This window comes from Musa acuminata, chromosome BXJ2-8, assembly GCF_036884655.1.
Source record: "Musa acuminata AAA Group cultivar baxijiao chromosome BXJ2-8, Cavendish_Baxijiao_AAA, whole genome shotgun sequence".
NCBI classification, from domain to species: domain Eukaryota; kingdom Viridiplantae; phylum Streptophyta; class Magnoliopsida; order Zingiberales; family Musaceae; genus Musa; species Musa acuminata.
Window position 1 is genome coordinate 1,162,251 of NC_088345.1, and position 107,904 is coordinate 1,270,154.

The 107,904-nt window shown below is 37.6% G+C and overlaps 9 protein-coding genes, 2 long non-coding RNA genes and 6 other non-coding genes across 24 annotated transcripts; 4 read left to right on the top strand and 13 right to left on the bottom strand.

Moving 5' to 3' along the window:
- Positions 1 to 926: 926 nt before the first annotated feature.
- On the top strand, positions 927 to 3,563 carry LOC135618531 (fructose-bisphosphate aldolase 1, cytoplasmic-like). The gene is made up of 2 exons (XM_065119469.1): positions 927 to 1,164; positions 2,279 to 3,563. Exons 1-2 carry the CDS (start codon positions 1,137 to 1,139, stop codon positions 3,325 to 3,327), a joined length of 1,077 nt encoding a protein of 358 aa, XP_064975541.1. The 5' UTR covers positions 927 to 1,136; the 3' UTR covers positions 3,328 to 3,563.
- A 1,083-nt stretch (positions 3,564 to 4,646) lies between these two features.
- On the bottom strand, positions 4,647 to 21,438 carry LOC135618532 (uncharacterized). The gene is made up of 14 exons (XM_065119471.1): positions 21,216 to 21,438; positions 19,050 to 19,105; positions 18,768 to 18,942; positions 18,472 to 18,573; positions 17,733 to 17,804; positions 13,936 to 14,052; positions 13,739 to 13,816; positions 11,294 to 11,356; positions 11,109 to 11,205; positions 8,344 to 8,422; positions 8,055 to 8,263; positions 7,769 to 7,914; positions 7,549 to 7,671; positions 4,647 to 5,029 (listed from the first exon to the last, which is right to left on the bottom strand). Exons 1-14 carry the CDS (start codon positions 21,300 to 21,302, stop codon positions 4,877 to 4,879), a joined length of 1,557 nt encoding a protein of 518 aa, XP_064975543.1. The 5' UTR covers positions 21,303 to 21,438; the 3' UTR covers positions 4,647 to 4,876.
- A 2,091-nt stretch (positions 21,439 to 23,529) lies between these two features.
- On the bottom strand, positions 23,530 to 32,712 carry LOC103994123 (uncharacterized). Of its 3 annotated transcripts, none has more exons than XR_001979245.2 (8): positions 32,500 to 32,712; positions 31,229 to 31,294; positions 28,476 to 28,625; positions 26,154 to 26,239; positions 25,941 to 26,049; positions 24,874 to 25,093; positions 24,180 to 24,354; positions 23,530 to 24,106 (listed from the first exon to the last, which is right to left on the bottom strand). XR_001979245.2 is itself a non-coding variant. In XM_065119472.1 (6 exons), exons 1-6 carry the CDS (start codon positions 32,668 to 32,670, stop codon positions 24,926 to 24,928), a joined length of 750 nt encoding a protein of 249 aa, XP_064975544.1. In that variant the 5' UTR covers positions 32,671 to 32,712; the 3' UTR covers positions 24,686 to 24,925. The 3 variants fall into 3 exon arrangements, 1 of the variants encoding a protein (XP_064975544.1); XR_010489045.1 differs by having other exon boundaries at positions 23,530 to 24,134; XM_065119472.1 differs by lacking the exons at positions 23,530 to 24,106; positions 24,180 to 24,354 and having other exon boundaries at positions 24,686 to 25,093.
- Positions 32,713 to 34,047: 1,335 nt separating this feature from the next.
- On the bottom strand, positions 34,048 to 35,265 carry LOC135618534 (uncharacterized). The gene is made up of 3 exons (XR_010489046.1): positions 35,127 to 35,265; positions 34,509 to 34,583; positions 34,048 to 34,400 (listed from the first exon to the last, which is right to left on the bottom strand). It is a non-coding gene; the product is annotated as an uncharacterized LOC135618534 (long non-coding RNA).
- A 92-nt stretch (positions 35,266 to 35,357) lies between these two features.
- On the top strand, positions 35,358 to 43,278 carry LOC135618533 (uncharacterized). Of its 2 annotated transcripts, none has more exons than XM_065119473.1 (2): positions 35,358 to 36,127; positions 43,086 to 43,278. In XM_065119473.1, exon 1 carries the CDS (start codon positions 35,358 to 35,360, stop codon positions 36,123 to 36,125), a length of 768 nt encoding a protein of 255 aa, XP_064975545.1. In that variant the 3' UTR covers positions 36,126 to 36,127; positions 43,086 to 43,278. The 2 variants fall into 2 exon arrangements, with proteins under 2 accessions (XP_064975545.1, XP_064975546.1); XM_065119474.1 differs by having other exon boundaries at positions 42,929 to 43,173.
- A 590-nt stretch (positions 43,279 to 43,868) lies between these two features.
- Positions 43,869 to 43,941, bottom strand: TRNAA-AGC (transfer RNA alanine (anticodon AGC)). The gene has a single exon. It is a non-coding gene; the product is annotated as a tRNA-Ala (tRNA).
- A 281-nt stretch (positions 43,942 to 44,222) lies between these two features.
- TRNAA-AGC (transfer RNA alanine (anticodon AGC)) lies at positions 44,223 to 44,295 on the bottom strand. The gene has a single exon. It is a non-coding gene; the product is annotated as a tRNA-Ala (tRNA).
- Positions 44,296 to 44,440: 145 nt separating this feature from the next.
- TRNAA-AGC (transfer RNA alanine (anticodon AGC)) lies at positions 44,441 to 44,513 on the bottom strand. The gene has a single exon. It is a non-coding gene; the product is annotated as a tRNA-Ala (tRNA).
- A 546-nt stretch (positions 44,514 to 45,059) lies between these two features.
- On the bottom strand, positions 45,060 to 45,132 carry TRNAA-AGC (transfer RNA alanine (anticodon AGC)). The gene has a single exon. It is a non-coding gene; the product is annotated as a tRNA-Ala (tRNA).
- Positions 45,133 to 45,358: 226 nt separating this feature from the next.
- On the bottom strand, positions 45,359 to 45,431 carry TRNAA-AGC (transfer RNA alanine (anticodon AGC)). Its single transcript has one exon. It is a non-coding gene; the product is annotated as a tRNA-Ala (tRNA).
- A 137-nt stretch (positions 45,432 to 45,568) lies between these two features.
- On the bottom strand, positions 45,569 to 45,641 carry TRNAA-AGC (transfer RNA alanine (anticodon AGC)). The gene has a single exon. It is a non-coding gene; the product is annotated as a tRNA-Ala (tRNA).
- A 1,775-nt stretch (positions 45,642 to 47,416) lies between these two features.
- On the bottom strand, positions 47,417 to 64,697 carry LOC135618535 (actin-related protein 3-like). 2 transcript variants are annotated; one of them, XR_010489047.1, is made up of 10 exons: positions 64,512 to 64,697; positions 60,183 to 60,417; positions 59,681 to 59,905; positions 58,135 to 58,281; positions 56,154 to 56,246; positions 53,946 to 54,065; positions 50,406 to 50,516; positions 50,147 to 50,265; positions 49,981 to 50,079; positions 47,417 to 48,066 (listed from the first exon to the last, which is right to left on the bottom strand). XR_010489047.1 is itself a non-coding variant. In XM_065119475.1 (10 exons), exons 1-10 carry the CDS (start codon positions 64,556 to 64,558, stop codon positions 47,986 to 47,988), a joined length of 1,284 nt encoding a protein of 427 aa, XP_064975547.1. In that variant the 5' UTR covers positions 64,559 to 64,697; the 3' UTR covers positions 47,417 to 47,985. The 2 variants fall into 2 exon arrangements, 1 of the variants encoding a protein (XP_064975547.1); XM_065119475.1 differs by having other exon boundaries at positions 50,147 to 50,272.
- Positions 64,698 to 68,651: 3,954 nt separating this feature from the next.
- On the bottom strand, positions 68,652 to 71,489 carry LOC135618245 (protein terminal ear1-like). 2 transcript variants are annotated; one of them, XM_065119113.1, is made up of 6 exons: positions 70,882 to 71,489; positions 70,475 to 70,640; positions 69,987 to 70,394; positions 69,796 to 69,915; positions 69,308 to 69,449; positions 68,652 to 69,236 (listed from the first exon to the last, which is right to left on the bottom strand). In XM_065119113.1, exons 1-6 carry the CDS (start codon positions 71,471 to 71,473, stop codon positions 68,958 to 68,960), a joined length of 1,707 nt encoding a protein of 568 aa, XP_064975185.1. In that variant the 5' UTR covers positions 71,474 to 71,489; the 3' UTR covers positions 68,652 to 68,957. The 2 variants fall into 2 exon arrangements, with proteins under 2 accessions (XP_064975185.1, XP_064975184.1); XM_065119112.1 differs by having other exon boundaries at positions 69,987 to 70,412.
- A 2,925-nt stretch (positions 71,490 to 74,414) lies between these two features.
- Positions 74,415 to 81,232, top strand: LOC135618538 (prefoldin subunit 2-like). Of its 2 annotated transcripts, XM_065119477.1 has the most exons (3): positions 74,415 to 74,741; positions 75,884 to 75,948; positions 80,563 to 81,232. In XM_065119477.1, exon 3 carries the CDS (start codon positions 80,568 to 80,570, stop codon positions 81,003 to 81,005), a length of 438 nt encoding a protein of 145 aa, XP_064975549.1. In that variant the 5' UTR covers positions 74,415 to 74,741; positions 75,884 to 75,948; positions 80,563 to 80,567; the 3' UTR covers positions 81,006 to 81,232. The 2 variants fall into 2 exon arrangements, with proteins under 2 accessions (XP_064975549.1, XP_064975550.1); XM_065119478.1 differs by lacking the exon at positions 75,884 to 75,948 and having other exon boundaries at positions 74,417 to 74,741.
- A 464-nt stretch (positions 81,233 to 81,696) lies between these two features.
- Positions 81,697 to 86,517, bottom strand: LOC135618537 (E3 ubiquitin-protein ligase RGLG2-like). Its single transcript, XM_065119476.1, has 11 exons — positions 85,917 to 86,517; positions 85,047 to 85,131; positions 84,821 to 84,961; positions 84,618 to 84,731; positions 84,427 to 84,524; positions 83,244 to 83,323; positions 83,011 to 83,116; positions 82,794 to 82,921; positions 82,502 to 82,688; positions 82,261 to 82,317; positions 81,697 to 82,110 (listed from the first exon to the last, which is right to left on the bottom strand). Exons 1-11 carry the CDS (start codon positions 86,142 to 86,144, stop codon positions 82,030 to 82,032), a joined length of 1,305 nt encoding a protein of 434 aa, XP_064975548.1. The 5' UTR covers positions 86,145 to 86,517; the 3' UTR covers positions 81,697 to 82,029.
- A 4,489-nt stretch (positions 86,518 to 91,006) lies between these two features.
- Positions 91,007 to 93,132, bottom strand: LOC103994117 (uncharacterized). Its single transcript, XR_001979271.2, has 2 exons — positions 92,674 to 93,132; positions 91,007 to 91,813 (listed from the first exon to the last, which is right to left on the bottom strand). It is a non-coding gene; the product is annotated as an uncharacterized LOC103994117 (long non-coding RNA).
- A 4,529-nt stretch (positions 93,133 to 97,661) lies between these two features.
- Positions 97,662 to 107,129, top strand: LOC135618539 (DEAD-box ATP-dependent RNA helicase 20-like). Of its 2 annotated transcripts, XM_065119480.1 has the most exons (10): positions 97,664 to 97,833; positions 97,962 to 98,653; positions 102,953 to 103,132; positions 103,224 to 103,385; positions 103,496 to 103,650; positions 104,586 to 104,678; positions 104,768 to 104,853; positions 104,941 to 105,167; positions 106,529 to 106,750; positions 106,824 to 107,129. In XM_065119480.1, the coding sequence occupies exons 1-10, from the start codon at positions 97,778 to 97,780 to the stop codon at positions 106,919 to 106,921; spliced, it is 1,971 nt and encodes a 656-aa protein (XP_064975552.1). In that variant the 5' UTR covers positions 97,664 to 97,777; the 3' UTR covers positions 106,922 to 107,129. The 2 variants fall into 2 exon arrangements, 1 of the variants encoding a protein (XP_064975552.1); XR_010489048.1 differs by lacking the exon at positions 106,824 to 107,129 and having other exon boundaries at positions 97,662 to 97,833; positions 104,941 to 105,308; positions 106,529 to 106,667.
- The last annotated feature ends 775 nt before the right edge of the window (positions 107,130 to 107,904 follow it).

Here is a 107,904-nt window from a genome sequence, read left to right on the forward strand (position 1 = left end):
CTTCAGAAAGATTCTGAGGTCATGGCTTCTACTCTTCAGAGAAATGTTTAGGTCAGTTTGGTGCCATCAAAGATTACAATGTCAGAAGCTTATAATACATACAAGTTCAAGCAGGATAAGAAGTCATGTTTGTCATCTCCTCTATTTTCTGTCAGTTGATGAGCTCAACAAAGGCATCTTGGAGTCTGCAAACTACAAAATAATGCTAAGCTATCAGGATTGAGAAAAAGGAGAAGAATGAGAGTAAATTAAAGATCAACTTGCATAACCAAATTCAAGTCAACTTTTCAATAAAATTATTGGTTTTCTTCAACTAATCCCCTGGTGTGATAACCTATGCAGGCAATGAGCCTTTACAGCTCAAAGATGCTGGCTGAATTGGTGAAGTGTCAAAGAACCTAAAAAGTTACTGTGAGAGTACAATGGAAGTGTTTGGCATTAGCAACACTGTTACTTGTATAAGATGTGTTGATATCTTATTGATCTTTTACATGGAAGAAGTGAGAAAGTTTGTGGCCAAAGTGAATCCCACAGGCAAATATCACATTTTATTCTCATTATATGGTGATGAGGAGGCTTATAACGGTTCCGATATATGTGCGTTATATGGGTCGTAACGGGCTCGACCTAACCGAGGTCCAAACCAATGTGGGGGATAGATAGCCCACGGTAAGTTTAGACCGGTGGCGGGCGGCCTAGCCATGTGGTTCGTGGTCCGGCTCGGTGGCGCGAAGCTGTTCTACCTGACAGATCGATACCCAAAAAGAGACCGCTGCTGACTTGGTGGTCCCATAGAAAGTTCTGTGGGGGTGGGAGAGCGAGTGACGGGTTTGGGGGTGAGTATAGGGGTTATTTTAGGGTGAGAATACCAAAGCAGCTCGCGGCCACAGGTTTTGACGAAACCATCGAAGAACGGCCGAGCCGACATGTTGCGATCTCCTGTCCCCAAACCCTACCCTGACCCGTGCCCATCGCGGCGACGCTGACCGCATCCTTCTCCTCTTCCTCGATCTCCTTCTATTAATACCCGCCGCCCTGCTTTCCCTTCCTCCTCGATCCGTCTCTCTTTTCTCTCCTACGCTCTATCGCGCCATCGTTTCGTTCTTCTTCCGATCTCTCTCTTCCTGAACTCGAAGATGTCTGCCTACTGCGGCCAGTACCACGGTATGATCCTTTTAGATGCCGTCGTTCTACTTGTAAAGCCTCGTTTTTTTTCGTTGTTTTGGGGATCTTCATCGAATCCTTGATTCTGCGTGTCGTAGAAGAGCAACTTTTTTTGGTGGATTTGATTGTTTGGTTGGGATTTTTCGTAGATCTGAAGCGTCTTGCTTGTAAAGAATCGTGTTTTTCCTGGTTCTCGATCAGATGATCTTGGATCTATTCTTGTACTGTCATAGATCGAGTGAAATGTCGAGAATCCGGATCTTAAGGTTAGGCCACTTGGAATTTTTATGGTAGTCTTATGATCTTCTTGTTTTGGATCTGCTTTCTAGGGTTATTTTCCGCCTCGATTTATCCTTTTCCTGTTATAGAGTTGATTTGGAGCTAATAGTAAAGAAAAAGCAGGTTTTCCCCCCTTCTCTTTTACTATTATATCCCGTCTGTTCTGAGCACAGTAGCTATTATGCACATCCCTTTTCTGTAGATCTCGAACATTAGTTTGAAACATTAGATTTTGTTTTCTCGATCAAATAAATCTCGAGGCAGCCTTACATTTTCTTAACGTCAGTCATACACACTGTGGTTCTTTCCAAGCAAATGTCTTTTTTCATTGCCTTTCCCGTCCTTCGCTTATGTAGTATAATGCATCAAAAACTTGTCACTCTGTTCTTGTTGTCATCATGTAAGAAAACCTTAGTCGAACCTTTACATTTCACATGCTCTAACCATTTATGTTTTGATTTGAATAACAAGTATGAATGCTGTCCTCACTTATGGACATAACTAAGTAACACGTAATAGGAAATAGGCCGATGTCTAAAAGATTGATTAGATACTATTATCCTATAAATGTTTGGACGACTAGTGTGATAACATCATCCATCTCTAGCATATTGCATTATCTGCATGGTTGTCTGTGTGTTTTGCTGGAGCCGAGGTGGTTAGATAACCCTAGTCAGAACATAAATAGAAGTTTTACTTGCATTAGATGATGATGGCTTATCCAATCAATGATTTGCCTTAATGCATGTTTACTTTTCGGTATCGTTGTACATGGATATATGCATTATCTTCTTGTGTGCCATGAATCTAAGTTTGCATTTTCTTCATGCTGCAGATGAGCTTATCGCCAATGCTACCTACATTGGCACCCCAGGCAAGGGTATCCTTGCTGCTGATGAGTCCACTGGCACAATAGGCAAGCGCCTTGCTAGCATCAACGTGGAGAATGTTGAGGAGAACCGCCGCTCTCTCCGAGAGCTTCTTTTTTGCGCTCCTGGTGCCCTCCAGTACCTCAGTGGTGTAATCCTCTTCGAGGAGACCCTCTACCAGAAGACAGCCAGCGGGAAGCCTTTTGTCGAAGTGCTCAAGGAGGGTGGAGTCCTTCCTGGTATCAAGGTGGACAAGGGCACCATTGAACTCGCTGGTACCAATGGCGAGACCACTACCCAGGGTCATGATGACCTGGGCAAGCGCTGCAAGAAGTATTACGAGGCAGGGGCTCGCTTTGCCAAGTGGCGTGCCGTTCTGAAGATTGGTCCAAATGAGCCGTCGCAATTGGCGATCGATGCAAATGCTGATGGGCTGGCACGCTATGCTATCATCTGCCAGGAGAATGGCCTCGTCCCGATCGTAGAACCAGAGATCCTCGTCGATGGGCCACATGATATCGTGAAATGTGCTTATGTTACAGAGCGGGTGCTTGCCGCTTGCTACAAGGCGCTAAACAACCACCATGTTCTTCTGGAAGGATCTCTGTTGAAACCAAACATGGTGACACCAGGGTCAGAATCCGCAAAGGTGGCTCCCGAGGTGATCGCAGAGTACACCGTGCGAGCTCTCCAGAGGACTGTTCCTGCTGCTGTCCCTGCAATCGTCTTCCTCTCAGGAGGGCAGAGCGAAGAGGAGGCTACTCTGAACCTGAACGCAATGAACAAGCTGAAGGGGAAGAAACCATGGTCGCTGTCCTTTTCATTCGGCCGCGCTCTGCAGCAGAGCACGCTCAAGGCGTGGGCTGGCAAGGAGGAGAACGTCCAGAAGGCGAGGGCCGCTCTCCTCACAAGGTGCAAGGCGAACTCCGAGGCAACACTCGGGACGTACAAGGGTGATGCTGCCGGAGGAGAAGGTGTCTCCGAGAGCCTCCATGTCAAGGACTACAAGTACTGATCAGGCTTGTTTATTTATTCTACCCGATGAGTGTTTAAACAATCGCATTAAGTTCAAACTAATGCTGGTCCGGGGGATCTTTAATCTTTTGCTGCTTAAGATGTTGCTTAATAAGTTGGGGGGCGGTTTATGCCTTCAACTTTTACGGTTTAGGTCTGTTATCCCTCATGCATTTTGTTTTACTTGGATAATGACTGATCTTGCGGTTTGTTCCTCTAAAAATGATTGTTGCTTGATGGATGCTTTTTTTCTCTTGGACTCCTCTTTCGACTGGAAATGTTAATGTTCTCGTAACTCTGTGGAGGATTACCTACTTTGAGGAGCTTGCTACCCATCATCTTTCGATTGGATGGATAAAAAGTGGTTTTGTAGGTCGAACCACTCCATTGTGTTATGTGCTTTTCTAGTGGTGATCAACACAAAGGATGACGCTATTTTTATGGTTAGTAGATCTTGTGGCAGTAAGATTTATTTTTGGTTTTCTTTATCTTTCTTTCTTGTGCAATATTTCTAAGACTCCCAACTCTTTTTGTGTCGTTGACCGAGTGAAGAACATTATTAATATGTATCCAAGTAGTTTGATACTTTAAAATGAGCCGTGTTCCTGAACCCAGCATCCGTTTGATCAAACTTCAAAACTGATCATCTTGTTTAGAGAAGAAGACAGGTGATCTTATTATTCACCCTTCTATAATAACTGTGTTCAGCGAGCAATATATATAGCAGGAAGTCGATAAAATCCAACATTCCCTATTTAAAAAATCTGTATTCTTTTGAGTTCATTCCCTATTTCCACTCGTAGGATCATAAAAGAATTTGATTTCCACAATATGCCGAACGTAAACCACTCTATACCACTCCTTTTTGTAAAAGCTATTTTGGCTTCAAAATACCTTTTACAATACCAAAATCCAAAATCTAATTACAATTGAAAATATATTTTTGTATCTTCAACAATAGATCCTTTATTCATACTTATTTAATTGGAGGAATCGATCCGATTCAAAAAAGCAAAAAACAAAACGTTTCATGACTCCTTATGCATAATCCAATACATTACTACATCTCAAAAGAAAATCTCAAACTGGAACTAAAATCCAATACATTGATTATCAGAGATCCTTTTGATAATCAATGTTGTGTTGATCCATAGAAGTCAAATTGTATTGGTTTTGCCCGACGAATTATGCAATCTAGTCCTTGTTATGGTGAACAACAAACACTGGCAAAAAGTCCATGAAGTGAAATTGTTCACCAATCCAAATTTATGGACTAAACATGCGACTGACAAGTACAGATGAGATGATTAGTCAATAAGATGAAATAAAAGGGGGAAAAGATCATACAATTTTGTCTTAAATGAATGTTCCTATAAATAATACATGCAGCAAACATTACAAACTCTCCATGGTGAGCATGACCAGACACCATAAGAGTCAATAGGTTAAATCAGATCTTAAAAGCCTAAAGAGGATGAAGGAAAATAAATACAATGCAGTGCATGAAAAGGAAGGAGAACTGGAGTCTATTTTGCAGCATATTGATCTAACTAGATATCGTACTTCTTTGGTTGGCGCCAATGCACAATACTTCTTGACAAAGAGCTGAGAAATGAAGATTTAGGAGTGAACTGCTTTTTTCCATAGAGATGCTTCCAAGCAAGATCAGAGTAGGTTGGACCATTTCCCATGGATCTTTCAATCTGCAATATATAGTTGACAAAAGAACAATTATTTTCGTGTTTGCCAATTACTATCTATATCAGAGCAACGTTGACTGAGAAGGCAAGTGAAAACAACGGAATCTGAAAACAAAGAAAGAAAAGCATCTGCAAGTTCTTTTGATACCGAGGAAAATGTGTTTCCAGAGGTAAATGAAATGTTTTAATGTAATGATCAGTAACTTCCAATTTCAATTTGTTTTGCCATAGCAATTAGAAAACATAACGAGCTTATTAAGTATAAATGCAGTGGTAAGAGCCAGTGGTGGCTGCAGATTCATTTGATAATGGAAATCAAACTAATTCGTAACTGATAGTACCACATTTATTAACAGCATCTCAATGCATGATTTTTTCCTTTATGCTTTTCTGCTCCTACATGTGATCATTTGAAGATATGGAAGATACATGTGATCATTTGAAGATATGGACAGTGGCATAAGTAATGGAATCCTGTGATCATTTGAGTCACAGGATCCGATGTTGCTATAAATCTTAAAATCTCACAACCTCTTTCCCATTATCACATAATTTGTATTCGTTAGGTTTAAACCATTATAAAATCAAACACATTTAAGAAAAAAGAAACTTAAAAACCAAACTAAAAATGAAGTTTGAAATGGGAAGAAAAGAAATCCATATTTAGCCTAAGAAAAAAGAGGACTTCAACAAGTGATCCGCATTTTTACGTTTCATAAAGAAAAAAATCCGCATGGCAATGGTTGGTTGCTAATGCCAATAATCTTGAAGCAAATACATTAATAATAGTCTGTCCACTTGAGGGGTAAGGATATGTACATGTAACTTGCCAGATTCCACATGGTAAGAATTTCATGCATGGGAACTAAAAATGTTAATATTAGCAACTGTTAATGACTATGGTTATCTGCAGAATGATTTTTACATGTAAACTATATACAAACATACAAAAGAGCTATAGTAGAAGATTTGGTAGAAACTGCCAGAAGTTCAGCAATTTGCAGCAAGAGGCCAAGGATCCAAGTCCAAGATCAGCGTTCAGTTATCAAGAGCAAGTACTGTGATATTAGGCATTGTTTAGATGAAGAACTTCATCACTGACATTGTATCAGAACACATGGACAACATTTTGGGTTTTCTTTTGTAGATATATACTAAGAATAGATTGAAAATTAGGAATACCATATAAATCTTATACTCCGTGTGTTTTCTTTCAACAATCAAATTGTTCAATATAATTCTATCCAGGGTTCTCAATTTCAATATGTACTGTTTGGTACGGGCGATATGTACTAGTTCTGAGAGGATACCGGTACGTGGACCATCCTCTACCGGGCAGTACCAGTGTTTTGACTGGTACCGAGGCATACCGACCAGTATCGTCTCGGATTTCGACCGTTATCGAGGCATACCGATCGGTACGCCCGGGGGTGGTAGGTGAAGGTATTTTTAAGATTTTAGAGTGTACCATCAATACGCCCTAGCGTCCTGACGATATATACCGATACATACCGTACCGAGCAGAGCTCGGTACGCCGATACAGACCGGTATTCAAAACCCTGATTCTATCAACAACAAAGGCAGCATAATCTATGACATCCACCTAGCACCCCAGAAAACCATCCAGAAAACCATGCTTGAGGTGAAGACCTAATAGATAAGTATTTTTCTGGGCATCTTCTTTAACAAAACATTTGTACATTCTAGTTTTAGGTTCTTGATGACAAAGTAATGTCTATATTGGATGAGATCACCTATTCCTTAAATAAAGCTATGAACAGGTTTGACTTTTCACAATAGATTTTGAAGCCTAATGATTCCTCTGGTATAATTATTTTTTGAGCAACCAGTGGTGTCGAAAAAGTCTATTAACCAAGGTTCTAAATACCAATTCAATTCCAGTTTTTGCAACTAATTGGATCAATATAGTACTAAGATACCAAGTAGTTTAGCAACATATACCACATGGTATCACTTAAAAAATAATTATTATATTATACAAGTAGTAGAGAGTTTAACAGTTATCATGGTTGGACCACAGTATCAGTCGGATGTACCAGTCCAACTGGTAATTTAAACCATCCTATTAGCTGGTGTCGAAAATCAACAATTAGAAAAAAGTTGGATCATGATTGGTATGTTCATAAAAATATTTAACTTCTAAATTTCGACTTCCTTTCATGTAATTTGTGCCTTATGCAGGTACAAGAATTATTGTCCTGTATCTTAGCAATTGTAGATGAACATCTATTAGAAAAAAGATGACTCATGGAGGCATGTTTATCAAAAATTTAACTTCTACAATTTCGACTTATAAGCAAGCATATGCCTTATGCAGGTAAAAGTATTCATTTGCATGAGTTATAATGTTAATGCAAGTACTTGTCATTGTCCAAATAATATGTAAATTGTGTCCTCTTGGCTTTTGTTGGATAAGTTCTCAATAATGGATGAAAATAAATAGCAGTTGGAGTTAACTTTATCTAAATAAGAAAAAAAAATTAGAAAGACCATAATTCACCTTGCTTATTTTCCCATTCTTCAAGTGGTATCGGACACCAGACCAATTTATCGATTGTGAAAAATGCGAACGAATTGCAGAGATAGGGTACAAGAAGTTATCCACAAGCATAGCAAGAAATACCTGCACAACAATGTACAGCTTATATCTTACCTAAATATTCCACATAGATACAATAAAACCTAGAATCATGAAATTAAGTTGCAAGAGAAATGCTTACAAGTCTCCAATCATAAGAACCAAGTGAGACTGTTGGCCCTTCTGGAGATAACATATTGCATAATTGGATCTCCACCTTAGTCAAGTTCCACATTGAAAGGAGTTCTATAATAGTAGATACAAGCAAGCAGCTAACCAGCAACAAGCCTGAACATTTGCAAGTGGATACATCTTTGAGTATTAATTAACTCAAAATATAAAAGAAAAGCTACTGTCAGCATTCCTGTTTCATATTCACCATCAATCAATTTTCTAATATCTGAAGAACTAAGGAAAACCATGCTCACCACAAGATGAGGCAGATGCCTCAGATCTAGAACCACTATATGGTGCTCTTAAGGCTGCTGCAAGATGTATCAGTGCCATAAAATATGGCCAAACAAATCCCCAGGATAAATAGCAATGTGAAGAAAACAAGGCACGGTTCATCAGCCAGTTAACCCTCGATATGTAGGATTCAAGAACAAATGTTTGCTTTCTTAGGTAATTCCAGTATCTACATGAAAATGATACCAAAAAATGGTGAATAAAAGTGCATCAATTATGAGAAAAATTCCAATAATGAAGTTTACAAACCTCGAGAAGCTAAGGTCCCTTGCAAGAGGGTGGGGGAAGACAGCAACTGGTGGTGACCAAATAAGCCTCTTATGTTGCCCTGCAAAATAGAGGTTCCATGCTTATTTGAAACTAAAGGTGATGTAAAAAGACATCGGCTCGCAAGGTCAAAATTTTTTATCTTCGAATTTTTTTTCTTTTAACAATGAGATACAACTTAGGATATAGAAAGTCATTTCAAAGAAATAATTCTAGCAAAACTATACCACCAAATGGAAGAAATATTCAGTTGCAACAAGCTGAAATTAATTCCATTGTTTTCCCTCACTCCTTGAATGTAAGTGACGACCCCAATGAGCATGAGCTAATATAAGAAATATGGTTTTGCCAAAATAAGTTCATATAATTCTGCATAGTCAAGAAAGGTGAGTCGATTGACAGAACCATATATATTGGATTTTGCTTAGTTTAGGCACTTAGTTCCATTTAAATTAATATTTTGTGGAACCTCTACGATAACTATTATTTTGGAAGATTATTTCCGTATTTTTTAGTATCTTAAACTAGTGTGCAATGTTCGGGACATGCAAGTCAGACTCGGACCTGTATTCAAGGATTGAATTCAACAAGAAATCAAGGATACACAAGACATATAGGCCAACTTTCATTATTGCATACGAACCTTTCATTATAGATACAAGACCTAAAGCCCTTCCCCCTATCAAACTTACAAGGAGGACCTTGATATATCCTGTGCCCTAAAACATATATAAAGTGCAAGAAACTGGGCTAACAAGCCCCTACCAGTTCTCTCTCAGACCAGAATTGCTTGATATGTTTGATATATTACTAAAATTGTGAAAAATTAGCAGTGGTGCTAGTGTAATTTGGCATGGCACAGTATACTGTGTACAATTAAGATGTTGGACCAGTACGATATGTTTTAGAACACCATGATGCTTGAATCCAACTATATTTTTTTCTTCATATAGGTGTAATCTTATGTTTTGAATACGAAAGAATAATCCAGATCAGCATCTTTTGTAAGTTCTTCTGGCTTCAGCAGTACCTACAGACTAGAAATTAGATAATTCCAGCTCAAGTAGTTCACAACCTTAGGCAGCATTAAGCCCTAAAACAATTAATACACAAGCAAGATACTATAGTTTGGGTCTTATACATGATCTTGCTGTAGGGATCCAATGACAATGTCAAATTGACCTCCATCAAGCAATTAGCACAGTTTACTGACGCGTAACTTGATATAGCTCTCTCCTATGTGGTTAGATACTTTCATCTTGAACATTTTCTTGGATTTTAGGTAAGAGGAACCAAATTGATATGTGCAAAAGCTGTTTTAAGTTTTAACTACATCATGTCGATAGTCTTGAACTATCCTTGGAGAATTTAAATTTTATCTAAAACCAGCTTGTCTCCTTGAAAGAACAATAGCAAGGATTAAAAAACTGCGACTAGCACGTACTGACCAATATTTATGGGTCCAGCCAAGCTGGGACATGAGGACCAGGTGAAATTGCCTAATCTGGTTTGAACCGGAGCTTACACCTGGTATGATTACCATAATCTGCATACCATTTGGTTTTGATGGTTAAAACCAGAGATACCAGATGGTAAGTCTACCATCATTATCCCTGTCTTTTCTTTTCTTTTCGACAGCTTTAGCCTTCCTTTTCTTTCTTTTTCTCCCTTTCTCCTATCTCTTTCTCCGTTTTTTTCTCTCTTTCATATCTCTCCCCTCCTCTTCCTCCTTGCAACCGCCTTGTCACCCCCTGTTCCATCACCACACTCCTCTGCATCATCACTGCTGCCTCTTGTGCCCATAAAGATCGCCATTTCCTTCTCCACTTCCCTCCCTCTGCTTCTCTTCCTCCTCCTCCACCACCTCTGCCTCATCCTCCATTCTTCTATCCCCCTTTCTCCTGGTCCACATGGTACTGACTGAAATCAGAATTGGTGCTTCAAGGGCTGTATCGGTCAATCATAAGAGCCTGTATTGGTCAAACTTCCAATCAGAATCGGCAGACTGAAATTTTAAACCTTGAACAAAGATCCATTGATGCAGAAAATTGAAGTTTTACAGAAGAGCCTGTCACAATTGAGTATATAGATATATACATGAAGCCATTTTTCACTGAGCATAGATACATATTTATGTATGTACTAGTCGTACTGATTGCCCAAATATCCGGAAGCAACATTCATTGGATTTCAAATGCATCATTAATCAATCATAAGACAATACATAAACCATTAGCATGACAACTGTTTTGCCTCTGAACTCTCAAGTCTGGACATGACAAAAATTAAACGATTGTTTTATCTATCAGTTTCATATGACAAGAGAAGAAAATATGCTTCAGGCATCCTATTGGCAGACATCTTAGATATTTTATCATCAGAGAATTAAAATGTAGACCTTTGCTGAAATCAACACAATTAAATTGCCAATAGGCTTCACTTATGCAATACAAAATTATAATAACTATGCAGCACAAGTTCAGTAGGTAAATATAATATGCTTCAAGCATCCTATTGGCAGACATTTTAAATTTTTTATCAACAGAGAATTAAAATGTAGATCTTTGCTGAAACCAACACACTTAAATTGCCAATAGGCTTCACTTATGCAATACAAAATTATAATAACTATGCAGCACAAGTTCAGTAAGTAAATACTAAGTAAAATAGTCTCGCGATAACTTCATTTGCAGAGTCAGAGGAGTTTGACACTAAAATTTTAATTAGAAAACTCTATGAATGATTACCGGCAATGGCTGCCAGGGTCATGTCATCCGAGTATCCACCATCTTGAAGCCCACTCACAACTCCATATAAGTCTTTCCTAAAGTCTTCAGCATGCATCTAGAATAATGCCAATACATAAGAGTTGCATATCAAAGTTTAGTTAATCCCATGTAGCTATAACAAAGAGATAAGATGCCAATTTTACCATCATGCAGCCTCCCCACAGAAAGACAGTCCTTCCTCCGGTTGCAAATCCCATGGAGCAAGGCTAAAGAAATAGAGAAACAATATAATGTGAAGTGAGAAAACAAATTCTGCAAAATAGTAGAGTACTGATTTCTATTATTGAAGTTAAAAACAGGATAAACATAGTTAAAAGGATACTTCAATGTTGATATGTTTTGTGGATAATCATTGGTTGTAACCACAAAATACAAATCATTCATAAAAAATGTAGGAGGTGATTAGATATGTAGATTTAAGATCATATGAGAATCAACTTAAAGTTTCATCTCTTTTCCTGAACATAGCAGCAAAAAAGAGGGGCTGACATAATATAAAGGTCAATTGAGGAACAGATACTTTCATTTGAAAGTTATGCTCATCAAATCTGCCAGAAACCTTCCAAACTATTGTATAGAATATGAACATGATCTTCTTAAAAATCTAAACCTGTCCTTGCAACATATATATTGGGAAATAGCATTGCACTTTCAACTTCCTTCAGAAGAAACAAATGGGATACTGAAAGTTAAAAAGAGAAGGATTTCCACAAGTTTGTAGTCTAAGAAAGCCATAACCAACAAGCTTTTTCATTGGAATTTTTCAAATATAATGAATTCTAAAATTGATTTATGGTGATCTTTCAATGGATTGAAACTAGTATAATCTATGGTGGTGAATTAAGATAATATAATTCCAAGTGTGATTTTGGTTAACCAAAGTCTGATGATGGAATGTTTTGAAAGTAATAAACATTATCGTTACATATCCCAAGCATGGGCATTATGTTGTCACAAGACTCACAACACTAAGGGAGGCTTGCAGTAGTAGGTGAGGCAAACAAACAATAGCATGAATCAAGATGTCTTGATACGCAGCTAAAAATTTGGGTGACACTAATCATTCTGCTCAACCTCATGACACAAATTTCGTGAAATTCTAGAACAAGATGATAGTTTGTAAAGCATGTGAGACTGTGGAAAATGCATTTTTCAGACAAGTAATGGATAAACTGCTTGAAGAAGTTTTTCTTGAATTTTAATTCACGACGGACAAGCATCACCCGTGCTATGTGCCTATATGTCAATATCACAAATTCAATTAGATTCTGAGGGAAAATTTTCCTTTTCAGAAAGGACCATGAAGAGACACTTGACAGGTGTGTTCCTTGAGTGATATTATTTGTATTCTATGGTCTCTTCAGTTGAAAGGTTATAGATCAGTTGATTAAGTTACCATCATTAAAGTTTTGAATGTCCCAAAAAATTGTTAAACAAGAATCTTAATAGTCACAGGGGTTAACCGATGCCTCATCAACAGTAAGAGAAGGGGACAGAGAGAGAAATTGAGAGAGAGAGAGAGAGAGAGAGAGAGCAGAATAAGAATGTTTAATTTAATTTTTGTGTCAAATGACTTATCTAAGTCGGTAACTTTAACTTACCAGCTAATGTATAACTATAATTAGCTATTAAAAATAGGAGTCGGCAGCCACAATTAGGAATAAGGAAGTCTTAGATAAAGTTTTTCATTTTAATGCCGATCGTAAAGTTACGTAGGCAATATAGATGAATTTTGTCTATAAATATAGGTATGAGTATGTAGCTATTACCAAGTCAGTTTATAGAGTTGAGAAAAATTATCTGAGAGAGTTATGTCATGCCTCTTCCTCATTGATCTACCTTTCATGCTTCTAAAATTTTCAAAATTGCATTTCATTACCAAAGTCTTCATTCCTTATAGGACTATATGGATCATGTCCTGTATTATTAAGAATAACATCTACTTCTAGTCACATTACTTTGCACTATTTTTAAGATCATACCATGATTTGTCTGCCTCTCCCTCGGCCAAAACCTCTAAACAAAATTAACTCAAATTTTGTTATAAATAAATTATATGGCCTCCTTGGACATATTCCAGCTGTCTTGAATTATTCTCTCTAGTCATCAATTAGAACAACATAAAACTCATTGTAATGCAAAACTCAGTTATTCCTTAGCCAGTCAATATTAACAAGGTCTTTACTTACATAGGACAACCCCATGTCACTTGATGACTAGCATGGACTTGTGTATGATATGATGGAAATAGGTTGATCAAAAAAGGAGTTGAATAAATTAAACAATTTTTTTTTTTGTAACATTCATATTGTCTTGTGCTTGGAATGAAAAAATTAAAGAAAAAGGAGTTAGTATCATCTCTGCCAACACAGACTACAAAGAAGATTCTTCCAGCAGCCCTACAGCATCTTATGCATGGGGAAGCCTCTCATACCTAGTGAAAATAAGTTTTCATAGTGAAACATGCAGGCAATATGCACAGCATGGTATCTAGTAATCCATTTTAATCTCATGACCCTGTTAAAAGTATAGAACTTACAAAAAAAAAAGAAAAATAACAGAAAATGAAATTTCGGATATACTCATACCATGTGATATTCATATATGCAGTAGCTTCCTAAGTTTCCTGAGGGCAAATCAAGAGGATAACCCGTTTGAATGAAAATCTGCACAAAAGAAAAATATAATTCAATTTGTACATGGAAAAGAAATTAAAAAAAGCTATAAGCTGACAAAGAGTTATAGGTTTATAACAGTGATGTGTCGATTGCAACAAATTTAGTACCTCAGGATTTTTCTCCATTTCTGATGTAAGGGCTCCTATTGATCCAGGATGGAGCCTAACATCATCATCCAGGAACAACACGTACTTGCTCTCTTTATGCATTCTTTCCACACCAACCTGCAATAAGATTGCATGATGCTTAAAAGTCACTTTTCATTTGTCATTTTAGGAACAAAGAAACTCATTGATGGAGGACAGCAGAAAAATATCGAGTTCAAAGAGAACCAAAAGTGTCAAGCATCTGTGAAGTTTAAAAATCATGGCTTTACCACCTCAAAATGGATTTTTTTTATTGACTAGTCTTATTTTAGATAAAAATTAAGAGCAGCCCTTTGTTAAAAATATCTGAGACTATACTCCTTTTAGCCACGCGAAAGTTAAGTAGGCGATAACTGCATCAATAGCAATGGCGGTTTAGAACCGCTATTGAAGTAGCTGCTATTTTCCTAAAATCACTATTGTAAATTGTGATTTTTCCATAAACTGCAATTGATGATTACAGCTGAAGAGATGGTTTCCACATCATCCAAAATGAGGCCACTTCAAAAAAATTTTCATGAAACAAGGACGGTGTCAAACTTTATTTTGATAAAGAGGCTAGAGAGGGAAAAATTACTCATAATGCAATTTTTTCATAATAACTCTGGAGAAATATATTGCAGTCAAAAAATTATTTCCAAATCTACAAGAAGGTTCTCGATCCAAGGTCCAAAACACCAATTCAGAAGAGATCGAAACTTAGGACAATATTTTAAGTTGGAACTTGGAAGTTTATGCGATGCATACATAATGAATCATGGATGGAGGATCCTTATAATCCAATAGTTTCTTGAATCAAAAGGCACAGGAACCATAGTGCCGGAGTCTGTATATTCTTTCAATCCTAGCAGCATACAAGACCTCAAATGTAAGCTTTCCACATTTATGTGAAACATATATTTTAAAGGGTTACATATGGTAAATCCAAGGATCGGCATTTTAGGTACCGAATCCATTTCGGTGATCTTGTTGGATCAGTACATACTGGTTAGTACTGATGTTTTGTGTGTACTACCAGTACATACAAGGAGAAGAGGAAGGGGCAATGAAGGAAGAAGAAGGAAGAAGAGGAGATGGAAGAGGAAGAGGAAGAGGAAGAGAAGAGAAGTACCTGGTAGACATTTGTGTGCGGTGATGGTGTGAAACAAGGTCGCATGATGTATCCTGCTGTGTATGTCAGACACGATTAGAGCAATGGCGACAATGTGCAGCAAGGTGACCGTGTGTGAGACGCAACCGCTTGACGAGGTGGTCCATTTTGGTGGAGAAAGTTGCGGGCTATGATGTCGTGTGCAGAGGAAACTTCAGATGTGTCCATTGGTGGCGAAGGAAGTTACGGTCCTCTCCCTCGATGGTAGAAGGAGCTGCACACAGAAGCAAAACGACGAAGGGAATTGCACACGAAAGCTAGACCTTTGGATGTGTTCGTTGGCGATAAAGGAAGCGTTGAACCTGTGCGTTAACAGCAGAGGCAGCGACCGCACATATAGTAGGTTGGTTTATGGGTCGGGGTCGCGTGGGGGGAGGGTTGCATAGCTTTAGTAAAGCTATTTAGCTTAGTTGGTTCAATTGGACCAAATAAGATACTGTTCAACCGAACCAGACTATCAATTCTGGTTCGATTGATTTGCTTCAACCGAGCGCTCGACGCTTGGGTTCGTGAGTGCCCAAGCGACATGCATCAGCTATTTAGCTTAGTTAGTTCAATCGAAACAGACTATCAAGTCTGGTTCGGTTGCTTTGCTTCAACCGAGCGCTCGTCTAAGGCGCTTGGCGCTTGGGTTTACAAGCACCCATGCGGTGCTTAAGTGAAACGTGCCGCCTAAGCAAGCCTTGAGGTGCTCAAGCCTCGCCTCGCCTCACCCGAGCACCTAGGCAAGCACCCGGGCACCTCTTTAAACCATTGCTTGACACACAATGTTACTAAATATATATTTTTTTAATATGAGTGTAGATGATTAAGAAACAACATAAATAAAAAAGTTGTATCACTTAGATGAGAATATTGAGGTAATGTATGGAGGTAATAGGAAAGATAGGAAAAGAAATGAACAATTAGGCATAGCAAAGAAAAATCATTTAAAATGATATTTTCATATACCAAGGAGACCTACAGATGTTTTGGTTAGAAGAAATCAGCCAATTAATATTAACGATATAATAAGAGGTAGAGGGAGACCTAAATAAAGTTTTACTAGACACCATAGATAACGATTTAAATACTCTTAATTTAACTAAGAATATATTTTTTTATAAATCTCAGTGATAAGAAAATATTCATGTGGACCTTAAATAATCAAAACATTATCGCTTGTTGTTGTTGTCTTTGTTGTGGTTGTATTAGCAGCACATAAAACTGTGCTTAACCCATATGTCCAATATTTTAGGCTTTATGTGGCTAATCAATCATTCCAAGGAAAGACTCAAAACCAAGGAGATGGAAAACATAATTCAAGATCATGGAGGTTCTAATGGAAGCATGATAGATAATGTTTACCAACTCAACTTGGTACAGAGTTTCAAACCAACATGAATTATGCAGTGGACCTCACTAAAAAATGATAAGACGAGATTAAAATAAATATATGTAAGTAGCAATAATATGTAAATGTGAGTATCACTGTGGAACTTATCAGATGTTCAAAAACTTCCAGAAGGAAATATTACAGGTTTTCTAGTAGGGAAAAATGTTCATATTAAAGGCAAAAATATGTCATGAGACAATTGGACACAACAAAAGAAGCTTTATTTTTCTCTTTCTATTAATCTTAAAAAAAACCAGTATATCTCCTTTATTACCTCTAACCCCTGTCGTTATACATAACATGATTTTACTTGCCCAATTCAGTTTATCAAAGAAAGTGCTGCTGAGATGCATTAAGTCAAATATGTATCTTCAATTCAACCATCCCAGAATGACATACCTTACTCAGACACTAATAGATTATAATAGTTTATCTGGGTTTGAACTTCAGACAAATCAAATAGCTTGTCCTGAAGAAATTTTGATAAAGAACTTGATTCCAGAGCTTCACCTCTCTGACTTTCCATTAAATAATTATAACAGTTTTCTTTCAGCAAGTAGTTTCTAATAGACTTGAGATCAAATTATAACTACAGAAGTAGTTATCTAATAAACATGTTTTTAATTGTCCACCAAACTAACATTCCAAACTGCATGCTCTATGGTAAGTGCTCGTGTATTTGTAACAAAGATTCTCACACGGTGCAGCCCTACCCTTGTTAAATAATGAAGGATGAATCTAAAACAATAACTTGCTATGATCAAGAAATAAAATGGAATATCTTGGTTTCTACAGAAAGAACAGAAAAAAAAACTTTTAACATAGTATATACCAGAATATGCAAGACATTAATCAGTCAGAGATAACATAATACTTCCGAAATGCTATAAATTATATTAATAAAACTGTAACTTACAAAGCTGTGACAGTATAAATGTTTTGGTTTATGGAAGTAAAAATTGATGTAGGGAAAGAACTGGCATAATCTTAACAAAGGGAGAGGTTTTTTCAGATTCCTATTCTATCGCATTCGATAGTTCAGTATAATCATATGAAATGTACATGTCCAAAACTTAATCTAAGGCTAGTATATCAATCTTGCTAAGAAAATATTGAACCTTATATTTCTTTTAATACTTATAGCAAGGAAACGTATAAAAAGTCAAAAGCACAGACAAAAGGAAGCTTAAAAGCAGTAGTCTCTCGCCAAAATAATAGAATCACTTTACATACTAACTGATTATGAATCTTCTGACTGCATGTTGTTGACAAACCAGCTACAATAACCTTTGCATCAATGTTGTCCTGTAAATTATGCATGCATGACTTTTGGTCAGGAATTTCGAAAGGATGAATAGACATTTAGACAAACAGTCAAAAATAGATACAAGTCAAAAACCATATAAATGAAACTTTACTGAGCTTTTAACCAATCACTATGACATGCTTTTTCGGATATTAAGTCCTGCAGATGTCAATATCCACCAAAAAATGTAAATCTGATAATTGTAAAGAAAGATCATATGAACGGGCAGTATATCTCTATTTTATATAAGACACTCCTATGTCATCTAAGAATTGAAGAATTGCAAGTGAATGGATGATAAAAGAAGATTAAGTACGAGGTTGACCAGGACGGACTACATCCAAACATAATCATGTATATGCAGCAATGTAAATGTTCCCTACTCCAGTATTACCACCTATGAAGCATAACAAATTTGAACAAAACCACTTAAATTGCTTATTATCCCACCCAAAGAAACTTTAGTTATCCTAAATGCTAAGACCCTCAAATTTTCAAAAGTTAAAACAACTCTTAGTATCCCAAAGGAAATGCCCGCGAAAGGTAAATTGAAAATTAATCAACAAAGGAACTGTCCTTAGCCATAAGAAGCACAATATACAGGGACACATATCCAGGGAACTGTCTTAGCTGTAAGAAGCAATATATGCAGGGAAGCATATCTACCTGAAAATCTGAAATGAGCAAAGACACAGCACGGTAAGCTGGATCATCAGTACTTTCAACTATAAAAAGAAACTCGAGAGGTCCTCCATAGAGTGAAGTGATCTGCATTCATAGAATTTGTCAATAGTACTTTAGTTGAGTGAGATTTAACTGATGTGAAAGGAAACCATCTCCAGATACAAATGAGCTGCAAAATATGAATGCCACAGATAAGTTGAAGGACCTATATTTCCTTAAATTCATGTACATTTACATTTCTATCGACACTTCTTTTTTTGAAATACTATATAACTCACTTGACTTCTCCAATTTTGCAAGTTGTGTTCTCCAAAGCCTTTCAGAGGCATGATAACCGACACTCTTGGCAAGTTCACCTGAGCAGAGTGCTCGAGATCATTAACATCTTCACAGATGAATGCAAAACTATTGCCATTCACAATATTAAGCTTCATGCGCCGGATAACTTTATTCCTGAGAATAGAAAGAAACTGCATAACACGTGCTTCTATTTGTCACATAGCAAAAAATTGCATAGCAAGTATCTATAGTTATCTTGCTATTGTTGAAGAAAAAATTACCTGATATAGGCAGCACAGGCCCATCCAAGAGCAAGGGTTAAACAGATTACACAACCCTATAGACACAAAAAAAGAGTTCTTAGCTGCTGTTTCTTTAACAGATCATCAATAAGAAGCCCACATGAAATAAAGAGAACATGGAACTAATGTAAAAGTAAAACCATATGATAATAGAAAGAGCCAGGATAAAGGTAGCAACACAAGAAAATAGTGACAGGAAATTGAAAGATGCCCTTTCTAACAAGGATGACTACATATCAAGGGAGATAAGATCCTTAAAGCTGTTCTAATATTTATTTATAACCGAAGCAATAAATAAAGACAACTTAAAACTCATATGTTCCTAGGGCTTTTAGGAAGACTTGTGACAAAAAAAGGTTCTCTTTTGAATCCCAATACATCATACCTAAAGAGACCTTTAGTTCTCCAAACATAACTTCTAATAGCTTAATAACTTTCCCGACCCATATTATTCTTAAATATCGACCGGACCAAAATTTGACTCTGAATACAATGCAAAATATTTAGTGATAAAAATCCATCCAGAAATTACTGAAGAGCAGGGGTAAAAACCTCAACTACATCCCCAAAAGGCTGGGTGAAGAGCCTTTGTCAGCCCTCTCATAGCTCAACTAAGAGGTTGATGAAAGCCTCTTTCTCAACTCCTATTTCAACTAGAAATGAACCCAATTTATCCTGTTAGAGCTGGATACTTCTTTTTCTCCTACACCAAGTAGGAGTGAAGTATTAATGACTCATCCATGCTGGATCGTGCGAGCTGGACTCGGCTGGACAAGTCCATGTAAGGGCTGAACAAAAGGATTGGCATCCATTGATTGGCTGGAAGATGCTGGAATATACTGAAATAGGCTAATTATTGGCCAATTCAAATGAAGAAGATTGTCCCAATTATATCAAAAATGGATTAGCTTGGGATATATATCTTGGGATGGAGTACTTCAGACGATTTGTTTAACATCCATTATATCTTGTCTGATAGGTCTATCAAGCAAGATCACGTTAGAACTACAATATAAAATAATCCGGTTTTTGATAAAATAACTAACAAATTAGGTCTTAAAAGTTATAGAGAAAATTTTAGAAAATAGAACCCAGAGGCGCCGAAGCTATCCTAAAGCTTGTTCTGCCCCTCGTGCAGATTAAATTTGCAGCCCAAAGATTCAACCGAGGTTCATCTTCTACATACACTAACTTCAAGAGGTTGACTGGTTTCTTCCAACTTGAGCAACGAGAAGTAGAAAAGGTGGCAGAATTGAGAAAGACGCACAAATAATCACTTATTTTTTTCCTTACAATTCCTTTTAATTGTGTCCCTTGTCTCGCTAGCTCAATCTACTTGTCTTCCATGAACAAATGAATGCACCATGCAACGCCACTGCCTATTGGTCAAACACAGCTCCTCTCCTAGTTACCAATGCAACTGGGTGAGGAACACTCCTTTCCACCTTTACCAATTCATTTGAATGAGCTCTTCACAATGATACATCCATAACTTAGTTGTAAGTGTTTTCAACGCATCCTTTGAAGATTCCATGGTCACACCATCAAGACCAATTACGATTGTGAGGAACACTCCTTTTCCACCTTTGCCAATCCTTTTGAATGAGCTCTGCACAATTATACAGTGTTCTCAATAACTTAGCTGTAGGAGTGTTTTCAACGCATCCTTTGAGGATTCCGTGGTCACACCATAAGACCAAACACGATTTATGTTAGAGGAAACATCCCCGGGACGTATCTTTCTCAAAAAGAATCCGCACAAACTTCCTGTCAATTCAAAAGAAGAGTCTCATTCTGGACAATCAATCTGACTTCAGATACCCAGATCTGCCGACAAGTTAACCATTGACATCCAATAGAGCACAACAGTGAACAATGGACGCCGAATCAATTCAAGTCCCCAAGCAAAACCGGAATATGAACACAAGAAAAAAGAATAGAAAAGAGGATTAAGAAAATAAGAGACAGTTTCCTCGTCATAGCCGCAACTCCATTAATCGGCATTAAAGGATAAAGAAGTACCAAGTAAAAGGACAACGGGGGGGTGGAATATGATGCAGGGTACATATGTTCTCCAGATCCGGAGGCAGAGAAACGGAGGACAAAGAAAGGAAATCCCATCCAAAACCGACTAAATGCGCCTACCTGGATCTGGATGAAGATGGCGAGGGGGCTGCAGCAAGCTCTGCTCGCCGCGGCCAAGAGCGCATCCAGAGCTTCCAATGCGGCCATTTCCTCCGCCCGTCGAAGTTTGTATTGGGCCCGCAGCACGAGCCCTAATCGCCAACGCACTATAGGCTCTCACAACTCCATCGGCACCCTCTCGTCTTCCTTCTCTTCGGCCTCAACGAATTAACCGGAGGGCTAAAAGGAATAAGTAAGCATTAAAGTAATGTATAGATATAACGCACAGGTAATATATGACAAACGCACGACGTATCTTCACGCACGTATGATACGCAGTGCGATTCACTGTTAAGAGCCTTATCTTAACGTTCATTATAAGGCCACGTAATCAAGTAAAAGGCCCTTGTAGGGGATGTGCGAGGCCATGGCTTTTCCAACGGCATAAATGGGCGAGTGAGCCGGCGATTGCTGATGGTGTACAGGGATTGGTGCAGGGCGCCACCGACGGGGGAAGCGTGCAAGGCGAGATGGATGACGACGCGTGTCCAATACTAACAGAAGCACGGATCAGCTGTTTGACACGAACAGAATCCACCATTGATCCGCCGGTCCACCGCGAGAAAAAGTATATAAAAGCAGCGGCCGCATGAGAGGGAGAAACCCGAACCCTGTGATAGCGTGAGACAGAGGATCCTCGGGCCATTGTGAATGGGGGATTGGGGATTTGGGATCTTGGAAAGAGATGCTTCAAAAAGATCCGAATCTATGTAAATAAATGGCTGCTATTTTCTTATGTATTTTTCGATTATATTAAATGATGGTTAGGATTATGCTACTCTTTTATCATAATAGATGGTTAGGATAATCCAGTTGATGCCATCACGGAAAGTACTTTCACCAAAAAATTCAAATGTGAAAGGTTTCGATTTTTATGTAAATATCTCATATTTTTTATATTTTGAGAAAAAATATATAAAAAAAATATGAGATATTTTTATATGAGATTATGAGATATTTTGAGATATTCTCCATAAGGGATTAATTTTTGTAAGATTTATGTTTTAAAGTGTATAAGAGAATTTTTACATGTAAGAAGTTGTATTCTATATGTTTTACCATTAATATTAATTATTTTATATTTTATTTTATCTAACGATAACATCTCTATGCCTCTATAGAACATTTGTAAATATATATATATATATATATTTATATATATATATATATGAATATACATTTATGTTATATATATATATATTATGTTATATATATATATATATGTTATATATATATATATTTTATGTTTATATATATATATATATATATATATATATAGCAATCAAAATTTTTACTAGCTAAGCTGATTTACATACTAAAAAAATATATCGAATTAGATTTTAATTAATAAATAGGTCATATAAAAATAAATTTATAAAATGAGGATTTGACTCCTCAACTTATGTTAGGTAAGTATGATAGATGATAGGATGTAAGTGGGTCAGATACAGTAGTAGTTTCAAATGCTTGATTGGTAAGTGGGTTTCAAATCCAATAGTATATTGGTATCATATGATTTGATAGGTTGAAAGCTCTTCCTTATTAGCTTAATAAAATAAGACAATACAACAATTACTCGACATGATCATAGTGATTTGATTAAGAATAGTAATCAAACATGTGCAAAAAAAAAAAAACTCTAAACTTAATCTACAATAAATAGAAATTACATATAGATCATGTAATGAAATGAAGGTAGCATCTTCAAATCATAGGACTTGCCAAGACTCAAGCATGGGGAAATTATTATCTTTTTATATGCTGATTAATCCTAAATTGTTGCATTAACATTAGTTTACACCATAAAACAAATTACTTAATTTAACATTTGTGTATGATTTTATGAAGCTGAGATTAATCAACAATTTCAAAAGCCTAAAATACTATCATGTAAGTCTGAATTCCCTCCATATTTGTGCTAGTAATCAAAGTATTTTAACAAACATGCAAGCAGAAAATGTTGAAGAATGAAATTTACTCCCATCATCATATAATTTTTTAGAAGGTGTATAGCACACTTTCATGTTTAGATGGTGAAATCTTAATTTCTCACTTAATTTAGCTTAATCATGAAATAATTACACTGAATATTTTTAATATAAATTTCATGATATCATTTTTACTATTTAAGATTATTGTTTTACCTTCATCCTTTTGACATCAAAATCAAAAAATATTTTATCTTCTGCCTGAAATGATAATAGACAATCAAATCAATTTGATTACCAGCTTTGGCAAGAGGTCCGGGTTTTCTAGGTAGAGAAAACAAAGCAGAGAGACAAACAATCAATATTCATAATAAAAGGAGGTAAAACACAATGCAGCAAGGTTTTGTTCAGCATATAGTTTCTATGTACCAGTCAAACTTTTTGTACCAGTGACAGACACACTGGGGGGAAGATCCAAATTCCACAATGGAATTCCTAATGGTCCATCCTTTACAGATAGCATCATTTGCAGCATTGATTCCAGACAATGTCAGACAACTTGGATCTGCATGCTATTTGGTGCAGGAGCACACACAGTTGAGAACTAGTAGCAGAGATGACATCTACTAATCACATGCAGTTCCTTAGCAGAATATCTTCAAAGTAAAATGACCTCTCAGATCTAAACTTTGCATAGAGGCAGCAATCATCATCATGACTTGGCATGAATAAGCCAAGTTAGTCACATGGGTGACACCCAAGATTGAGGCATGGCCAGCTAAGCCATCAACTTTGAAAACCAAGTAAACCAGCAAGGCAGATCACCCACTCCATCCATCTCATATTGTCTTTTGACACAAGGTTTCATAGTGGTTGGTGTGTCAAACAGCCATTCATGGAGCTTCCTTCATCTCTATCAAGAATCTACATGCAAAAATCGAAAGAAACACATCTATGATCATGATGGTTAATTTCAAAAAGCGAAAGCAAATGTTACCTGGCAATTATACATATCCATGTGCGGAGCCATGACCGCGTTGATCACGTCCCAATCATGTTCTGCCAATTGCAAATAGATGTGCTGGCACACTGGAGACAGGACAGGCAGCATTCAGCACATGCAGTCACAATCAAGGACTCATCCTGGAGGGAGCTCATTACCAATTTCCTGGCTGTGTACAAAGGCATCACATGTAAGCTATATCCCAGAAGATAAGTTCTAGTGTGCCATAGAAGCTGCTGAAGGAGTGCATTAGGTCTGTGAGAGACCACAACACTCCAGAAAACATTTCAGAATGATTATGTCCATGTAAAAAGCAATTTTGCATATGCAAATTATACTAAAAATGTCAAGGACCAACTTTTATGAATGGCTTCCATGTACATGTATCATATGCCCTGTGAATCTTAGTCATGAATATGCTGAGGAAGGAAAGTAAAACAAGGAGGAATCAACATGTTTAATGACCACAACATAAGTCTTTTGGGGCTGCAAACCAACTATGAAGCCAATACCAGGTATTGTTATAGCTAAAATTTAGGAATCACAATAAACAGATTTCCTTCCAACTATGTCAAAGAGGACCCAAGAACGAACAGTTTCAAGGATAGACAGGAATCCAAAACATAAATGTCCAGAAGCATACAATACAAAATATCATATTGTTCAAAAAGATTCCAGTCAACCATACTTTGTGAGGAGAATTGTAAGAAGAGATCCTTTTTCTGGGGACTGCAGATAAATTAGCCTTCGATACCCAGCAGATTCATGAAAGTTGTGCTATCAGTAAGATCAGAGAGTATGATTGCACTGCCACAGCTAGACTTCTTCAGCTCCTCCTCAGTAAATATACCTGTACATACTCCAATTGCAAGCGCTCCTCCATATTCTGCAGCTTTGATGTCATTTGGCTACAAAAATATGGGAAAGGTAAAATGTTAAAACACTGAATCACAAGTAAACACATTTCTAAAAGCTTTAACTAAAGAATTTCTTTTATAATGTGTGCATCCATACATCCAACGAATAAAATCAAAATGTATGCAATACCTAGTATTTATATTCAAAATCAATAACAAAGTGCTTCAAAGAAAAATAATGGCACTGTCAAGATGATCTACTATATATACAAAAGCACCTAGAAAAGAATTGGCCTTTTCATCATCACCAAAAATGAGTAAATTCAACATAAGTTTAATGTATTAGCATTAGTGTCTAACACATGAATATGTTGAAAATTTTCTGCGTTTTGTGGCATTAGATCAAGATAATGTTCGGCATTCCAATTTTACACATATCAGATTGACTCTGACCGTGAAGTGTTAAGAATAGTATCTACAATAAATGGTTTTCATGGCATAGGGTACATGTAAACATTGACAAGTTACAAGCATTGGACTTTGATAACTTCAATAAATGCGACCTCCCCAATTTCCAAAAACAAAAAAAAAATACACGAAAAACAAGCAACATGATGTAATTGAGTTATCATACTGTCTCAGTTCTATATTATCTGAATGAATAGCAAACACTTAAGCTGCAAGCTCACTTTACTGAGTAAACAGTAAAATGGAAGAAGAATTAAAAGGTAAGCAAGAACAGTTGGTGATTCTCTAACTCTTCATAACATTGAAGCATAACATGTACATTAACTCACCAGTAAGCCAAACCCCCCAACACTAGTTTTACACAATATGATATGTGCCATTTTCTAAATGAAGATGTAATTCAATTTATGGGAATATAAATGTGACATACTGTATCTCCAACATGCACACGTAAGTCAAATCCTGCAGGACATAGTTCTTTGGCTCTGTCAGCTGCAATCTTCACTAAATGCCCTCGATCAATGTGATCACTTCCAAATCTAGCAGAATATGTCAATACTGAAATATTAGCCGAAAAAGATAACCCTGAAGATCCATATTAGAAAAAAGAATGATAATAGAGATCACTACTCTTTTGACTCACCCTCCAAAGTTTGGAACTGTAAAATATTTTCTGATGCCCAATCCATCCATCTTCATCCATGCAATCTCTTCTAGATTGCCTGTGACCTATGACATAGCAAGATTCCAGAAAACTGCTGATAAGCATCTTGCAATTCTTGTATCAAGAAAGAGCAAGATAGAATCTAGAGTTTCAGAATCCAAAGGCTTACTGAAAAGCACAGCAAACTAACAGTAACTTGAGCTATCTTACCAAGAAAATTGTTGACCGAAGATGTAATGAGTGCAGGCATCAAACAACATTGAGTAGAAAATAAATCCATGAGAAAAACATAAATCGTATAACCAGATAAAATACTTGATAGAAATTTCAGAGCATGAAAAACAGTTGAAAGCTCAATGTTCATAGTGAATGTAGATCAAACAATTTGAGAGCTCCGAAAATCAAGCTGAAGAATGTTAATGTTCCGATTGTTGGTTTACTAGTTAATTTTCCAACTGCATACCATTGCTGAAAAATCAAGAAATTGTTTTTTTGCAACATCTAAAATACAAAGTAAATTTGTCACATAAACATTAGCAAGTACATCTAAGGTAATGGAATAATAGATGTGGCTGATGCAAAATCCAAGAATCCATGAGACATACGAGGGATCAAGTTTGTACGTGCTGAGTCAGAAACGTAACGCTAGTTATACAAGCTTTGCTCTTGTCAACTGACGGAGGGACTTCGAACTTTCGACAATAAATATCAACTTGAAGAATAACACAGAAAATGGCTCCATGGCTAAAAGGAAATTACAAGACATTGAGGCATAACTGACCATGAAAACATAAACGGTATTTAGGTAAGATTCTTGTCTCACAAGCAAATACCTAAAAGAAAGGAATTAGCCACAAAAGGACTCTACAAGTGAGAAAATGATCCTTGGCTCTTGGTAGCGAGAACCTTGCTTAAGTCCTATATCTTGATGATTTGGAATCTTCATAGGGAGAACATTCCTAAAAACTGGAATCATGACTTTTAATATTTCGAATTATGATGCCATTCATCCTAAAAAGTGAACAAATCCTATAATACTAGAGTTAATGAGCTTATTTCTTTCTATATAAGCTGTTGGATACAGAAAAAAAAAAAAAAGAAGAAAAGTTAGATCCAATGATACATCACTAATTTTTAGATCTTCTCCTCCTAAGGCAATACAAGTGTTTAACATTTGGTCAAAGACACATATATACATATACACATAAATTATACGACTCATTAACCCACCAAAGATACATATATACACACATATCAAACTATTCATTGGCTAACACAGTGTTGACGTTTGCTTTTAAAATAATATGAAGAAAAAGTAACAAAAATTTTGCAGGTCTCATGTACAAAAATAACTCCCCTCCTTGACTTTTCTAATTAATATCTTGAATTTGACTTCGTCCTTAATTATGTTCAAAGTCCCTAATTAACATTTAAAATTTCCATAATCTATGACAAACTAAATTGTCACCCTAATTAACGATTCTTATTACTACCCTAAAATGATGTCTTGCCCAAATAAGTATCTAAAAGCCTCTGAATAATATTAATTAATATAAGAATCCTAATTAACAACAAGAACGGCATAATTAATGCTCAAAATTTAAGTTTATATATATATATGCTTCCGAGGAACCTCTACCACTGTTTTATAAACCTTGTTGTTTCCTTGAATCTGCATCAAACTTGAATCCATAACCACATAGGCTTCGAGCTATCAATTGCTGAGTAAAATATTATGAGAGCTTGAGCAGCAGGAAACACAAGAACCAAGACAATGCAAAGTGATTGCACCTAGCCTCTAGACTAGTGGACATTTTTGGAAAAGAAAAATTAACCACAATTCCTTTTCAAGTGGTCATAAACCTGCAACAGGCAGAGCTGCAAGGAGAAAAGGATGATTAAAAAAGCAGTCAATAGACTCAATACTAGCAAAAGTTAGAAAAAGAAAAGTCACGATAAAGCAGAGCACAATAATCTATCCCAACTAGGGACAAATTTACAAAACTTATAAGAAGTGAGAACTGCAAATTCCACCTTATAGAAACACAAGAAACAAAACAAAACACTATCCTACATGTAGCGAACCAGTTCGTTATGTAGTAAACAAGAAAGTAATCAACAACCATTTCTATTGACATTTAAGTATAGGTTTGATATTAATAACCAAACAAATAAGTGGCACTCCAAAATATTAATTTAAATGATGATCCAGAAACTGAAGCAATGATTGCATCTTCTCAGCCACAAACTAGATTAAACATACACAATATGCAAATTGATACAACAAGTTAACAAGCCTACCAGTCCAATAACCACATTACTTGAAGACAAAGCATCCAACAAAGAAGCAACACCAGGAAGAACCTCAAGCCCCTCTCCAATTTCTTCAACATGTTCTCTAGCATATTTAAGCATCTCTGTCTTCATATCAGGAAGTCTTTCAGCAGCCACCTAAACAAATCAGTTAGTGAAGAAGGCTGAGGGACAGAGAAATAGAAGAACATCTTAAGCAGCCACCTAAACAAGAACAGTTGATAAAGAACATCCCAAAGTTTTAACTAATAATACTAATCAAAATTTTAGTTGGCATTTGCTTGGCATCTGGGATTGATCGGCCCATACTTTACAGAATCCAAGATGTTCAAAATAATCTAAGCTTCTAAGACCTCTACTTCTTCCTAGGGACTAGAAGAGTCCAAAAGTCTTCTATACCAAAGGTTGCCATGAAATCTTCTGTTTGTTAAATTGCCAGGTTTCTGTCACAAAGAAACGCATGTAGCTGTTACCAGACTTGAAGAATATGTCCTTCAAAAATAAAAAAAAATAAAAAACACAGAAGGGTGCAAAATCAGTATCTACCAAGTTCGATCAGATAAATAGAACAGATGAATTGATCAGCCTATGCTCAACATATAGAATGACAACCTGCAGTGTTGGATGTTTCTTCAGTTGCCTTCCAAGTAGGAATTATGAATATGATAATTCATATCTTTGACAAAATCTTTGTGATCGCACAATCTTTCAGTGGGTCCTTTAAATAATCTAGTTTTTTTCTGAAAAACATCATCATTTTCACACATCAAATGATAGCACCTAACTGCACAAATACACAGATTTACCATTTCTTTTTTTTCCTTTCAAGACTTAAGTTTATTTTCATCTTTTCAATGTTTTAAACATCAGTTCTGGTTTAAATATTTCTCCATGGTTTTTACTGTAAAAGATAATGCAGTTTCTATGATACTCAAATTAAGCAATGAAAATCATATAGTAATGCAATGGACACATTGAGGTACTTCATACTCTTATTTTGTCGTAAATAATAATCATGTTCAATTGCATAATAAGTTCTAAAGAAAGATTTGCAATGCAAGTTGAAGGAAATAGACTTCAAAACAAATATGACTCACGAGATGCCACTACGTGCATCTCCATCAATGTGCAGGATTGAGCATGTGCAGGATTGTTAAGTGATAAAACACTATGCTGAAAGAAACTAAAACATTTCAAGATAAGAGTACCTGCAATATGTTACAAGTGTACAGAAACAGCCATAAGCCCAACTATTTGAGTAGGTTACATAGAAATTTTCCTATTATCGAGCCTGTTGATGGCATATCTAAGCCATGTTATAAGGTTTTTTGTCATTTTATCTTCAATAAAAAGATACCTAATTGTTCACAATAGGAAACATTCTTACTATATCATTTCTACTAAACTGACACATCCATCTCAACATACTGCTAATACAGGTGCACAAAGGTAAGCGAGCTTTAGAACATTCAGATCCGTACACTACAAGCACGTCTCACTAGAAAAAAAAAATCCGTGATCTACAATCTAAACAAGTTCTTGGATTTATAGTGTTGCTCTTAGCATAAAGACTGAAAAGGAAGCTATCCACTATTTAGGCAATATTTTTATTCTTAATTAGTCTTCAACCATATAGTGTCCATATAGTGTTAGAAGGCAGGTTTTGATACATTGATTCAATAGATTGAAACACTTTAAAAAGCCTAAAGCATTTACTTCTGTTCCCATTGCATCAGATGCGGTTCACAATTGCAGGCAACAATTAGAATAACCCTAATCAATAACTCACCCATTCAAGGTTTCATCATGAATCCACTAATTGATTGAACATGGTGGCAACAGACATCTATACTACAGGGAAATCACCCTTTACAAGCCATATTTACTCCTTCAAATCTGTCAGTCTTTGGCAAGTTATAAAGACTTTTGCCTTTTTCTCATGGTATATAACCTTCTACAGAACCTCATGAAAAAGAAAGTATTGTACACACACGTTCACACACAAACACACAGCACACTGATTCTTATTTGGAAGTACCTTCTCAGGATTAGTGGTGTAATATCTCATTTTATGAAAACACTAAATCTGTTCTGATTGAATTTTCAAAATTAGCATTGAACTCTTTGATATTCAATGCTATCCAGGTCTACGTTTATTCGAAAGGGAGGCACTTGGAAAATCTCTTTTGTGATGAAGAATTGCTTACAATGAAACAATAATAAATATTGAATGGATCAGTGTTAAACATGTAGTATGGTCCTAATATGAAGTGACTATTTGGTATGTTACACTCCCAAAGTTTTAGTTTTTTTGTAGCTTTGATGTTCCCGCTAACCATTTTTAGTAGAGGAGAAAGGAATATTGTTTATAAAGTTACTATTTCCACTATATCATCCGAAAAATAAACAGAAATCAGATAGTCAAATAGGACTTCATAATAGATTATCTGATTTTTTTTACTGATTTAAAGGGAAGTAACCAAATGATGTTTCTCTTCAGAATTCACCAAACTGAACATTCCTAAACAAATCCTCCACCTTATTAGACATCGACCTGCCAGAACTGAGAATGAAGAAGAAAAACTTATCCACATTATATCCGTCATAAAGCTTCAATTTAACAACTTGATTTAGTTTTAGAAAGAAAATAAGCATCCAGTAGTATTCTCTGCAGGGTTTACTAGCAACATCATAGTAACGGACAAGAAAACAAAAAAACAAAGAGTTCTGAAGCTACCAACATTGGAAGATACACCATAGTGAATGGCTGTATTCACAAGTATAATGGGATCTGTTTGGCCATGATGCTGCAGACGAAATAAAAACGAGTTAGAATAGCAGACAATTCAACCATAAACACTTGAGACGACAACAGCAATGGATGACAGGAGAATCAAGTGAAGTTCAAAATATCCTAGTGATAAGCTGTTAATTGCTATTTCTTTTTCCAAGTGCTGTTGACAAATTTTCATTTCAAGTTCTGTGACACGTAGCTACACAGACATGATAGAGCTTATGGTGTTTTGTTGGCAATTTTTTAGTGCATATATCATGTACAGTCCCAGTTGAAATGACTCCACATTCTCCGGATGAGCCTTAAAACTCAATGGTAAAGCTATAACAATATTATATTTTCTTAAGCAAGCATTAGAAGACATAACGCTAATGCTTAAATCAGATCATGCACATCAGATTGATAACTGAAGTGATAAACAGTTTGATGGGGATACAGCAATCCCTCAATGCATATGTCACGTACAATTTCTGTTGAAATGGCTCCACATTCTCCAGATGTGTTCTCAGATTCATCAGTAAAGCTATAACAAGAATCTATTTTTTCTTATGAGCAAGCATTAGAAGACATAATGCTTAAATCAGATCATGCACAATAGAGAGATACCCGGAGTGAGTCTTCTGATGCTTAAATCAGATCATGTACAATAGATATATAACTGAAGTAATAAAGATTTTGATTTGAATTACCAGTTCAAAAGCTTAGCTTAAGTTGCCAGGAAAAGACCAAACATTTATTAAGTTATAAAATTCCATCTCACATGGTGCTGACCAGATTAGGCTTGACGCATGAAGTATGAACCACCCTCAAGTGAATGGTGCAAGATAATTAAGGAGGTCACTACATAACTGTTGATTAAACACACATAAAGAGGGACAGATGTAGGATTCAAACTCATAACCTACTTCGATACCATGATAAAGATTTTGATTCTATTAACATATATCCTAGAGGCCTAAAGTATTAGGAAAATACTCGATATATTTTAAAACCTAACATCGACAATAAAAAACAAATAAAAAAAACCAAATCAGAGTTATTCTAAATATTCTCGTCTTCAAAAATGTAAAGTAAATTTCTGATGAGAATCAACGACAGCATTTCTACTCCCAACAGCAGGATCGAAAGTTCGATCCGATGGGATGCCGCTCTTTTTTTTTTTTTAACCAAAAGGGACGTGATGTGACATTGGACACTTTGGTCATCAAGATCACGAACCTGGACGGCGTCGATGGTGGCGTTTTGGAGGCCAAAGACGCGCAGGAAGGCGTGAGCGAAGGCCTGGCGATGGAGGTGGTTGGAGGCGCTGCCGGTGCTCCGGATCAGCGTCCCGTCCACGTCGAACGTCACCAACACTCGCCTCCTCGTCATCTCCTGCTCCGCTTCCATCTCCCTCGGACACCAACAAAGTGCCCCCCGTCACACCGTCACACCGTGATCCGCAACATCAATTGTTAACATAAATCTATTCGTTAAAATGTCTTTGGCCCATGGGCCGAATTAGCAGGCTCAAATGATGTCACAAATATGGATATTTCCGATGTTTTGTTTTTTTTCAAAAAATATTTTTTTATTTATTATATTAAATAATATATAATATATTTTTATATGGATTGGAACATAAAGAACTATCAGTCGTGCAATGTCTCTGCAAGACATCCTAAGAGACTGTTGCACAGTGATAGATCGTCTTGTAAGTCGATTAATATAATGAATAAAAATTATTTTAAAAAACATGTAACATATATACTAACCACCGTATATCATATTATTATTTTTATTATTAATAGTTGTTAGGGAAAAAATATTATTGATGTCTTCGTTAGCATAATATATCCTAATTTGTATGAGGTTGGGGATGTCTTCTCAAGTCGATACCTTCAATGGTTAAGTCAATACTGAGGTCTTTTTCTTTTTTTCTTTTTTAATCTAGAGTTAAAAGTGTATTTTTATACTGACATCGAGGAGAAAGAAATCTCATAAAAATTTTAAGGGGAAGATAGTTCGTAACCGACTCGAATTGTCATGAGGACTTTCGAAAATATTCATACGAATATTTCATTAGGGAGTCAGTTTGTAATTGACCTGAGCTGTCCTTAAAATTTTAGGAATATTCCTATGATTTCATTAGGGAGTCAAGTGGAGTGCTGGAGGTGGAGTTGACAGACTTCTACGATTTCTTGTGCTTCTTGTGAGGGGAAGAGAGGAAAAGGAAGAAGAGAAGAGAGAACAATAACGAGAGATAAGGTAAAGAGAGAGGAAAAAGAAGATAATGCATATGTCACCGCTATGCATTTGAGGAAGAAGACAACGAACAACCCTTGACCATTTATCGTACGATAATCTAGAGCTTGTAAAATTCATGCTTGTAATTTGCATTGCCTTTCAATTGTTTATTGAAATAGCTGCTTGTTGATCTCAAATTAAATATTTTTTTCTAATCCGTCGTTTGTTTCATAAATCCTTAAGGGATCGATCACAAAAGATTTTAGGAAGATTGATCCTTTACAGATGGACACACTAAAGTGCCGCACGACTAAGACAAACAAGTTAAATTCGTGACAACCAAATCTAATTGACAGGATTCTTGGATTCTTGGATGGCCAACTTGTTGTGTCGTCATGTTTTAACTCGAGTGTCTGTCGTATAATTAAAAAACATTTCATTGGCTTTTAGTTCTATTTTATTGCCTTCTTATTTAAATTAATAACATTCTAACCTGTTTATGTTTTTAATGAGAAGTTGGATTTTATTCCTGGTCTCAGTCGCATGCATACTTAAAAAAGAATACAGCACAAACTGCATGGTCGAGTACATCATAGATGCATGGTCGATATCATCATAACTGCCGAGTACATCATAATATCATACCGTAAAAGTTGCAAACCCTGTACTTGTAATTTGTACATAGGTAGCGTAAGTGGCATGCCCGTCTCTTCCTTGTTTGACGCACTTTTTCTTCTATTACATATTATAGCCATTCATGAGCGAATTAGAGCAATGCTGTATGAATCATTGCAAATCATGTTTCTTGCTTCATCCATGGTTGATATCCAATAGGATATTGTGTGCGATTTGTGAGTTTGGTTTAGGGGTAACAACTCCATGCACATTTTTTGCTGCAAAGTTTATGGTGATTTTATGTTATATCAAGCTTGACAAATAAGAACCTGTAAATTATAAGTGTCTTGGTAAATCACAGAGAGACAGAGAGAGAGAGAACATACTCCTGTAAGTAAGTGAGGTCAACTCTTCTTGTTGTCCCGGATTTGCTGCGAACTCCACTGCCATAAATTCTGCCCCTGGTAAGAAGCTTCACTGTCAGAATTCAGACTAAAACTAGTTGAGGTTAAAACGAGCGTATCAAAGGATGAACATTTGAATAGCAATGAAAAAGGAAACAACGAAAAATTAGAAATGGTTGACATGTTTGGAGGACCATAAGATGCCTCATGAACCGAAGTAGGTTGATGGTCATTGTCATAATAATAATGGAGACGATACAGCCACACACGCATTTTATCGAGCACCTCCTGCGCACGTACAAAGTGGTTTTCTATCTCACAACTTCAAAAAAATATTCTATGTTGAGTGTTTTATAAATTAATTAATATATTAATAATAAGCCTCAAGCTTAAGTCGACGAATGAACATTATGTACATCAGTAATGAAAACATAATTTAATTTAATTAAAAAACTTTATAAAAATATTTCTTATATATATATCTTAAGGGACGATTAAAAAATCCGACCCGATTGGCCATTCTGTAGGAGGATCCTATCAAAAGTGGATCCGCATGCAATCCCACTTCGCAGAACCGTCTCCGTGATTCCATTCGATTACCTGTTAGAAACCGGCATCCGCTTAAAGTGAATTCCATCCTGTTCCTGCGGACCATCACACCGCACGCATGACGTCCCAACGCATTCCCAATGCCTTTAAAACTTTTGGAGCCGAAAAGAGGCGAAGAAGGCGAGACCAAGTGAGAGAAAGAGGGAAACGTCGTCGTCTTCTCTGTCACTCTCTTAACGTCATCGGTCTCATCCTTCCTCTCTTCCTTCTCGTCCCATTCCCATGTCCGTCCCCAAAAAGCCCCTCCTCAAATCCTTCTTCCTCCTCCTCCTCTTCCTCTCCTTCCTCCTCTTCTTCCACCTCTACCTACAATCAAAGAAAACCCCGATCTCCTCCGCCATCGTCCCCTCCTCCACCGCCGCGCTCATCCGCATCCGACCGGGCTTCCGCTCCTACGACGACTACATCAAGCTGCAACTGAACAAGACCCTCAACCCCCGGCTCCGCCACTTGTGGGCGACCCGCGACTGGGACCGCAAGGTCCGCGTATTCTCTCGGTTCTTCGCCGACCTGGCCGCCGAGGGCCTCCTCTCCAACGCCTCCGCGGCGCTGTGCGTCGGGGCCCGCCTAGGGCAGGAGGTGGCGGCTCTGCGAGGGCTGGGCGTGGGGGGCGCGCTGGGGATGGACCTGGTGCGGGCACCGCCGCTGGTGGTGGCCGGCGACTTCCACGCGCAACCCTTCCCGGACGAGTCCTTCGACTTCGAGTTCTCCAACGTGTTCGACCACGCGCTGTACCCGGAGCGGTTCGCGGCGGAGGTGGAGCGAACGCTGCGGCCGGGTGGGGTGGCGGTGTTGCATCTGGCGGTGCACCGCCGCGGCGACAAGTACTCCGCCAACGACCTCCTCGGGGGGGTCGATGGCCTCGTCGCCCTCTTCAACCACTCCGAGGTGGTCCGCGTCCGCAAGATCGACGGCTTCGGCCTCGACACCGAGGTGGTCCTCCGGAAGACGAACACGAAGAGTAACAAACCAACAACTAAATCAAAATAGAGGTACTCCTTCCTTCCTTCCTTATTAATCTTCTCATTTATAGAACAAGAAAGAAAACTAGTAAGTAGTTATGGTATTGTTATCATTGGTATGGGTGATGATGAGGGCGTCATTTTGGGCGGAAGACGGGGCGTATTCTTAGGCTTTAACATTGTAGTGGGGTTGGTTGTGCTATTGTTTGTTGTAATGATGGCTTTAGTTGTTTGTTGATTCCATTAGTGTAAGAACTAGACAGTGGAGAGAGAAAGAGAGGTGCAGCGTTTTGGCTTTTGGAACTTTTGAGCATATTGAAGTCATCATAGAAAGCTTCAGAGGTCTGAAGGAGAATAGGATGGAGAGGGAGAGGGAGAGGGAGAGAGAGGTGAACCAGCTGGGTTTTGGCTTCTTCTAGCTGGCGACGAGAGGAATGCTGCACGGGTTTGGACAGCGTGCATGTTACGCCATGCCAAGCTGCCGCCCACGTTATTTCCGATTGGATCGGGATCTGTCACGGACTTTAATCCGTCATGGCTTATCATCAACAAAAATAACAACAACAACAACAACAATAATAATAATAATAATAATAATAATAAAAGGTGTCTGTCCACTTGCTAATCAGATAATATTTCTGCATGTAGGATAATTATGGTTTGTCGCTTCGAGTGAAGGTTTTGTGGATTAAAGCGGCTCATTCATTGCTTTTCCATTTTGTTCTCGTGATCTGTTTTCTTTCTTTTAGCTGCTATAATCCTGAAAGCTGTTAGAACCCTTGCAGATTCTAAACTTGGGGTTGATCTCTTTAAGGGATCAGCCTCCTTGGAACTCTATAGGGGTTCCTCCCTCCAAGTTGCTGCTCAAAGGCTGCATAAAAGATTCATCTATTGCTTAAGAAAAGAGAAGGAATACATAACTATTTATAGGGCTTCTAAACCCTAACTCATAATAGGACTCCTACTTAAGACTCTTACTTCTAACCAACTCCTAATAGGACTCCTACTCAAGACTCTTATTCCCTTACAACTCCTAATTCTTCTCTAAGAAAAAACCTCCTACATGAATGCCCATCACAATTATGACTCTCCTAGCTAGAGTCCTAACAGAATGTCCCTCTCAATTAGGACTCTCATAGCTAGAGTCCTAACATTTTTACATGAATGTCCCTCTCAATTAGGACTCTCCAAGCTAGAGTCCTAACAGACCCGCCCTCTTCAAATCAGCCTTGTCCTCGAGGCTGATGATTCATGAATTCTGGGAATTTGATCTTTAAGTCGTCATAGTTCTCCCAAGTGGCATCTTCTTTTGGTAGGTTCGCCCACTGTATTAGCACTTCATTAGTGGGTCGTCGTCGTCGAGTCACGATCCGTCGATCAATAATGGCACTTGGCTGGGTCTGGAGTTCTCTTTGGGTAGTCATATTTGGTGGGTGGCTTTGGGCTGTCTCCAAGCACCTGGTTAAAACTTCCGGTTGGCTGTTGGTTTGTGAGTGATATGTCGTACTCCTTTTCAATTTAGTACCCTGCATATAGAATAACTTTGTCCAAAATTTGCTATTGAAGATGCAAGTAGAATTTGTCACAAGCACAATGCGTCCCTTATAGTACAATTCTTTTGAGTCCCAATTGTAATGAGCCATGGGGCTTGGTGCTTCCTCCAATTTTTTTACAATCTTACTAGTATCTGAATCTTCCTGCCATTCCATCTTAATATCCTCAAGGAAGTCGCTGGTCGGAAGTGAAACGGTCGAAACTTCAACTTGCTCGGGTAGCTGCGAAAGCGCATCTGCAAGAACATTCTCTTTCCCCTTTTTGTAAGTTATTTCAAAATCAAATCCACGAAGTTTTGTTACCCATTTTTGTTGCTCGTGGGAAGATATCTTCTGCTCCAAGAGATATTTTAGGCTTTTATGGTCGGTCTTGATTTGAAAGTATCGTCTGATCAAGTACAATATCCACCTCGTTGCTGCGCGCACAATGGCGAGCATCTCCTTATCATATGTTGACTTATTTTGATCGGAGGGAGATAATGCCTTGCTAGTGTATGCGAGTGGTCGACCATCTTGCATGAGAATGGCTCCAATTCTGACTCCAGATGTGTCGGCCTCAATAATGAAGGGTCGGTTGAAATCTGGTAGTGTTAGCACCGGCGTCGTCGTCATGGCTGCCTTAAGTTTGTCGAAGGCAGCGGAGGCTCTGTCCAACCATTGGAAGACATCTTTTTCTAGTAAGGAAGTAAGTGGTGCACTGATCTTTCCATAGTTTTTCACGAACTTGCGGTAGTAGTCTGTTAAACCCAGAAAGCCATGTAGCAATTTTATGTTTCTCGAGGTCGGCCAGTTTTGCATTGCTCCAATTTTGAAGGGGTCCACTGCCACACCTTCCTCTGATATGATATGCCCAAGATATTCCACCTTTTGTTGAAGAAAGCAAAAATTCATGGTTGTTGTGTGTTCAAAAGGTGGTTTTTCGTATGTCTTCTTTGCATGCTCGTATTTGATGATACCCGGATCAAAGGTCCAGCTTTGTAAAGATTTGTGCTCCCTTTCATCTAGCAATTCATCTACTATTGGAATAAAGTATTTGTCCTTGATGATTATGCCATTGAGAGCTCGGTAATTAACACATATTCGCCTTGTTCCGTCCTTCTTGCGTACAAGTAGCACCGGCGAAGAGTAGAGGTTGCAACTTGGCCGAATAACTCCTGTTTTGAGCATCTCTTTTATAATCCTTTCTATTTCATCCTTCTGGAGATGTGGATACTGATATGGCTGAGCATTTGCTGAAGATTTGCCTGGAAGAATCATTATACAATGATCATGCCGACAGGTAAGAGGTAGGTTGCGCGGTTCGTCAAATATATTTGAAAATTTAGCAAGCAAAGGAAGTAGATTTGGATCTTCAAATTCTGTTGGCTCTCCCTTAGTTTGCTGCTCAAGTTGTACCAAAAAGCCGCTGCATGCTTTATGCAAAACATTCTCCATTTGTTGTGTGCAAATCGTTGTTATGTCGCCCCCACGTTTCCCATGCAATGTCACCTGTTTCTCCTTACTGTAAAATTTCATAATTAGTTTCATAAAATTCCAAGAAATATCACATAATGTCGTCAACCATTTAATTCTGAGCATGGCCTCATGATTGTTAAGAGGGAGAAGGAAGAAATCTGCAATTATCTCTTGGTCCTGCAGCAATAGTTTCTCCTGCAAGCGCCTATGATCACAATTCAAAATCCGTCCGTCGGTGACCTTAACATCAAACCTGCAGCGATTCTCGATAGGTAATGATATCCGAACAGCAAGCTTACTATTTAGGAAGTTAGTAGTACTGCCCGTGTCGATGAGAACAGTGATTGGTTGTTGTTTGAGAATGCCTCCAATTTTCATCGTTTGCGGGTTTGAGTAGCTAGCTAGTGTATGTACCGTAACTTCGGTTGGTTGTGGCTCTTCTTCTGCATCTTCTTCTTCATGTTCAAGGCTCTCTTTTGGATGTTCAATGACCTCTTCTTCTATCGGTTCAATCATAAGAAGTCCCCCTTTACTACAACGATGCTCACGGCTCCATGACTCGTCACAATGCCAACATAACCACTTCGCATATCGCTCCCGAAGCTCTTCTCTTGTTAACCTCTTTAGTGTAGGGACTTGGTCGACAGTAGGGGGGGCTAAGGGCTTCGATATTACTGGTTGAGGAGAGACCCTAGTCCTCCGAGCTTCATGGTTCAATTGCTCCTCTTGATGTCGTGCGAAAGAGATGACTGCCATAAGCGTATACGGTTGTCGCGCTTTAACTTCTCCTCGGATCTCCGGCTTCAAGCCCTCAATGAAGGTCCACAATAGCTGTTTTTGAGACCAATCATGATTTTGATTAGATAACCTTTCAAACCTGGTTTGGTACTCTTGAATGGTGGAGGTTTGTTGGATCTTTGCTAGTTCATCAATATTCTCGTAATCGGTTGGTCTGAAGTGAATTAGTAGTCCTTCTTTGAATTGTCGCCATGAAAGGACTCCATAAGTATGTTCAAACCAGTCAAACCACTGTATAGCATCCCCTTCAAGATGTATAGCTGCAATTTTCACCATAGATACATCCGCGGTTTTGTGGTACCGAAAATATCGCTCCGCGCGCGAGATCCAACCAATCGGGTCTCCTTCTTCCCATCTAGGGAAGTCCACTCTCATGCATGGATAGTTGGGGTTGGTCATAGAGCTTCCCCTCTCTTGGAAGTCATATCTTTGGGGTTGGTGTGATTGGGCAAAGCTCTCTCCTTGATGTGATTTCTTCGGGCTTAGTGGTCGGCCCAATCTGAGTTCGGTAAAGAGCATCCGAATCTTATCCTCCATTCGCGCCTCCAAGGCTTCGAATTTAGCATTGATTACCTCCTTAGATGCCATAATATATGCCTCCAAATCTATGATATTAAGATCTCTCTTTTGTTGTTAGGTTAAAGGCATGTATAGGTTGAGAGAAGTGATGGTCAAAAGGGTTGGTGGATTGGTGGATGTAGGCTACGATTTAGGCTTGTTTTGTGGCAGTTTTGGGTGCAGTTTGAGGGTGTGGTTTAGTAGAGTTTTAGGGCTGTGGTTGAAAGTTTTGGATCTGTGGTAGATGGTAGCAAAGGTTTGACAGAAATCCGTGGAAGTTGCAGCAAGTATGTGTTGTCTTGTAAGAGTAGAATTGTCGTCGAAGAAACAACGATTTCTCGACGTAATTTCCACCAAAAACTTGAGAGAATTGAGGAGGGAATTGATAGCAAAATCACAGTTTATATGACAGCAAGGATATCTAATTTAATGAAGAAAATTTCGGCAGTATAACAGCAAGGAAATTGGTGCAAGTTGCAATTGCAGAATTATCGTCGAAAAATTTCAGCGGGTTACGATGAAAATTTGCAGCAACATAAAATCATTTTTAGAGATGAATTTCTTAATAGATCAATCTTAGATGGAAGCCAAGATGATCTATGAAGTGTATAAGAAATTTCATTCAAAAAAGATTGCAAATAGATGGGTTAAGGCAACGATATGCAGCTGAAATTTTCTGCAGCATAGATTTTCAAGTGCAGCAGATTGGACATAAAAGATCAGTAGTTTATATTGAGAATTTTTCGATGAAACCAAAGGGAAATCAATTGTTAGGAAGTGTCAAAGATGTCATAAAAATTTCATAGAAATTTGGATAGAAAAAGCATAGTAGCAAGATCAAACAGATGGTGCTATGCGGCTTGAATTCTGCAATTCAAGTGCAGTAGATTGGACATAAAAGATCAGTAGTTTATATTGAGAATTTTTTGATGAAACCAAAGGGAAATCCACTGTTAAGAAGTGTCAAAGATGTCATAAAAATTTCGTAGAAATTTGGATAGAAAAAGCATAGTAGCAAGATCAAACAGATGGTGCTATGCGGTTGGAATTCTGCAATGTATCTTTCGTCGTAGAGATAAAACTTTGTGACGAAAAGTTTATGCAGCAATATAGGAACAATTTTTTTTTTTTTTGGATTTTCGAATAAGGATAACTAAATTGCAGTAGCAGTAAGGTAGGAAACCAGAACCTGTTGCAATTTACGGGGAGATCAAAGGATGATCCGTGGTGGTGGAGATGATGACGGAATTCGGTGACGATCTTTTAAGCAATTGTGGGAATTGCTTTGGATGGTTGTGGAGGGTTGATGGATGGCTGTGGAAGGGCAGCGAGACGCCAAGAACGCTGCTCTGATACCAGGTGTTAGAACCCTTGCAGATTCTAAACTTGGGGTTGATCTCTTTAGGGGATCAGCCTCCTTGGAACTCTATAGGGGTTCCTCCCTCCAAGTTGCTGCTCAAAGGCTGCATAAAAAATTCATCTATTGCTTAAGAAAAGAGAAGGAATACATGGTTATTTATAGGGCTTCTAAACCCTAACTCCTAATAGGACTCCTACTTAAGACTCTTACTTCTAACCAACTCCTAATAGGACTCCTACTCAAGACTCATATTCCCTTACAACTCCTAATTCTTCTCTAAGAAAAAACCTCCTACATGAATGCCCATCACAATTAGGACTCTCCTAGCTAGAGTCCTAACAGAATGTCCCTCTCAATTAGGACTCTCCTAGCTAGAGTCCTAACATTTTTACATGAATGTCCCTCTCAATTAGGACTCTCCAAGCTAGAGTCCTAACAAAAGCACTTGATTTTTATCATCTGTATCCGATGATTCCTGAACCGTTTATTCCCTGACCGACGTAAAGTTATTGCGGAGAGAAGCTTTGCTTCCTCCCCAACACATTGAATGGGCGGTCACCCACAGAAAAGACGACTCATTAAACCTCGATGAATGTAAGGGAGGATAAATAGGAATTTTAGATATCTTTCCTTTCAACATTTGGAAATAGTATATTTGTCACTTCAAATATTTGAATCTTTTACTATTCATTCGATAAATTCAAGTCAACTGTCGTTAATCACAAAAAAAACTCATTAATCACAATTACCATTATTTTGAAAAATATTAAAATTTAACTATATATATTTCTAATTTTTTCATTATGTTACCAACCAATTGGATTAACTGTAGTAACATATTTGTAAGTTTTTTGAGTCTTGCATGAATGTATATACAAGATACAAATTTACAGGAATGAGCATATATATATATATATATATATATATATATATATATATATATATATATATTGGTGTCGTATTCAATTGTGTTGTGAGTCGCATCTTTTCTTATGCATTCCTTTTCATTCCTATTCTCATATTTCCTATGTTCTGCTTGCGATACGAATGGTTTCTTGCAATTATTTGAATCATATTTACTTGCAACCGATGTATGGATCGGAGAAGGTCACCTATGACTTGGGAATTCGAGGATTCTTTGATCGAGATGAGGCGTTTGGCGACGGGATTGGAGCACCGACACCAGGATGATATACTTGATAAATAACATGATCAATGTTTGACTTTTGTGGTTTAATGCTTGCGTCTTTCTTGGTATCTTCAGGGTTTGGTGGTACCAGCTTTCTGTTACGTGGCTCACATGGGAGTAGACACTGTAACGGTTGAGGATGCTTAAACCGCGTTGTTCGTGACACCGCAGCTGGCTTTTGGTTGGCACTTCAAATGCCTTTCTCACTTACTAACTCTTGTCGTTTGTATACCTTACAAATGATAATTAGGCAGGATGAGATTGATCATCGGATTCTACTATCAAACCCTCTAACTTTTAACCAATTAGTTTAGTTGATAAGTTCCAAAATTAATCAGATTAGATTATAAATTCTTATTATTTAATAAATTTTATAGATCATTATTAAACCATAATCTTGTAGTATTAAGATAAAATATCCTTTATGGTTAGGGTTAATTTTATTAGCCTATTATCAAATAATATTTTAACTGATATTCCTAAAACATTCAGACCTCTTGCATAAAAAATACATCTCGTATGCTAAGCTAGTGCTCTATTATCTGAGCTACATCCCTTACTCATATTAGTTAAGGATTATCTTTATTAGCCTATTTATTTTATCGAACAAATAATATTTTAACCGATAGATCCTAAAAAACTCTAATGATCTCTTGCATAAAAAGAAGACATGGAGATGCGGGGTATCGATCCCCGTACCTCTCGCATGCTAAGTGAGGATTGTACCATCTGAGCTACATCCCCTGCCCTTTAATTTTAAGGATTAGCTTTATTAGTCTATTTATTACCTCGAACAAACAACATTTTAACCAATAGATCCTAAAAAACTCTGACGATCTCTTGCATAAAAAGAACACATGGAGATGCGGGGTATCGATCCCTGTACCTCTCGCATGCTAAGCGAGCGCTCTACCATCTGAGCTACATCCCCTACCTCTCACATGCTAAGCGAGCGTTCTACCATCTGAGCTACATCCCCTATAGATCCTAAAAAACTCGGACGTTCTCTTACATAAAAAAAAGACATGGAGATATAGGGTATCGATCCCTATACCTCTCGCATGCTACGCAAGTGCTTTATCATCTGAGCTATATCCCCTATTCTTATTAGTTAAAGATTATCTTTATTAGCCTATTTATTTCCTCGAACAAACAACATTTTAACCAATAGATCCTAAAAAACTCTGATGATCTCTTGCATAAAAAAATACATGGAGATGCGGGGTATCGATCCCCGTACCTCTCGCATGCTAAGCGAGCACTCTACCATCTGAGCTACATCCCCTACCTCTTGTACCATCTGAGCTACATCCCCTGCCCTTTAATTTTAAGGATTAGCTTTATTAGTCTATTTATTACCTCAAACAAACAACATTTTAACCAATAGATCCTAAAAAACTCTTGACGATCTCTTGCATAAAAAGAAGACATGGAGATGCGGGGTATCGATCCCCGTACCTCTCGCATGCTAAGCGAGCGCTCTACCATCTGAGCTACATCCCCTACCTCTCGCATGCTAAGCGAGCGTTCTACCATCTGAGCTACATCCCCTATAGATCCTAAAAAACTCGGACGTTCTCTTACATAAAAAAAAGACATGGAGATATAGGGTATTGATCCCTATACCTCTCGCATGCTACACAAGTGCTTTATCATCTGAGCTATATCCCCTATTCTTATTAGTTAAAGATTATCTTTATTAGCCTATTTATTTCCTCGAACAAACAACATTTTAACCAATAGATCTTATAAAACTCTGACGATCTCTTGCATAAAAAAAGACATGGAGATGCGGGGTATCGATCCTCGTACCTCTCGCATGCTAAGCGAGTGCTCTACCATCTGAGCTACATCCCCTACCTCTCTCATGCTAAGTGAGCGCTCTACGAGCTACATCCCCGTACCTCTCGCATGCTAAGTGAGGACTGTACCATCTGAGCTACATCCCCTGCCCTTTAATTTTAAGGATTAGCTTTATTAGTCTATTTATTACCTCGAACAAACAACATTTTAACCAACTTTGACGATCTCTTGCATAAAAAGAACACATGGAGATGCGGGGTATCGATCCCCGTACCTCTCGCATGCTAAGCGAGCGCTCTACCATCTGAGCTACATCCCCTATATCTCGCATGCTAAGCGATCCTAAAAAACTCGGACATTCTCTTGCATAAAAAAAGACAGAGATATAGGGTATCTCCGTACCTCTTGTATGCTAAGCGCGCTTTACCATTTGAGCTACAACCCCTACCCTTATTAGTTAAGGATTAGCTTTATTAGTCTATTTATTACCTCGAACAAACAACATTTTAACCAACTTTGACGATCTCTTTTATAAAAAGAAGACATGGAGATGCGGGGTATCGATCCCCGTACCTCTCGCATGCTAAGCGAATGCTCTACCATCTGAGCTACATCCCCTACCTTTTGTATGCTAAGCGATCCTAAAAAACTCAAGCGATCTCTTGCATAAGAGAAAGACATGGAGATACAGGGTATACATCTCCTATAGATCCTAAAAAACTCGGACGATCTCTTGCATACATAAAAAGAACACATGGAGATGCGGGGTATCGATCCCCGTACCTCTCGCATGCTAAGCGAGCGCTCTACCATCTGAGCTACATCCCCTGCCCTTATTAGTTAAGGATTACCTTTATTAGCCTATTTATTTCCTCGAACAAACAACATTTAAACCGATAGATCCTAAAAAACTCGGACGATCTCTTGCATAAAAAAAGACATGGAGATGCAAGGTATCGATCCTCATATCTCTCGCATGCTAAGTGAGCGTTCTACCATCTGAGCTACATCCCCTACCCTTGTTAGTTAAGGATTATCTTTATTAGCCTATTACCAAACAATATTTTAACCAATATTCCTAAAAAACTCGGACGATCTCTTGCATAAAAATAACTCTACCATTTAATCGATAGATCGTAAAAAACATGGACATGCAAAGTATCGATCCTCATACCTCTCAAATACTAATTAAGCACTCTACCATCTAAGTTACATTCACTCCTCTTCATGGTTAAGGATTTAACTTTATTTGTCTAGTACCTCTCACAAACAACAAAAAAACTAGATTTAAGCTATATCCCCGTACCTCTCATGCTAAGCGAGCACTCTACCATTTAAGCTATATCTCTGACTCCCTATGATTAATTTTATTAGCCTATTATCTCTAACAAATAATATTTTAACCGATAGAAAAGTTAAGTATTGGACAAACCCTAAAAAACCCGGACGAGCATAAAAGAAGATAAGAGAGAGAGAGAGAGAGAGAGAGAGAGAGAGGACGACTTCGTAGCACCCCATGGCAGGGAATTGTCGTTTGAGGACCTTCTACTGCTGAGAACAGGGAGGAAGTGGTAGCGGCATATCTAGTTGGTGCCGAAGACCGGAGATCGGGCGAGCGACTACGATCACCGGGAGAAGAATCGGACCGTAGACTTGGATGATTGGGGACGGGAGGGAGTGACATATAAATAGACATGGGAAAGGTGAGAGATTTCTGATCTGTCTTCGAAGAGAGACTTGGAATTTAGGATATCGGATCCTTCACCGGGACCCGATTCTCAATGATCCGGATGATTCTTAAATCTAAATCAGAATCCGAAACTCCTACAATCCAGATGATTCTTAATCTAAAATCCGAATCCGATAATTACGGATCTAAGACGCAAAGATATAATACCGTATAATTATCACCTATATTTCAGTTATTAGGTTCAACGTTGATATTATACGTTGATCGTACATGACGACAATCTTATGGAAATAATTTATTACTCTAGTTTGCGCAATAGGTGCATTGTATTCTTCCCAAAATTCATCAAATGATAAAAGGAGCTTATTTCAAGAACCAAAAATAATGATTTTGATGAATCTCACGATCATGAAAACTCAGAAATGTTCACATGCAAAATCGATCTAATAATTACTCACCATACTTGCATATTTGTACTAAGAATATCAAATCCATTTTAGTTACGTTACGGTCAATACAAACATGTTTACTCGTTTACTTGAATACCTTTATTTAATCCTTTTCTAGAACATGTTTCATGCTTTCATATCTCGTTATGGTGTAGTTTCTTTTCTATAAGCATCCACCAAGTTAATATCATTTCACTAAACCAAGCAAAACAGGTCAACTTGTTAATTGACCAAAATTGGCATGAGTCAGATGTGCAGAATCACCTGCTGATGCTCGAGTCACATTCATATTCAATCAACAAAGTTAGTTTTACTATATAAACAAGAGGGCAGTTCCGGGCATAACTCGGTAGAAAAATCATTTGAAGGATGCTACAGAAGATTATCACCACCTGCAGATCTCTTAAACCGATGTAACATTCCTGATAACAACATTTTGCTGTGAGCAAAATACAATATCATAATTGAACAAGCTTCACAATGGGAAAGAATAATAAAAGAATCAACACATAAGACTCTCAATATCCCATGCTGTCCAAAAGCAAGCATGATCAGTCAATAAATATTCAAGAACATAGATTACAAACCAGGAGATGCATAAGTTTGTGTTGGTAATGCAAGCCATCATCACTGGGACTGTAGTTGATAGCATTTTCTCCATGCAGGCCTTGCGATATCGCAGGAACAATGCTGAAGTATCAGCAGTATGTGCAATGGTGCCAGTTGTTGCTTGTGCTTGTCTTTGATAAAATGATCAGTTATTAGCCACCATTCCCATTTTGTAATTTTTGAGCAGCTGAGTAACAAATCATAATCCCACCTGAATCATGTTGCAATAGCTTACCAATAGATGTTATACAGCTGTGGCCTACATCTAAGAAATGAATCAAATGATGACATTACAATGCTGCTTCATGCAGAATCTATTGTACATCACCAGGGCAGCCAAACAGTTGGATTAAATAAAGCCCAGAAATGCTTCTTGCGGTTTGGAAGATGTGTTACATATTCAAATCAGCAACAGTTGTACATGTCAATACATCCCCTTAAAGATGGGACTAGTACGGCATATGCTTGCTCCATATTCATCATAATCCTCTTTTGTATGACAAGACTGAAAAGAAGTTTAAAAGAGTAACCTAGGTTTAGCTTAGTACAGTTCCAATAACCACGCAGATGACAAAGCAAAGGAACATTTTATTGAGCATAACCCAAAAGATGAAAGATCAGCACAAGAAAGCCGATTCAAATAAAAGAATCTTAGAGAGAATGGTATCTGTTGCTACAAAATTAACTTGCATTTGGTAAATTCACCAGTACCATATAGCAGGATATGGAACTAGAATCAATAGTTGAAACTTCATATATGTACTAACAAATATTCTAAAAGCTTCCAAAGAATAATATATCAGATGATAATATCTTTAAGATCTAGGAATTGACAATTCGATGGGTCATTAATAATGTTCTCAACCCAGGGAAAGAATCACCTGACAGCTCAACATGTAGAATGAGACCCATAAGTTTCTAGCACAGGCCTAAACTCCCAAAGTTTTAGTCAAGTTAAGCAGAGACGGAAGGTTATAGAGGACACAACAGGCCCACTTCTGTGGCAATTAGTCAAACTGGATCTTCGGGTTTTTAAGTAGCTACTTTAGTGCATATAATCTCCTGACTTCTGAGTTTGCAGAATAAAATTGGCTGGATCATGCTGGAATATCCCTAGTATCTTCCATTGTATTAAGTCTATAAAAAAGTTTAAACTAATTCATATGTAGTGTTTTATGTAATCTGGCAGTAGTTAGTGCATTCATAATATTAGGCATATTAGAAGTTCACACAATTAGTTTGCTAATTTATTGAAGAAAAAAAATATGCTAGTCATGTGATTAGATGGCATTGAAGGTTGTGATTCAGAATATGAAAAGCATGTGTTCTTTCAAAATTATAAAAAAAATGAAGCCAGTGCATGACAATCTAGGAAGTACCAATGTATGCATTACTCTTATATCTAGAGAGATTGCATCTTTGACTTGAATCTTAATTACCTATGTTGCAAAGGAGAGACCTTATTTTTGTACCAAGATCTCCCTTCCTCTAAAAAATTATGGTCCACAATAAAACATAGCCTTCTTAACTTGCCCATAATAAGATACATCGCATATTTAGCTTATGGCCCACGCTTAATGCATTTATTCCTGATCAATAAAAAGACATGTTGCTGCAACCTAATTTTTTAATCAATTAAGACAAGTCACCTACTTAATTTCCTAAATGCAAAAAAGCATGCTGTCAACTTAATTTGGGGACAATAAGACTTGTCAACTAATTGCAAACAATTAAAGATATCACCTAATTAATAATATATGGTTAAATGATCAGACCAATCACAAACTTGAACTCATGATCCAAAGGGAAACTCATTATCTACTACCTAAATTCTCTCTTGCCGTCTGCTATAGCTAATTAAAATTTTGACATTCTTTCGCCCAAAAATATAATTCAGAATTAAATCTAACATCATGTTATATAGTGCACGGACATGTCCAAAACAACACTGATCCCACATAGCCTGTGTAAGCCAGAGATTCAACATTACGAAATTCTCGGCTCTATCTAGACTTATCCGTTAGAAAAATAGCTGAGTGGTACCAATCTCTCGTTTTGACAATTCCAGACTATATACATTAAAAGTAATTCCAAAGGAGAAACCAGGTCATACTAAATTTGCTATTGGTTCTTTTGTTACACAAGAAAAAAAATTGCTCTATAGAATTGTTAAATCCATATCCAATCATGTCATAAGCATTTTTTTTATTCAGTTATGAGTACATTTCACTGAAGCTATTCAGTAGATATTCCATATTTATGCAAGCATGTATCACACTGCATTCTGTCATGTCTACATGATTGTTCTTTGAGTCCATTATGCCACAACCAACATTTATCAGTAATCAACTGTAGAATCATAATTATCAATATGAGAAAAGAAATGGACGAAGATGGACAATTCAAATAAAAATTATACCTCATGAAATTCAGGTAGAGATGCAACTACAGAACCTCCAAACCAAACTGCAAACTTCTGGACAGGGTGACTGACAACATTGACCTCCACAGGATGAGACTGGGAACAAAAGTAAAATGGTCATAACTTGAACAGGAAACTGTTATCTTAGTAAAACAACACTTACTATGACATCCCCACCAAGGCGAGCATTGGATTCAGCAATTCGATCATCAACTATCTTCTTTAAATCCATTTGCAATCTTTTCTGTAAACCTTTGAACATGGTTGATCCCCCAGATAAAACTACGTTCTTAGACCAGTTCCAAAAGTAAGAGTTAATAAGAAAAGAATACAACTCATCATATCATAAGTTTTCTTGCTATCTAATGACTTTTCTTAATAAAGTATCTTGAAGTATGTTCTACGTTATTACTAGATAATACCTTATATAAGCCCCTCCTAGTGTCGATTGGTGCTGACTGAACACACATATCAATTACATCAGGTAAGGGAGTTCTGAAATCATCAACACAGATTTCAGGATGAAAGAACACCTGCATGAAGAACTGGATGTTTCACAAAGAACTCTACAGTAGATAGCATCAAATATCTTTAATCAAAAGATGAGAACAAGAAACAAGTTGGTTTCAAAAGAGTTAATATCCTTGAATTCCGATATCCTAGTACATAAGTAAAAAAATGATTAACCAACTAGAAATTAAGTTTTTTTTACTTAGTTACAAACTTGTTTCAGAGTTATACAAGTAGCAAAAGTAATATCAAAGCATTGACTAAGTCTATGGGGTTCATCCATGCAAGTGACAAACTGTAAAGGAAGAAGGCACCATGAGATTGATAACTGCCAAGCTGTCTGCAACATTCTAGAATACTTGATAAAGAAAAACTGCAGCCTTTGATACCATCTGGATGCTTCAGCTCTTTTTGTCGCAATGATGGTTCTTTGTGATAAACAAGCATAAAAAAAGATCTAGAGCTTTTCTTTTATTTCACCAACGTCTTACTCATAAACATCTGAGAATCCTCATTTGGAAGCAATAATCAGCAATTTTCATATCATCCATCTCGAAAGGTAGCACATGTGTTTGGGAGCTTTTGGAATACCATCATCATCTTTTATATAAGCCATATCTACCTCAAGAGATAGGCTCATCAGTATCTTAATTCAAAGCTCAAACAAATTCCAACAGTGGACTGCACATTGTCCTTATGGCCTTGTCCCACAAATTACTTTAAGAGTCATTCTCTCCTGAACTCCAAATGTTCCATGTGTTTAAGATTAATTTGGAGGTCAAACACAATTGTTTAGCAAGTTTACATAGTATGTTAAAGAAATTATCTTCCCACAAAACTGACTCACTTACAATTTCTTTAAAATTAAACATAAGATTATCTAGAAACAACAAAACTGTCGGTGCACAAATTGTTAAACAAATTACAGGGAAGTGTTAACTGCACCAAAACTATACAGCCAGGTTAGCTAATCAATCTGTCTGGCTTCCCTCAAAACATGGAGAAAAAGAAAATATTGATCCTTTTAAAATATTAATAATGCACCAGAGAGGCTCCAACTCCAAAGCTGAAGAAAACCTCCCTTGCAAAGTACCTATGGACAAGGTTTTAAATACTATCCGGACTGGTATATACCGATCAATATTCTCGATTTGACCAGATACGACCGTTGGCATGTACAGCTCGATACTATTCTTTTATTATTTTGTTCAATGGTACTTAGGTTGGCATGTACAGCTCGATTTGACCAGATACTATTCTCGATTTGACCAGATACGAGCGTTGGCCTTGTCCCACAATATTGCTCGATACCACTCATTTACCATTACAATGAGAACATCCCCTAGAAGGGCTTTAGCAAAATAAATTTCCTATAGCCATAGCACCTTTACAAACCAATGAAGACCAGTTGCAAAACAGACTCATTCCTATTTTTCCAAGTCTGCAATCAAGCAAGGCGGATTAATGATCTAACTGGAAGGTCTTAGATTGTTTATTTCTATCATTGGCCTTCAATAACTAGTGTCCTTCTAACCAAGTGTCTTTAAATTCTAAGTCATGGCTAGACTAACCAATCTCCACTGTAGAAGATTCAAAACATTCTCTGCTTTTTTACACTTATTAATCCTCAGAAGAAGGTTACTGCAGATGTTAAGCATACTACATCTGCACCTGAAGACTAAAAGGCATCAGAAGATGTAGACATTTTTAAAGAGCCTGAAGCACCCAGTGTTGATTTTATAACAATTAATGAGTGCTGTTGAGAATCAAAATCAACAAGATCAAGATCCTTTCTCAGTTCTGGAAGTCATCACGGAACCATTCATCCAAGAATCTTAACCTGACAATAGGCACATTCAAGGATTTGATGCAAGATATACCATCATATTAGAACAAGTGGCATCCTGTTTCCTTGCCAAATTAATGTAAAACATGGTAGAACAAAGAATTATAAAGGGAGTGAAGGTAGATGATTGTGATAGGGAAGATGATAGTTAGAAGCACGACAATTCTCTAGAGAAACGAATAGCTATGCCTATCAAGCCACAGAGAATGAAGGGCAAAGAAAGGAAAGGATTTTAGTGGCAAAGACAACACTGAAAAGTAGGATGTACTTGAGATATATAACAGATAAGACTTGCTCTCAAAAATGCTCAAACCTGAGTTTTTTTTCTTCACCATTAGGCCCATTGCCACATATTTTAGGTCAATTGGAGGATAGATTGCAATCAGATCTAATTGGTTAACAACCAAATCTGATCAGTAAACAACAAAGTTTGATCAATCAGTAAACAAATACCTGCCTTTACTAATTTATCCCCAAAAATCTAAAGAAAATGCTTAAGAAATACGAAATTTATACCCTGTTAATTTTGACTCAGAAACATAAACATAACTGGAAACAAACATGACTTGACCCCTAAACTAAATCTAATTAGACTTGATCAGTGGTAAATGGTTGCATCGCATGGAAACTAATTTCCCCTTTTCACAACCTTTGAGTGTTCGACATAGCATCAACATGGTGGTCCATGCCATGCCACAACTGACCATCATTGTGCTGGTACTGGTCAGCACAAACCACATGCTAATCCATACCGGTCAACATGCATTGTTCCAGCACAATACTAACATATGTGCCATGCAAAATCTAAAACCATACTATTAAAGTATTAACTATTAAGTGTAATTATGCTATATTTTTGCCTTTAAAGCATGTGTCATGCTAAAAATGAAACAAATGCAAGAAGTGTTTCAACAGCTGACAGTTGACAAATGGCTCTATTGGATCAGATTTTAACCAGCTTAAGCAGTAGAAAAAGTGACATGTAAAAGAGATACTATAAATCAGATGTGAACAGTTCTGTTTAATTGTTTAAGCATGTTTCCTGAAAAGATCAACAGCTAAAGGGCATTAGATGATGTTTTAACAGCTCTGGATCTTCAGATAACAAAATATTCTGAAAAAAAAACAGAAGATTAGGTACTGCTGAATAGAGAGAACATTTTTTTAGATTTCAGAGCCCTTCAAAGAAGTTCCATGTTGCCATGCATCTTTGACAAAATGCTTTGTTTGTCAATATGCATATTATATTAGGTTGTAAAGAAAAAAACAACTTCAAGGTATTTAACAATATGTTCAAAAACAATAAAGAAAATATATAGACATATATAAAATTTTATTACTTCAAAATATATAATATAATTCTAATTAGAAAGAATTGTTTAGAACAATGATTTTTGAAGGTCTAAATAAGTTAAATTTGTGTGTACTTCCTTCAAACGTTATGGTTAAATTTTAAAATGGATAATTAGCACTGTAGATAATGGCATGCAAATAATAGCCTATTTAAGAGAATGGGAACCATTTCAAAAAGAAAGAATATACACGCTTTTAATACACTAAAGGTTCTGTTAGTCTTGGTATAACAGGATTCAGAATGAAAATCAACCTCAGGTCCAAGAAAGCGCTCATAACCAATGTCAAATGAAAACGGCACTCCAGTCATTGGTTTAACACCAGTCCATTGCTTGATGTACTTCTCAGGTTTTTTGTCATATTTGCTATACTCCTGAAATAATCAAAATATTTGGTTAGAAAATTTGCATGCAATAGTTATAAAAAGATGCATATGTTTTTCGACTATAAGTGTGCTCATAAAGGAATAGTATGAAGGAACATATTAGTTATTCAATGTCCAAAAAATACTAACAAGGGATGCCACTTGTTGATGATATCATATGTGAAATGACAGAAGAAAATATCTAAATGACAAATATGACTTTTATGATAAGAAGATAAACCTTACAGTCTCTAATACAGAATAAAAAAATGTTGCATCTACAGCTATTTCAAACTTCTAAACAATCAAGAATTCAAGATGAAGTTTATATTTAAGTGTTTTCATAATGGAGGGATCAATACAAATGTTACTTCCAAATCAGCTTTTGGAACTATGACTACATTAGCCATGACTAGGCTAATTTTAACCACTTGCTTACATGATAAATCAAATATGGTTTTTTAGGAATAGACCCTTTTCTGAATGGGGCTTCTCTTCTTTGAGGAAAAATGGAATCTCCAATAGACTAAAATTAGGATAAACCTAAGTTACCAAAGAGATGAAGCTCAGATAACCAAAGTGTAAGCATGCCTTTGGAGCCAGCAGTGACTTATTTGTGGACCAACGTCACAAACCGCTACTGAACAGAGCACCCTCCTACCAAACCGTCTTGGCCAACCCCTTAAGGCTTTTGGGGATTGATGCCCGACATTCTCTCCTGCTGGAGGTAGTTCTGGCTGATCTTATCCTAGTTGGACAAGCCTTTCCCTCACCGTGTGGTTTAGGAGAGACCTCTCTGTATCATCATCAAGCAGTTGTCTTCCCAACCAAGTAAGGCTGATGTATAATCATCTTTCCTTCTCCAAATAGCCATAGCTATCCCAAAATATGATAAGCAGATGTTCTCTTCTCCAATTGGGTTTCAAAGTCCTCCCGACTCTTGTGAATCACCAATGCTGCCCAAAGTTATCCTGGTCCAAATGAGGGTAAACAGATACTGTCTGAGTCTTGAAAGGAGTTGTGTAGGCTAAGTCAAAGATTGGCTTAGCCTCAACTAACCCCAAAAGTTACCAACCATCCACTTAATTTAGTTTGCTATGCATGGGGCTTGAGTTAGTTGATACATTATTTTAGTTTGTTGTATGTATTGAATTACTTAGATTTTTTTATTATATTAGTTAAGACATTTTGGTCTAGCTAAAAGATGAACTTGTGCAACTAATACTAAGAACAAAGGTGATAGAAGACCGTATTGTACTCATTGATCTTCTTTTGTTTTCAACATTTGTTGATGTATTCTGAGTAGAAATGCTTAATAAGAATTCTACAGGTATATAATCATGCCAGCAACTACACATGGAAGGCTGAGCCCAGTGCACGAGGTTCCTGCCAGTCTGGCCAGATAAGTGCTTGTACTTGTATAATGGAATGCACAATATTTGCAATGTACAGAATCACATAGAAACAGAAAACTATTAAAAGTGTCCAACCAAAGTTAATCAAGGTCAGTCCACATCCATATTTGTGAATGTAATACATGCTCATGGATCATATAAAACCAAAAACTGTGCTGCATAGCATGATAGGACTACACATCAAGGTGATTTGCAATCCTAGTTATATGACGCTGAGCACAGAACGTGGCTGTCATTGCACAGCATTCAAAATTGTGGGAACAGTAGCAAAGTTGACATTAAAAAGCACCCTATAGAAACATAAGATGTTCTCACTGCAAGGACACTAAAATATGATGTTTCTTTTGAAACAATCTGTATCATGTCACATTCAGATTCTCACATGGAACAAATCACAGTTTAGTTGGCTGACCTGATATATATCACCATTCTAAAATAACATCCATCAACTTATTTGGAAATCCTCATAGTATTTTCCTCATGAGTCTCAGGATGAAAATGATCAGATATTTAAAAAAAACTAAGATGAGACAAACTCTATGACATGATTAGAAATTCTTTCAGCTAGTACTTTAAATTTCATCAGTCAAGGATAAGCAGCAATCATCACAACAGCACTGATGCCAGAAGAACATTTTACAGGGAAATAAAATAAAATCCTAATTTGGAATGGGAAAGTTACCTTGATGATACTTGATGAATTATAACAGTACATTTCCTTCACCTTCTGAGCTATTTCAAAAGAATCTTCAGGTGGAATAAGCTCTCCCCTTTCCTATACCAAATTTGAAGTTTTAGCCAATCGTGATAGTATATTATGAGACCACCTCTCTTTTAATCTATGACAGAAGGATTAGGTTGGCTCACTCTACTTCATTTGAAATTCAAATAAAGCAAGTACAGGAAACTATACATTGCACAAGTAGTTTTATAAATCCATCCAGAGATTAGGTACTATGAGAGACTCATTGAACTTCTCACTCCTGGTGTATATTATCCATAGCCATAATTTAGTTAGTTTTTAGCTGTGACTTCATTAAAATTAAATTTCGTAGATAATTCCTTTAAAAAAGAAACCAAGTAGATCGATTTTAACATTTAATTCATCTAACACATCATATGCCACGACATGACTAGTTTCTGTCTTGGTATCATCTGCATCTCTTTTCAAAGTCATACTATAGTGTACTAACTGATATAGTATATTAGGATAAAACATATTACAATAGCAATAATATCAAGTTAGATTCCCAGGTAAATCTTTCTCCAGTGAAGTCCAAAGCATGAGTAATTTTCACCATGCTGGTAATGGGTTTGCACAATTTGCCTGGGATCCATATCAACTGGCATAACTTGAACATGTGCAAAAAAGACTGCTGACACACTCAGCATGGCAGTTACCCCCATGCCAATATCATCCCAGCATGACCAAAAATTTCAGCAACTCCTAGAATAAATCACTCTAAAGTGGTTCTCTTAAGGCTTGAAATATGTACCTTATGAATTGATTACTTGGATTACCATTTTAATCATGTTAATCAATACGTCATAAAACTAGTAGCGAATCGAAGACATGAGCTACACAAAATTCACTTTCAATACTTAAAGAGCCTCTTAGTTTGAAAAATGAGGAGAATACAGCCTTACATTTTCTAAGATTATTAGAAAGTAGAATAAGCTCAACGACAGTCCATTATTGAACTAAGGTAGTTAAAGAAAGCACCAACTTAGATGACACTAACTGCTCTTTTAAGTGCTTCACATGATTGATAATCTATGTCATGGTCCTATGTGCTAAAATGTCTCTAATAAGAATTTTGAGTAGCAGCAAAACATCACAGAAGGTCTCTGAGTTCACAAAAAAGAAACAGAGACATGCACAAGATGAGAAGACTCAGAAAATCCTAAGTGCAGGGTTAAAAAGAAGGGGGACTGGATGACCCGAAAATGGGTGGTCTATGTCCCAGTTCACACCCGGAGATGGTTGACATGAATAGGTCAGTGTGATTTTGAATTCCACGGTGCCTGTATATCCACATAGATGAGGCATCTGCAGCCACATAGACAATATTTTGGAATATTGTAAAATGTTGTTCTCTACGAGGTCTAGCTAAGCTTGAAAGTGAGCTAAAGAAATAATCAAGTCAAGATGGTAAAGTCTTATACTCAGGTCACCTAAGAATACTAAAACTAAAGATATAAAAAATCAGTTCTTACCATTTTGGTGACACCTAGGTTGCATAAGAAACTTAACAGTTTATCAGCAATAACCATTAATACAATTCTGACCAATTATAGAATTGATATTTGACATCAAATCCTTTCTATGTGGAATTCTTGCTAATCATGGATTTTCAAATTCAATAAGATTAAAAAAGAGTTCAACAAATGTTATAGACTGCGAAATAATAGTAATATGAGATATGACTCGTTCTAACTCAATAACCATGACAAAGGAGAGGCCATATCCCTAGCTCCATAAAACGAGAGAGCAAAAAGAAATGATAACCCAGTGCCATTATGTGAAGACGTAAATTCCCAGATGTACATGTTGCAGCAGTATATCCATGCATGCTCAGATAGCCTAAAAATTTCATGCATGCTTATAACAAGACTATCCATAATGACCTTACGGATCAAAATGGTGGTGAAGAGTCTCATACCCGCAGAAGTTGTAAAACAAACTGCGTTATATCACTGCCAGAAATTGGAAAAGATTTGATGCTACTCCCAATAATGTAGCCATCTACAACTGGTACAACATGGGTGGCTCCATCTCCGATGTCAACTACAACTCCTGTCATTTGAGGCTGAGAAAATATACCAATACATCTTAAAGAAAATATAGTGACTTTAGGCATCTGAAATTCATAAAAGTTTTTTTTTATGAATATTAGAACAGCATGGTAAAAAGTTACTTGAAATATTATGAGCAGTAGGAAATATGCAACTAAGACAAGGAAGTTTAAATGTTCTGAGTAACAAAACAAAGTTTGTTCAATAACATGGTGAACGACCACTGGTGACATGCTCTTTGCTTCCAGAACCTTCATATGTCATTCAATAATCAATCACTTGAACAGTATTTTCCTTTCTTTCTTTGGTAGAATGTTCAAAACTTCAATGAAAAGATATCCCCAGAATAAAGTATTCCTAGCTCGATACATTCTTGATAGTGTGCTTCAGCATCATTATCAAACAAAGACTGATTTTAGGATGGAGATTCATTTTTTATCATGGGGTTAGCCTAACTTGTCGTCATCTAAATGTTAACATCAGAGATGTCTTAGATTCTGTCCAAGTGGTTTCAAGAAACTTACTGAAATGATATTTCAGAAATGTATAATGCCAACGCACACCACCCTTTCTACCCTTGCAGAGTGGTTGCTTGGGAAATAATGTAGCTATGCAGTAGGCAAGTGGCTTTCATAAAAAATTCAAAATCTTGCAAACTCAAGAAAATCATAATCTCCAAGGACAGACTAAACTTCTACCTACAATTCATAACTAAATAGTAACGTTCCATAAAACTGAAAATGCATCATAGAGGAAAAGCTTTCCATGACACAAATGAACAGTCACAAGATAAAACAGGTCTGGCCACAGGGAACAATGACAGAGAAGGCAGGATAGAAAAGAAAGTAGTACAACAAAGAATGCAGAAAGTCATTATCATTCTATAAAAAGCACCAATAATCTACAAGATGAACCAAGTTCATCCTCGAGGAATATAGAATTTTCAAAGTAGCCAATAGGACTAAGATTCATTATGCTACTGTCATGAGGTAAAGTTTGAGGCAGCCAAGTGATGCCACAGCCTAATTTATGCCAGGAGCCTTCAAGAAGGCAATTCAAAAACTAACAAGCATGGAGAACCTTTGATGTCAACAAACATGAGGAAATGGTTGAATGGATCTCCGTGCAAGTATTATGGTCCATATGCAATTTTACAGATGATCATAACAAAAAGATAAACATGCAGAAGGAACAAGCTATTACAAGTTATTGGGTACCACCGCCCACAATGGTGCTGACAAAGTTCAGAGAAACTGAAATAGCTTTCCACAAACATAACGGAAAAGGAACTATTTTCAAAATGGAAGCATAATTTACTATCTAAATCTATTTACATTATATGAAGTGAAAATTTTATGCTACATCAAACTATACTCAACCCATCTTTAAATCTTCAGTGTATACACAACTAACCTTGGGGGTTGAGCACCCAGCAGAAAGGGCAAGGACAGGCTGGAGTGCTATATACATTCCAGGGACGTTAAATGTTTCAAACATGATTTCTCCCATGTATTCACGATCTTCTGGAGAGGTGATTGGGCTCTCCGTCAAGAGAAAATAATGATCCTCAGGATCACAACTTAGGTAATTATAGATACACTGTTGCCAAAATTTTTCCATAGTGTCCCAGTTTGTAACCTGCAAGCATACTATTAATTCACAAGCATAGTCTAGGTGATTAGATATTAATTTCAAAGCACGACTTTTTATAGTGATGCCATGGAAGTTCATGCAGAGCATGATGTCCCATGTCTCAATTTGCAGTACTGGGCAAGATGCTCAGCTGAGCCCAAGACCGCATACTAGTTGTGGGCACATGATCAGCACATGTAACAGCACGTGCTGTGCCCAAATGTCATCTCATGTGATAATGAGATTCTTATTTTTTTTAAAAGTATAAACAATAAATATGTACCTTACTGTGTTGTATAGGATAACTGAGATTGTAAATTCCACTAGCACGAGACTGTGAGACAGCCTCTTCTCCAATAAAAAAGTCGAGATCAGCCATTATTCCAGAATTGTATTGTGCTATATAATTTCCCATATTGCGACCTTCTGACTGATTCAAGAAAGATTCATTGACAGCAACAACACTAGGAATGACAAAGCTTGGTTCAACATTGCCAGCAAAACCTATTTTGGTGTACCTAATGCAAGAAAATCCATATTGTCAAGATAAAAGCGAAGTAAAATCTATGAAGTTATGCATATGTTAGTGGTGCATGTAAGTCTATTACGATATTCTAAAGAATACATGTATCTAAAAACAAGAAGCCATAAATAGATATCACAAATGACATCTGCATCTGCACCTAGCTTCAAATATAAAACTATTTCAAACAGCTCATATCATAGAATTGAAGAGAAATACAGTAAATTTCAGACCAAAATCAAGAACCATAAGCATAGAAATGACTTAGTACAGGGTTTAGGCTGTGTGCATTAAAGTTTAGATCAGGTGAAGTGTCCACAAACTAACGTTTTCTAATGCTTAATTCATGACATCAACGATTGTCTTGTTCAATGGAAAACGTTAGCACAAGCCAAAATATTTCGTTAGTTGGCCGAAATGATAACTAAAAGTATAAAAGTATAAAATATTATATATAGGACAATCTAGTGTGCAACTCCTGACAATTCAGAATCTAACGAAGATAAGAGGTATTTGAGATTGGATTCACGATTAAAATACTTGACAAATTACATACAAGGAACAACCTTGGCACACCCCTAAAAGAAATCACAAAAAACATTATATCAGAAATAAAAAATTCATCCTAAAGATCAAAAATATATACATATTTTTACACTTTGTAAAATATCTGACTTTTCAAAAAAATATTGAACTAATATACAGAACATAAAAGACTGCATTTAAGATAATGATAAAAAAATGATGCTTGATTCTCTAAAGAATAAGAATGATATCTTTACAAGAGATAAATACAAAGTACAAAAAATGGTATATATATTTTGGAAACAAGACTTAAAACTTATCTGCTAATAACTTTGAAGATAGAAACAAACCCAAAGATGATCCCAATATTTTTCAAGTCATTATCTGTGTGAACAGCTGGATAAAAGGACAGATAAAGAAAAGCACTTCATTTAACAAGAGTTCACATGGGCCTCCTTTCTCTATAATGGCATCACTATTTTCATAAAATTCTCCATCGTCCCTGTCGATTTTCCTATCTTTTCATATATGAAAATAAATGGAAAATATTACAACAATGGTGATAGATAACATATGCAAAAATGATAGCAAATGCAATAGTAGCAGTGTCTCCTCTGTTTCAGTCGTAGTCATGGCTTTCTTATCTTCCCTCTCCCTTTTTAATTTGTATGTATTAGCTGAAGTAATCAGCACTCTTACAATGGTAGCCAAATAATAACTTAGATATCATCAATTTTTTTGTTGTGTTTCCTATTAAAGAAGACCTAAAAATGTTCTGTCATAAGCTAGAAACTATTACATAATATACTTCTAGAAGCTTTGTCATTTTTGTTCTTTGTAATTCCTTAGAGAAAATAAATTATACCCAACTGTTGACAATGAAACGGTATTGAATACTGATAAGGGACCATTTGGTCGGCTAGCCATTGGTGCAGCCCGTAGGATCGCGAGGAATTATCCGCTTTGGGTGATGGGCATACCCGCACGGTTTTGTCCTTTCGGAGCATGTGAACTCCAAAAGGCGCCTCTGAGGGTAAGGGAGACCTGACAGACTTATGAGCCCTTGGTTCCCATACTCCTCAACCAATGTGGAACTAAATGGCCTTATCAGTGCTCCCTCCCGTAGGGGAGCCAAGGTGCAAGGCTCGGGAGCGAGTTTGCTCGGCCGAGGTGCAAGGCTTGGGCCCTCCTTCTAGCGCCAATCTAATAAGGGACCATTTGGTCGGCCGGCCATTGGTGCGGCCTATAGGCTCGCGAGGAATTGTTCGCTTTGGGCGATGGGCGTACCCGCACGGTTTTGTCCTTTCAGAACTTGTGAGCTCTAAAAGGCGCCTCTGAGGGTAAGGGAGACCTGGCGGACTTATGAGCCCTTGGTTCCCATACTCCTCAACCAATGTGGTACTAAATTACCTTATTAGTGCTCCCTCTCGTAGGGGAGCCAAGGGCTCGTAGCCGAGATGCACAGCTCGGGAGCGAGTTTGCTCGACCAAGGTGCAGGCATCGGGCCCTCCTTCTAGCGCCAATCTGATAATGGACCATTTGGTCAGCCGGCCATTAGTGCGGCCCGTAGGCTCGCGAGAAATTGTCCGCTTTGGGCGATGGGCATACCCGCACGATTTTGTCCTTCGGACCATGTAAGCTTGAAAAGACGCCTCTGACGGTAAGGGAGACCCGACGGACTTATGAGCCCTTGGTTCTCATACTCCTCAACCAATGTGGGACTAAATGGCCTTATCAGTGCTCCCTCCCGTAAGGGAGCCAAGGGCTCATAAGTCCGCCAAGTCTCCCTTACCCTCAAAGGCGCCTTTTCGAGCTTACATGCCCCGAAAGTACAAAACCGTGCGGGAAAGTCGATCGCCCAAAGCGGACAATTTCTCGCGAGCCTACGGGCCGCACCAATGGCCGACCGACCAAATGGTCTCTTATCAGATTGGCGCTAGAAGGAGGGCCCAAGCCCTGCACCTCAACCGAGCAAACTCGCTCCCGAGCCGTACACCTTGGCTATGAGCCCTTGGCTCCCCTACGGGAGGGAACACTGATAAGGTCATTTAGTCTCATATTGGTTGAGGAGTATGGGAACTAAGGGCTCATAAGTCCGCCAAGTCTCCCTTACCCTCAGAGGCACCTTTTCAAGCTTACATGCTCCGAAAGTACAAAATCGTGCAGGTATGCCTATCGCCCAAAGCGAATAATTCCTCGCGAGCCTACGGGCCGCACCAATGGTCGACCGACCAAATGGTCCCTTATCAGATTGGCGCTAGAAGGAGGGCCCGATGCCTGCACCTCGGCCGAGCAAACTCGCTCCCGAGCCGTGCACCTCGGTTATGAGCCCTTGGCTCCCCTACGGGAGGGAGCATTGATAAAGCCATTTAGTCCCACGTTGGTTGAGGAGTATGGGAACCAAGAGCTCATAAGTCCGTCAGGTCTCTCTTACCCTCAGAGGCGCCTTTTAGAGCACACATGCTCCGAAATGACAAAACCGTACGCCCATCGCCCAAAGCGGACAATTCCTCACGAGCCTACGAGCCGCACCAATGGCCGACCGACCAAATGGTCCCTTATCAAATACATATCATATACCATTAATAAGTTGATGTAGCTTGTCATACCAGCCTTGATTTAGTGCAAGTGGAAGACTGTATTCTAAGGCATAAAATTCATATAGAGGTAGATATAATTTTGACTTCTTATATACAAAAAAAAGAGACTCAGGTTCACCGATTCTTTTGAGAATATACACATATACACACAACTAAATGCACAAAGCATGTGCTTGATTTCTTACTAGGATTGCTTAAGTAGTGCAAGACCTAGGCCACAACCGCTCACAAGGGCCAGTCAAGTTGTCAACAACATCATGATCACAGAAATTCTTTCAATTGACAAACCCAATGTTATTGCTTGGACTTGTATGGAAATGACTTGCTCGCATAAACTTTTATATCCTCTAATTTTGTATCGGTCATGCAACTCCACTGTCCAACAAGATCTAGTCATAATCGTTCATTTCATTCCTCCCACTTATAAGGATCATGCAACATTAATTAGTTGGATGCCAGCTCCTACTCACATCTATAATAAAATCAGAAAACATAAACAACCTCTACGGCAGAACTTGGACCCCAAAATGCCTAAGGCTGAATTCTGGTCCCTTGCTGTGGTAAAAAGGCCACTAGGAATATATATCCGTATAATCTAATTACACGATTCTTTGTGGTAATATAAAAAAATAAACAGAATAAAGAAAACAATAGATATGAGAAAGTTCAACTAGCCAACCCTAGGAATCAGACCTCCTCTCCTTAGAACCACACCAAGAACTAACCCCAGATTACCAGTCCCTAACAAATGGTTTGCTAATAATGTCAAGATTCAAATCGGTCAATCGGGCCCGCGGTTTATGTAGAAGCTAACAATCACCACGATGGTCGTAATGGAAGAATAACAAGGATGTTCCGCTTACAGCTCTAACAAGAGCGAGCATTCGATCAAACAACCTGTTCGAGAAAATGTTTCAAATAGGGGAATTCGCATGCCAAGACAAGATCGAGAAGGGGGAAGTACCCGGTCCCGTTGTCAATGACGACGGCGGGTCGAGAAGCGGCGTCCATTCGAGGGGGACTGCGATGTGGATCCGCCGCCGAGATCCGAGAGGGGCTCGGGGCAACCGCTCATGATAGCCGGCGACCGGCACGGAGCGTGGCGAGTAGGGGAGCGTCGGGGCGGCGGCGGCGGCGGGGTAGGGGTAGGGGGAGATCGACGATCGCCGGGTGATCAATCCTTCCTCTTCCAACCTCCCCGATCGACGGAAGGATGGTTAGGCAAGAACGAGACGGCACGGACTTGGTCTTCGCTTTCGCCCTCCCTCTGCGCCCGCGACGTTATCGATGTTTACCAGTTCTGATCCGCCTTCGCGACTTGCCCTCCTCTTGTATTCTTTAAACGAGTAGCGGGAAATAAAATAAATAAATAAATAAATAAAAATACCACGAGGGTAAAATAGTAATATAAAGCACAGACGCATTGTCACCACAGATAAAAAAAACCACTAATTACATTATTTGAATCATCTCAAAAATTAAAATATTTAAATAATCATAATTATTGTGAGAATAATTTTTATATTATATTCATTGCTTCCTCATCATCACAAAATATCCAATTTTTTCTTATTATTCTTTTTTTCAATATATAATTATTTTTTTAATATTAAGTCCGGTATCTAACTAGTTCCTCAGTAATTCAAACAATAACTAAGTGAATTTTTTGTACTTAATTATTTTTAGCATCTCGATCTCTATACTTTTAAAAATTATAATGGGATCTTTATCTTTTATGAAAGTAAAATTCTCAGACTCTATCTCACTTTAGTTTATCACTAATCACATGTAGTATTTTCATCAGTAGAATCAGCGACGTGAGGAGAAACGAGATTAAACATTTTATTTTCATCTAATTTTTAAAAATATAGAAATTAAGATACTAAAGGTAACTAACTATAATAGAAAATAATTATAGGGGATAATATATAATTAGCCCAAGATCGATGGATCGTTATCCAATTTGATTCTAATAACCATAATACTAATATAGAATACAAGAATATATTTTAATGATCTAATATGCACGTTCCTAAGATCAACGTTGAAATCCAAAAGTGCTCAGTGCATGAGGTGGCAGGTGGAAGAGATGGTGGTTGCGTCCTATAGTAATATGTCAACAGGGCCTGTGGATGGTTGCAATTAACGTGGAAATCGAATGTCCAAATTGGGGGCGTCATGACAGGGAATTCCCACCAAGGGATGGAGCATCTTTTGGGGAATACGTTGTATTTGGAAGGTTGTGTGATCGGCACTCGTTTGACCTGATCGATTCTGAATTAAGGATTCGAATCTTTTAACGAAGTTTGCATAATCTCTGAATACAGCTATTTTGATGAGCCAATTACTTGTAAAATTTTCAACAGTAGGAAACTTCTTGGAAGCAAGTCTTTATTGTCATTTAATGACCGGTAATCGTATGATGTTAACGAACCTCTATAGTCGTGGTTGAGGTGTCAACATGGTTTAGTCTAATTCTCGATGCTCATGATTGTCGTTACAATAGGACCTTTGTCGGGTCAGATTGAGCCATAAGGAAGGGAGAGATTTCCCGACTTCACCTCTCCCAAAGCTAAGTCAATATCGAGTGGAGTTTTTGTAGAAAGGTTATCCCCCAACCTGATGTTGATCAGGGGGCTTTTATGCTTGCACTCGAGCGTCGATCGTACGTGTTCTTACGATGGTGACCGACTCATCGTGCGGTTGACTTATACATTTGTGTGATCGTCGATCGACCTGTATGGTACGACATCGTGTGGCACCGTTCTAACCTTTTCGGAGCGACCTTCGATCGTACGATACTATCTTATACGACTTCGAACGGCACAGGAAGGGGCCGCCATCGTCCCAAGTATAAGGTGATATATCTGATGCGATGCTCCATCTTAGTCCCGAGGCTCTATGTCTGTGCTAACATGGTTGTTGACCGCATCCATGAGGACAATACCAAAATATGCCCTGAGATTACTTATAAAATTTTGATGAGCCAATTACTTATAAAATTTCCAACGGTAGGAAACTTCATGGAAGCAAGTTTTTATTGTCATTTAATGACCGGTTCTGATACGACTAATTTTAATTGTATGATGTTAACGAACCTTAGCCATGGCCGAAGTGTCAGCACAGTTTAGTCTAATTCTCGATGCTCATGATTGTCGCTCCAATAGGGCCTTCGTTGTGTCAGATTGAGCCATAAGGAGGGGAGAGATTTCCTGACTTTGACCCCTCTGGAAGTTAAGTCAATATCGAGTGGGGTTTTCGTAGAAGGGTTATCCTCCAACCTGATGTTGATCAGGGGGCTTTTATGATTGCACTCAAGGGTCGATCGTACGTTTTCTTATGATGACGACCGACTCCTTGGGCAGCTGACTTATACGTTTGCGCGATCATCAATCGACCTGTATGGGATGACGTCATGTGGCACCGTTCCAAGCTTTTCGGAGCGGCCTTCGATCGTACAATGCTGTCTTATGCGACTTCGAACGACACGAGAAGGGGTCGCCATCGTCCCGAGTATGAGGTGATATATCTGATGCGATGCTCCATCTTAGTCCCGAGGCTCTATGTCCGTGCTAACATGGTTGTTGACCGCGTCCACGAGAACAATACCAGAATATGCCCTGAGATTAAATTGTTGAATTATGCATCTATCCTAAATCATGTCGGATAAACCTTGTATATAGTAAGAGGAAAACAACCGTGTGCCACTTTATCATGGTCTATTTGCATTTAGTGTCTAACCCTTTAAAATCCCAACACAAATTGATGAACCTGAGTTTATGTTTTCTGAATTTGCTAGACAATTCAATTTAAACTCAATATATCTATCATCTGATTTTTGTTATCTTTTAATTTTCATCTCATTCATACATGAAAATTCTCTCACCATTTTTTTTCTATTTATATTCAATAATATGATATTCAATCGTCTATTCCGGTCAAATAGACATATTAAGGAATTTAATGGTCTATTTCTAATATAAGCAAACCAAAATATTATATGGACTTTCTTGGCAAGCTCCACATATACCATCTCAAATTATCCACCCACTAATGTTTAGGGCAAATATAATTTTAGACAAATGTAAATAAATTTTACTCTATTACTTTTTATATAAATTGATAGTGGTAAAAGATTAAAATCTTTGGTATAATTTATTCTTAGTAATTAAAGAATAATGGGAAGATGTAGAGATGAGACAATATCGTTGTGCATTGTAATATATATATATATATATATATAATTACAAGTCAATTGGAATAGGTACATTGTACCCTATGAGCTACTCCATAGAGTAAATCGATTGTCCCTACTATATAGATCGGTCCAATCCCCTTATATAAAATTTATAATATCATTTATAGTATTTTTGACATCTCTACCAAAATATTATAATTAAATTAAATGAACTTAAAGTCCAGTATAAATCAACTCACAAAAAAAAAGAATTTTAAATATAAATCATTTTGGTTAGGAACAAGAACAATCAAATATTAAGATTTTTAATATTTTTAAATAGACTTGAAAAATAATATAATTGAGAAATTGGACTAATTCCCTGTATCAATCCTAGCGTTTCAGTTGTCTTGTCAAATCGGAGGTACCCTTTAGGTAATATAAAAAAGAGGGAAAAGTATTTTTCGAGAATTATATATATAGATATTTTGTGATAGTTTTCTCTCTCGGAAAATCGCATATATATATATATATAATTCCTTTTTTTGTTTCTATCATACTAAAATTTGCATCTAAAAGTGTCAGCTCACAAGTGAGAAGATAAGATGAGTTCATTGTAGTTTCTCGTTCTCATCACTGCTTAGAGAAAGCAAGTCACAGGAACATTTATCTGGAAGACAACCACAAAGCAGCGTAGTAGTGCGTCTTTTAAGATCGATCTTAAAAGTTGCATTGATTGGTCATGGCCTCGTGCGAAGCAATGTCAAGGAGGCCCCTCGGTTGAAGACAACATCTGAGGACTGGGCATAGCCGACCCTATGACATCAAGCTAATCTTTAAGCCTTGAGATGGAAATAAAAGGTTGAACAAGATGAACACTCGTGAAGTGGACCGTGTTGGAAGCAGAAGGTTATGGGCATATTATTATATTTGGAGGCATCAAAAGCCCCCCCAGCCAGCATCGAGTTTTGCCGGGCGGTAAACGCTGCACCGACAAGTTGGGCACAAGAAATGCCTCTTCCCAGCTCGATTGGCTCGAGGGAAATTTATCTCAAGATGATAAATGATTAATACCACTAAATCCTTGATACAGTCACTGTAGAAGCATCCCAAAGCTTAGATTCTCCATACTTCCTAATACAACATAGAGAGAGATGGCTACCAGCTCTGCGAGGAAGCGCCAGGATATCAAGGATGACTCTTGCAGAGTTTCGCTTCGCCCACCATCCTCGGTCACGCCTCGTCGCTGTCGCCGGCGCCTCCGTGATCAGGCGGCGCGTAGGTTGAGGCAGTCGTCGAGGACGCCGCGCACCGGTCGACTTCCGCCGGCGCCACTAACGCTCCATCGGCCAAGTTGTTTCCTCTTGCAGTGGCTTCACGCCCGCCGGCGACCGGGACGGGATCGGTGAGCTGCCTCCCGTCTCGTGGGGGAGAGAAGACCACCGGCATGTACTCGTCGTCGTGGCACGCGAACCTGGAGTGCCGGAAGTGCTCCATTAGAGCCTCCAAGCCCTTGCAAGACCACAAGCCCAGACGTCAGAGATTCCCGCAGCATTCACCTAGAACCTAACTAAGAGAGCAACCTGCAACCGAGCGTAGGTGATTTGGCAGATCTTTCGCGAGTTGAACACTTCCCACGGCTGCTGATGGAAGGCCTTGTAGAGTCTGAAGGCCGCCTCCGGCGACGTCAGGTTCACAAACCCGTAGCCGACGTTGCACTTGTTGCTACAGAAACACAACACCGAGATCATCGCCACATAATTTTGTATCGTGTCTTGTCCAAAAGCTGCTTTTAGGGTCCCAATTCATGTAGAAGTGTTGTTTGTGCTCTGATGGGTCATTTCAAACTCACCGCCAAATCAATCAAACGAGAACTATAGTGAGTGAGTTTCGTTCATTGCCTACTCTATGCCTGCAAAGCCTTTTGACTTCTGATTAGGGTTTGATGGGTTCTTTCAGCTTCAGCACATTTGTCAGGGTTTTACTCTGTTCTCCTCATTCCTTGTTTCTTATTATTCTTTTGATTCAAAAGAAACAATCAACTGCTGAAGCAGTTACTCATTAAACTTACTTGAAATCGATGGGAAGATAGACGAAGTCATAGGCGGAGATGGGATCATCATCTTCCTCGCCAATCTGCTCGTTGCAGTGCTTGCAGTGGTTGTCCAGCATGTTCAGAAGCAGCTTCCGACTGCACCACCAAGCCATTCATTTGTAAGAGATGAAGCATTACGAGATGAAATAAGGAAAGAGTATCCTAACCTGTACTTGTTGGGGATGTTTCTGATCATCACCGTGGTTCTGGAATCACCACGAGAGGATGGGCGTGATTCTTCCGGCTGCACTTCCTTGAAGAGAAACTTGGAATCGCCTTCTTTCTTCTGATGAGTCTTCCAACCGCTGTTCGTTCTATGATGATGCACGTTCGATGATGGTGGTGGTGATGGGTACTCGTTCTTGCTGCATTCGCTCACCCTTCTGTTCCTTCTTTCCACGATGCCCGCACTGTCGGGAGCATCGCAAGCACTGTTGTTCTTCAGCAACGCCGATGGATTCCCAACTTCTCGGAATTCTTTACCAGGAGAGGAAGACGACAGCGGCTTAGGACCGCTCCGAATCCATCGACTGGCCTTTGGGTTACCTCGCAGAAGCCTCGGAGGCAATGGAAAGCTGTTCATAAAGTAAACACTGCACCATGAATTACATGTGTGAGTGACCAAATCGAAAGAGAAAAAGGAAGGAGATGTCACCTTCTTGTTTGGCTTCCGGTTGCTCCGAATTGGAGCACCAAGCGCCTTCCATGAACCTCTTTGCCGTGGAGCTCGGAGAGGGCGCGAGCGGCGTCTCTTTTGTCGTAGAACTCCACCAGAGAGTGGTGTTGCTTCGATGTCATCACCCTCACTTCCTTCACAGCTCCTACATGCCATTAAGATAAAATCTCTCTCTCTCTTAGCCATGCAAAAACGAGTCATAAAGAAACATGGTACATATAGCAAGAAGTACAGAACGAAACAAAGGATATCTAATGATAGAATACAAGGAAGACAGCACCCAACATATATTACAGAGATCTCTTCAAGATTTGTTTCTTGTTTGATCTTTCTTGGTATCTTTGAACTGAATCGGTGAAGATATAATGGTTAGAAATCATCCATACCGAAGGCTTCAAAGATTTGTCTGAGAGCAGCGCAGGACACGGTCGGGTCCGAATTAAGCACCAAGATGGAACCCTGGTTAGGTTCGTCAAGGCCGGAGGCTGCAAACTGAGCCGAAACCGCCGGCCATCCGGTCAGTCCGCGGCCTCCCACGCCGTCGCTGAGCCATCCCCACGGACACGCAAGGTTCCCCGTGATGGTGGCGGGGAAGTGCTGCCGCGTCGCGGGGTGCTCGCGGAACGCCATCACCGCCGCCTGCGCGCTCCTCAGATCGTAGAAGTGGACGGTGACGATTCCCTGCGCTGTTAGCGCCACCGTGTCAACCGCCTGCACACCGCCGAACGGCTCCATCGCCGCCCTCACCTCCGCCTCCCCCACGTGCGGCGGCACCATGTTCAGCACCACCGCTCTACTAGCCGCCTCTGGAGGCGCTACAAGTGTCACTGCTACGGCAGGCGGCGGTTGCGGAGGAGGATGACGGTAAGGGAAGTAAAACTGCAGCGGATGGGCAACGACAGCGAACCGGCTGCTCGCCGCCGGGTGGAACTCCGCCGCCGCCGGATCGAGAAGAGTGCCCCGGGCTTCCGGCTCCATCTCCCGACCCAACGAAAACGACACGGCTCACACGCCAATACGCCGTGTCTCTCCCCCACATAAGCTTGTTCCAAATGCGTTATATAGAGTGAACCGGTACAGAATAAGCGATATATCGGGGGAGGAAAAAGGAAGGCAATTACGAGAGCAGAAAGCGGCGTTTTAATGCGGTGGCAGTATGGCGGCGCACTCCCCTCTTCAATGGGTGGATAGCGACGCCCGTCCTTTATATTCGCACCCCGACGTCGGTAAGACTGCACGCCCTCCGTGTCACGTCGGCAGGCGGAAAAACTCTTGGAAGGGGAGTTATTTATCACTAATGGGCAAAACCGTCTTTTCAATATACAAAATAACCCTTTGGGAAGGGAGATTAACGCAAAAGAAGCGAAAAGACGACAATATTAAATGACTATAGTGCCCCTGGTCTCGGGGTTGCTGCCACAGGGTTGTCTCTTCGTCTACCTTTCCTCTTTTACCATGGGGAATCCTTCTGGGCCGGCGTCTGTGGCTGTGCCTGCACATTCCTGGAGGATGCAGGAAGCAGAGCGTCAGAGAGAGAGAGAGAGGAGATAATTTGGGAGGTGAGACTGGTCGATTTTGCCTGTGATTGCTCATTTCCGAGAAGGAAAGGAAGAGGGATGATTTGTTGTACGCAGAGCCTTGAACCAATGGACAAACATGGCATTTTGCTTTGCAGGTTGGCATAGAGTGGGAGGCAGCATGAGAGAGAGAAAGATGTTAACATGATCATATTGCTTCACAATGTCAGAGAAATAAATAGCTGGAGTGCAAGATGATGGAGATCAGGGATGTGTGCATGGGATGAGACGAAATGGGGAGTGAGAATGTGTATATATATATATACATACATATATATATATATATATATATATATATACATACATATATATATATATATATATATATATATATATAATATTTTTATAATAATAATATGTTTTTATAAATTTTATATATTATAATAATATTTTAAATATAAAATATATCAAAATATTAAAAATAATAATACTTATTTATTTTATCTAGTTCAATCAAACTAAATAATTCATTATTGACTCATATCATAAAGATGAAGGGATATAAAGACACATGAAAGTGTCTTATTTGTGACAGAGACTGAGCAACGCTGCCCATGAGCATAATTGACGCCTATAATGAAGATGATGAGATAAAAATTATAGAATATATAATTCTTATAGAAAATAAACATATTTTATATGTGTCTTAAAAAGTATTATATATTTTGTTTTTTCTCAAATAGTATTCTTATTTTTTTAAAAATCATTAATTTTTTTTTCTATCAAATTTTAACTATTATATTATTTTCATTTGACTCGATTATAATATTTTTCAATAACATCTATAGTATTTTTATTAAGATATTGTAAATGACAACATGTGGCTTTGATTGTCATTACTCATAGATCATTAAAATATCATATTTTTAGGTTTATAATTAGTTTGATTGAAATTAAGAGTCCATTTTAATCAAAACATTACAATAAACCAAAAATATTATAACAAACCAAAACACTCTAATATATAGAACAATTTTCGACGGATCATTTGAATATTTTTTAAATTAAAAATATTATTTGAGAAAAATAAAAGTGGGGAGCTGATTAATTTTCTAGAAAAATGGCTCTCGTGGATCAGCAAAAAGTCGTGAATAAAAAGGTGTGGATGCATTAACATCTTAAAGTCAACGAGATGGATTAAAAGAACAAAAGTAGCAGAAGAGCTATAGACTTCAGCAAAGTTGTATCAGATGCTAACTGGGAATGGATTAAATCTGAATAATCATATGATTTTATTTCCTTCCTTTTATTATTATTATTTGAATCTATACCATTAGTTCCCTAAATGTGCAATCACATTAAATGTACAAGATTCAAGTGATGCAATAGTATATATTAATTATGGCCAAACTGCAAAATCGAACAGATTAATTTGAACTTCACAGATTGATTTTTCTTGGGATGTTTTAAGAAGATAACAAAGATGGAGAATAGGAGAGAGTAATAAATATAATAAAATTGTATTATTATTATTATTATTATTATTATCATTTAGAATTCTTTTTTTTCATTTTTTTAAATGGAAAATAACTAAAATATCGACTTCCCACATCACACCTCTTTGCTCGCCCAAACACGAGCACATGTATTACTACTACTCGCGCATCGCCATCACTTGTTCCAACTCGCAGCTCTTTTTCCTCTCTATGTCTCTCTCTCTCTCTCTCTCTCTCTGCAGCCCAATGAGAGAGAAGGGGTGTCTCTTGCTGCTCACTGAGGTGGTGCAGCTGCAGATGCAGGGCTTGTGGACCAGCTTGCCATCTCCTCACCGATGCTGCCATGCAGTCTTTCGAAACCCAGGAGATGGCCAGCAGTTGATCCTCCATCCTGCATCTTTGTCTGCTCTTAAAGATTCAAAAGAAATGTCCTCTCTCTCTCTCTCTCTCTCTCTCTCACTCGTATATTAGGTAGGAAAAAGAAGTGCAGCTACCGTGGCCTTTGTCCAGGGAGTAGCTGACAGTACTAGCTGGACCCACATTTATCAAAACATTCCATCCATGTCTTTCTACATGTGGTGACTCCATCAAGAAGCATACAGGCACTTCTCTTTCTCTCCCTTCTTATGTACATATGTATATTCTATAGCAATAGCATGTCGGCAGAGCTTTTGTCACTCGAAAGATGAGAGCAAGTCAGTGCTGCTTGTCATGGCATGGGGTGTCCGTTTCTGATATCCTAGACTTTGCTTGCCTTTGTTGGGAAGTGCTGTTTGCCACCATCTGTTGCTTGCTTGCTCGCTTGGAATAAGGAGGCTGTGGCGGCCTCACTTGGGTTTGAGGAGTCTGTTGTGATCGGTGCCGGACAACCAGTCGATCCATCACGATTGCTGCTGCCACCGGTGGTGTGATGATGGTCGACAAGTTTGGAGTGGGCCTCCGGCCGAGGCGCTCGCCTGGCCCAATTTGAATCTTAACTGAAATCGACTCAACTCGAGTTGAACCCAAATGTTATAATCGGTTCAACCAAGCCGAATTGAGCTAAACCCAACAACATCCACTCCCCGCCCCTGGCGCCAGCGCGGCGCCCGCATCAACCCTAGTCTCCCGATCGCTCGCTCCTCGTCGCCGTCGCCGATTCCTGCCGGTCCTCCCCTCATCCGTCCAGTGGTGGCCGTACATCCTCATCCGTGCTTCTCCCGACTTCGGCATCCGCCTCCTCTTCGATCCAAGGTGAAATCCTCTCCTTCTCCCATCGCCGTTTTGCTTGCCCACATCCTTCTCTTCGGATGCTGTTGCGCTGCGTTTTTAGTTGAATATATCCGATCATTCGGTGGTCTTTTTCTACATCATCGTGTGTTACAAAGTCGGGGTCTTGCAACCGTTTGGCATGTTGTTTGGAATTAGATGTAGATTTGTGATTTGTTAGTGTCGATCTCATAATCGATAAACCGTCTACTTGAATTCTGCTTTCAAACACAAAATCCAACCAAGCGAAGCTTTCGATAGTTAATATTTCAATATTTTGATGTATAAATGGCAAGGGATTGTTTGGCATTTTTCAGTGGCTTGAATATCTGGTTTCTTCGTTGTTGTTAATCTATAGGTTATGTTGGTCAGAACCATCCCTTAGAGCAGAGTGGAATATTGTTTTCTCTTTTCGAGAAAGAAACTAACTTTAGGGATCAATCATCATTTTTGGGCTTTAGGGCAGTTTATGGTTTGTTTATTATGATGGGAGCGATCATGCAATCATCACCTGATGGTTTTGTCCCAGCAATTAGGTGAAAGGCGAAATGGAATTTACATTAGCAAAATATCACGGCTCTTGATCTTTTTTTTCTTTTTGCAAAGGGTAAGTGACGAAGGTAGATTTTGATCCCTGGACCTTTACAAAATCTTTACTAACAAAGCTAGCTAACATATTAAAAAAATATGTCGGATAAGGTCTTGTACCCTCAACTTTTTGGTAATTGGGTCTGGTATACCACCACCAGACCATTGTTTTTGGTGGGACTCTTGATGTTGAATAAAACCCTAGCTCAAATCCCCATGTTTTGGCCTCTTCTGACTAGTCATGACCAGCTTGATTGTCATAAACATATACGTTCACAAGTGACTTAATTCAGTTTGAGGATCTAACCATAATGGTTCAAGCTGTTAGAAAGGCTAATTTATTTGGTCCGTTTGACCCCAGTTTTGGGTCTCAGGAATCAATTTGCTTGATCGGTGTTGCCGGTATGGGTGATGAATACAGAAACTTTAAGAGAATTGCCATCAGACTGTACACTTGGGTTTCAAACATTTTATGATAGTGTTCCATTTACTGTTTGAAGCCGTCATGCATATATATTGATTACTATGTTTATCTAAAGGTATCCCTTTGCTCCAAAACCTTGATTGGTATATTTGAAGAGCAGAAAGGTCACCTGACATTCAGGTACTTGACCCCCACTATCTCCAACTACTGTTGATTATGATGTGTCAATTGCATTAATATTTCCTTGGCAGTTCTTTTCCCTCTAATCGTTTCAGGATAACTTGTTCAATAAGGTTGAATTTCTTTTAAGCAAAATGAGCTTCTGACAAGTATGATTTAATGCCTTTGAGCCTTTAAGGAGTTGCAATTAATTTTTGAGATTTGTTATCGTTCAGAATGAATCTACTGCATTTTGTGAGAATACATTCATAACCTCATATCCCCTCTGCTTGTGTTGTAGGCATTTTTCCATTTATAACATGTTAACCAATCAGAATTCTAATAGAAAAGTAGTAACTAACAAAAGAAAGGTTCTTACGAATTAAATACTTCTGTAAATACTAATCATAACAAATAGCTGTTTTAAGGTGTTTCTTGATTGGTGATATATTTCAGTTCTGTTCTATGTGGTTCTTTTCTTTCTCAAGGACTTGGGACCATGGCATGGCTTCTTGTTCCTTCGTCCATCCTTTGTTGACATTATGTATATCATCTCTACAGAGAAATGTGATCAACACATGTAAACAAAACTATATCCAAATGATTTGTTTTCTTTTGATTGTAACAAATGAAAATGAGAAATTCATGGGCGATCAGTACCCCAAAGCAGACAGATTCATTTAATTATCAACTAATTTGTGTTTCGACCTGCACATTATATCATGACTGTCAACCCTAAATCAAGTCATTTAATGTCATCACCAACATAACTTGTGAATATCATGTGTTTTTATGAGAAATCACATCTCATTAGGAATTTAAACATCTCCCTTCTGCATAGGTTCTATTACTGAATAATTGTTCAACTATTAATCATAGCCAATTACAGTACATGTCTTTCATTAAACACATGCATTAGTAAAAATCAATGATCGCTGTTTCGCTCGGACCGGTACGAAACGGGTGGCACATACTGGTTCGAGCGCTAATCGATACGCGGACCCACCCCGGTCTGGTCTGCCATATAAAAGGGAAGTGGGAAACCTTAAATCCCACTTCCGCCCCACCTTCGCTTCCCACGAGATCGATGCTGCAACTGTGACTTCTCATCGCTACGACCTCTGCTTGCCCCAATAGATGCTGCACTCTGCCACATAACCAATTCTAGGATTGATGCTTCTCACATAGGCAGTTACCCGTGACCCCCGCTTGCCGTGACCTCGTTGCACATCGCCCTAATCACTTCTCATGTATGTCTCTTCTTCTCTTCCTCCTTCCTCCTCAGTCGCTTCCTTTTCTTCCTCCTCCCTCCATCGTCCCTTCCTCTTCTCCCTCTTTTTCTTCCTCGTTGAAACATCGTTACATACCATAATATACCTTTTGTCGATACACCGGTACAAACTAATACGTACTAGCCCAACAAATCTCCAAGACGGGTCCGGTACCAGAAATGGTGAACCCTCGTCAATGATTGTCGTTTCGCCTAGACCGGAATGAAATGGGTGGCACATATCGGTCCGAGTGCTGATTGATACACATACCCACTTTGGTCCAGTCCAAAAGTGGGAAACCCTAAATCTGACTTTTGCACCGCCTTCGCCTCTCATGCGATCCATGCTGCAATCGCGACTTATCACTGTTATGACCTCTGCTTGCCGCGATGGACGTTGCACACTATCATGCAATCGACACTTCTCACGCAGATTATCGACGACCTTCGCTTGTTGCGACTGATGTTGCACATCGCCACACACGATCTTTGCCCTAATCACTTCTCAGGTATGCCTCTTCTCTTCTTCCTCCTTCGCCGCTTCCTCTTCTTCCCTCTTCCTTCTTTCTCCACCGTCCCTTCCTCTTCACCCTCTTTTTCTTTCTCTTCGAAACATCGGTACTTACTAGTGTTCTGTATGTTAGTACATCCGTACATACTTGTATGTATTAGCCTGACAAATCTCTAAGATGGGTTTGATACCCAAAATAGCGAACCCTGGTCAATGATCGTTGTTTCACCCGGATCGATACAAAATGGGCGACACATACCAGTTCGAGCACTGACCGATATACGGATCCACCCTGGTCTGGTTCACGATATAAAAGGAAAGTGGGAAACCCTAAATTCCACTTTCGTACCACCTCCGCTTCTCACACGATCGATGCTGCGACTACGATTTCTCACCGCTACGAACTCTACTTGCCACGATAGGTGCTACACACCACCATGCGACCAATGCTACGATCGACGCTTCTCACATAGATGGCTATTGGTGACCTCCGCTTGTCGCGACTTCGTTGCACACCGCCACGCAAGATATTGCCCTAATCACTTCTCAATTACTTCTTAGGTATGTCTCTTCTCCTCTTCATCCTTCCTTCTTCCTCCTCCTACGCAGCTTCCTCTTCTTTCATCTTTCTTCTTCCTCCATCGTCCCTTCCTCTTCTCCCTCTTTTTTTTCCTCTCTAAAACACCGGTACTTACTGGTGTACTGTGTGTCAGTATGCTAGTACATATTGTTATGTACCGGCCCAACAAATCTCCAAGACAGGTCCGATACTTGAAATGGTGAACCCTCGTAAAAATGTTCAGGCTTAACATCAACAATTCACTTGAATGGTTAAGCTGCTGAAAGAACAACATATAAATGCTTTTGTAATCTCTGCATGAAGTTGGTTGGTGGATTATACATGCATGATTTTGAAAAGGCATCTTGAATACTACTTGCTGCCTTGACAATATTTCTTTCTGATGTTACACTTTGTGACATCAAGTTAAAAAGATCTGTTCATATATACACATACTTCCATCTTATTTTTCCAATTTGTTTGCTCAAAATATTCTCATTTTCCCATATGAGTATGTATGGTGTTGGATGGTCTAGATTTGTTTGTAACGAATTGCATCCATAATCTTTTTGAGGGGTATAATGAGAAAACGACAATGTATCCACTTGGCAACCAACAAGAATTGATTTGGAACAGTGATGTAAAAAGCGCTAGGCGCCAAGGTCCAAAAACGCCCAAGGCGCTAGGCGCTCGCCCGAGCGAAGCGAGGCGCTAAAATATAAAAATATATAATATAATTAATAAATATAATTATTTAAAATTTTAAATAAAAAATATGCTATTAAATTAAGAAAATCTAAGATACAAAATCACAATGTCACATTAACAAAAAGTTTCAAAATTCAAAATAATAAAATTTTACATCAAAATAAAAATTAACAACATTAAAATCAAAATAATATATTATTAATCTATTAACAGTATTGAAAATTAATCATTTCAAAATTCAAATAAACTTAATATTAAGAGTATACTGTATACTGAGCCTGACGGAGAAACGAGGAAGCAGCGGCGAGCAGCGGCAGCGGGAAAGGGAAAGGGAGCGGGAGGCGCGAGCAGCGGGAGGGCTCGCGGGAGTCGCAAGCAGCGGGAAGGCTCGCGGGAGGCGCGAGCAGCGGGAAGGCTCGTTGGAGGCGCGAGCAGCGGGAAGGCTCGTGGGAGGTGCAAGCAGCTGAAGGGCTCGAGGGAGGCGCGAGCAGCGACAGCGACGAGCAACGGTAGCGGGAGCAGGAGCGACGAGCAGCGAGATTGGAAGCGGCAGCGGCAGCGGGAGGCGCGAGCAGCGGGAAGGCTCGCGGGAGGCGCGAGCAGCGACAGTGGGAGCAGGAGCGACGAGCAGCGAGATTAGGAGCGGCAGCGGCAGCGGGTTAGGGTTGGGTAAGGGTTATATCGGTTTAGTTGGTTCGATTGAACCAACTAACAACCGAACCAGACCTAAAATCCTGGTTCAGTCACTTGGTTTACCTAGGCGCTCGCCCGAAGTGCCCAGCGCCTGGGCTCGGGCGAGCGCCCAGGCGGCGCCTGTTTGAAGCGCGCCGCCTGGGACATTAGCGAGGCGCTCGGGCCTCGCTTCGCCTCGCCCGAGCGCCTAGGCGAGCGCTCGAGCGCCTCTTTCAATCACTGATTTGGAATATATGGTATGATTACAACTTATCATTTCTATATATGTGGTTTGTATATTGAGATTGCATGGAGACAATGTGAGATTCAACCATAGCCTGCAGTATTCATTCTTCTGTTCTATTATCAGCTTTATAAATCCCATATTTATCTAGTGCCTCTTCTATTTCAATCCTCAACTACTTCTCATCTTCCCAATATGTTCCACCTGACCATAGTGGACAATTAATGTTGCCGCCCTCTATCTCCCCAATCAAGAATCAGACCAGTTCATACTCTTACTTCTTTGGACTTTCTTTGTCTCAGTTGGACTGCAACAGGCAGTCACATTTGCCACCGGCAGCCTCTTCTTCATTCATATTGCCAAGAGAGGCCACCATCCCCAATCATGGACCATATTCGTTAAGTCTGATATCTTGGTCCTTAAATTGGTTGCAATTGGAAGAAGACAGATAGGATAAGTATGAGATTACCTTTTTACTTTCCATGAATGATCAATCACTCGAGTGAATAAATTGGTTACTGCGAGTTAAGTTTCATCCATTGTTATCTTGATAATTGTGGAGAAAATGAGGTTACCACATGAACAATGTGCGAGTAGATGTACCATGGCAAATGCCAAATGATTCCAGCTTTATGTATTTTCACCTTATATAACCTGCGATGCATTTTCAGGAACAATGGCCAGCAAAATTAGCAGTGACAGTCGGGAGCCGATGAATGAGCAAATAATTTTAAACACGTATGGAAACATGCGCTCAGAAATTAACCAGATCTACTCAAAGATCACTGAGTTAGAGATGGAAGTCAGTGAGCACTCTCTTGTAATCGGTGCCATACAACCACTTGATCCATCACGTCGCTGCTACCGAATGGTCAGTGGTGTGCTGGTCGAGAGGACGATCAAGGACGTCCTGCCTGCTGTGCAGCGCAACAAGGAAGGTCTCGAGGAGGTCATTGCTCGCCTCAATGAGGCATTGGAGAGGAAGAAGAAGGAGATTTCAGAGTTTGAATTGAAGTATAAGATCAAGATAAAGAAAGCCGACAGTGAGACCAAGGAGGACACCAACCAAAAAGAAGGTTCTGCGCAGGGGGTTCTTGTAGGCCCTGCAAGCTAATAAAAGTTGCTAGGAAATGGTGTTTTCCTTGGCTTTTTAAATCTGGTTTATATTTTTCTAGACAGAAAACATGATCTTATGAAGTTTCCTGTTGCATGCATGTCCTGATGAGCTGTAGTAGAATTTGATGGAACGAACCACTGAAATCCGATGATGGTATTGTAGTTATTCACGAGTTGTTCTTTGCTTGTGTGCAAGTAAAGCCATTAATCTATGCATTGATCTGATGTCTCGTCTTGGTTCTTGGCTGTTTGTACTTTCTATCAGCTAAAATTCTAGGAGGATTTGGCTTGTTCAAGGTTCTGTTGGAACTCCTTTTCGAGGAGTTCATATTTAGGTTAGGTTGGCTTGCTCACATGACCTCTAATGCTTTGGTTTAGCGTGTGCGATTGGGTAGATTCGTCATGGTATCCGAATCAAACCAACTGTTGAGAAACACGTAACAATTCACAAGCAATTTCGAGGCTTCTAATAATCATAACAAGAAAATACAAAAGAAGTAAGAAAAAACCAGGAGATCTTTCGATTAGATAGACAACAATTTAATTGCCAAGTCAAAAAAGGTTACGAGTGACACCCCACCAAGACGCAAAAAAAAAAAAAAAAATCATTAAAGTTAAAATGCAGTTGATAATTCCATTTGGCACCTGTTAGGTTCCCCCAATACAGTCCACATTAGCAAATCTTGAGATGTATCAATTGAATGATAACTATTGCATTGAATCAGTTGACAGCTAAATGGCTACAACATATTACACAATGAATTCATCAAAATCTTGTAGTACAAGCACCCATTAACCACATGAACATTTATGAATCCAGGCTAACTATGATAACAATTAACTTTTAAAAGAAAAAAATCTATTAGAACCAAGTCCAGCAATGCAAACAAAACACCAACGGCCTTGGCGGAGGAGGAGGACGAGCATATGTGCAATTGTACAACTGACAGATCTCCAAGCATTCATAATCCAGATGCATTCATTAAGCCCGGAGGACATTGTTTTCAGATATGGCTGGCACCTCAATAGAGCTTTATCCTTGTATGGATTTCCCTACGACAGATAGGGCATGTCTGAAGACTAGGACCACAGTCAGAACATGTCTGCATGACGAGAAAGCAATCGCCCACACACACAAAAAAAAGGGAACAAATTAGTCAAAAGAGAAGTTGAGCTTGTAATTTGCTCGAGATGCTTGGATGTACAATAGATGTCTGTGGTGAGAAGATAAAAGCAGGGTTAGAAATGGTTACCAGGTGCCCACAGCCAAAAGCCATATCTCTTGGATTGGTGAGACAAATAAGGCAAACCTGCCAAAAACACAAGATCATGACTGACAGTGCTTAAGAGAATGTAACTGGAGCTAGCTGTGAAATTTTGACAATGTAGAAGACTTTGATCATACACCAGATAATGAGATGTGATTTAATAACACATGGAAGATCAATGGACTAAGGAGGGAACAAAACTGAAAAGTTCTTCATATAGTTTTACCTGATCTTCAAATGAAGAACTTGGTGCAGAAGGATGTTCGCTAGATGCTGTTTCATAACCAGGGTAAGGTGGTGCACTCTGCTGGAAAGTTGTTGACTTGTAATTAGTATATCCAACAGAAGGAGCATGATGATTTCCAGTAGGTGGAGGGAGAGCGATTGTTTGTGGAGACTTTCCAGATCGGCGACTGCATGATCATGGGAGGAATCAGAACGTACCAAAAAAAGAAGATATCATTGTGGCTGAAAAAAATCAGAAGTAATAGAAAGATTAAGATGGTCAGCAACCATACCCCAAAATCCCCATTTCTATTGTGGCTTTATATTGTGAAGGTATTTCCATCAATGCTTCAAGAGCAAATAGTGCCTCTTTTCTTGTCTGCGGTATATTCTTTGACATAATCTCGGTAAAATTTACAAACTATAGGCCAATGCAGATTCACAAAATTAAGAGCTGCATCACACAAAGGTAGGAGCTGCTGCAAAAATTTGAATCCAAATTTACCAAACCTGGAAATTATCGAAGGAACGGGCAGGAATGTTATCATCAAATTCTTTCATCATGTCCCAAGGGCCATCTCCAACTCCAACTAAAATTATTGACAATGGGAATTCGCTGCAACAGAAGAAGTAAGAAAATGCCAGTTTTTCAGTTTGAAAAGAAGCCAATATGTAATGATAATTTTCAAGACAAACATTTAACAATCATTTTAATGCCACATATAAAGAGTAATACAACTTACCTAGCTTTAACAATAGCATCAACAGTCTTCTGTTCTTGGGAGCTTAAATGACCAAATTGAGTATCCACACTCCTTGTAACCTGTACAACCCAATATTTTAAGGATAAGCTGATCATTTTGACATAACCCCATAAATTGTTCCAAACATGAAAGGTCATTCCATTACTGCTAAGGAAATATCATTGAATTACTCCAGCGGCAAGTCAAATGGTGTTCTCAAATTCTGTCCAGGGATATAACAATGGGAAGTTGCTTATTCAAAGACTTGCACAGAATCAATGAGGGTTTAACCATGCCTGATGTGGATTATGACAGAACTAAGTAAAGGCCGGTCTATTGTTTTGCTACCTAGCAATGTGGTAAAATAAAGGTGAGTTGAGGTTTATAGTAGAAAATTTTTTACGTCTTTGTTAACACATGGAACCCAACATATTAGCATCCAGTTCTAATAAGCTTTCCTGCACGCTTATTTCTTGAACTTAAATAGATGATGCAGCAGAGATGATGCAGCAGAAATTTTAACAAATGATGAAGACATTTCTATTTCTCAAAAATTTTATTTCTACTTCTTGAAAGTCAAGGGAATACATGTTCGATACATCTTTGTTATAATACTATCCAAGTTCATTGAGATCATTAATCAGTTCCCATGCATGTATGCCTAACACTGACAAGCAAGAATCGAGCCTTGAGATCGTTGCAAGTTCTCCAGGATCCTTATTTTACTGCATAGCACTCCTTTGTTCTGCTGCTAAAAGACTTAATTCTATTGACTATGGAACCATGATCAAGAAATCTCAAAAGGAATGAATACCCATATTTGGTGTCTATTGTCAAGCAAACATCATCTCTGTACACAGACATGCACATGTACATGTGTTGTGTGTTATGTATGTACGAATGCATACTGGAACGTCTATCAGCAGGAGATATAGACATTAATATAGTCCAAGAATAATTCCTGTCATTCCAAAGCTAGTTCTCATTTTTCTGCTGCCTTCTTGATAAATATATAAGTCAACAAACTTCCGTCAAAAACAATGACTATGGTTAATCATCAACAATTGGTTCCTGCTATTAATGTCCTTTACAAGGGTCTGCTAAAATATTTAATAACATCATAACTTATCTAATTGTTTTACATCATGAAATATAGGCTGTCCTAAAATCAAGGGAAATATACCTGCCCATCAGCAATTATCAGTAAAACATGGTACTGTCCACCACTCTGTTCCACAATGGTCATAGCCATCTCAATAATTGGTGCAAAAGAGGTTGGACCTGAAGGTAGTAAAAAAAAAAAGGATCCACTAAATAAGTGAAAATATTAATCACTGATTAAGCCAAACAGAAAAGCAACAGAATTACAAATACCAGCCAATCGCAAATGGGGAAGAAGCTCTCTGTATTGCACCAGAGTGTCTTGAAACCCATTACATGGTCTCCCATCCGGACAAAAACTAAAGACGTCTCGGTCATGTGTGGATGCTGACAAAAGAAAAATATTTAACACCTTAAAGAACACAAAACAACCCATGGTATGTCTATGGAAATACCTAATGGCAAATAATATTTACCATCTCCAAACCCAAAACAAGGGATCAAATTGTCTTCATCAAATGCTGATAATGTTCGTCCGATGATGGAAATCGCTTGTTCATAAGGATTTGGTGTATCGCCGATATGATGCAAGCTGCGACCTCCAAATGAAAATTTACCTGGCCGCCACATTCACTTTTAATTAAGTTTCACACCTAAATAAGTGATGAACTCACACGTCCATAATCAGCATGATACACTAACCTGTCCACTCATTGCTCTTTGTCAAATCAATACCGACAATTAGATTTGAAGACTCGAGGCCAGCCTGTGCAAGAGCTTCAGTGACCTGCACAAAGAACATTTTATTCCAAATAAAAAATCAAGGGAAGAGATTATCCACACACCAATATTCAACAACATACAGTAAGCAGTCTGCAACCACCATCAAACATCATAGTGCAACACTTGAATTTAAGCTACCTCTTATAGTGAAAGTTCCATTTGGGTTCATTTAGCTTTATTTTCTATGTTAGAAAACATACAAATGAGGTGATTTAATCAAAATGGACATGGCTCATCGCCAAGGGTCAACTAGGCTATAGGGCAAATATTTGACTCCTTAAGTACTTTAATTCACCACCTTTTCTTTTCAAGCTAATTGTTATGCCTACTAAGAAAAAAAAGGATCCAACTTGGAGGTAAATTCAAGCCCTAACATGTGCACGATTTGCATGCATAGCGCACCTCCTTGTGTGCTTTATATATCTTGCGTAGTGTTTTCTAAACCCCTTGCGGACTATGGTGGCCTTTCATGGACAAGGGTTTATAAAATAGTATTAATGACCTGCGCACCTAATATTTATTGAAAAAAAGACATTAGATATAGATAACTCCAACAAACAAGGTAAAAAATTTGGTCAACTGATTGCTGGTCACAATGGCTGTCCCTTAAGCGGAAGTGCACGACCAGAGGACATGCCATGATCACCTATCTTTTTCTTGAGACCAACCTACAGAAAGGAAGGTATCACCAAGCTTTCATTGCGCCCGGTGGAGCACCTGTCATCGTGACAGTCCAAGGAGGAAAAAGAAAACTATGAGAAGCACAATTTCATGAACCCTAGAAAATACCTGTTCCAAAGTATGGTAATTGTCGCTTATCCTCGAATACCTCCTATCAATCGTCGGCCTCGGCCGCGAACCAGGCGGCGGATACGATTCAGAAGGAGGATCATACGTCTGAGGCGGTGGAGGGTAACTCCGATACTCTGGCACCTCGCGGGAGTAGCCACGTCGATCCCAGTCCTGGAACGATCCCCTCTCCCGCTCTTCCGAGTCTCTCGAGCTTCCAGCCCCCATCGGAACTCTCAAGAAAAGAAAGGTCCACGTAGGCCTTCGGAATCCACCAGAGACGATTAAGACCGAGAACAGGGGCGGATCTTGCAGATTAAGAAGGGTCAGATCCGGCGGGAAGGTTCGGAGTACGGAGGATGACGGTGACGGGAGAAGACCAAGTAGGAGACGCAAAGGGAGCCGTCGCGTGTGAATGATGCGGGCGCGAGAGAGAGAGGGCGCGCTTGGACTACAAGGAACGCGCTCGCCCGTGCGTGTGGTGCAGATGATGAATTGGGTCACGAGGAGGAAGAGGCAGAAGAGGGAGAAGGGAGATTGAGGCGGGGAATTAGGCGATCGCTAATCTGGCCGCGGCCACCCCCGTGAGAGATAGAGAGAGGCGGTTGGGGAAAACGACGCAGACACTGACGTGGCGTGTTCGTCTCTCCAATCTGTCATGCCGTCGCTTATTTGTTTGCCTCCGGAGAATAATATTAAAATATTAAAAATGGGATTTAGGTGAAATATAGCGCAAAAAAGTCTTAATTTTTAACTCTCTCTCTCACACATCCCTATTTTGATTTTTTTTTTTGCAAAAAAGAATAGTTACTATTTTGAGATGGAGAAAAATACCATCAACTATTAATTCTTTTTCTCATTTCCCTCCCTTTAGAGTCAAATCCGGATCAAACGTGGCATTGCATCGGCCGGTCCCAAATTAATAACAGTCAACAAAATTAAATAACATTAAATATATTTTTAAATATTAGAAACATGACTTTGCGTCGGCTAGTCAAAAATTAATAATATTAATATTATATCAATAAATATATAAAATATAAATAACATTAAATATATTTTTAAATATTAGAAACATGACTTTGCGTTGACTAGTCAAAAATTAATATTATTAATATGTATTTTACTATATTAATAAATATATAATATAATAATAATAAAACTAAAACTAAAGTATTATAAAAATAAAAATAAATAAAATAAAGTTATTGTATATTGAGAGAAAACATAATGTGGTGATATTATTTGTTTATTTTAGATGAATAACAATAAAGTCATTAAATAAATCAATAAATGTTAAATATTAATTATAAAAAATTTAAAATTTTAAAGATCTTATAAATAATTATAAAATTTAAATGATCATTTTTTATATTTTTTATAGTGCTCGGAGTCTATCACATTGAACTATAACTAACATGACGATAGAAACATAAATAATAAATAATATATATATGTTACCTCGATATGATTTATGATATCTATACTTCATAAATATGATAAATGATAACTAATGATATTTTCTCTTCTTCTTTGCCCATTCTCTAAGTTTTCCTCGTGGAGGCAAAAAAAAAAAAAAAAAACAGAAGATTAAGGTATGAAAAGTATATTTCTTTTCTTAATATACTTAGGGTTTTAGTTTTACATATTATAGGTAGACTTTCAACTATTTTTGAGTCATGTGGACTTTGAATTTAGATATTTTTTGAATAATTCTTTTATGGTTCTAAGACCTTTATATGACCTTAATGTCAGATCATGGAGTTGTGATTATCCCGATCTAAGCTACTTAGAATCTCTCTTTTTTTTTTTTTGAAGGGATTGCATTTAAATTAAACTAGCCACCTTAGGGATATGATTCGGTTCTAATCTTTTGTTATATTTTAAAATATTTTCTTAAGATTATGTGAGATTTAGAATTGAGTAAATATCATCTCTGTATACTAAGATATGAGATTTATAAATTCAGATAGTCTCAACCCAATTTTAGCATAACAAAATAGGTATTGATAATTGAATTAAGAGAATAATTTAGCCTCCAAATGATTTTATTTTAAGCTAAAATTTGATATATATTTAGTTTATATATCACCTAATTTTTTTATAAAATTTTATGATAATTTAAGATCATTTGGTTAGTTAGAATATTGAAGTAAAGTTTCACCGCAGAATGGTGCGATGGTTTGATTGATACTAATCAATTCATTTGATTTTTATTAAAAAAAATAATAGTAAAATTTAGATAAAATTTAAATTTAAGTATAGTTTATTTAAGAAAAAAATTATCAAAATTTTCTATGAATTATTGTTATGAATTATTATAAATTGATAATTCAAGAGATATAATTTTTAATTAAGGTATCTCATGACCTTATGCTCCCAATTTGATAGGTGTATCCCTCCCTAACACACTCAATCATTAAGGAACATGATTTTTTTTATATCATCATTTTTTAGTTTAATTAGGTAAGTATAAATTTAATTTATTGTAGAATAGTGATCATATAAATTATCATGTGTATAATATATTTTAGAAAGTATGTTTTGACTAATATAATTATCATGAGCTAAATGTGAATACAAGTATTTTGTAAGTATAAAAATATATAAATTATGATAAAAATATCTTGTATGCATGTATATATGAGAACATGCAGTGTTTTCTGTAATGTATGAGTGTATAAATATGTTATAATGTACGATGCATGCATATACAATTGCGTGCATCGTAGGAATGCATATATGTATTATGATATATGGTATGAGAGTGCATGCATATATTATGTTGTGTGGTGTGAGAGTGCATAAATATATATTATAATGTATAGTGTGAGAGTGCATATATATGTTATGATATGGGGTATAGAAGTCTATGAATATATTATATTTCCTATATATGCATATAAACATTTTGAATTATTACGACGTAGAATTTTACCCTTTTTTTTTTCGTATGCTACGTGGTAGTGTTATGCTTATTGAAGAAGTCATAGGCTGAGGGGTTTACCATTAAATGTTTTATGCCCATGCTCACTTGAATAAAATTATAATGACTTATACTTATTAAGTAATTACTCACTATAGACTCTATTTTGCAGGTAAAGATATTAGCACCCTAAGTGATTGGGTAGAGAAGTGGACATGTGCAAACCTATGCTAATGTATTTTATATATATAATTTTTAAATATGTTATACATGTATGTTTTTCTTTTGGTTAGAGGTTATAGTTATATACGTATGTCAAAATCACTATGTATAGGAAACCTTATCATTTAGTACGAGAGTGATGGGAACGAGGACAACACTAGAGAGAAGGAAGTTGTCATTCTCGTAAGAGGATATGACTATTTGGTTGAAGATAAAGGTGATGGTTTATTGCCTGTTCCCTCCCCTACTCCTAATTGGTGTGCCAGATTAAGAGAAGTATAGCTCAAAACACCAAGACTAGCAATGATGATTGTGAATGCGCAAGAGGCTCCGGGAGGGAAAGAGGGCACGGATGAAGGTCCCTTGATGTGGGGGAAAGGGTGAAGGTATTAGGGTTCGTGAGGGGTTGTGGATAGATGATAGACTCGTCCAACATAGGAGGGTGAGGTGTGGCGTAGAAGCAACGACCAACAACATAAAGGTTAGGGGTAATCTAATAAAAGATACTCTACAGTGAAAATAGAAACTTAGTTTTTTTTTTTTTTGAGAAAATTTCCCTTTTAATTTTACCAAATTTAAGATGAATTTATCACAGCTTTGGTAAAAATACCTGAGAAAGTTTTCTAAATTTTATAGGATATAAAACAAAAGGTGGAGTCCTAATTTATACTTTTTTAATGAGAATAACTATTTTTGGGACCATTTTGAAAAATAGTATAACATCATTAAAAAATAACATTACTGGCACAGTAAAATTTTTTATTTTTCAGAAAACCCTATAAATGAATCATAAAGTCCTAAATGACTATTTTTCTATTTTAACACTTTATTATTTAATTTAAATAATATTATATCATTTTTTAATTTTATTCAATTTAAGATCAATGTACAACCTTTGGACAAAACAATACTTGAATATTATTATAGAAGGTTTTGTTAAAGTATGAGACAGAATTTAAGTATTCTTCATTAGATTTAGAAAATTACTATTTACATTACCCACTTCATGTAATCGATTCCAGAGAGTTAAAACATTCTGCGTTGTTGTTATTAAATTCATGCTCGCATCGACGTCTTAAAATAGTAGATGCTTATTTCTAGAAACCTTTATTATTGGGTGCATTTTCAAGATTGAGAATGAGATGGTCAACTGTAAAAGACATCACTTAGTTTTACATATATAAATCATAGAATTTCAAATATGAGGTCACAAGTCAACGAGTTCGATGACACCCCAAAGATTTCAAAATTGGCACGGTTGTTTTGTGGTTTTACGGGGTCAACCACGTTGACTCCTTGAGCTTCAAGAAATAATGAGCACTTCGCCCATTTGTGGGTTGACCGAGTATAGCCGACGAGTATGTGCCGGTCAACGTACACGCACCTCAGGTGAGATTTGGTCAAAACCAGATGGCCACCGATACGAAGAAAGAAGCAAAAGCTGGCTTGAAGGCAATCCTCGATCACATACGCCGCTTGTTTCATAGAGGATGAGATGATGTATTATTGTATGGTTTCCGACGATGAATCAATAATATCATGAAAATAATTTTTATGCTTAATTTAATATTTTATTTATACTTGATATATTTTTTCCTTTTTATCTAAAAAATTCTCATGTTTTGACAACTTCAACAAGAAAATGATTGCTGCTTTCCACTTTGTCTGCATATGAACGAATCAGAGAGGGTTGCTTCTCTGTTGCATCAGTTCAGATTCAAGCTATCCTAACTTTGCTTAGCACACATGGCTTCTCACTCTGGATGAAACATGCATTGAATTAACATCAGATAGAAGTAGAAAAGCAACACACGCCATGCCCAATGAAGCTTCTCAACAAGTGATTCCTGGAAGCCAAGATGTGATTCTGTTTCATGTTACATTGCTTGCTCCACCAAAGAGACAGTTGATCAACACCATGGTAAAAAGGGATGCAAGGAAATGTCACCAAAAAGAAGCCTTTTCCTCTGTGGAAGAAAGCAAAAAGTATCAACTGATAGATAAGCATATTGGAGAAAGCTTCCACCACTAAAGCCCCTCTACCTTTTCTCTTTTATGAGAAATTTTGAGTCTATTGTCTGTCCCATCATTGATGATTGGCACAACAATTACATCGATGAGTCGGGATCACGATATTTTTAGTAGTACTTGTTCTACCTCATATATGCTAGCATCCTCAAGGCATTGCCTCTACAAAAGGAGCCTGGATTCAACTAGAGTATGCATGGCATACAAATCAAAAAACAGTTCTTACACATCACAAACTGATGACCTACTATAATGAATGATTTGTTTCTTTCTCAGTGGAGCATTTAGTTGCTTCATTCCTCCAAAATAATGAGGGGGGGTGGGGGGGAGCTTTGAGTTGCATGCCTCACTGACCAGGCCTAGCTCTTTTCTGATTGAGCTTCCTTTTGGTATCTCTCTCGGGTGATGCCTCCATGGACTTGGAAAAGGAGAGGGAGAGGTCATCATACAGGCCGACGACCCGTTGGATGTTGTTGTTGAGCTCTCTGATGAGCCCGACGTTGCGGCTCAGGTTTTCGGGGATCTTCGACTCGTGGTTCTGATTGATCTCATTGATCAGTAGCCTGTTCTGGTCTAGGATGCTCTGGACCTGGAGGAAGCTCTTCTGCAAGGACTGGAGCACCTTGTTATCCACTTGGGTGGCTCCATCTCCGATCCCTGGGAGTCTCTTCTCCTCCATCAGCCTTCTTCTCTTCCTTCTCAATGTGGATTCAAGTTATTCCTGCAAAGACTCAACAATCAAGTGCTAAAGATGAGTAAGTGTTTGCAAGCAAGTTCAGCTAGAACAAACTACAAACACCTTGGCTTCGTATCATACAGTACGAACAACAATAGAGGAAATCCCAGAGAGAGAGAGAGAGAGAGAGAGAGAGAGAGAGAGAGAGAGATATGTGGTGGAAATACAGAAGACAAGCAAAGAGTCCTGAGAGAGAATGGAATCCATGGACAGGCCTTGAGAGGCATGACAGACAGGGTCTGACAAAGGACCAAATTGTGGCCTCAGACAGAGAAATGGCTTTTGTTCTTTTATATCAGAGCATGGAGAACATGAATCAATAGATTATATAGTCGACTCCGCGTCTTTTCATGTTGATCAAAAACATCAAGAATCTCACATTGAATCGAGATCAGTGAAGGAGATGAAAGATAATACAAGAAAATAGCCAACCGCTGCAAGAAGAACAAAATCATTGGTAGCCTAAATCTAAATAAACACAACCTACAAAACAAATAGAGGATGGCAAAAGAAAAAGTAGCGTGTTCTTCTTTTCTCTTTTGTGAGGGAAATTGGCTTATATCATCCCATAATATATCAAAGACTGCGCTCTGACCCAAAATTCTCGACAATCTTCAGAGAAGAAAATAAAATTTGAAAGAAGGGGTATGAAACATTAGGGTTTTGAATAACCTAACAAAGAATTATAGGTCGATTTCTAAGAATCTTCGACGGAGACAACCCTAAGAACAGCGGGAAAGGCAACAACGATCACATTTTGCTCCAACATTCTTGAAAGAAATCTAGAGACGGATTCCACAAGCACTACATTGACCATGAAAAAATCGACTAGAACAGATCTCAACCTGCCTCCGTTTTGATGCTTGCAGCATACCTCGAGACCTGAGAGAGACGCAAAAGATCGGATCCGATGTCGAGTAAGAGAGGAAGCCAAATAAGATAAGAAAGGATCAGAAACGTAGAGATCTTGCATACCAACCCTAAGAACAGAAGGAAAAGGCAAGCAAGGTCACATTTTGATCCAACATTCTTGTAAGTCTTTCCATATATATAGAGAAAGGAAGTCTAGAGATGGATTCAACAAGCACCGCATTGACCATGAGAACATCCACAAGAACCGATCTCGACGTGCCCTGCCCCCATTCTCAATGCTCGCATACCTTGAGACCCGGAACGATTCTTCCGGAGGAGAGAGCGAGGCAAAAGATGTGCGATCGATCTAATGCCAACCTGATCCTATTCTTTGGGTACGGATCTAAGAACGATCGTCCACATATTTTGGGCCGGATCTAAATCCCGCAAGACCTCCGTCGCTTCATGTCGTGACTTAAATCGGCAACTGGTAGCGCTGCGCTACGACAAACGACCAGAGGGTATGGCTACATATCTAACCCTATGCAAATTTTAAATGACATGTCTACCCTTTAAAATTTCAATCGTAGCTAATTGTAGTTTATAATACTTCTTATCTTAATTAATTTGAGTTTAAAAGATACATAAAATATAAAATACCTAAAATATGTTTGCTCATTTAAATCATTATTGGATCGATCAATAATGATTGGTGAAAAACAATATAAATAATTATAAGAAAGTTAGTTGACAGTACAGTTATGATTTCCTTTTGCATGAATCTGTGGACATTTCATGCTTTTGCAGATATTGATTCATGGCAATGGTATGATCAACGAAGATAGCCAGACTCAACAATATATGGTTTCTTTTTGAGATTGAAATCCACAGGCAATTGAAATAACAGTGATGCTTAAATTTTTATCTCTAGCTAAAAAAAATAATATTTAGTTTTACCCTTTATAATTTTGATAATTATTTTTATAGATAAAAAATTATCTTTGAGATGGTGGAGAAAACTGGTAAGTTTGATGAATAAGATCTTAGACTTAAATGATTGAATAAAGATAGTAAATAAATGATGATATAAAGTTTGTATGTGACTCTAATATATTTGTTTAATTTTACAGAAGAATTTCTGATGAATCTGACAAGAGTTCATCGTGGAAGAAGGACAAAGACAATCATAGTTTACCCTAATTTTAGGAATGAGTGACATTTGTTTACTCTCAACTTCAATTATAAATATGTAAATACATGACTCAGGGCACCATGAATTAACCAATTAAGAGACCAACTTATCTAGTTAACTCTTAACCATAGACCAGATTTTGTTGACTATTGTTGGATGAATGAATCATTGATAACTATCTTGAACATGACATGCATAGGTTTTATTTGATTAGCGTTCTAATAATTCATTTTTTTTATCTAATTAAGTTTAGGATAATATCTTATTATTATTATATGTTATTATCTTAGAATTTTCTTATCGAATGTAACATCATTGTATTCAACATAATAAAGACTACGTAGTCTTATTATTGATGTTTTCTGAATTTTGTTGATCCAGCTTATGTATTTTTTTTTTCATCATTATCTATCATATAATATTAAATATCAAATAATGAGTATTCATTGATTTTCTTTAAAAAATCATAAACTTTTATTACTAGCACTCTATAAATTAATCTATCTTTTTTTATAGTGAATGGTAAGACTTCTACAACTCACAATAAAAGTTGGGAAAAAGATTTGATCATTGAATTATAAAGTATCAATGCAACTTATGATGTTGTACCTTTATGTGGAGAGAATTACTAGTGTTATACACTGAAACTGCAATTGGAAGAGGACAGCAGCTTATTGTTGAAGATGATATAATATGTCTATGTAAGAACAAAATTTGTTATTTAATAAAATTCGTGTAATACTCCTTCCAAAAATGATCAACTTCAACTAACATATCATTCATAATCATAATTTTCAACAACAAGACAAAGACATTTCATTCTTGCAGGAATAGATGGTGCCTCCATACTTCTTTTTAGTCCCAAGTCTATAGAACCTATGCAAAATATACACATGATTTCATCTTATTTTCCTTTCACTATTATCCTATGTCTTCCATTCATAATTTGTTGCATATGGTTGATAATAGGAAAAGATAAAAATGATGTAACAAAGTTATTGTAGCTGTGGTGTCCTCTGCATGAATCTCTCAACATGTACAAGTTGTGTGACCATTTCATGCTTTTGTAACTATAACTCATGGTAATTAACCCTATGAGCAACAAAAATAGCTCAAACACATGATGTACTTATTGAGAATTGGTTCATAAGATTTACTTGTCATACATTGGATGTTCATATTTGCTTGTTACACTATGTGGTTTTGGTTTATTTATGGATTTTACAAATACAAAAGTAATTGAAATAACACTTATGCATAAACTAGTTCTTTTAGTAAAAAAAAGAATATTTTTTATTTTTTGACATGCCATTTATCCTTGTATGTGTTTAAATAATTATTTTGATGGATAAAAAAACCTTATGCTCAAGATGTAAGAGGAGACTAATGTGTTTAATGAGTTGGATCTTAAATTCAATACCATGAAACATGGAGGTGGTTAATTTTGATATAAACTTTTAATCTCCTAAAATATGCTTTCATCAACCAAATAGAATCTCGTTGTATCGTGATGTTTATTTAGGTTTATCTTTAATTCTTGATATGTTAATATATGACTCTCAAAATATTTCATATGGTTAAGACATGTAAAAAAATTAGAAAGTATATATCTTTTCATTCGCAATGCACAATAACCCTCCTCAAGTTAGATATTAGTATATTAAAAAAAATACAGAGACAAATTATTATACAACTTATATAAGATTACATAAATTAAAAAAGAGTAACTATAATACTCATTTTTTTATGATATATACAATATAATTGGATAAATTTTGTTGACTATGTTCTCAATTCTTTTAGAGAATTTAATATGGTTGTGTTCCATCTAAAGTAATTAAAAGAGTCTCTTCTCGTTAAGGTCATATCCTAGAAAATCATACTATAATTGGACTTTCTTTCTATTGGTTGATAACTAGAATTAGAATCCAATCATATTCATAATATATCTTGCCTAATTAAATAAAGTCACGTAATCTAATATTCACTCATATTAAGGCACAAAGGATTCAAAATAAAAAAATTAATACAATAAAATTTATTTAAAAATAATTTTATCCAACTAGATTCTAAATTTAAAAAATCATTTATACACATGAAAATTTAAAAGAAAACTAAAGTATGTAAGCAAGAATATTAATTATAATATCTACTCCATCATCATATCTTTTATGAGTTACTCACAAACCCAACCATAAAAACATATTCTTTTGGATACTTTAATTTATAAGTCTAAAGTGAATGCATCAGCAATCAATATAGTGGAACTCAAGTTATTATTAATTGAAATTAGTAGTTTTTGGACTATTTTTTATAACAATTAAGCATTTTATACCATAATACAAAAAAAAGTTATTCTAATATATCATAAAATATCTTCAGTGATTTATTTATTGAATCTGAGCATTTCAAGTTCTGAGACAAAATTTCATAATCATAAAGCTTGATTAATGACCTCAAAGCATACTACAAAATCAACTTCTAATAGTAATAATAATATAATAATATATTACTTTATTTTTTTCCCTATAAATTGACTCTCTAACTAATATAGAGATAAATCGTAAAGTAGATTACATGTTATCAAGGTAGTTTACAAAATCAACACCTAAAAAGAATTATCATTTCAAGCTGATCTAATTTCATATATATGAGCATATAATTCTTCTAGATATTGTATCACTTTCTTTGCAGTTTTTTAGTATTTTTATTCCTAGGTAACTCTAGTATTTATCTAGTATTTCAAATGTAAAACTAATATATGATCTAGCGTATGTTTAACCATATAATATATTTTTAACTACGTATACATTAAGAATATTTTTCTTTGTCTAATTCTTTTTCGAAGTCATTAAAAACATATGTTTTGACATAAAATTTTTTACTTTTATCATTTGCTGAATAAAGCTATATAGTATATGTCTTTACTCGGTCAATATATCTTTTCTGAGATAGTCCTATCAATAATTGAGATATATCTCTAAATATTTCAATATATCTTATTCATACCAATCATCTTAAAATTTTCGATGAAAAATATTTGGTTCAGTATAATAAACCAAGATCAATGCTAACAAGTAAAATATTATTCATATATAAGACCAATATAATAAATTTACTTCTACTTATCTTCGTATATAAATATTGATCAATAGTATTTTTCTTAAATATAAAGAAAATAATGATATTATGAAACTTTATTTATTATTATTATTATTATTATTATTATATATTATATATATATATATCCCCAATTAGAAAAATTATTTTCACATCTTTATAATGTAACTTAAAATCATAATGAGTCACTAATAATTTTTAATGAGTTCATTTTAAAAATTAGAAAAAATATATCAATCTACTTATTCTAAAATTTGACTTTTATATCATTGGATGTTACTTTTTGATGATATTTATAATAAAAAAATATCTTGTTTTAGGTTTTATATTTTTTATTATGATGATCAAAATACTATAATAGGTAAAAATATTATAATAGATTAAAACACTATAATGAGCTAAAAAATAATAATTAATCTTTTAAGGGATAGTTTAGATATTTTTAAATTAAAAAGTATTATTTAAGAAAAAGCTAAAAAGAAATATCTTTAAAAAAACAAAGAAAAAGCCTTTCGAGAGAAATCATAAAAAAAAATCGTATAAGTGAAAATCAAATCATTTAATAGAATGAATGAATGAATGAATGAGTGCATACCTATCTAAAATAACACCCGAGTAATAGAGGGGCCACTTTTTCTGATGCATTGCCCCTTTTACTTATGCACCATATGCCTCGTATTGTTCCATTCTACAACGCCTGTCCCGAACTCGAAGCAAACCCTAAGACGCCTCCATCCGCTTCCCTCGAAGGCGAGCGACGAGCGACGAGCGACGAGGAAGCGAAGATGAATCCCTTCGATCTCCGCTACGCCGATCCTAATTCCTACCGAGAGAGGCGCAGGTCAGATTTCTTTTTTCCCCCTTTGTTTTCTTTCCTCGCCCGGGTAGTAGCATGAAGAACAATTCATCTTTTCTGTTCTTCGATTCTTTATTTTGCTGAATTTCTTTCCCATTCTTCGGCCACTGCAGCGATTTCATGCGGCCGCCCTCAGAGATGAACGGCCCCCCGATTCCGATTGGCGGCGGTGTAGGATCCGACCCGCTACATTCGCAATCTGGTCCGGGCTTCGCTGCGCGTGGAGTCGCAGGCGGCGACACGGGCTCTTATATGGGCGGCGATAGTAGCTTCGCAGCCCCTCCCACCTTCCCCCACTTCGCCACAGGAGGCGGTGGCGGGAGGCCCAGCGACGTCGACCGCGCTGGGGGAAGGAGATTTGACTCCGGTAGAGGTGGAGGCCGTTCAGGTCGTGGGGGAACAGGAAGAGTAGGTGATCGTGGTTTCCAGTCAGGGAGGGGTGGTGGAACTGGCGATGGTGGCACTGCTTGGAGGGGCCAAGGTTTTGGTGGCCGTGGAAGGGGCGGGGGATTTGATGGTGGCCGATGCGGAAGGGGAAGGTTTGAAGGAGGACGCGGGGGTGGTCGGGGTGGTTATGGTAGTAGAGACTCTGTGAAGTCAACAGACGATCTTGATAAAATCGCCCTTCCAAAGCAGAATTTTCATGATCTCATTCCGTTTGAAAAAAACTTCTATATTGAAAGCCTGTCGGTGCAGGCGATGTCTGAACAGGATGTCATGCTATATCGGAAGAGGCGGGAGATTACAGTGGAGGGTCGTGATATCCCTAAGCCGATTCGGTTTTTTCATGAGGCAAATTTTCCTGGTACGTTCTTTTATCATAAAATTTCATTTAGTATTTATTCTCTGTATTCTTCTGCACATATTGAAAGAATGTTTTTTAGTTAATGTTGCATGTGGTTCATACAACATATTTATACAAATAGAGTTTAAGTACATTTCACAGGTTCAGGACTTTATTTTGCAAGAGTGGAAATTTTCTGTGCAATTTTTGAGCTCTTAATACTTGCATTTCGTGTATAAGATCCTAACTAAAGTTCTTTTGATTTTCATATTATCTCAGAGAGATCACACCTTTGTGTGCTAACACCACTTGGGTCATTTTAATTTGTATCAGTTTAGTGGATGATTAGAAAGCATTATAAGAATTGAATTGTTGAATTTTAGTTTCTAGGCTTTGTAGATGGCATCAAATTATGTTAAAAGAACAAACATTTCCCTAGTCTAACCCTTGAGGAAGGACATACATTTTATTTTCTAATTTTCTTGCTTAGATATGTTTTCTTTATAGTGTTCTGTATTATGAAAACAAAATAACATATATTCTTATAATAATTTTCTTTATAGTTTTCTTTAGGAGTCTGAAATGACTGGACAAGAAAGAGTACAAGAAATAATTGGTGGTAAGTGGCAGCAAAAAAAATTAACCAAGGTGCTTTGCAAGCAATTTATGCTCCATTAGATCATGGCTAGATTAAATTAAAGAGCAAAGTAAAGTCAAGTTTGTACAATAGCATATATTCTTATAATAATTTTTAACCATAGCGCAACTTGATCACACTGAATTTTGATTTGATGCTAGAATAACCTTTTAAACCTATATATATTATACTTTATATCTTTTGGTTTCATCCAGTTGTTGTAGGCAATAGTATTGTATATAAAAAAAAGAATAGATATATCCTGGCAGGATTTTGTAATTATGCTTTTGCCTTAAAGATCAGATAGTTTAGATAGTGATGGTGGTAGACGGAAAGAAAAGGGTTGTTATAGAGGTGTGGCTTCTAGTTGGTACATTCTGTTGGATGGTGCATTTTCGCCTTGATTTAGACCAAGAGGATTCTGCCTCCATTTATTTACCTCCAACTGGGAAAGTGCTTCATTTAAAGAGTGCAGAAACACCAGATATGGGAGTTTTTCATTCCCTAAAGAAAGAGACATTGACAAGGAAAGAGAAAAAAATGTTTAAAAACAGAATAGCTGATCAATGTGTACAATATGTGATAAGGAGTTACTATTATGAATGTCACTATGGTATCCTACAGGAAAGAAGATATTTCTACAGTATATTCTCCTTCTGTTGTCATGGAATCAAATGAGAACACTTTTTTAGTAATTAAAATCATATAAAAGATGTCTAATTGGTACTAACAAGGCCCATTTAAAAAGCCTTTGCTAGAGAAGGATTCAGAACTATTTAATGCTTCTATTCTTCTACTGTTTCTAAATAGAAAATGAATTAAGAATATCAAACAATTATATGAAATATGCAGTTTTTCTCTGATTTGGTGCAAGGAAATTATAATTGGAAGGAATGGAACTGCCTTGCGTGTTGCAATATCTTGAAATCAATGCATTATGCAGCTAGAAAAAAATGACAACATTGGAGTAAAGAAGGTAAAAGGGCCTTATTAGTTTTGTAGGAAAGTGCAGAATCTAACTCAAATTCCAGCTTCACAAGGAACTAATAGGAAAAATGGCGTGGATTTGTGAAATTAATTGAAAGGGTTAAGACTGCTCTAAGTTCATAATGTTCACTTGAAGAAAATTTGGGACAGTATTGAAGCTGGATCTCAATCAGACTTTAGAATTCATGAAGCTGGTTGAATTCGTGTACCTAATAACCAAAAGTTGAAAAAGGAGATAATGAAGGAAGCTCATAATACATTCAGGTGGAATTAAGATGTACAAAGATTTAAGAGAGAATTTTTAATGGAATATTTTGAATAAATAAATTGCAGAATATGTTTCACAATGTCTTATCTGTGAGTAAGTTAAATTTGAGCATAAGAAAACACTTGAAAACATTAAGAGTCATTGCCCATACCTCAGTGGAAATGGGTGAATGTATCTATGAATTTTATATTTTTTTAGAGAAATTGGTCAAAACATATATTGATGAGATCGTTAGGTTGCATGGTGTGCTAGGGACTATTGTATCAGATATAGACAAACAAAAGGGAAAGCTACAAAATTAAAGAAAGAACAGTGTCAAGAAATTTGTGTTCATACATCAAGGCATATTAATCATTTATTCTTTCTTTCTTTATAGATTCTCCGATCATGATTTAACTTCATAAGAGGGATGGAATCTTTAATTAAATCCTAGAGCTTATCTCCTTTTTCAGGAAATTTTCAATCAAGTCCCAAATTTACCTCCTTCCTTTTTTATCAGTTTTTTTCCATCTTCTCGGACAATCTACTGTAGTAATGTGAAAAATACAAAAAGACGTTATGTGGCAGCTTATGATATTTGCAGAAAACCCATCTGAAGTAAAATAAAATAGCTTCTGCACCACATTGTTTGTGCCTTAATGTTAAATATGGACTGCTGGTGTTTATTCATCATTTTTTTCTCTTTCCTAGCACCTGCCTTTGATTTGCTGGACGTCAACCTGTTTAAAGTGGACTCTTGTTCTGGTTCAAAGTGTTGGTTATCTCACTAAACTTAGTTATGAGCTGAAGTTGTTATTGATTTGAGATCTTGAGATTTGTTGGATTCACATCTCAAACTTAGTCTGTGCTTGGCTATTTCAACCTTATTAATTGGTTGTTTAGTGTTGTCTGTGAACATGCAATTGTATGGTTGTCAGCAATAGCTTATCATGGAGGTTATGTGGAGGGAGCCAATGTTGTAACAGTGAACATGCAATTGTATGGTCATCAGCAATAGCTTATCCTGGAGATTATGTGGAGGGAGCCAATGTTGTGATTGTGAACATGCAACTGTATGGTCGTCAGCAATAGCTTATCCTGGAGATTATGTGGAGGGAGCCAATGGATAGTGATTAAGAGAGGAAGAGAACTGTTGAGACATGCTGGGATACAGAGAGGGGACAACAAGTGGAGTTCAGAGGATTAGAAAAAGGAAGAAAGATTAACTGAAGGAATGAAGAGAGATGATGGGAGTTTTGTTTATTTTGATTTAGTATGTGTGTTTATTATGTTGCGATGTGAGAATTATTATGGGACACTTCCATCTCCTAAATAAAGATGTAACCAGAAGTGTTCAATTCAATCTGTCTCTTGCACAATAAATACTAGGTATTCTTCTGTTTCCTAGATAAAGATGTAACCAGAAATGGTCAATTCAATCTGTCTCTTGCACAAGAAATACTAGGGATTTTGTCAAAACAACCAGACCTTTTTATTCCACAAGGATTGTGGTCCATTGTGCACAAAATGAGATATAGTTATGTTTTCACTTAAATGATTGTAGCAGGTCTTATATGTGGAAATATTGAAGATAGAATTACAAGGCAGGCTATAAATGATCTGAAATTGAATAAAGGCTTCTGATTCAGCTAATTTATTGAATACATGGATGCATTGGTTTAAGTTTTTATGTAAAAGCATCTCAGATAACTTATATTTTGCTTCAAGTTCTAAAAAATATAATATTTGTTTGTCCCTTGTGAAGTTATCAGAAACCATTTCTTTAATATTTTTCTAGTATGTGAGATTGGGACCTTCTGAATTAACTAGTGTTCGGTGATCCTTGTATCATTCTTAACACATAGTTTACTTGTGTCATTGTTTTAAGATTAGAAACTATTCATTTGCTTTTCACAATCTTTCTGTTTCACTTAGGAACTTGATTTGTGTAACTTTGAGTGGTTTATTGTATTTTAGCAACCATGAGTTATAGTACAAATTGGTAGCTAACTTCGGACAAAAAAAATTGGAATTTTTTTCAGTTGGTCAGTAGAGCTTCTAAATTTGGAACTGTGAGGCATGGTTCATTTTTTGTTACCTTCTGACAAATGCATCTTTTTTTGAAATTTAAACTAAGCATGTAAATTCTGTTTATTGGCATTTTTTCACTTGTAATTAGTAGTAGCAGTGTGGCTATTTGTTTAGTTCCTTCTTCATACAAGCCATTAAATATCATGTGGAGATTTAATTGTGTTGCAATGTATATTTCTATAGTTGCAAAATTATGATCTTTCTAGCAACTGTTACTTAATTTTTGGTCATTATTTAAGTACTATTTGTTTCCACCAAAGCAAGATTTTGATTCATGAGTTTATGCCTTTGCTCCAAGGTTTCAACTATTGATATGCTTTACTATTATTTTTTGGCTGATTATCCTTTACTTTGACAGCCAACATTCTCCAGGTGATAGAGAAGCGTGGGTTCATTGAACCAACAGCTATTCAAGCTCAAGGGTGGCCAATGGCCTTGAAAGGCCGGGACATGGTCGGAATTGCTGAGACAGGTTCGGGAAAGACATTAGCCTATCTGCTGCCCGCACTGGTGCATGTTAATGCACAGCCTCGATTGGGTTAGTAACTTTGGAAGAAAAAATGTACCTTTAATGATTTGTCATGAGCTCGTTAACTCAGGTTGCACTCCTTGTGATTGTTATTTTTCAGCTTATGGTGAAGGTCCAATTGTTCTGGTCCTAGCACCTACAAGAGAACTTGCTGTTCAGATACAAGAAGAATCTTTGAAGTTTGGATTACATTCAATTGTCAGAAGCACATGCATTTATGGTGGGGCACCAAAAGGACCGCAGATACGCGATCTTAAAAAAGGTTGACTTTGAGATTGTAGTTGTCTGCTTGCCTTGTTGGATCTTTCTTCCGAGTAATCACTAGTTTTTCAGGATAGCTAATACTATGTGGCTAACCTTTTGTGTTTGTAGGTGTTGAAATTGTCATTGCAACACCTGGTCGACTAATTGATATGTTGGAAGCATGCCATACAAACCTACGTAGAGTAACGTATCTTGTATTGGATGAAGCAGATCGCATGTTGGATATGGGGTTTGAACCTCAAATAAGGAAAATTGTGTCTCAGGTATGTTTATTTTCACTTTGTTAAATTGCCTTTTCTTTTCTAGGTATAAATGAATTTCAGAAATGATCAAAAATATTTACTGCATTAAATGTTCCCACTGAATTTAGTTTGTGCTACTATAAGCATGAATTTAGTTTTTTTTTTAATATCTGACCTCTTGGTTTAAATGTTCCCACTGAGATCTGCATTTGTTCCCTTGCTGTTATTGGTGTCACACAATTATAAGCGGACATACATCTGAGTTCCTTGTCGTCTGCAACATGGCCTACAAATTTTGAAGCATCTGTTTTTTTCAGGAACATATATGATTTTCGGCTACCATGGTGCTTGATTAACGAAGAAAAAGAAACTAAATTGCAAAACATACATAGGCTATTTTAGGCTAAATGATTGTTATGATAACTATACCTTTTAAAGATATAAGTCCAAATTCGACAAGCAGCTGGTTCGAATATCTTAATCTAAAGTGAATATTTTATTATGTGACTTAAACCAACCTGTTGTAATTCTAAGATTTGTTGGTTTGGATATGCTTTTGTGATTCTCTTTTACGAAAACAATTTTAATTTCTAAGATAGTTTTATTGCTTTCTTTTCCCTCTACTTTCAATTATTTTTTGAACCTAAGGGTTGGACATATGTTATAAATTTAAACCACCACATGCATTCATCTGTTCTAACTTATTTTCCATAGATTTGTCTCTTTTGACTTTCTTCTCTTGTTGTTTCTTTGCTCTTCTTTTCAAAAAAAATTCTGCTTTTTCTGTTGCCTGAAATTCTTTAGGGTAGCAATTGGAGATCTAAATTTTTATGATGCATTGTATATGGTTTCCGATATTATTCTGTTGCCTTTTCTGTTCTATATGATTCATTTGAAATGTATATGGTTTCCGATATTACTACTTAATGCTGAAGAATAAAGGACTTCCATGACAGATTCGGCCAGACCGACAAACATTATATTGGAGTGCCACATGGCCAAGAGAAGTGGAGGCTTTAGCTAGACAATTTTTACAAAACCCCTATAAGGTGTGCATATTCATTCTCGAATATTAGATGACATGCAAGGTTAGTGTTCAAGAAATTGAAAATTACTGACTAATGAACTGAAATTATAGATAATCATAGGATCTACTGATCTGAAAGCTAATCAGTCAATAATGCAAATTGTTGAAGTCATCTCGGAGCTTGAGAAGTATCCAAGGTAAGATGAATTATTTAATTTTACAACTATGTGCAAAATATTTGTTGATCTTTGTGTTTTTGGTGTTTTACACCTTTACTACTGTAGGCTGATCAAACTTTTGGGTGAAGTGATGGATGGAAGCCGAATCCTCATATTTCTTGAGACGAAGAAAGGTTGTGACCAGGTTACTAGGCAGCTCAGGATGGATGGATGGCCTGCATTATCAATTCACGGTGATAAAGCTCAATCTGAAAGAGACTGGGTTCTGGCAGAGTTTAAAAGTGGCAGAAGTCCGATAATGACTGCCACTGATGTAGCCGCACGTGGTCTTGGTAGGACCACTTTGTTTAAGGCCTCTTAGAATCTCTCTCATTTACTTCAAGCTGATGGCAAGTTGGCGGGCTGCTAACCAGTTTCTGAAAACTTGAACCGGTTCTGTGGGTGGTGTATGACGAGGTGCCTTCATGTCAAAGGTAGCAAATTTGTTCTATTGTTTACCTCATATGAGTGTAAGCACCATCGATACTGCCAGGGCACTTAGGAATTCCTTTTTCTTCCCATTTCATGGTCAACAGGATTAGGAATGGCAGGAGTTTGATAAATGGTCTTTATCATGTTACAAAAATATGTCAATACCTGTCACGGCTTAAGTTTTCTTAATTGGAACAGTAGTAGTAAGATATAGGTACATCATGCTACCAATTTCTTGGATAGGAGCGACCTAAACTTTTGCTGTCAATTAGAGACTTGTTCCCTGGACTTGCATGACAGGAAGGACATGCTTTAGGTTCATCTGCTCTCGTTTATTTTTCTAGCATTATCACACATCATGCTCGTTCAATTTTATCCAATGGAAATAGAAGTCATAGCATATTGAGAAGATTCTGGGCACATGCTGTTTAATAATTTCTATGGGCATGTAGCATGCTTCTCAGATATCACATAATTTTTTCCCCTGGTATTATAGTATTGTATAATTTTTCCTATACATTCCTTTGAACAATATTATATTTATCTCTGGTTTTCGTCATTTCTTTTCCTTTTAGTTTAGTTGACTTTTCTGTTTCAAATTGTTTCGGGCTTTGTGGTTCAAACTGTTAGTTGCCCGTCCCTTGATAGCTGTGCCAACTTCACTGGTAGTTGAGAGTTGCTCTATGGCTTGCTTGAAGAGCTTCTTGTTTGTTTGGGCACCTGTACATTGCAGCCTTGTTTGCTGGACATGAAGCATTAAACCGGTTCTGGTTGTTGGTTAAAAGGATCCTGATTTTTTTGGAAAGAGATTGTTGATCATTATTTTATATTTTTCAAAAGTGTCGGTTAAAAAATGGAAAACACGAATACAATTAGCCAATGATTTCTTTCATTGGTATGCGCGAGTGTCCTGCCGTCTAGTATAACATGGCTGATGAAGTTATCACCACCCATCCACAGATGTGAAACTGGTTCATTTTGTTATGCAGCCCAGTCGACCCCATGAAGCATCAGATATTCTGCACTTGTTTGCTTGTTGAGGACAGTTGTGATTAGTTAGTGATTCAAAAATTGTATGCCTGATTAGAGTTAAGTATTACTGAGATAAGGATAATGTGGTTGCATCCCTTCAGTAAAAGGCCTTCAGAGGGTTCAGAAAATGGGTGATTGTTTTATTCATAGTTGTACTAACCTTATCTTTATCTGTTGTCATGTGTTGCAGATGTGAAGGATATAAAATGTGTCGTCAATTTTGATTTTCCAACGAGCCTCGAGGATTATGTTCATAGAATTGGGCGTACTGGTCGGGCCGGCGCCAAAGGCACAGCATTCACCTTTTTCACTCAAGCAAATATACGGTTTGCGAGGGAGCTTGTTAAAATCCTACAGGATGCTGGTCAGAATGTTAGTCCAGCACTGGCTTCGATGGCCAGGTCGGGCGGAGGTATGCGTGATTTACTTTTAGACAACATTCAAGGAATGGGCGGATGCATTGCTGATTTATCTGTTGGTTTTAGGTTCTGGAGGAAACTTCCGGTCAAGGGGGCGAGGCAATGGGAATCGATCCATATCTGGGTCCAACACTATTCCATTAGGAGGAAGAAGACCATGGTAAGCGTGGTGCTTTAAATGAAAAAACCAATTCACGAAGTAGAGTTATATGACTCAGACATATCATCTTTCGTTGTATCCAATTCGCCAGTCTGTTGTGGTTGGTCATGCCTAGAAATAGAGTTTTTTCTTCATTTCTTCTTTATAGAATTGCCTGTTGCAAGGGATGGAATCGATACTAATCACTTGGCAATAGATCAACCTTTTGCCCATATCATCTATTTGTCAGAAAATGATTTTTAGAACATTGTAGGTGGATTTGCATATTGCCCAACTGTAATCATCGGATTCTGGGTATGAACTTGTGACGAATTATATTGTTGGAAGATGTATCTGTATGATGCACATGATGCTTGCCCACTCATTGAGTAACACCGTCTTGTCATAATGATTAGTAGTGTATCACAATTATATACAAGTTAGGAAGCATATGGGCTCGAGGTCAGTTGTATTGTTTGTTGTATTTAACTTTGCGGAGTGAATGCATGTAGTCTTGTTATTAAATAGCATTAGCTCACCGACATGATGGAAAGTCTGTGGTATTATTAGTTCACAAAAAGAATTTGTAGCTCGTGCAAGTCGATGGTATTAATTCACTATAAAGATTGGGAAACTGTGTTAGTGCTAGTTAGATTCGAGTCAATAAAAATGGAACTTTTCGATCGACAAAAGATCTATAGCCCAACGTTCCACTTGCAATGGGACAAAAGATCTAATGCTCAACAACCAAATGGTAAAGCGAACTTGTTCAGTATTTTAGAATCCAACTCATATCGTCCTTCTCATTTCCTTTCTACATTTTTATGGTTCTAAAGCTGCCGAAAAGGAGTTGACGATAAAACTCTTAATATCGAGTGCACCTTCCAACTGCGTCTCAAACCTTCATCACCCCGAGAACACGAGCCAAATCATAGAATTGAAAGCAAACTCGGAGCTTTTGTTGAGCCAACTCCCAAATAAATACTACAAGCAAAGGATTACTAAGAG

What these genes read in the sequence shown, in the direction of transcription:
- LOC135618531 (XM_065119469.1), top strand. Translation starts at nt 1,137, where the DNA reads ATGTCTGCCTACTGCGGCCAGTACCACG. An exon ending in CTACTGCGGCCAGTACCACG is followed by an intron (nt 1,165 to 2,278) that starts GTATGATCCTTT and finishes TTCATGCTGCAG; the next exon opens with ATGAGCTTATCGCCAATGCT.
- LOC135618532 (XM_065119471.1), bottom strand. Translation starts at nt 21,302, where the DNA reads ATGGCCGCATTGGAAGCTCTGGATGCGCTCTTGGCCGCGGCGAGCAGA. An exon ending in GTTCTTATGATTGGAGACTT is followed by an intron (nt 7,672 to 7,768) that starts GTAAGCATTTCT and finishes ATTGTTGTGCAG; the next exon opens with GTATTTCTTGCTATGCTTGT. An exon ending in AGAATGGGAAAATAAGCAAG is followed by an intron (nt 5,030 to 7,548) that starts GTGAATTATGGT and finishes TATATATTGCAG; the next exon opens with ATTGAAAGATCCATGGGAAA.
- LOC103994123 (XM_065119472.1), bottom strand. Translation starts at nt 32,670, where the DNA reads ATGGAAGCGGAGCAGGAGATGACGAGGAGGCGAGTGTTGGTGACGTTC. An exon ending in ACTATGGTGTATCTTCCAAT is followed by an intron (nt 28,626 to 31,228) that starts GTTGGTAGCTTC and finishes TGATTTGTTTAG; the next exon opens with GTGGCTGCTGAAAGACTTCC. An exon ending in GTAATGTGGTTATTGGACTG is followed by an intron (nt 26,240 to 28,475) that starts GTAGGCTTGTTA and finishes GCTATGTCATAG; the next exon opens with GTCACAGGCAATCTAGAAGA.
- LOC135618533 (XM_065119473.1), top strand. Translation starts at nt 35,358, where the DNA reads ATGTCCGTCCCCAAAAAGCCCCTCCTCAAATCCTTCTTCCTCCTCCTC.
- LOC135618535 (XM_065119475.1), bottom strand. Translation starts at nt 64,558, where the DNA reads ATGGACGCCGCTTCTCGACCCGCCGTCGTCATTGACAACGGGACCGG. An exon ending in ATCCTATACAACACAGTAAG is followed by an intron (nt 59,906 to 60,182) that starts GTACATATTTAT and finishes GTATGCTTGCAG; the next exon opens with GTTACAAACTGGGACACTAT. An exon ending in CTAGGAGGGGCTTATATAAG is followed by an intron (nt 50,273 to 50,405) that starts GTATTATCTAGT and finishes AACTGGTCTAAG; the next exon opens with AACGTAGTTTTATCTGGGGG.
- LOC135618245 (XM_065119112.1), bottom strand. Translation starts at nt 71,473, where the DNA reads ATGGAGCCGGAAGCCCGGGGCACTCTTCTCGATCCGGCGGCGGCGGAG. An exon ending in ACCGGAAGCCAAACAAGAAG is followed by an intron (nt 70,413 to 70,474) that starts GTGACATCTCCT and finishes TTCATGGTGCAG; the next exon opens with TGTTTACTTTATGAACAGCT. An exon ending in TCACCTACGCTCGGTTGCAG is followed by an intron (nt 69,237 to 69,307) that starts GTTGCTCTCTTA and finishes TGGTCTTGCAAG; the next exon opens with GGCTTGGAGGCTCTAATGGA.
- LOC135618538 (XM_065119477.1), top strand. Translation starts at nt 80,568, where the DNA reads ATGGCCAGCAAAATTAGCAGTGACAGTCGGGAGCCGATGAATGAGCAA.
- LOC135618537 (XM_065119476.1), bottom strand. Translation starts at nt 86,144, where the DNA reads ATGGGGGCTGGAAGCTCGAGAGACTCGGAAGAGCGGGAGAGGGGATCG. An exon ending in ATTACCATACTTTGGAACAG is followed by an intron (nt 85,132 to 85,916) that starts GTATTTTCTAGG and finishes TTCTTTGTGCAG; the next exon opens with GTCACTGAAGCTCTTGCACA. An exon ending in GATGCTATTGTTAAAGCTAG is followed by an intron (nt 83,117 to 83,243) that starts GTAAGTTGTATT and finishes CTTCTGTTGCAG; the next exon opens with CGAATTCCCATTGTCAATAA.
- LOC135618539 (XM_065119480.1), top strand. Translation starts at nt 97,778, where the DNA reads ATGAATCCCTTCGATCTCCGCTACGCCGATCCTAATTCCTACCGAGAG. An exon ending in TGTAGCCGCACGTGGTCTTG is followed by an intron (nt 105,168 to 106,528) that starts GTAGGACCACTT and finishes CATGTGTTGCAG; the next exon opens with ATGTGAAGGATATAAAATGT. An exon ending in GATGGCCAGGTCGGGCGGAG is followed by an intron (nt 106,751 to 106,823) that starts GTATGCGTGATT and finishes TGTTGGTTTTAG; the next exon opens with GTTCTGGAGGAAACTTCCGG.